This window comes from Xenopus tropicalis, chromosome 4, assembly GCF_000004195.4.
Source record: "Xenopus tropicalis strain Nigerian chromosome 4, UCB_Xtro_10.0, whole genome shotgun sequence".
Taxonomy (NCBI): Eukaryota; Metazoa; Chordata; class Amphibia; order Anura; family Pipidae; genus Xenopus; species Xenopus tropicalis.
This window is the reverse complement of record NC_030680.2, coordinates 57,348,652-57,492,830: the sequence shown is the minus strand read 5'-3', so window position 1 is coordinate 57,492,830 and position 144,179 is coordinate 57,348,652. Positions and strand designations below refer to the sequence as shown.

The 144,179-nt window shown below is 37.8% G+C and overlaps 2 long non-coding RNA genes across 2 annotated transcripts; both read left to right on the top strand.

Moving 5' to 3' along the window:
* The first annotated feature begins 132,793 nt into the window (after positions 1–132,793).
* LOC116410565 lies at positions 132,794–134,438 on the top strand. The gene is made up of 4 exons (XR_004222482.1): positions 132,794–133,164; positions 133,262–133,300; positions 133,700–133,769; positions 134,398–134,438. It is a non-coding gene; the product is annotated as an uncharacterized LOC116410565 (long non-coding RNA).
* A 620-nt stretch (positions 134,439–135,058) lies between these two features.
* On the top strand, positions 135,059–136,207 carry LOC116410306. The gene is made up of 3 exons (XR_004222266.1): positions 135,059–135,369; positions 135,775–135,837; positions 136,061–136,207. It is a non-coding gene; the product is annotated as an uncharacterized LOC116410306 (long non-coding RNA).
* Positions 136,208–144,179: the final 7,972 nt, after the last annotated feature.

Here is a 144,179-nt window from a genome sequence, read left to right as displayed (position 1 = left end):
GGACTCCTGTAGTACCACAAAATGTAGGAAATCAGTTCAGGATTTCCTTTCAGTAGCAGAGTAGAGTTACATATGTATTATTACCAATGTACTGTATGTTACCCAAGGTGATAAACCCATATATGTTAACATTAAATATGATACAGTGTTGTTGACAACAATACTTGACACTGTTAACAAACAGCATATCAGGAATTCCACAGCCATATCTAGATTCCATGTGACCTTTCCTACATACTGTTTAGTAGCTGAGTAGAGATATTGACAGCTGTCACTGGACTGGCCCAAGCTGGCTTTTGTAACAAGTTAAATGAAAGAAGAGAAAAATCAAACCAAACAGACTGCAGTTGCACCTGATTCTGTATGATAGTCTCACAGTATGACATTCACTTTGCTTGTTGAGGTTTGGTTGGTACCAAAACCAAACAACAAGCAATTCAGTAAAATTAAACATTGCTCAGGTCCAGGAGTTCTGGAAGGTAATTATATCAATGCAGGGGGAGGAGAGCTTTGTCATGCTAGGCATATGGGTCAATCAACCCTGGTATAGCTTGGTGTGAGGGTGTGTATGGGCAAGTAACTGCTGACAACACAAAAACAGCTCTGGAGTTCTGTAGCCAGTTACGGTTGCTAGATTACAAGACATTTTACAACTTTAAGCATGGGAGTATAACACTGGCTAGAATCCTGCAACACATGATAGCACTGCATTATGTCTCGAATTTGATAGATTCTCTTTCCTACATCTCCATTTTCTACTATTCACTAGTTAATGACTATGTAAGCTGCCAGCTTTATTACAGAGAAAGAGTGAAGTACAAAGGAAAAAAGATGGTGGATCAAAGGAATGAGGGGAACAGGGAGAAAGAAAACTTTCTCAGAGAATCAGCCCCTTTTCTCCAAACAGCCTTTTCATGTGACTGCCCCTAGAGCACTGGACCGGGTGCAGGCATGTGGATTTCATAACTGAAATGCATAATCAAGCAATTTGGTGCCAAAATCCGCTCTGTGTGCCGCAGTGGCTCTGGGTGCATCCTAAAGCTAATCGGGGGTATGTTCTTCTGCATATATATGGACAACAATATTCTGAATTATTTATGATTTATTTATAACAAGAGAGAGAAGGTATGGAGGGAGCAACACAAAATGCAGTGCTTTAAGTATATACAGGTATTTCTGTTCGAATTGGCCCTTTCTCAGGTGTGCACAAAACAGATGTAGTACATAACATTTAAACACACAGTGCACCTTCTCCCTACTTAAAAATTCAAAGTCCCTCAAGAAATCCAGTTCAGAATCATATATCTTATATACAATAACATGAAAATTATGTTAGGTATAGTACTTCTAGTAGTCAAAGTACCATAATAATTTCTTGTGCCATAACTGCAAAAATAATTGTGTAACTGACTTTATTTGTTATTCCTTATTAACTGACCTTATTGTATATATAAATTATATACAGGGCTTTTATATAGCAATTAAGTACAGTAGATTCTAAAAATGGATGAAAATTTAAAAACTATTAAACTATTCTGTATATAGGGGACACAGATGCACACAAATGTTTTATTTGTTTTAATACCACTGTATAATACATGGACATCAAACCCCTGATAAAATATGATAGGACTTGTTCAGAAATCATGTATTTGAAATGCTCGAATTGTAGGCAACTAAACACAGAACAAAACACCGTAAAGGACATAAACCTTGTGTTTTGATGGTGACTCTTCAAATTCATAGACAGTGTAGAAAGAGCTTTCCTGTACACTTGAGACTTTTCAAGCATTGATTTGTTTTGCTTGGATTGGACCCCTTGTAATTCTGACACAGGCTGACCACTTGCTCACTTCATTTTAAATTATCATCAAAGAAAAGAATAAAAATGCGTGTGATGTGGAGTTGTTAAGTGGAACAAAATGTACTTATGGAACAAACTTTTACCATTCCCATGAGCAGCTAAACCTAGATTTTACATTGCCTGTTAGTTTTCTATTATTTCCATTTCCCATCATGCCCATTACGTAAAATGACAGTGGAACAATAGCAGATAAACTCAGCCTTTTCATTAATGCTCATAGCAAATGTCTGTAATTTGGTGATAATGAAGAAAATGTATTATTAACAGCTCTCCTAATTTTATACTGTGTTTAAAATTTTAAAACTGGCATACAACGTTTGAATTCAAAGAAGAAAGGGGAAAAAACTATTGTTTTTAAAAAAAAAAGGTTAAATGTATATTGTCATTATAATTGATTCCCATTTTAATGTAATTTAATACAGTTACTTAAAAAGTCTAGTGTCCTCAGGCAACTATATGTTCATTTAATACAGATAAGTAGGAGGCCTAGTTAGTCTGACTTAATCTCTCCACACAAATATGAAAAAGGATTATTAAAAATTGATGGAAAGATCCCTTCTTGCAACTGGGAGGACTTATAGAATGTTCAAACCCAGATTGGTAACTGCCTCCTGGCTATCTCCTCCTGGATGAACCGACGCCAGCTCAAACTTAACCTAGCTAAAACAGAGCTCATGGTCTTCCCGCCCAAACCTGGCCCTCCTCCTCCTTTCACCATTACTATTGATGGCATGACCATTAACCCTGTAAATTCTGCACGCTGCCTTGGGGTTATCTTTGACCAGTCCCTCTCCTTCTCCATATTAATAACACTGCCAAAACCTGCACCTTTCTTTCACAAGTGACAGCTAAAACACTAATCCATGCCCTTATCCTTTCCCGCTTAGATTACTGCAATCTCCTGTTAACCAGCCTCCCAGACTCCCACCTCTCTCCCCTGCAATCAATTTTAAACTCTGCTGCCAGGATCCTCCTGCTCTCTCCGAAGAGGGTACCTGCTCAGCCTCAATTAAGCTCTCTTGCATGGCTGCCTGTTAAGCAAAGGATAGCTTACAAAATCCTTCTGCTGACATTCAAAGCCCTTCACTCCTCTGCTCCTCACTACATTTCTTCACTGGTCTCCCTACATGTTCCTGGAAGTCTCCTCCGCTCCTCTCAGAGCCTCCGTCTTCTTACACCATCCACACCCATTGCGCTCTCTCATTTTAAACCTTTCTATCTCGCTGCTCCTTATCTCTGGAACTTTATCCCTGAATCCCTCCGTAGGGAACACTCACTAACTCTCTTTAAGAAAAACTCAGCTGTTACCTTCTGGAGCACTAAAACATTATTTTGCCCAGTCCTGCGCTTAAGGGCAAATGCCCATACCTGGTGCACTCTTACCTTCCAGTTTGTGCCTGTATGTTACCCAACCACTTAGATTGTAAGCTCTACGGGGCAGGGACCTCCTTCCTACTGTGTCTCATACCACATGGCACTTATATATATATACATATATGTATTTATTGTATTTATTTATTATATCACTTGTCCTCCCTGTGTGTAATTTTGTATTCTGTAAACTGTACAGCGCTGCATACCCTTGTGGCGCTTTATAAATAAAGTTATACATACATACATACATACATACAAAGAAGACCTTTCTTCTCGGGGTGGGGGAGTGATTTCTCTTGTACATGAAATCATCAGATCTTGATTGTTGTTTTGAAAATTAAAGAAATTGATGAAAATTAAAGAATATATTTTTTGCAGTTGATTAGTGATGAGCGAATCTGTCCCGTTTCGCTTAGCCATAAAATTTGCGAAATTGCGAAAAATTTGTCATTTGTCACTCGATTTTTTTCGTCCACGTTGTATTTTGTCACCTGCGTAAATTATTTTTGTCGCCTGCACTTTTCGACGAGACCGTGCCCAATTTTTCCGCGACTGCACCCTTTTTTTTTTTACGCAGCCGCACCCGATTTGACGTGACCGCGACCTTTTTGACCGTGCCCAATTTGACGCACAACAAAACAGCTCACATGAAGAACACCAAGCGCTCCGGACTCGAAGGTTATGCTTTAAAAACGTTCCTTGATTCATTAAAACGTTAGATGCCTAACGCGTTTCGTGCGCGTGCGCACTTAATTATAGGCTTAAACAGTCCAACAGACCAAAGGTTTAAATAGCAAGTAGAGGAGGTGGCTACAGCCAAGGGATCCATTAATTGGTTAACTAAAAGGCGAAAAAGACCCACCCGCCATTATTATTAACATAATCCAACCCCAAAGATAAAAAATACATCCCATGAAACAAACGTCAATGAAAACAACAAAGGAACCAAGGCAATAATATAAACAAAACTCTCAAAGAAAATAATAAACCAAAATAATGAGAACAAATAATGAAATTAAATACATCTGTTGTTAAGTAAATAATTAAAGTTGAAAATAAGAATAAGACAAAAGTAAATATTAGTTACTAAAAAGTTTGAAATCCATCTCAAGCAGTAAAGTCATAATTCATAAAGAATGATAATGCAAAAATCTTTACAATGTAAAAATATCTAACAAAGGCTATTGACCATAAATATTGTGATATATACTAAAGAAAATTAGACATAACAGCTGACATCAAAGGCAGAATTCAGACCATTTGGATGCCGCGTGTTGAGGATAAATATCAACAAAACATCTCTGCGCAACAAATTTTTCCGTGGCAAATTTTCACAGAAGTTTACAATGGTGAAATGCGAAAATTCGCTGCGAATCCATGCCTGCCAGAAAATATCGTTCATCACTACAGGTGATTACAAACACAGTTATTCCTTTTAGTGCAATCAAGCTCTAGGAAAAAGTCTTACTTGCATCTTCTTCTTCCCTCAGTATGTTTATGTACTGAAGCCCAATTGTTTCAAACATAAAGTCCTTCCTGTACTTAGTCTAGAAGCTTGGCTTAACGCGTTTGTGGCACATAGCCACTTCCTCAGAAGCTACATGGTTACAATTCAAAAAGGTTTATATAACCGCTCAAGAACCTCCCATTTAACCCCTGTTACCACCTACTATAAACGTCTCACTCCAAGCAAGTTACAATTACACTTGAGCACAAAAAACACAAAAAAGAAGGAAAGTTCCCTGCAGTGCTTCCACTGCAATCACTTTTATTGAGTAACAGGTCACATAAAGTGTTTCAGGGATAGCCTATAATTGTAAAAGAACCAACTTGTACAGTCATTTATATACCTCGTGATAATAATGTAAATTGCAAACATATTAGTTAAACTGACAATTCACATGAAATCTTTCTGCTAATCTTTAAAATCCTTCATTCACCAACACCTCACCACAAGTCTTCACTTTTGACACTCACATCTGTGTAGAAACTCCAGTTCAAGTCCCGTGGCTGTGCATAAATCTCCCAAAATCCAGTCTTTATTGTGAAGGTTGCATCAATTGAGTTGTATTTGTAACAAATAACTACCTCCTTAATTAATGCATCCAACAGGTTTTGACAAGAAAACCTAATCTTTCCACAAGTGCTCAATGTTAATGCTTTATCTGCAGTGATTAGAGATGCTGACCTAATCATGGTCAATGGGGGTGGTAATGTTAACTTATGCCCTAAAACATTTGACAACCATCTTGGTGATGCCATCAGAAAAAAAATTATAGGACATGATGAGGTAGGCTTGTGGAGTTTTAGATTACCATGAAAATAACAAACAAAAAAAAACCCCAAACTACTGGTTCAGTGGTGGCAAAGGGGTCTACAAGTAGGGGAATATCAGTTTCAGGTGGTTACTTTGTCCTTTAGTCTATTATCTTTATCATGTTGTCTCAGATGGAATAACTGCATGGTATTTTCATGTACTTGGCTCTTTCTCTCCTGGTCTCTCAGAGCCAAGCAGAGCCCTGATGTAGTACAGGGTCATACTCCACAAGGATAATATGAAGAGGCTGGGACAAGTAAATGCACCTTTAAGATAAGAAAGGTTGTGTTTCCAGGGAGGCCTGAAGGTTGGGCTGTTGTAAAAACATGCACAAAAGAAAAGATTCTGCTCATTATACTACATTTTGCTCTGCAAACTGGCCAGTGAAATCAAGTTCTATTTTAACCAACTCTCTTTTTTGTTCAAAGCATATTATTTAATTTCACATATACTGTACATTCTTATGCTTATAAAGAAGACAGGTTGAAATGTGGTATCTGTAACTCAATTACAGAATCCCTTGGTCCTCACTGATATCACTGATGTGCCACCCGTGGGACAATTGTATCTTAATTATTATTATATTTTTAACATCAGTTTTGTTGTTTTAAAACCTCCTCAAAACACCGAAATGCTTAGTATTAGTAGTGCATTGATACCTGAAGATGTCAGCTGGTGCTATTATCATACTCTAAACACAAGAAAATACTAATGTTTTGTATCTGACATTTCTAATATTTCACCTCAATGACTGCAATTACATATATTTGTCAGCTTGAATTAAAATCTTTATGTTACTGGATGTTGTGCCCTTTGTTAACCATTGTAACCATTGTTTATGTGTTAAAGAAATTTTCCAGCATCCTAAATCTGTTGATGAGCTACCTCTGGAATTAGCGAATCATCCGTGTAAGAAGGTGCATAGCAATATATAAGGCTCGTCATATTTTCAAACTGAATCTTTAAGGAAAAACTTAAAAGAAGAACTGTCAACATAAATCAACAGTTTGATAGGTTCCATGCTTGCTTTCTTGCTAAACAGAGGGGTGGCAGTCCATCTGGGAATCTAAACACTGCCTGGCTGGTATTTTGTTGATGAATTCCTCTAAGCACATTACCATATATGAAAGTGAACCCACAGTAGTGGTAAAACATTCTTACATTATTGATCTGTGTGTCAGATAGATTTTGCATCCAAAAGGTGAGGAAAGCTCTATAATTCACTTGAGCAACTTCAACTTTCTAAATTTCTGCCAGTTCTACTAGAATGCAAAAGATATTATAACCTGGCAGGTCAATAAAGGATGTAATTGGCAACATTTAGGACAGTAAGAGATCTGTCTAATCTTTTACTGGGGTCAAAGCAACATTAACACATGTACAGCCTGTGTACACACACACACCCTCTGTTCTAATCCCACTGTCAATAATAGAACCAGGTGTAATTTAAGGATCAAGGCACGCAATCCTAATCTGTAGGGAATTGGCTGTATGATATACTGAAAATATTTTAAAATTCTGTTCATTTATTGATATCTGATAAAATAATAACTGGCCCCTGCCTTTTGTAATGTATATAAATACTGCTAAACTATAATATATGGTCAAAAAAATAAACAAAAGAAACAAAAAAGTACAAAAGTTGCTTTTAGGAAAAAAATGTGGTTACACATTGAATGCCTGTATGTTGAATTACAGAGCTCTTCACTGGAGTAGCATTAGGACTATGGCATGTGATAGGCCGTACACTTAACTAATGTATTTTTGAGTCAAATCACTCCTCAATAAACTATGGAGGCAAAGGGCCTGATTCACTAAAGGGCGATAAAACGTGCGCTATTTTTATTGTGCGCTAAAATTTTTACCGCGTCTTAATTTTGGCGATTTTTCGCACGATTCACTATAAGCATACTCGCGCTTTTTTACGCACGATATTGCATGCGTTATTTAACTCGCGAAGACTATTTCAATGCGGTATTTGCTGGTACATGTGCTAAATTACGCCCGCGAATAGTCGCCGCATATGAATGGTAGCTTAGAAATAGTGTATAAAAATTGTCGCCGCATATAAATGGTGTATATAAATATTAGCCACATATAAATGCTAGCATATAAATGGTATCATATAAATAGTAGATGCTTATAAATAGTAGCCACTAGTGATGAGCAAATGTGTTCTGGTTATCTTTAGTGAAAAATTAGCAAATCTTTCGAAAGATCCACGAAACGGCAAAAATGTTGTGCGGGCAAAAAAATTGTTGCTGTGACTATTATTTTTTGACGCTTGTATCAATTTTTGTATGTGCGGTGAATTTTTCCGTGGCAAATTTTTTCATGTGTTTTGCCATTGGCGGCTTGTTTTGCGAAACGCATGAAAAAATCTGCCGCGAAAAAATTCAACGCACGTCCAAAAATTTGCTGCGAATCCATGCCTGGCGAAGCATTTCATCACTTGTAGCCAAATATAAATAGTCGCGCAAATGAACGCACGCCATGTTAGCCATACACGCCAATACTTGCAGAAAATTACTGTATTAAAAATGAACATTTCGCTGCAAACTGGCGGCTGCGTCACTCTAGGGGAAACACATACTTGAATAAATAACACTGTAAGTCCATATTTTATTACAAAAAATCATTTACTGTACTTTTGTATAATTTTTCGCCTGCCTGTAGTAGGTGTTAATTTTCGCATAGCCGAATGCGAAATTTAGCGCGCAAAAGTTATAGTGAATCATACGATCGTATTCTTTTCAGGGCAGAAATTAACGCATGCGGTAAAACTAGTGCGAGAAATAACCCATGCGAAAATGGCGATTTTTCACACGCGATAATACTATGGTGAATCGCGCGCAAATTATTTTGCGTTTTTTAACGCAAAAATGCGTGCGATAATTTTTATCGCCCTTTAGTGAATCAGGCCCAAAGTGTTCGTAATGAGAAAAAAGTACCAAAATGTTTAACAATTAATTTGCTGGAGCAATTCATTACAGTGTGGGAAATAACTGTCTGATTTTTTTTTTATCTTGCATGCATTACACATCAGGGAACTTGGATGGGTGATATATAGTGATGAGCGAATCTGTCCCGGCGAAAATGTTGTGCGGGGAAAAAATTCTTTTGACGCGCGACTATTCTTTTGATGCCTGCGACTATTCTTGCGACAATTTGGACGTGCACTATCCTTTTGATGCCTGCGACTATTCTTGAGACTATTCTTGTGACAATTTGGGCATGTGACTATTCTTTTGACGCCCACGACTATTCTTGCAACAATTTTTGGACGCGCGACTATTCTTGCAACAATTTTTGTCAAAATCGAAATAATTCTGATTTTGTTGGAAAATGAAACATGTTTTTCATGTTATAGAGGATAATATTTTAATACTAATTTATTACTGCTAATTACTATTAGAGGAACTGCTATGAATAGCATTACCATGGAGAGAAATTTATTTTTTCATTCCAAGCTTTCGAGTTACTCTAGAATCTTTGGAAGGTTTTCTTCTATATAAAAAAAATAAAAGCAATTTTCATTGCTGATCTTAAAGCAAATAAAGACAGTTCCTGAACTAAAATGGTAAAAATATATGCTTGGTTCAGGAAATAACCAGAGTTTCTGCCTTCCTACCAGAGCCTTGCTCTCATTGTGGATATAATTAGAGATGTTTTCAATTTTTAACACTTTTCCTCTGGCCACCTGTGGTTAGCTCTATCTGACTTTTATATAGCAAAAATAAGTTAACAATGTGTTTGTGAGTATATTACATTTTAGATATGCTTTGAACAAGAAGAAAAAATTAAAATCTGCATATCACCACTCTTGTTAGAATCAAACCTACAAATAGAAGATAAGCTCAGAAGAGAATTAGAGTAAAAAATGTTGTTCACAAATTACTAATATTCACTTGCTATGATTGTTAGGTACAACTGCATAAATTGTGCCTTCAGAGGGTTAAGTTGGTCAGACATTAAAAAGAGGGACAGAGAGATTAAAAAGGGTGGAGGGGTTTGTCTTTATGTAAAGTCAGATTTAAAGCCATGTAATAAAAACATTACAAATGAAAACGTTGAATCTCTTTGGGTAGAAATTTCAGTAGGGCAGAAGGTCACAAAGAAAATGATCATTGGTGTATGCTATAAACCACCCCATATAGATGAGGGGGATGAGGCCCAGCTATTGTTGCAAATGGAGGAGGCTTCAAAACTGGGTCAAGTTGTTATTATGGGGGACTTTAATTATCCGGACATTGACTAGAGTAATGGGGTGGCAGAAAAGCTAGTAGGTTTGTAAATATGCTAAATGACAACTTTTTATTTCAGGCGGTTCAAGAACCTACTAGGAATGACTCTATTTTGGAACTGGTAATATCTAATAACACTGAACTCATCTCTAACATTTGTGTGGGTGAGCATTAGAGATGTAGCGAACCTCCGTCAAAAAGTGCGAACTTTTGCGAACTTTGCGAACCCCATAGACTTCAATGAGAAGGCGAACTTTAAAAGCTAGAAAAGCCATTTCTGGCCAGAAAACTGATTTTAAAGATTTTTAAAGGGTGCCACGACCTGGACAGTGGCATGCAGGAGGGGGATCAAGGGCAAAAATTTCTCTGAAAAATACATTGTTGACACAGCGTTGCGTTTTGTGCTGTAAAGGGCAGAAATCACACTACATTTCTAAACTTGTGTAATAAACTGCTTCAAAACGTCCTGCGTCTACATGCCAATCAAGTTGTGTAAAGGTTACAGCCGGTTCACACGCAAAGACAAAACGCCGCAGTAGTGGACACGGAATATATTATTGCTGGTGGAAAAACATCGCTCAGGTGATTTTATTGCAATGCAATGTCACTACTATGTGTAACGTGTTTGGTGCACTACTATGAATAACAGCAAACAGCACTGGACACATTAAAGAACAGTAAGTTAAATTAAAAAAGAAATTAATAATAAAAAAAAAGTGATCTCTGGTTGGTGCTGGGGGTGAACTACTAGGAGCAGCACACCGGTCCCCCACAGCTAGACTAATAGCACTCGGCTCTATAAATTACAGTAGCAAAGTAAAAAAACACAAATAAAAAAAAATGATGTGAATGTGTGGTTGGTGCTTAGTGCACTACTATGAGCAGCACATCTGTCTCCAACACACACAGACGGAGCTGCACTACACAATGAAAAGAAGAGTAACAGTAATCAGAAAATAAAAGCAGTCCTTACAAGGACTATTGGGTTACAGCAGATGAGATCAGCAGGACAGCTGTCCCCAGCAGCTACATACAGAGCAGTAGAAAGTAGATTACTAGTCAGCAAAGCTACTTAAACTGTCCCTCTGTCATGAACCGTCGCTCCCTACCTGCTCCTAGTGTGCGGCGGCGTCCTCCTTCCTGGCGCAGCAAATCCAAAATGGCGCGATGACGTCACGCGCTATGGCGCCAAATTCAAACATAAAAAGACGCCGGAGACCCAGGTTCAATGCCCGAGTATAGCTCAATATTCCTATTGTGTTCCTGGGTCTCTAATATTCTGCTCTGCTTTCCTGTTGCCGTACCATTGCCTGTCCCTGACCTTGAACCTTGCTGCCTGCCTCAAGTGACCTTTGCCTGAACCTGACCTCTCTATTGGCCATGGATCCTGAGGAAGCTGTACCGGACGTCGGAAGAGCCCTTCGCGGGCTGGCGTCCCATATGGAGGCGTATGAATCCCAGCAATTCAGAATTGGGCAAGTACTTGATTCCATTTTGTCTCGTTTGCCCTCTACTCCCGCTGTCGCGGAAATTCCTCCTGCAGTGGTGGTTCCTCCGCCAGCGATGTCGCCAGCTCGTGAGCCGCGAATTCCTCCTCCTCCTCACTTCAGTGGCAATTCTCAGGCCTGCAGGGGATTCGTGACTCAATGCCAGATTCAGTTTGAATTCCAACCTTCCCAATTCTCCTGTGAGCAAGCGAAGGTGGGTTACGTTATGTCTCGTCTGGAGGGCAAACCTCTGGAATGGGCAACTTCTCTCTGGGAGAGTCAGTCACCCCTGACATTTGATGTGAAGGAATTTCTACAGATGTTCAGAACCATCTTTGATGCTCCTGGTCGGGTTGCTACTGCCTCTTCACGCCTGCTGCAAATCCGTCAGGGCAATCTTGGCGCCAGTAAGTATGCCATAGACTTTAGAACCCTCATGGCGGAGACATCCTGGAATGAGGAGGCTTATAAGGCAGTCTTCTACCAAGGCCTATCATCCCGTCTGAAGGATGACCTGGTATCCAGAGATCTACCTGACTCCCTTGAAGATTTGATTGCTCTCGCTATTAGGGTGGACACCCGCCTTAAAGAACATCAGGCTGATAAAGAGCGGAATAAAAAGTCTCATCCAGTCCTGGCACCGCGCTTCCAGAACCCTATGATACCCCCATCTTCTCCGCAGTTTACCCCTTCGGAGGAACCCATGCAACTTGGGAAGGCTCGACTGACTGCACAAGAGAAGCTTTGAAGACTCCTTTATGGCCTATGTCTATACTGCGGCGGACAATCCCACTTAGCTGTTTCCTGCCCTGTCAAGCTGGGGAATACTCCTACTTCAAGTAAGACTGTTGTTTCTTTTGCTGGTAGTATTGTTCCTAAGTCTGCGGAACAATCTCACCAATTTCATGTTCCTGTACAGATTCGGTTGTCCTCCCAGGCAATTCCAGTCTCAGCCTTCCTTGATTCCGGAGCTGCAGGAAACTTTATGGACTTGGCATTCGCTAAAAAGGTTGGCATTCCTCTCTTTCCAGTGACTCCTCCTATTCGGGTCTTTGCCATTGATGACAGACCCCTCTCCACGGACACCATCACTTTAACCACCGGTGAACTATCTGTCCAGATTGGAGCACTACATCTGGAAAAGATGTCATTCCTGATCATCCCATGTCCTTCCTCTCCTGTTGTGCTGGGTTTGTCATGGTTACGACTCCATAACCCCTCCATTGACTGGTCATCTGGTCAAATCTCCCATTGGAGGCAGTACTGCCAAAGACATTGTTTAATCCCTCAGCCACTCCAGCGGGTTACAGTCTCTTCTACGAGTCTTTCAGCTTTGCCCTCCGTCTACAGGGACTTCTCTGATGTTTTTTGCAAAAAGTCAGCAGAATTTCTTCCCCCGCATTGGCGGTATGACTGCCCTATTGATCTCCTTCCTGGAACCATGCCACCCCGTGGGCGGACCTATCCCTTATCCCCTACAGAGACGGCCGCCATGAAGGAGTATATCTCCGAGAACCTCCAGCGTGGCTTTATCCATCCTTCTACCTCCCCAGCAGGAGCTGGCTTCTTCTTTGTCGAAAAGAAGGACGGTAGACTCCATCACTGTATTGACTATCGGGGTCTCAATAAAATAACTGTTAAAAACAGATACCCTTTACCCCTTATTTCAGAACTTTTCGACCAACTTAAAGGGGCCAAGATTTTCTCTAAATTGGATCTCTGCGGGGCTTACAATCTCATCAGGATCCGAGAAGGCGAGTGGAAGACGGCTTTCAATACCCGTGATGGGCCTTACGAGTACCTCGTGATGCCCTTCGGCCTCTGCAACGCTCCAGCAGTCTTTCAGGAGTTCGTTAATGATGATTTTCGGGATCTCCTGGGGAAGTCTGTTGTCGTGTATCTGGATGACATCCTTATCTTCTCTCAAGATTTGGAAACCCATCGCTCCCAAGTCAAAGAGGCTCTTTCTCGTCTTAGAGAAAATTCTCTTTTCGCCAAGTTGGAGAAGTGCACCTTCGAAGTACCAAAGATCTCCTTTCTGGGCTACATTATCTCATCTAGGGCTTCGAAATGGATCCTGCCAAGGTATCTGCTATCCAGAAGTGGCCACTTCCCCAGAGTACCAAGGCAATCCAGAGGTTTATAGGATTTGGATTAGGATAAGGGCATCTCTGCAATGTGTCAACTGGGAAAGGCTTTTCATAGGGTTAGACACAGAAGGAAAATGGAACATCTTTAAAACATTGCTTAGCAGGTATACACAACAGTATATTCCCCTTGTAAGCAAGGAGAGGCATCGCAAAGCAAAACCTTTATGGCTGATTAAAAGTGTTAGTGTCGAGGTTGGTAAGAAAAAACGTGCTTTTAAAGCATTCAAGTTAGCTGGGACAGCAGAAACTTTCATCAGGTACAAGGAAGCAAATAAAGCATGCAAAAAAGCTATCAGGCAAGCTAAAATAGAAATGGAAAGGGATATTGCAGCAGGGAGTAAAAAGAATCCAAAATTATTTTTTAATTATGTAAATAGTAAAAAAATTAAGCAAGAAGGGGTGGGAACCATATTATCATGGGGGGGTAAGTTGGTTGATGAGAACGGGGAAAAAGCAGAAATTTTGAACTCTTATTTTTCATCTGTCTATACATCTGAGGAGCCAGATAATGAAGGCTTCCCTTTAAATTGTGCCCAGTTCTAGTAATTTAGCTACTGACACATGGGTCACTCGGGAGGAAATTCAAAAGAGACTTGAACATGTAAAGGTAAACAAAGGTCCAGGACCGGATAGGATTCATCCCAGGGTATTAAATGAGCTGAGCGCTGTGATTGCCAAACCTCTTCACTTATTTTTTCAGGATTCGTTGAGGTCTGGCATGGTGCCGAGAGACTGGCGGATTGCTAATGTGGTGCCGTTATTTAAAAAGGGATCCTGTTCTCAGCCTGAAAACTATAGGCCTGTTAGTCTGACATCAGTAGTAGGAAAACTTTTGGAAGGGGTAATAAGGGATAGGGTACTTTAATACATTGCAGTTCACAATACTATTAGTTTGTGCCAGCATGGTTTTATGCGTAACAGATCTTGCCAGACTAATTTAGTCAGCTTTTATGAGGAGGTGAGCAGGAACCTCAGGAATGGCAGTTGATGTCATCTACTTGGACTTTGCTAAAGCGTTTGATACAGTACCTCACAGAAGGTTAATTATCAAATTAAGGAATATTGGCCTAGAACAGTGCTGTCCAACTGGCGACCCCCCTCTGTGTGGCCCCCCACCTGTCTGGCTGCTTTGATGGCTTACTCTTGTGTAAGCTTTAAATGGTATCAGTACTGTGATTAACTGCCCCCCCTGCATGGTTCTCACCTCAGATTCAGGCTGTAATCAGGCTGTATTGTTTAAATATGTAATCCCCTGTGTTGTTCACACCTTTTCATCTCTATATTGTTCACCCCCTGCAGTGTTCACACCTCAGGCTCAGGCTGTAATCACCCACATTGTTCCCCTGTTCACACCTCAGGAGCAGTAGAAACCCACAAATAATCCCTGCACACTACAAAAAGAACATATACTGAGGTGGTACTTCAATTAAAAAGTTTTTTAATATATAGTTTTTTAATATACAGTGCACACTGCAGGAGCAGTGCCAGCATTGTGTCACTGTAGTCTGCCTGTGTGTGCCATACACACAGGCATCATAGGGCAAGCAGAGTATGGCACACACAGGCAGGGTAGGGAAGGCAGAGTATGGCACACACAGGCCAAGTAAGGCACAAACCAGTCAAGAATGGCAAACACAGTGAAAGTATGGCACACGCAGGCAGGATAGGGAAGGCAGAGTATGGCATACACAGGCAGGGTAGGGCAGGCAGAGTATGGCATACACAGGCCAAGTATGGCACAAACCAGCCAAGAATGGCACACACAGTGAAAGTATGGCACACAGACAGGGTAGGGAAGGCAGAGTATGGCACACACAGGCAGGGTAGGGCAGGCAGAGTATGGCAGGTTTTTGCTGTACTACAACCATTAATATGGGTATGGTCATGTGATAACATAGGTGTGGTTTCAAGTGGGTGCGGTTTCAAAAAGGGGAGTGGTCAAAACTGGCTTCCATTATCGGCCCTCCACCATGTAGGTCGGAAAAATTCCGGCCCTCGGTACAACAGAAGTTGGACAGCACTGGCCTAGAACATAATATTTGTAATTGGATAGAGAACTGGCTGAAGGATAGATTACAAAGAGTGTTGGTAAATGGAACATTTTCTAATTGGACCAGTGTGGTTAGTGGAGTACCGCAGGGGTCAGTCCTTGGTCCTTTGGTTTTTAACTTGTTTATTAATGACCTGGAGGTGGGCATAGACAGTACTGTTTCTATTTTTGCTGATGACACTAAATTGTGCAAAACTATAAGTTCCATGCAGGATGCTGCCGCTTTGCAGAGCGATTTGAAAAAATTGCAAAAACTGGGCAGCAAACTGGAAAATGAGGTTCAGTGTTGATAAGTGCAAAGTTATGCACTTTGGTAGAAATAATATAAACGCAAACTATCTACTGAATGGTAGTTTGTTGGGGGTATCCTTAATGGAGAAGGATCTAGGGGTTTTTGTAGATAACAAGTTGTCTAATTCCAGTCAGTGTCATTCTGTGGCTACTAAAGCAAATAAAGTGCTGTCTTGTATAAAAAAGGGCATTGACTCAAGGGATGAGAACATAATTTTGCCCCTTTATAGGTCCCTGGTAAGGCCTCACCTTGAGTATGCAGTGCAGTTTTGGGCTCCAGTCCTTGAGAAGGATATTAATGAGCTGGAGAGAGTGCAGAGACGTGCAACTAAACTGGTCAAGGGGATGGAAGATTTAAACTATGAGGTTAGACTGTCGAGGTTGGGGTTGTTTTCTCTGGAAAAGAGGCGCTTGCGAGGGGACATGATTACTCTGTACAAGTACATTAGAGGGGATTATAGGCAGATGGGGGATGTTCTTTTTTCCCATAAAAACAATCAACGCACCAGAGGTCACTCCTTTAGATTAGAGGAACAGAGCTTCCATTTGAAGCAGTGCAGGTGGTTTTTTTGCTGAAATTATTTTGCCCATCATCCCTGTTAAATTTATTGTGAAGCACTGCGTAATTTGCTGGCGCTATATAAATAAATGATGATGATGATTATAGCCTTAAATGTAACTAACTGCTTTAACAGTTGTACAAAATCTGTACATTAAAACCCCTATTACATTTGATTTGCTGCTTAGTTCTTATCTTTCTTCACAGGTCAACAATGCAAAGCCTAAAAGGCAGGGTGAAGTCCATAAGAGTCAGAGGTGGGCCAAGTCGACCAGGCGTCCTAGGCAACCCAGTCGGCCACCTCGCCCCTGCACTCCCCCCCCTCGCATATGCGTGCATGTTCAGTTCTGTCAAGTGGGGAGTGGGGTAATGATAACCACTAGGGGGGAAAAGCTAGGGATAGGCAGGAGATGTTCCTACCTGGCGCCCCCCAGGCAGGTGCCTCTTCTGCCTATCCCTAGCTCCGGCCCTGATAACAGTGAAGAATAGAATACCCTTAAATGAAGAAAAGCTTTCATTATTTACATCTTTCCACTCCAGACTTTCTTACCTACTCAATATACAGTAGTGTAGGCCTTTTTCAACAATGATGTTGTTAAGAAGAATTAGAGGAAATAAGGGGTATTAACAAAGTCAATGCAACACTGCTGTGATTAAAAAAATTAATTACACAAAGTAGAAATTGGAACTTTGTAGCAGCCATGGTATTCAATTATCCTGGAAAATAATTTTCAGTGTTAAACTAATGTGTTTTAAAGACGTAACAAAATAAAATTAACTGAATCATCACACTTGTTATATGGTCCTAATTTTCAATTTATTTTAAAATTACAATTACAAGAGATTAATTTGCTAAATGACTTAATTATGATTGACTTTGATTTATCATTTATTGGAGAACTGCAGGGAATGGAATTCCATTTTATTATTTACATTTGTATATTCTTCCATGTTTTTTTTTTTCTTTACAGCTGTCAACAATACCAAACATACTTTTAAAAGGACAATATAGTGAATTTCTAACTAAGGTTTGCATTTATTTTATTACCATCTAAATGTACATTAAGCATATTACTGTAGCTTATCATGCACAGAGGGGGCATTTACATGGAGAGTCTACTATTGCTCCAAATCAGAATTTAATAATCTGCCCTTTAGCATCAGCTTACATGACAATCTTATGTTCTGCTCAGAAAGTAGGTTCAATACATAGAGAGATGTGCATACCTCCCAACATTTGAAAAGTGTAAAGAGGGACAAAAAGAAAGGCCATTCGTAGTGCGGCGATTGTTTGACCACGCCCATTTTGTGACCACGCCCCCTAAATGGCACTCCTATTTTTACCAAATTTGGCAGGTTATTTAAAGTTTGAACACATTTCTGTTATTACAGTTTTGCTGAAAGTAGTTTGCATGTGATGTGCTGTACTAGTATTCTGTGGTTAAAGGGTAGGTTTCCCTCTTTACTTCACTTTACATCACTTGTGCTGAACATGCTTTTTACCTGTTTTAATTAAAAAATCCCTATTGTGCGTAAAAAAAACATTAACTCAAATTCATGAGAAAATAGTGCTTAAAATGTATTTGGCAACATTTTGCCCAAATTTTTTTTATTTCATAAATTTTTACTCATCACTCATTTCCAGCCTACTTAGAAGACCTCTTTATAAGACAAACTATTCACTCCCCTATATACTGTATATATATATATTTTTATTATATATATATATATATATATATATATATATATATATATATATAAATATATATTTAATTGCTTTTTAATAAGGTCACCTGTGTGCAAGGCATCTTTTATAAAGCATTTCAGCTTTCAGACCTCCTTTTCTAAATATATAACAATTTTTATCATTAAGGTTAAAAAGGTCCTTTTTCTAAATATAACAATTTATATGTTTAAGGTTAAAAAAAGGTATAGTGAGGTTTGTTTATCACTACTATATAATGACAAATATTAGAAGTCCATCATTTATCAGAATATGATTTTATATTCTACAGAAATCTAAGATTCCTTATATCCGTTCATTACTTGAAATGAAACTTTCAGCAACCAGGTGCTTTAGAGAACTGAAGACAGTAAGTAGTGATGAGTAAATCTGTTCCATTTTGCGTTGGCGAAAAATTTGCAAAACTTGTAAAAGGTTTGCAAAACGGTAAAAAAAATTGCGAAACATGGAAAATGATGCGCGAAAAAATGGTAAATGTTGCGCACATAATTTTTTGACATGCATAATTTTTTTGATGTGTGTGACAATCTTTCTGGGACGCGAAATGCCCAAATTCGCCGCAAATCCATGCCTGCCGAAAAATTTCACTCATCACTAGTAAAAAAAAAAAAATTGACACACAAGACTCACCCGGTAAGGGCTGTCAGGCACCTCACAATCTTCTTTGCCATAAATTGTCTTTTTTAGAAATGTAGCCGTTAGAAAGTGATGCAGTCATGCAGTACACTATGATGCTGTGGTGCTTTAGTTAATGTTTGATTGTCCTTCTACTTCTTGATACATTCCTTTGCATATTATACATGAAAACCAAAATATTTTTTTTATTAAAACATTCATAGCTGTTATAAATTCTATATTTTAACTTTCATGCTGCATCTGTTGGCAAGTTTAGAACATATTTGACATTTTTAAAGATTTTATTGTAAGTTTGTTTATCCATAAGTGTGTTTTATCATGCATTCATGTACTTTCCTTAAACAGATATTAAAGAATGAGACATATTGTACTGCTGCTGATTTTTACAAAAGACCTCCATTCTTTGCATATTGGTATTTATACATATGTATAGCAGCTGTTATATTATTGCCAGGCTAGATTTACAGATATAGTAAAATAACATTACTGACATCAACTGGTCACTAGCATATGGATTTTTTTTTTAATCTGTGGACCAGGCAAAAAACACTGAAAGTGTAGTTCACATGTACAATTAGAAATATGCAGAGACGTTAAGGCAGCATGCATTGTGACAAAAATGCAAAAAATTGGTACGATTTGCCTTTTTTCTGCATTTTTAAATTGCCTTGTTTGTCAGTGCTGTATTCTTGAGGGTAGAGATATGGGACCTTTCTATGTGCATCCACCCTTCACTCTTGCACCTCTTATTCCAGTTTTTCTTCTTCTACAAATCTTTGTTAGCTAACCCTGCATTTAAAGATGATAACATAAAACACCCTTTAGTTCTAAACTGTGCACATTTCCAATCCATGATAAATTATTGTATGTGTAGAGAGGTTCACTACAAAGATGGAGAGCAAAGGTGCCCATTGAGGTTACTCATCAGCCCTTGACTGACCACATAAATATCCCAAAGCCATGAGATTTGTGATTAAAGTCTATTTAATACCAGGCAGATTCCTCTCATACTATTAAGCTATCTTGGCCTACTGTATGTGTAGACTGATATTGTACCAGTTTGAGAAAAAAATTAAAATAAAATAAAAAAAGCAGCATCAGCATTATCAGCATTATCAACCAGGGCTTGTAAGAAACTTGCCACCCATGAGGTATTCTTTTGAGAGATCAGCCATATACAGGTATGGGATCCCTTATCCGGAAACCCATTATCCAGAAAGCTCCGAATTACGGAAAGGCCGTCTCCCATAGACTCCATTTTAATCAAATAATTCAGAATTTTACAACTGATTTCCTTTTTCTCTGTAGTAATAAAACAGTAGCTTGTACTTGATCCCAACTAAGATATAAAGAATCCTTATTGGGGATAGAACAATCCTATTGGGTTTATTTAATGTTTTATTGATTTTTTAGTAGACTTAAGGTATGGAGATCCAAATTACAGAAAGATCCCTTATCCGGAATACCCTTGGTCCCGAGCATTCTGGATAAAATGAGGTTGGCCTTTAATATAAGCTCACGATACGGGGCTGATTATTACATTCTGATGCTAATAGCACTGGTTTTACAGCTGCTATGCTGTAATAATCTGTGACATATATATTATATATGTTCTGTATATCGTGAATCGCTCTCTAAGCTCAGATAACTGACTGCAGCACAGATCATATGCAATGAATCAGCAGAAAAGAAGATGGGGAGCGTCCTAAAAGGCACAGATCTTTCCTGCTAAAGGGCTGTGGCAGGTACAGAAGCCCAAAACATAATGTTAATAACTACTTCTTTAGTTAGGCATTAGTTCTCCTTTAAGGGTTATGTAAAGCTAGAAATGTAAAAAGTCCCGTTTTCTAACGTTAGTTTTCATTATTGTCTTAGCAAATAAAGAAACCTAATCAATGACGCTACTTTTTTCAGGAGTCAAGATGCCCAGAAAAGCGCAGCACACATCAGCCGCACTGACAAATGGCTGTGTATGTGTATATGCGCCCTTATGTTCTTTCAATTAATTACAAAAAAATCTTTCTACAAATGTTTTAAACTGCAAAATGCTTTGGTAAACAGGAACAGGTTGACATTCATTTGTATTTTCCTTTTTTTGTTCCTGTATTCCTGGAATGATAAGCAGCCTACGTTAAAGAGATGAATGGGGGCAAAAAACAGCAACTTAATGGATTTCAGACCTCAGTCTGCCTCTGCTTAATGAATTTTGCTAACCCTTTCATATAGACAAAAGTAGTACTAAGTCACTAAGGACATTTGCTCAAATGTTTAACACTGAGAAAAAAAAATGTAAGAAAAAAAGATAAAACCGGTCGCACTAAAGCAATTGGATATTCTGTATGCAGCAGGAAGATACAGCTGCAACTGTAATTATAGAAGAGCACTAACTTGTTCTACTTTTCTCATCAAATATCATTTATGTGAGAACAGTGGGGGAACACAAAACCCTTCTGGATTCATGGGGCTTCATACAAATCCATTTTACAGTTACTGCAATGCATTTTTCACCATTTATAGCTATAAAATATGACTAGTTTTTTTGAGACAAGATAACTGTTACATTTAGTTTATAATGAATTTGAATATTATGCACAGAAAAGGTAGAGATAGATAGATAATAGAAAGACATATAAATAGATAGATAGATAGATAATAGAAAGACATATAGATAATAGAAAGATAGATAGATAGTGATGAGCGAATCTGTCCCAATTTGCTTCGCCATAAAATTCGTGAAACGACAAGAAAATTCGCGAAATGGCAAAAAATTCATGAAATGTATTTGCCACGCGATTTTTTGTCGCCTGCAATTTTCTTGTTGCTCGCATCTATTTTATGTCGCTTGCGTGTATTTTTTTGTCGCCCACGCTTTTTGACATGTCCGCGCTTTTTTTGATGCCCAATTTGACGCACAACAAAAAAAATTCCGCACAACAAATTTTTCTGCTGCGAATTTTCACGGAGGTTTCACGAAACAATTCGCCAATAGAAAATGCGCAAATTCACCATGCCTGCTGAAAAAATTTGCTCATCACTATAGATAGATAGATAATAGAAAGACATATATATAGATAAACGATGGGGCAGCCAAACAGCCATTGCAGGGGAGATCAAGTATGCACTTAAAATTAGACATATTGCCAATAATAGGTAAGCTCTTGTTTCCTCATTTCTTATAACCTCTGGTTATACAAGCAGATGCAGTATCGGCTTCCATAAGGTTGCAGGTAATGGTGATGGGCTTAAGGTTATTTTCATTAATATATTTTCTAATGCTTTTTGGGTCTACAAAGGGACCAGGGAAATAGGCGGACCATATGTCATGTATTGTGAACCCACAATGTACCAGAAAACAGCAGCAGAATAGTGAGGCAACTCAAGGTCAGAACCAAGAAGTCACCCAGGGGACAGGAGGAGGGAAGCAGGAATCAGTGCACCAAGCAAGACCTATAATGGGCAGAGACTGGGTGCAGAGCATACAATTGGCAGTGACTGAGTGCAGAGCATATAATAGACAGTGACTGAGTCCAGAGCATATAATGGGCATTGACTGGGTGCAGAGCAAATAATGGGCAGTGACTGAGTACAAAGCATACAATGGGTAGTTACTGAGTGCAGAGCAAAGGGTTATCGAGGCAGGTTGATGGTTAACACTGAGCACCTGTGACCAATTAATAGCAGGTAAAACAAGCCATGCCTACATGAATATGCAAGGATACCATAGCAGGGAACTAGGACCTTAGCTGTTTGCTGATATAGAATGGTGATATAAGAGACTGCATAGCAAACTTAAGATCACTGGTTCAACTCAATAGAGGATGTTACACTATGCAGAAGAGATACCTCAGATAGACAAACAAATGCTTTGCAAATATAGGACCCTGACCAAAGGGGATACAAGTTCATCACTCCTTGGGCAAGCGCATACAAGATGGTTTGATTAACATGGTCCTCTCAGAACTGTGAGCCTAAAGGTTCAGTATCATTATATATAGTAGTAATGATTCTGTCCTTCAAACTTGTCACAGGAGCTCCCCATCTTGGGTTCTATTAGATGTGTCAGTTGGGGGTCATTTATAAACACTTAGCAAATTAACACCTAGGCAGTAACTCATGGCCGCCAGTCAGATGATTGCTTGCAGTATTCAACCTGCATCTGTCTGGCAAAAACTTAATCACTGATTTGTTGATATGGATTACTGTCCAGGTGCAAATTTGCCCAATGTTTATAAATGAGCTCCAGTGACACTAAAGTGCTCAGTGTACTCTGGGCAGCTGTTGCGTTGCTAAGTGTAGGCATCATTGAAAACCATCAAGCAAAAAATGAGGTTTACCTGTCATATAAACTCTGATGCTAACTGTACTGGTTCCAGAGCTGCCATGTACTAATAATATAAATTATTTAGTAATCTGCCTTTTATTGTGAATTGTATATTCTATATACACAGTATATTGTGAGTCGGTCCCTAAGCTCAGTAACTGACAGCAGCACAGAGCATTTGCAGTGAATCAGCAGAAAAGAAGATGGGGATCTACTGGGGATTCTTTGGGGGCACAAGTATTTCCTGATAAAGGGCTGTGGGTTGCCTTGGGCTGGTACAGAAGCTGAAAACATAATGTACAATATTTCTGCCTTAAGTCTTAAGTTAAGCTTTAGTTCTCCTTTAGGGCATTTTGATCACCACATGCATAATGGCATCACAAAGCTTAAAATGGGCATTGTGTGATTACCCTTAAGCACTAATGGAAATGAATTCACATAAAAAAATCTGTACTTGCATTGTTTTAGTCAATATTAAACATTGTTTTTAATCACATAAGCAAACCATTGTTTGTAAGATAGGTCCTGCTCATATCCCTGAGAATTAACAAATTTGTTGTATGGGTTAAACTGATTCAGAATCCCTGGGCCTGTGCCAAACCTACTTGTGCAGTATTTTTGTTCTTCTCTAAAATCCCCGGCGTCACATTAAATAGAGAATTTTGTATAATAAAGCCATCAAATACTTCCAAATGAATATGTGGTATGGAAAATATGCAAAATGAGACAGGAAATGCTAGAGCAGCATAATCAAACAGAGAGATAATAAAACTTATGCTAATAACAGGCTAAGGAAAATGCTAGGAAGAATAGAAAGAAGGGATTGAGAAAATTTAGACGTTTATATATGGCTTTAAACTGTGGGTACTCTAAGCGCCATGAGCAAATTAGAATAACCTTAATTTGTTTGATGATAACGAACATCACATCACAGTGTGCAGGGATGTAGTTATTGCTTTCTGCAACTCTGAATGTGCAAAGTTACTGAGTAATTGTTTTTCTATGATGAGAGACAACATGGCTGCTATGTACAATGCAAAAACTGATCTGGAAAAGCACATCTGGTCATTTGGGAAAGGAGAGCTTGATGTAAACACAGTTGGCTCATTTATCAACACCGCTATGCTCCCCATGGGTTCAGCAGCTGCTCTGAATAACAAAGTATGCCAATGTCAAGTAAATGGGTGTCACAATTGCAATATCAATACACACAAAACTGCCATTGGGTCATTATAAAGCCACTGGGCCGCCCTGCTTTGACCTGCATGCTGTGTTCTCATTGAACGCATATGTGCATAAGCCATTTAAAACTGTATATGTCATGAAGGACTGTGAAAAAAACAACAACAATAAAAACAACAGTATTAGATGGTCAAGTATGCAGTCATTGACAATGACTGAAATGTCTGTGCCTATCATGCTATGTTCTTTTGTGGAATTACAGTTGTGGAAAGACAGTTATTACTCAGTTTGCTATTTACAGGCTGTGTACTTCGCAAATACAATATAGTACTGCTTTAGCCTTATTTGCTCACAGCACCTCATGCGCCGTTTGTAGCATCTGAGTATCAAAAATGTGGTATTTTCTAGGGGATCCACATAACCACACTGAGACTATTGCACAACTTTTTTGATGCAACTGCACATATTTTTCCTCAGTCGACAAACATTTGCCGCTATGAATTTTTGTGGGCTTTTTGCAAAGAAAATTAGCTGTGGAGTTTCACAGTGAATCCATGCCTGGCAAAATTTTGCTCATCTCTACTGAAAAGATTCAGCCATTGCAAGCTTGATGCCAAGTCTATAGGCCTACTAGACACCTTAACATTCTGTGGGATAATTTACCCAGAAAGCAACAAATCCCAGTGTTTGGACACCTAAGAACCTTGCATCCTCTAATTACATTTTTGGGCTCTCACCCCAGTTTTCTAAAATGATTAATTCTGGTGTAACCAAATGCAAATAGCATTTCATCTCACCAGTATCAGCAATTAATCATTTTTTTAACTTGACACTGGGCCAGACGTAGGTGGTTAAGTTCTAAGCACAATCACCCTATTTAATTAATTGCATGCCAATTGATCTTGAAATGAGAATTATTATAGTATTGTTTGGTTACAAAGATTAGAAAAATATATAGCATTTTACTAACACATTAGAGACACCTATAATTGCAATTTGGGAATGACCAGATGGGCGTTTTGTCACTGTAATTTGAACAAACCTTTTTTTGTCAATATTTGGAATTAAAGTTTATAGTTTTGAATTTGGTTGGTGATATAATCTGTCAATTTTAGCACTCAAAGTATGAAAATAAGTTAGTGTATTTAAAGGGGAACTCCATCAAACAAAACTTAAGGTTTTACAATATACATCAGTTAAAAAAAATATGCAAAATTTTCATGACTTGTGTAATAATATGGGTTGGAACAGTTACCTAAGCCTAGCCCCCTGTTCTCCTGTTGATCCAGCCGACTACTTTGAAACTAAAATAAAATGTAGCAGTAGTCGACTGTCCTCAGCCTGCCTTCAACTTGCATCCTCTAAATCCCACAATTCCCTGCACTGTGCAATTCATTGTGAGTTATGTAGTTTGTGCATGCTGTCTGTAAGCTGTGGGGAAATTGTGACAACAGTGTTTTAGTCCCTCCTCCCCTGCCAGGAATTCAATCAGAAAATTTATTTATACTTTTAAAAAAAGACAGATTACAGTGACAGGTATATTACAGATTACAGTGATAGGTATATTAGGGGTTTCTGTGTGGGTTTCTGTGTGGGGCTCTTTAATTACATTTTGGTTCGGAAGCCTGAGTTCCCCTTTAATTATATACTTTGAACTAGTTGTATACATATATATACATTCAATCATATTGCTATCAAATGATCCTTGACTAAGCTCAGTGGGCAAATGTGCCCCAATAGACAAATTCATACTAACAGATCAGAAATACTCTTTTATTTGTCTGCTGCATGTTGAATAATGAAAGCCATTCCCTGATAGGTTACTACTGGTGATTGATGAAATCATTAAACTTACGTTAACAAGTTCTGTAACACTTACCAACCAATAGAATGTTTCATATTACCCTTTATTTAACATTGGCTATGATATAAGAAGACTGCATATCTTCATATTAGTAAATCAAAAGGGTCTAAGGAAAAAAGGCATTAAATTATTCTAATAAGCCATAACCAGAGCGGCAAAACAAAGTTGCTTTTTACCTAGATGGGGTCTAGGTCAGAATTAATGGAGAAAGGATAAGTTTGGTTAAATAAAATAACACAGAGCCATGTAATTGTAGTGTCATTCATAAGAGTTCTCATTAGTGGGCCCCCTCAGGGCACTTCTCAGGGATTTTGTCCTTGTTACCAAAACAAATCTTTGCAAGAAATTAATTTGTTAATGTGTCCAGGTGTCAAAACCCTTTATAAAATGATGTACATGTTTCTCCAAATGTTCAGAAAATATATATCCCTTTTACAGAAACCCATTATCCAAAAAGCTTTGTATTATAGAAAGGCCATCTCCCACAGAGTCAATTATAAGCAGCTTATTCTAATTTTCTAAAATAATATACATTTATGTAATAATAAAACAGTACCATATCAGATTCATGCAGGCATGCCAAGAGGGAAACTAGATGCTAAAAGTCCATGAGTTAAATTGAAAACTTCAATCTTTAATAAAAGAGACACATTTAGTTACATGGAATGTACAAAGTATGCATAAGCTGGCAAACCCATCAAGGCAGTGTCCTTGCATCTGTCCTAACTATGTAAAAGAATGGTATTTTTCCTTTGAAGTGGGTAAGACCATACTCGCTTATCTCTTTGTACAAACCATGCAACTAAATGTGTCTTGTCAACATAAAAGTTTTCTCTCTAACTTGTAGACATTAGCATTTAGCTTTCCTTTTATGTGACATATACTACCTGGGTTAAGGACAGGTCTGTAGTTAAGAAGGTACTTAAAAGCCCTTTGAAGAGGTCATGCCAAATGAAAAGATAAGCAGATATATATATTCTATTTATCAAAGAAAAAAATTAGAGAAAACTCATCAAAAAAAAAACTCTCCAAGTAAAAGCTGGTGAGGTTCAATAGAAATCGATGCAAATTGCCTCGCAACTTTATTTATTTACTTTCCCGGTTTATTAAAACATTCAAGTTTTTAAGCCTGATTGAAAATGAATGGAACAGTGTGAATCTCGCCAGCGAGCAACTCTTTTGGTGGACTTTTTTTTGGTTTGATATATGATATCTCATTTAAGTAGTTAAGTGAGAAACATTCCCATTTTGCTTCACTGATAAATTTGCAAAACCACAAAAAATTTGCAAAATTGTCTTAACAAATGTATTTTAGTCAGTGTGTGTTTTTTCTCCATGTTTTTTCGAGGTTCGCTCCTGCTCTTCTGCACGCCATTTGGACATGGTGTGTGTGAACGCGCACTTTCTCCCTGTCCTGTGCAGCTACAGTTCTTCTCTCTATAATAATACTAATATTATACTATATTGGTTACATTGTATAAGCCACTTGTTTGTTGCTCTACCTGGTGTTAATATGTTTCCACATTTCACTTAATTACCAAGGGAATTCCCTAAACATCACCATTACCTGACAGCTACCAGCATTTGTCAAGTAGACACTTATGGATGTCTTGATAAATAGTTTTAGGCTTCAAATGCTTTTTCAATTGCACTGTGGGTTCAACACAGCTTATAATAATCAGTATTCCCTGTAGTGCCTTGCAATTCAAAAAGAAGAAATGATAACATACAATGCATGCTAAATACAAAGATGACACTGAATTATATAAATGATGGAAGATCAATCCATCATTAAAAATGAAACTGGAAAGTTTTTTTAAATAGGGATTTCCAATTCAAAAAGAAAAATACATTTAAAGAAAAAAAAAAAAAGAATTTATTAGATATGTGTGTGGATATTTCTGTGAAGTAGCCTGCTTCTTAATATAGGAATATGGCTGGTGAAAGCTACATATGGGTAAGCTCAAGTGAGGAGACCTTCAAGAGTGGTCAGATGTTCAAATTCTGACAGATATGAGTAAAGAGTTATATTGAGTTATAATTAAAAGAGGCAGAATGACAATTAACATAAGAAAGCTATAAAAGATTAAATTTGGTCGGATAATATTGTAACATAAAAAGATCTAGATTATCTATCAGTTAGTAAACCCATAATGGCCATTTTCAACCTTCTTCAGAATGTACACAAAAACAAAGGAAACCCCTCTTTTAGACTTTAGCAATGGAATTCTTACAGAATTCTCAATATATTGATCCAGGGCTAACTCAAAAGTGTTGGATGTTCTAAAGAGATTAGACAGATTAACAGTCTCCGCCCTTGTATCTTGGTTTTTTTAAGCACAATATACCACAATTAGACATTAAGATGTTTTGTTAGCAGTCCACTCAAATCTATTGCACAAAAAAGCCTATCTTCTAGTGCCTAAGCAAAGTGATGAACAGGCACACAGCATTAGATTCATATCATTCTATGATTGAATATAGCCAATATAATTAGTTAAATACTGCCTGAATTAGAGAAATGCTGCCTTTTGTTAAAGGAGGATATGCTAATATATAGTCATTTTACATTTTTTAAATAAGCATTTAAACCTCTAGGAGATAAGCCTACAGAAATGAAAGGTCTTGTTTATGTGGGTCATGCTACACTCTTAAATTAATCATACAATATTTTTTTTTTACTATTTTGTACTATTTTTATGGGGAAAAAGAATCATGTCCCCTCACAAGCGCCTTTTTTCCAGAGAAAACAACCCCAGCCTTGACAGTCTAACCTCATATTTTAACTCTTGCATCCCCTTGACCAGTTTAGTTGCACGTCTCTGCACTCTCTCCAGCTCATTAATATCCTTCTTAAGGACTGGAGCCCAAAACTGCACTGCATACTCAAGGTGAGGCCTTACCAGGGTCCTTTAAAGAGGCTAAATTATCCCTTGCGTTAATACTCTTTTTTATACAAGTCAGCACGTCATTTGCTTTAGTAACCACTGAATGACACTGCCTGGAATTAGACAGCTTGTTATCAAAAATCCCCAGATGCTTCTCAATGAAGGATCCCCTCAACACACTACAATTTAGTGTGTAACTCGCATTTAAATAATTTCTACCAAAGTGCATAACTTTTTACTTTCCAACCTCCAGGTCATTAATAAACAAGTTCAAAAGCAAGGGACCAAGGACAGAGCCCTGCGGTACTCCACTAACCACACTTGTCCAGTTAGAAAATGTTCCATTTACCAATACTATGTTTCTGTCCAATATTCCTTAATTTTATCATTAACTTTCTGTGCTGGGCTGTATTAAAAGCTTTAGCAAGTCCAAGTAGGTGACATCCACTGCCGTTCTAGCATCAAGGTTCCTGCTCACCTCCTCATAAAAGGCAATTAAATTAGTCTGGCAAGATCTGTTATGCATAATACCTTTCCTACCACTGATGTCAGACTAACAGGGCTATAGTTTTCAGGCTGAGAACAGAATCCCTTTTTGAAAAATGTAACCACATCCGGTCCTGGACCTTTGTTTTTACCTTTACTAGAGATGTAGCGAACTGTTCGCCGGCGAACTAATTCGCGCGAACATCGGGTGTTTGCGAACGCGGAAATTCGAGAACATTTGGCGATGTTCGCCATTTTGGGTTTGCCGCGTTTTTTTTTTGCGCTGCGTTTTTTCGCCTCAGTTTTTTCCGCCTTTGTTTATACATAGGAATAGCTTGCGTTTTTTTTTTGGCGTTATTTTTTGGCGTTATTTTTTGGCGTTTTTTTTTTTGGCGTTTTTTTTTTGCGTTTTTTTTACAAAGCATTTTTCAGAGAAATTTTTGCTTGATCCCCCTCCTGCATGCCACTGTCCAGGTCGTGGCACCCTTTAAACAACTTTAAAATCAGTTTTCTGGCCAGAAATGGCTTTTCTAGGTTTTAAAGTTCGCCTTCCCATTGAAGTCTATGGGGTTCGCAAAGTTCGCGAATATTCGCGAGTTTTGCCGAAAGTCCGCGAACGGGTCCGCGAACATTTTTGGCGATGTTCGCTACATCCCTAACCTTTACATGTTCAAGTCTCTTTTGAATTTCCTCCTGAGTGACCCATGCACCAGTAGTTATATTACTACAATTGGGTCTATTAAACGGGAAGCCTTCATTAGCTGGCTCCTCAGCTGTGTAGACAGATGAAAAATAAGAGTTCAGAATTTCTACTTTTTCCCTGTTCTCATCAACCAACCCCACCATGATGATAAGGGTTCTACTCCTTCTCGGTTCATTTTTTTTTTACTATTTACATATTGAAAAAATAATTTTGGATTCGTTTTACTCCATTGCTCTATTTTAGCTTGTTTTTTTAATGCTTTATTGGCTTGCTTGTACCTGATGAAAGTTTCAGCTGTCCCAGCTATGATTTGCTTTAAAAGTATGTTTTTCTTACCAACCTCAATACAAACAACTTTACCAAACCACAAAGGTTTTGCCCTGTGATGTCTTCCCTTGCTTACAAGCAATGACAGGGGAGCAGTTACAGAAAACAGTTAACAAAACCAGGGATTAAAGACTTAGAATAAATAAACTGTTTATCTTGTTTTCAACTTTTGTGTTTATAACTCCACTTAGAGAGCACCCACTAACGTCTGTGTTTATAACTCCACTTACAGAGCACCCACTAACGTCTGTGTTTATAACTCCACTTACAGAGCACCCACTAACGTCTGTGTTTATAACTCCACTTACAGAGCACCCACTAATGTCTGTGTTTATAACTCCACTGTCACAGCACCCACTAACGTCTGTGTTTATAACTCCACTTACAGAGCACCCACTAACGTCTGTGTTTATAACTCCACTTACAGAGCACCCACTAACGTCTGTGTTTATAACTCCACTTACAGAGCACCCACTAACTTCTGTGTTTATAACTCCACTTACAGAGCACCCACTAACGTCTGTGTTTATAACTCCACTTACAGAGCACCCACTAACGTCTGTGTTTATAACTCCACTTACAGAGCACCCACTAACGTCTGTGTTTATAACTCCACTTACAGAGCACCCACTAACGTCTGTGTTTATAATTCCACTTACAGAGCACCCACTAACGTCTGTGTTTATAACTCCACTTACAGAGCACCCACTAACGTCTGTGTTTATAACTCCACTTACAGAGCCCCCACTAACATCTGTGTTTATAACTCCACTTACAGAGCACACACTTAAAGAGAAATCACTTATAGCTAACCACTAGAGCAGGCTCCACTGGAGTCCCAGAGCTTCTATGTACAAGTATGTTGTCTGTTCAGGTGCAAACAGAGGAAAATGTGGCACAAAGTAATGCAACTGCTGGCAAACCTGCTGTAAGCTTTATAGTTCACCAAACTTTGTAAGTTAGCACCTAAAACAGCAAAAACTTTGAGAAATTAAACCACAACAGTTAAACAAACACCAGTTACTTTAAATAACAGTTAATTAAAAAACATAGCCGTTTTTGCTGATTTGACACAGAAAAGTTGCTTTTAACCAGCCACAGGCATGTTAGTAATCTTTTTATCTCTAATTTCTCCTTATACTTGTGGTGATTCTGATTGACAGTTAGGTCTAATACATCCTTTGGGGAGGATAGTAAGTTATTTTGCTAGATTTTGTGTGTTCTCGATTTAGTTATTTGAGTTAGCTCTAATACATCTGCTAGGAAAGGGAGCCCCCCCCCAAAAGATTTATTAGACTTACCTGTCTATCAAAATCTGACCCTGACTTCTGCATGAAGAGAGAACCAAGATTGATAAGCTGCTGAGAGGGAGATAGTGAAGAATAACTTGATTTTTTCAGAAACGGGACAGAATTTGTTCAAGGTAAAATCATTTTTATTTGAATAAGTAGACTTATTCGGTCAGTTATATAAGCTTAAAGGAAAACTATACCCCCAGAATAAATACTTAACCAACAGATATATATATATGTCAGTAAATATTGCCCTTTTACATCCTTTCCCTTGAGTCACCATTTTGTGATGCGCTGTGTGCTCCCTCAGAGATCACATAACCAGAAATAATGCAGCTCTCACTGTAACAGGAAGTAGTGTGGAAGAAAAAGACAGAACTCTGTACATTAATTGGCTGATGTGACCTAGCATGTATGTGTGCCTTGGCTTGTTTGTGTGCACTGTGAATCATATGATCCCAGGGGGGTGGCCCTTAATTTTTAAATGCCAATTTTCTATTTAGGAGTACCCAATAGCACATACTACTAAAAAAGTATATTTTTATGAAAATGGTTTATTTAGATGAAGCAGGGTTTTACATATAAGTTTATGTAATATATTTTTATAGAGACCTACACTGTTTGGGGGTATAGTTTACCTTTAATCTATAGAACACTCAAGTAAAGTACTAAGTGATGGAGGCTGAAATAACATGGTTTATAGATAGTGGTTCAGCACAATAACCCTTAATTACAAACTAAAATGACATTTTGGCTATAAAGAGACTGCAATTAATCTAGCACATTTTTACTGATTAAAAGGATCACATAGTCCATAAGTATCTAAGTTAATGGGTTCCCTCTGCAGAAAGAGTATCTGGTAATCTTAGTTTTAATAAATAAAAATCGCAAGAGTGCCCTCTTGCAATGTTGTCTATTCTCAAGTAATGTAATTCAAAAATGTAATACATACCAGATTCACCTTTAGCACCTGGGATTCGAAATTGAAGTGTGAGTAGGCACAAATGCCCGAGCAGTGAGGGGCAGAAAATCATATTTTTTATAGTTCTATATACTAAGCTGTTGCACCTGCCCATAGCTACTTTGAAAAACTAGCACGTGACCACAGCACACAGTGCATGAATGATGCTTAAGTAACGGGCATTCATGTGGAGGCCAGTGAGCCCCTTAAATGCATGCCCTTTACATGAGGTGCAACTCTCTGGGCTTCATATAGAAGGGCATAAAGGATTGCACTTAACAGCAATTGGTGCCTCAAAGGAGAAGCAATGTATATGTTAGGCAAAAAATTGTAAACTATGAGGTTTTCTTTGCACTACCTCATGATAAATCAGTCCTTGTGAGTTTTCAATAATGGTATATTAGGTAATTTATAATCTTAAGGCATCACCTTTATACTACTGCAGCTTTTGTCACAGTATAAATGAAAGAGGGAGATTGAAGCTACTTCATATTTGTCCTCACAAGGTAGATAATTAGGTTACAGTACAACTACCCCCATCATTCACCCTTTGTTGGGACTGTTTTGTTAGAAAGAGTCCATTATGCAGGAGGATTGTCTGTTGACTAGTAATATAATTATCTGCATCCCAAGGACAAATGAGTAGCTTTCATTTCCCTCTTAGACCTGTTTAGCTTAAAAAAATTTGCAAAACATTAAAACAATGGGTAAAAAGTATATTCAGCACAAGCCCTATTCATTAAACTGAAGCAGATATACTGTCCCTTTAATTAAAAAGTCTTAGAAGACATAAAAAAGGCTTAAAAATTATTTGCTGGATCCAGGCAGATTGTGATATTTTTTCCAGTTCTTTGCATTGCAAATTGTTCTTTAAATAAAAGAGCAGACAAGTTCAATACTCATAGAAATGCAACACTTCAGTAAAGGATCTTAATCAGTTATTTCTTGGGCAAATGTTACAGCATCAGATTTATGAATATTGGTAATTGCTTTATGATTTAATGATGTTTCAGATAAAAAAATGCTTTTATCTTCTACAATCCAGAACCAACCAGAACTGTTTGCTTTGTTGTCTGGACTACTGTGTGTAATATATCGCCCCAGAGAAATCCGTTTATTATCCTCATCCTTTTGATCTAGCATCCAGTACACAAAAACAAGAAGAGTTTAATTAAATAACCCAATGATGAATTGTTAAAGTGTCAGTTATCACTAGGACATTTCCACTTACCTCATGATATAGTGAATATTAAAATCTAAGATCCGCACAATACATAAAGATGGCCTTCAGATAGAAATTACAGCTTGACTATGAATGTTAACAGTATGCCCATATTGCATTTAGACTTCATCTCCTTATACTATGTGTGCTGCGGGTAGGAATGGCCAAATTAGCTGCATTTTATTTCAGTAAAACATTTGACCCACATTAAACAAATTTGCCATGCTTTTTAACAAAATGTATCAAAATGTCAGTTTTGTTGCTGCTTTTCATCTGAGTCAGCTATGACTGATGGACATGAAATAGTATAGGTCTTGAACTGCCAAAATCACTGCCAAAGAACAGTGGCAGTAATATAGATTCTGCATTTTCAGATTCCAGTGTTTAGCAAATAAAGGTCAAGTAAACATTCAATCAAATGAACTCTTTGCATTTGATTTGAAAGTTAAATTATAAGGGTATGCTTTTTCAACTCATTTGCATTTGTGAGCTTTTGCCAGTTGAACTTGGGCGTGTAGCTGCCCAGGTCATAGATATCATTTTCTCTGTGTAAAACAAATAAATATATAAAGGGTGCATTGCCTTAAGGCATGCAAGATGTTTAAATATTCTTAAAGATACAATGAATAAAAACTCATTTAATACATATATATATATATATATATATATATATATATACATACATACATACACATGATTTATGGTGCACCTTTTTATTTTTTTTTTCACCTAACACAACATCCAGTTATAGTAAATCAGAGACACATGGGGGGGGGGGGTCATTCTACAAGCAATTATGTCTTGGTGCTGTGGTTTGCACTGGGTGCTGGATGAGAAAATCTTCCAACTCAGCTAGTTGCAGCTAGCCCTGTCCTTACTGCCTGCCTTAAAGCACCTACATTCCTACCCCACCCACACTTTACTAATATAACCTTCACTTCTGTCCCATTTCGTATCGTAAAATTCACAAATCTGTCAAAAGATGCGTGAAACAGCAGAAAACACGGACATTCGCGCAACCATTTTTTTTGCCAGCCCAGAACCTGTTTATTTCAAATTTTATTCATTAAAACTCCAATAATTATGCTTTTTTGGTGCAGGGTGGCTTTTCTCACAGTAATAAGCGGGGTGAAAAGGTTAAAAGAGATATATTTTAATTGGTATGTAATAAGATTCTTTGTTGGTAAGAATTCTATGCGTATATGGTGAGAAACAACAGAGAGGGACACTCTGTGATTTGATATAATCTAACATGACTTGATAAACAGGCAAGCATCAGAAAGGTAATTTCATAGAAATCTAAATTCATTATTTTCTTTGTGCACAAAAACAAATTCTAGCAGTCCAGAGATGTTTCTGAAAGGCTTTAAGGATTTCAGTTAGGAAAATGTATTAAATACGTACAATATCTAATTATGCCAGCCCACACATTTCTTTATTTATCATTAAATGAAAGAACGCAGGTGATGTTCTACTTTTCGTTTAGAGAAAGCAATCAATTTTTCATTACATGTTGTTCTATTTCATAATTACACTAAACTCTATTTTGCTTTTTTGTGCCATTACATGAAATTCATTGTAAAATGATAAGATACTGTACACTGCTTATGCAGAGTAATGAGACCATTAAAAGAAAGAAGAAGTAAAAGTCATTGCAGCCTAAACAGGCCACTTATAACAGTAAAGCAGCAAACCTTGTTCTATTACGGAATAAAATGAAATCCTTCATAGTCAGGGATTCTTTTCTGGTGTAGTTTTTGTTGAACCAAATTACAAATTAATGTAATGTTGATATTAAACAAATATGATGTAGCAATGATGCATTTGGCCAAATAAAAATATATTTTAAACAATATGACCTTAGCTTAGCTTACTTTTAGGGTCTCCTGTACATAGGTTTCACAGCAGAAGAACTGTGAGCTATAAAAATCTGAATGCACTGATAAAATATAGGTTCTCTAAATGCCACATACATTGGCAATCATGCTGTTTATTTTACTCACAACATAGCTGGTTAGTGATGGGCGAAATGTTTCAGCAGGCATGGATTCACGGCAAATTTCCATGTTTCGCCATTGGTGGATTTTTTCACGAAACGGATGAAAACATTTGCTGCAGAATAATTCGCTGCACGTCCTAAAAATTGTCGCCTGCGTCAAAATAATTGTCACGCGTCAAAATAAATAATCATAGGCGTCAAAAGAATAGTCGCACGTCAAAATAAATAGTCGCGCGTCAAAAGAATAATTGCTCATCAAAAGAATAGTTGCATGTCAAAATAAATCATCGCGTGCGTCAAAAGAATAGTCGTACGTCAAAATAAATAGTTGTGCGTCAACAGAATAGTCGTGCGTCAATTTTTTTTTTCCGCGCAACATTTTCGCTGTTTCTTGAATCTTTTGAAAGATTCGAGAATTTTTCGGCGAAGCGAAATGGGCCAGATTCGCTCATCACTATAGCTGGTTTCTGTTCAGACTTTGTGTTACAATTGTATTCATATACCCTTGGTACTTCTAGCTTAAAACACAATAGGATGCATTCACTTACTCAGTGAGCAATGGGCTATTTCGGATGTAATCACCATGTTTTTCCCAGAATTCATGCCTTATTATGTGAGCAATTCCAGCACTGAAATGCAACTTTGCTGCATCTGACTCTTGCGTGCTGCATCCAAAGCAACTTCCAATTTAGCAAAATGGATTCAACTGCACTTATGCTTCACCATAAACTAGATGCAGTTGCACCAAATATTTTTGCAGTCCATCTGGTGTCAGGTCAGGTTTTTCCAGTGTTCAGCATGGGAATGACATTTGCACCCAATTGTTTAGCTACAAGTGTGGGGTGTCTATTGATAAGTTCTATGCAACACTGGAGCTACCTCTTGGTGAATAGATGGCAGTAGTGTTAGGGTTCACACAGCGCCGTGCATCAATAGATTCAGCAGCACTCAATGTAGACGGAAGGCAGGAAGGACTGATGGTCACTGATTACAACCATTAGGAAGTGTGAAGAGGGTATTTTGACACAAACACCTTTAATGAAGGTGGTTTTAGACACAACTTACTGCATGGAAAAGCACAAGTTGCCCACTGCATCTAGAAACCTAAATGAGCCCTAATAGCTTATGGTATGTCTATGTTTAACCATTTATATGCTGAGGTTTATACATTTTGTGGCACTGACAATCTTTCTCTATCTAGTTCATTAATTTTAATGCAGGATTGGAAGTTGATACTGTTTGGCTGAAAATCACCTAGGGCGGAAAAGGTTAAACCCTAACAAATGCAATCAAAATAAGCACGATTTATATTTGAAAAGATGTTCGCTAATTAGTTATCAAGTGCACACTACAATAAATAAAACCAAACAGTGATCTGGTTTGAAATGGGATTTAACAACTTAAAAGTTATATCTAACTTTAATCAGCCTGCAAGTAAACTGCCAAAGATCTTACTTTCCTTATGCACTCTAGAGGAATGTGAATGTCTGAATAATGTGACGAACTAACAGAATGAGAGATTCAGTGCAGAGCCAGAAGGAATAAAATGCCAGCCAGGCAACAATGAAAGGACTTTAAGTAAAGCACTGCAGTTACAGGTTAGCAATAAGATTAATGTTGGTATTAATATTTCCATTGATTTTACAAAGGTCTCAATAGGACTGAGCTGGTGCCAGCTTTGCTTCCATGGCACTGTAGGCTAATATATTCTTCTCTTAATTCAGACATTAATTCTGGCAAATAATTATTGAGACACGGGCCCTGGGAATGCCCCTAGCATCTCATATGCCACTCAGGGCAAAGATATTATTCCACTGTCACTAGAAAACCATGCTTCATCTTTCTGTAAAGCATAAATGTGAACATCTCTTTCACCTCTTCGCATCTTACAGAAACTTTGAACAAAAAGAGGATTGTCAACACTCTTACCCCAATATACAAATATAAAAAAATTACCTTGCCATAAAACACTTAATTACAGACTATGAGCTAAAAAGTGCATAGGATTTGTGTTTCAATAAAGGCTGTTATTTTCCATAAGAGTTTAGAGCCTGTTTGCTGTGTGACCTTCTGTTTGTTTAGGACTGAAGTTGGTTGAGTGACAATGCATAATTATGAGCTTTGTTGACACAAAACAATGCGTGACATGCCATTCTTATGGCTGCACCAGAACTATCATTAGTCTACATGGTGGCTTCAGAAGTGTGAGCTGATAAAGACTTTTATATATTTATGCAAGACAGGAGGCGTGCAGCAATGATCTTTGCTAAGTAGAATTAAGCTCCTTGAACGTTCATAACTGAGCTGTTTTTGTTTTAATGCCAGATCTTAGTATGTTATAGTTAAATACACATAAAAAAGACTAATTCTAGGGGAAAAATTGTTAGACGTGTAGAACATAAAAAGGGGTTTAACAAATATTTGTATGAATATTCAATAAAATATTGGCACAGGTCATTCTGTAGAGGATTCCTTAGTTATCTGCAAAAGTTAAATCCAATGGAATGCAATACTTAAAATATCCACAGAAGCAAGGTAGCACAAATTGATGACCAAGGTCAGTGCAGTGAAGGCAGAATTGACACAGCACGATGTGACACCATGTGGAGGTGGCTTAGGGTAGTTTAAGGTTCATCTCTAAGGTTTCAGTGCCTCATGTGGTCAAAATGTCATAAAGCAGATGTGTATCAGTGAGGTAAGCCTCATTTTCTTGTCAGTACTGCAGTGCCTTCACTTAAACAAGCAGAGTCTAGAGGAGAGCTATTTCCTGCTATTAATCCTGGTTGGAGCTTAGGCTGCTCTTACTAGCTAAATCAATCTGACTCACTTTCTATCCTATCACTGACTATCCTTGTTTGCAGCTTCCCTGCTCCCTGACTTCACTAGAGAGACTGTCCCTTTGGGGCAGAACACTTTCAGGGCCTTGTTGATCCCAGGCTCCCTGGAACATGTTCAGCTGGGTCAGCAACTGAAGACCAAAGAGAAAGGACCAACCCTAACCAAACACTATATTAAAGTTTGGCAGGAAGTGGTCATAAGCCTATGGGCCAATGGCAGGAATATGCTAATAAGCAAAACTAGATTCATAGGAATAAAGAAGTGTAGGAATTTAATGCCATAGGGGCTGTTAACTCTATGGGTATGTACATATTTATGAAAAGTGGTAGAACTCTGTTTCCTGTACATATCTATTTCTGTAAACTGTCATTAAGGTATGGGATTGCCATAGTTTTTATTAGTGCTTAACATGGGGAAGGGGTGTGGATTGCAAGCATACATTGCTCTGTGCACTTTTTTATTCATAAAGTGGTTTTTGTTAGCACTTTACTTTCCTGAATTTGCTGTATATTAAAACCATAAAACCTCCTAAATTTGAAAGGGACACAGTTAACCATCATGTGAAACATTTTGACTACATGTTCTTCTTTCCCAGTGCTCCTCTGCTACTTGTCTTTTATTGCCCGTCATTTTGCCTAGCTTGAACAGGGGGATGCAGAACCACCTTTGATTTTGCCCCTTCATATAAAATTTGGCTGTGTGCAGCTTGTGTCAAGCAGGATATTGAACCTGTGATCCGGGACTGTGGGTTTTTTAATAAAAAGAGGGACTTTGCCACAGAAATCGGGACTGTTGGAAAGTATACAGTTTTGACTTGTTACTCTGGCCAGACTATATTTTGAAATGTATACATTACAGAAAAGTAATAGGAATTGGACGATTGTTTAGCGCAAACAGTATCCTCCACTAGAATTCAATGAGTTAAGTAGGTTTAAGCGCAAAGAGTCAAGAAAAGCACTAAACAACTGGTTAGCCTGTATAAGATTAAGTAAATTGATGGCATGGCGTCAGCCTTTAAGTGCACAGAGCAGATTTTGGTGTGAAAATGCAAAAATATTCATGCTGAAATCCACTGTGTGTGTGTGTGTGTTCAAAAACTGACACCATGACACCAAGAAGGAGTGGTTGGGAGTGCGTGGGTTTTTCTCTGCCTACTTAGAAAACATGGATGGAGAAAAGTGGAGTAACAGCCATGTGCGCCACTAGCCTTAAAGTTGTTTTATTGCATAGTCATGCATGCAATATGTTTCATTTATTTATGGCAAGTTGGAAAATTGTGCCTTATAGATGTATTCCTTTGTGCAACTTAGATACACACAATCACTTTTACCTTACCGTGTTAAGAATATATGTATATGCAAGAGCATAAATCTTTTGTGATGGATTTTATTATAATGTGTTTTTTCCATCTTGCCTTATTACACTACTACACTAAAAGGCTTATATACAATAGGGCAGCAGGCTACAAGGCTCCAACCACATTAAATATATATTTATATTTAATGTGTATGAATGTGATAGGGACCTTGTAAGTTCCACTGGGCCAGGGACTAATATGAATAATATATTAACCCTTTAAGTGCCAAGGGACGTAGATTCTACGTCCCAGGTACCAAGGGACCAAAGTGCCATGGGACGTAGAATCTACGTCCAATGGCACTGTCGGCTTTACAAGCGCTGCGCTCGCTTTTAAAGCAGCGCAGCGCTTGTAAAGCCTGCACAACCCCCTAGGCAACGAGCGAATGAACACATACTCACGGATCCGGTCCCTGAGCCGCACCGATCCGGTCCCTCAGCCAATGACAGCAGTGGACACGCATTGATGACGTGTCCACTGCTGTCCCTTTAAATGTCGCCGCCCCCGCGTCGCCTCTTCACTCCTGCTGAGCACATGTGACTGCTGGAGCCCCCCTGCTGCCTTCCTGCTGCCTTCCTGCTGGATTGGTCGCCCTGATTGCCTGCCTGCATTGTGTGAGCTGAACTACAACTCTCTAACCACTGTTTATTTTGCTTATTTCTATCTCAACTGTCTAAAAATTTTTTTTATTTTTTTTTTTCCATTTCTTCTTCTATCTTTGTCATTATTACACTTTTACACACATACACACTTATTTACAACTTTCCCAAGCACACACAGACACTTACACACACACTTACACTTAGAAAAAAAAAAAAAAAAAAAAAAAAAAAAATCTTTCTTTCTTTTCTTTTCTTTCTTTCTTTGCTTTCTTTGGCAGTCTTTTTTTTTACTAAAACTTTATTTCTGATCTTGCTCTATAATTATCTGATTTATTTGGTTGCATTTTAGTGTTTTTTTGGCATTTTCATAATTGATTTCTGTTTTTGAATTATTCTATTGCACTGTAACTTTTTTATTGCTATTGGGTGCTGAATTTGCAGTGACGTTGGTGGATCCAGGGCTCTGGCCACTGATTTCATTGCAATAATTGTTCTTCTGTTGGTTTGAGTGGTTTTATTTGAATTTACTGATTTTATGGTGTTTTATCTTTGCATTGTTCTTTATTGTGTATTTAGTGCCCCTAAAAGGTTGCTTTTGCAGTGACGTTGGTGGATCCAGGGCTCTGGCCACTGATTTCATTGCAATAATTGTTCTTCTGTTGGTTTGAGTGGTTTTATTTGAATTTACTGATTTTATGGTGTTTTATCTTTGCATTGTTCTTTATTGTGTATTTAGTGCCCCTAAAAGGTTGCTTTTGCAGTGACGTTGGTGGATCCAGGGCTCTGACCACCGATTTCATTGCAATTATTGTTCTTTTGTAGGTTTGGGTGGTTTTATTTGAATTTACTGATTTTATGGTGTTTTATCTTTGCATTGTTCTTTATTGTGTATTTAGTGCCCCTAAAAGGTTGCTTTTGCAGTGACATTGGTGGATCCAGGGCTCTGACCACTGATTTCATTGCAATTATTGTTCTTTTGTAGGTTTGGGTGGTTTTATTTGAATTTACTGATTTTATGGTGTTTTATCTTTGCATTGTTCTTTATTGTGTATTTAGTGCCCCTAAAAGGTTGCTTTTGCAGTGACATTGGTGGATCCAGGGCTCTGACCACCGATTTCATTGCAATTATTGTTCTTTTGTTGGTTTGGGTGGTTTTATTTGAATTTACTGATTTTATGGTGTTTTATCTTTGCATTGTTCTTTATTGTGTATTTAGTGCCCCTAAAAGGTTGCTTTTGCAGTGACATTGGTGGATCCAGGGCTCTGACCACCGATTTCATTGTAATTATTGTTCTTTGATTGCTTTTAGTGGTTTTATTCCATTTGGTTTCAGTTGTTCTAGAAAGATCCAGAGGTGCTAAGTTCAGATTGTTCTAGTAGTTTCTATTGCCAAAGGTTAACTCCTGGTCATCCCTTGCTGGCTTGAGTTTATCAAAAGGTTACAGTGAGGTTTTTTTTTTCTAGCTTCTCCTATTACAAGTGCTGTCTTGCTTGCTGCTTTTTTTTTTTTTTTTTTTTTTTGCTTGCTTGTTTTCACTTTGCCTGCTGATTGCTAGATTTGCAGTTGTCGGTATATTTCTGGCACAATGGCCAAACGGTTTTACAGCACCGAGGAAGCTGCTAGGTATTGCATGGACTCCAGCTCAGAAGAATTTAGCGATTCTGGGTCTGAGTATGTTCCATCTGACCACTCTACTGAGGAATCAGAGATAGACGATAGTGACACGGTTAGCGCAGAGGTTAGTAGTGGTGGCACGCTTACTGCTGAAGAGGCAGAGGCTGGTGGTAGTGCCCAAGATGTACCCATGGAAGTAGAAGAGGGTGAGGGTAGCACTGATGCAGCAGTTGGAGAGCCTGCGTGGGGGCCTCCCTGTAATTATGTCCCTGAAATTCCCCCTTTCACTGCAGTCCCTGGCCTCAGTGTGGACACCACTAATTTTGAAATTATAGATTTTTTTAATCTCTATATTACAGAGGCCATCCTACAGGACATGGTCCGTTACACAAATTTGTATGCTGAGCAGTATCTTGCCAGCAACCCTTTACCGGGTTTTTCAAGAGCCCAGGCATGGTATCCCACAAATATAAACGAAATAAAAAGATTCCTGGCTCTTACATTGGCAATGGGACTCGTAGAACGTAATTCTTTAGCTTCCTACTGGGATACCAATACAGTCCTTTCCATCCCTCTTTTTTCAGCCGTTATGCCAAGAAACCGTTATCAAATTTTATTGCGGTTTCTTCACTTTAACGACAACACAACGGCTGTTGCCCCTAATGAGCCCGGTTATGACAGGCTTTATAAATTGAGGCCCCTTATAGATAGCCTGTCTCAGCGCTTCGCAGAGGTTTACACCCCCTCCCAAAATGTCTGTGTTGATGAGTCCCTTTTGCTCTTCAAAGGGCGCCTAAAATTTCGCCAATATATCCCAAGTAAGCGTTCTCGCTATGGGATGAAATTTTACAAACTCTGTGAAAGCAGCACGGGCTACACTAGTTATTTCATGCTGTATGAGGGAAAGGACACTAATTTGGACCCCCCCGGTTGTCCCACTGACTTGACTACCAGTGGTAAAATTGTTTGGGAGCTCATAACTCCACTGCTGGGCCGAGGTTACCACTTATACGTGGATAACTTTTACACAAGCATCCCTTTATTTAGAGCCCTAAATTCTTTGGACACCCCAGCCTGCGGCACAGTCAACCGTAACCGCAAAGGACTGCCCAGGGAATTGCTGGATAAGAAACTGAAGCGTGGAGAAGTACATGCTCTAAGAAGCAATGAGCTCTTGGCCATAAAATATTCAGACACCAAAGTTGTTTTTATGCTTACTACTATCCACGATGAGACCATGATTGTCCAACACAGAAGTGGCGGTAGGCCCTCAAAAACAAAGCCACTGTGTAGTAAAGAATATAGTAAGCATATGGGTGGTGTTGATAAATCCGACCAAATACAACATTATTATAATGCCACCCGAAAAACCAGGGCCTGGTACAAAAAAGCAGCAATTTATATGATCCAAATGGCCCTTTATAATTCTTATGTCGTTTACAAGGCGGCAGTACCAGGCCCCAGATTGTCTTATTACAATTATTTGCTGCAGTTGCTCCCTTCCTTGTTGTTTGGTGATGTAGAGGAGGTTCCTGACATGCCAGGTAATGACAATGTTGCCCGAATGGTGGGTAAGCATTTTATAGCACAAATTCCACCAACACCTAAAAAAACATATGCCCAGAGAAAATGTAAGGTTTGCCGTTCCAAGGGTGTTAGGCGAGATGTCCGGTATTATTGTCCCAAGTGTCCTAGCAAGCCTGCTTTGTGTTTCCACCCATGTTTTGAAGTGTACCATACTGTGGTACACTATGAGAGGACTTGAATTTTGTGTTTTTATAGGTAGGTTATGGTTCTCTGGGTTTGTTGGTGGAATAAGGATTTAGCATATCAGAATAGTGAACTTGGCATGTTCTAGGTTTTTATGCACAAGGTTTCAGGACTCCAAACTTAGCTGTGCTGGCAAAGTGACGCTGTTTTTTATTTATTGAGTTTATCTATTCTGGCAGGTCCGTACTTTACTTATAACTAGGTTATAGATATATGTGATGAAAAGTTTGGTAAGGTGTGTCATATTGGCAAAAGTGTTGTTTTTTTTTTAGTAAAGTAGGGATTTATGGTGTGTGATTTTGTTTTTTGCACAGGTTGTCAGAAAAACAAAGTGTGCTTGTAGCTTGTGGTTGTTTAGACTTGTTCTTGGGCATTCAGATTTTTGTGTTTGAGCTATGGTTATTCAGGCTAGTTGCAGTGTTTCTTTGGTTATGGGGTAGGACTTATATTGTGCTGTTGGTATAGCGAACTGAGGTGCTGGGTGACTGACAGTGGTGTGTGATGAATCAATGAGATGTTTTTATCTCTAAAGCTGATGCCACAAGTCCTTTTACTGGCACCTCAAAAGCTTGCCTGTCAGCGCAGTTATCTGTGCATAGTTTTGTATATTACTTTGCATTTCTGGGCAGCATTTAACTACTGTAAGTGTAGGCCTTGAGTTTTTTGCAAAGGTTCTTGAGCACAGGATGACAGATACATTATGGTTTTTTGTGCTTGTAGTACAAATTGAATATCTACTGTATGTTCTGGTTAGGTTACACAAGTTGCAGTGGCTCTCTAAATATAAAAACTTTGCGTAATACTGGTGTGCCACTGGTGACTGCTGCACGGCACGTAATGGTGCACATAATTTTATCTCTGATGCTAATGCCCCAAGCTTTATTGTTGGCACCTAAATTCCTAACCTTTAGTGCAACTTCTAAGGACATTTGCATCATTTATGGGCCAAATTACTATGGATTTTTTGGCAAATATCCTTCTAAATGTGGTGCAGATTTTGTCATTTCTAAAGTAGTGTAGGAAGAAGCAAAAAACTGGTATCATAACACCACAGGAAAGATGGAACTCAAATCAAAGATGCTCCACAAAACAGAAATAGGTGAGTAAAGTACAATTTAGGGGTTTATTTGGGGGGGGGGTAAAGTAAAAAACTGCAAGGGGTGCATAGAGTGCATTTTCAGGTTTGGCGGCCATGTACTTATGTGCAACCAGACATATGGGGTGTAATTTTATTCAGGGTAACTTGCTAATTGATACTGAGCAAGTTTTTTGATAGTTGCCGTTGAGATTTTGGGGAGAAATCTAACTTTATATTTTTTTTCAGACCAAGAATGGTGTCTCTAAATAGCTGAAGTTGTCTATTTTTAATCAATGTATAGTTTATATGGGTTTTTTTACAGTTAAGGGGCAATTTTGTCTGAAAAACTTTGAGATGTGCACATAAATTGCAGCCCCATTATTATGCATTGCCCCTGTTTTGGGGCATTTGGTGGCCACGTCTTTATGTGCACCCATACATATGGGGTATCGTTTTATTCAGGGGAACTTGCAGATTGATGTTTAGTAAGTTTTTGGTAGTTGCTATAGAGATTTTGGGGAGAAATCTAGGTTTGTATCTGTTTTTTCCTTGATTTCTGACCAAAGCACCGACTTCTGCAAGGGACTGCGGCCGCAATTTTCCATGTAGAAAGAGGAGAGTGGCGTCTCTGAATAGCTGATGGTGTGCACTTTTCAGAAATATATAGTTTGTGGGGGTTATTTTACAGGTATGGGGGGTTAACACTGAAAAACTGCAGGAAGTGCACATAGAGCTCAGTGAAATTGCCCTTTTGCATTGCCCCTGTTTTGGGGCATTTGGTGGCCACGTCTTTATGTGCACCCATACATATGGGGTATCGTTTTATTCAGGGGAACTTGCAAATTGATATTTAGTAAGTTTTTGGTAGTTGCCATAGAGATTTTGGGGAGAAATCTAGGTTTGTATCTGTTTTTTCCTTGATTTCTGACCAAAGCGCTGACTTCTGCAAGGGACTGCGGCCGCAATTTTCCATGTAGAAAGAGGAGAGTGGCGTCTCTGAATAGCTAATGGTGTGCACTTTTCAGAAATATATAGTTTGTGGGGGTTTTTTTACAGGTATGGGGGGTTAACACTGAAAAACTGCAGGAAGTGCACATAGAGCGCAGCCCCCAAAATTTCAACTGAAATTGCCCTTTTGCATTGCCCCTGTTTTGGGGCATTTGGTGGCCACGTCTTTATGTGCACCCATACATAGGGGGTATCGTTTTATTCAGGGGAACTTGCAGATTGATGTTTAGTAAGTTTTTGGTAGTTGCCATAGAGATTTTGGGGAGAAATCTAGGTTTGTATCTGTTTTTTCCTTGATTTCTGACCAAAGCGCTGACTTCTGCAAGGGACTGCGGCCGCAATTTTCCATGTAGAAAGAGGAGAGTGGCGTCTCTGAATAGCTAATGGTGTGCACTTTTCAGAAATATATAGTTTGTGGGGTTTTTTTTACAGGTATGGGGGGTTAACACTGAAAAACTGCAGGAAGTGCACATAGAGCGCAGCCCCCAAAATTTCAACTGAAATTGCCCTTTTGCATTGCCCCTGTTTTGGGGCATTTGGTGGCCACGTCTTTATGTGCACCCATACATAGGGGGTATCGTTTTATTCAGGGGAACTTGCAGATTGATGTTTAGTAAGTTTTTGGTAGTTGCCATGGAGATTTTGGGGAGAAATCTAGGTTTGTATCTGTTTTTTCCTTGATTTCTGACCAAAGCGCTGACTTCTGCAAGGAACTACGGCCACAATTTTCCATGTAGAAAGAGGAGAGTGGTGTCTCTGAATAGCTGAAGGTGTGCACTTTTCAGAAATATATAGTTTGTGAGGGTTATTTCACAATTAGGGGGGATTAACACTGAAAAACTGCAGGTAGTGCACATAGAGCGCAGCCCCCAAAATTTCTACTGAAATTGCCCTTTTGCATTGCCTCTGTTTTGGGGCATTTGGTGGCCACGTCTTTATGTGCACCCATACATATGGGGTATCGTTTTATTCAGGGGAACTTGCAGATTGATGTTTAGTAAGTTTTTGGTAGTTGCCATAGAGATTTTGGGGAGAAATCTAGGTTTGTATCTGTTTTTTCCTTGATTTCTGACCAAAGCGCTGACTTCTGCAAGGAACTACGGCCACAATTTTCCATGTAGAAAGAGGAGAGTGGCGTCTCTGAATAGCTGAAGGTGTGCACTTTTCAGAAATATATAGTTTGTGAGGGTTATTTCACAATTAGGGGGGGTTAACACTGAAAAACTGCAGGTAGTGCACATAGAGCGCAGCCCCCAAAATTTCAACTGAAATTGCCCTTATGCATTGCCCCTGTTTTGGGGCATTTGGTGGCCACGTCTTTATGTGCACCCATACATATGGGGTATCGTTTTATTCAGGGGAACTTGCAGATTGATGTTTAGTAAGTTTTTGGTAGTTGCCATGGAGATTTTGGGGAGAAATCTAGGTTTTTTATCTGGTTTTTCCTTGATTTCTGACCAAAGCGCTGACTTCTGCAAGGGACTGCGGCCACAATTTTCCATGTAGAAAGAGAAGAGTGGTGTCTCTGAATAGCTGAAGGTGTGCACTTTTCAGAAATATATAGTTTGTGAGGGTTATTTCACAATTAGGGGGGGTTAACACTGAAAAACTGCAGGTAGTGCACATAGAGCGCAGCCCCCAAAATTTCTACTGAAATTGCCCTTTTGCATTGCCTCTGTTTTGGGGCATTTGGTGGCCACGTCTTTATGTGCACCCATACATATGGGGTATCGTTTTATTCAGGGGAACTTGCAGATTGATGTTTAGTAAGTTTTTGGTAGTTGCCATAGAGATTTTGGGGAGAAATCTAGGTTTGTATCTGTTTTTTCCTTGATTTCTGACCAAAGCGCTGACTTCTGCAAGGAACTACGGCCACAATTTTCCATGTAGAAAGAGGAGAGTGGCGTCTCTGAATAGCTGAAGGTGTGCACTTTTCAGAAATATATAGTTTGTGAGGGTTATTTCACAATTAGGGGGGGTTAACACTGAAAAACTGCAGGTAGTGCACATAGAGCGCAGCCCCCAAAATTTCAACTGAAATTGCCCTTATGCATTGCCCCTGTTTTGGGGCATTTGGTGGCCACGTCTTTATGTGCACCCATACATATGGGGTATCGTTTTATTCAGGGGAACTTGCAGATTGATGTTTAGTAAGTTTTTGGTAGTTGCCATGGAGATTTTGGGGAGAAATCTAGGTTTTTTATCTGGTTTTTCCTTGATTTCTGACCAAAGCGCTGACTTCTGCAAGGGACTGCGGCCACAATTTTCCATGTAGAAAGAGAAGAGTGGTGTCTCTGAATAGCTGAAGGTGTGCACTTTTCAGAAATATATAGTTTGTGGGGGTTATTTCACAGGTAGGGGGGTTAACACTGAAAAACTGCAGGAAGTGCATATAGAGCGCAGCCCCCACATTTTTAGCTGTAATTGCCCTTGTGCATTGCCCCTGCTTTGGAGTGTTTGGTGCCCATGTCTTTATGTGCACCCATACATATGGGGCATCATTTTATTCAGGAGAAGTTTGTCTTTCAAATATGCCTTTGTTAGAAAATTTTTATGAGATTTTTTTTTGTCAAATCCACATTTGATCATGCGTCCAAGTTTACGTTTTAGAAAAAAAAAAAAATGTCATAAAAAGTTCCAAATTTCACAATGCACTGACAAAAGGTATTTGGCTTTTGAGTGAAAACTACATTGCACCTAGAAACCTGAAGGTCTGTAGTTTCTAAAGATACCAAACATGAGGGGATATTTTAGATTTACATATAAGTTATGCTGCATTAACTGTTACAAGCGCTTTTCTGCTTTGTTCTGGTGTGATATTGTACAAAGTATTGCTTTAGTTTGGGGGTTACTTCTGGACAGGAACTGTGGGGTACCACCACATATTTGGTATCGTTGGACTTGGGAGTATCAGGGCTTTTACAAACAACAAAAAAAAGTGTGTAAAATTAACTTTTCTATGGAAAAAAAACTCAAAATATACAGAAATTTTTCATAATTTTATTTTTTTTTTACATATTTCACCCAAAATACACATCATATCTCCAGAAAAGTTATAAAATTTGGTATGTATGTCGAAGCCCAATTAGTGACGAAAAAAACGATATATAATTTCCCTAGTTTCATGGAGGTTTTTCTACCAAAAAACATTGTTAAAGTGAATGAGTACAAAATGCTTAAAAAACGTCTGGCACTGGGGGGAACCGAAATGACGAATTCGGCTGGCACTTAAAGGGTTAAATCTATGTAAAGCCCTAAGTAAATTTGTTGGTGCTAAATAAATAGCAGATCATACATAATTTATTGATACACTTTAGCTTGTGTTAGCTGAGTAATTCACTGCAAAAAAAAGGTTGATGTTTGTTCAAGAGAGACACTTGCTCTTTGCCAAGGTGCTGATATCAACTTATTAAAATACTTAACACCAAAACCTATCACTTGAACATTTTTGCAACTTTGGCAAAGATGGTGCAGAGAACCCTCCCCTTTCTATCGTCAACAACTTCATGCATTGCTAGCCATACTGACAACTGGCTCCTAGTTATATCAGATACTGTCATAATAACCTATTCTATATGTAGCATTGACATAACACAGAAGTGGTCATGGCTTTAGTTGCAGCTCAAAAGCTTGGCTTACTACAATTTTCAGACTGAGGTCAAGTAGGTAGTACAGAAGCAGGGGTGTTTTTGATACAGGGAATGTAGCTGTTTGGGGAGCTTCATAAAGCTGCAATAATTATTATGTTTTAGAAAAAAAAGCAAGTTATCAATGTTACTGTCAAAACCTCTATATTATATATATATATATATATATATATATATACTGTATATATATATATATATATATATATATATATATATATATATATATATACTCCCTATTTAAAATATAAGAATATAATACACTAGAGCCTAGAATATCATGTAAATTATCTCCTTATAAATGGAGCATAGTGATGTCAACAGTAATAATTGGTGCTTAGTGATGTCATTTCTGTTACATGACTCACTGAAATTTGAGTATTATTATATTACAACGTGGAGTTTCATGACCTGTATAAAAGCACTTTGCCTTTTTTCTTATGCTTTTATATGGTCATGAAACTCCTTGGTGACTTATGTTGGGTTCTGTACCATGTGGTAGGCTTCCCCCCAAAAAATCCAGCAGAGCCTTGCCAATTATTTCATCAGAGAAGGAAGCTTTTTTTTGGATCAAGCATAGAATACAGAAGCATTTGGTAGCTTGGAAAGATCTCTGCCACCTGACCGTTAAAACGTCTATTTATTATCCATGTACCATTGCAAGCTTATGTGTCTTATTTCTATTGGTTAAAAAGCTCTAAGTCATTGTGATTAAGCTAAAACATATCTTTTATCTAATTATTATACGTATGCCATTATTACTAGTTTCTAGGTAATTTGTATTCCAAAAAGCATCTACTTGTCAACTTTTCCTATTTATTAAAAACTGCTTAATAACCGTTAAGTGCTTATTATATGTTTATTTAGACAGATGATTTTATTGTAATATTATGATTAGCCATGATATGTAATTACTATGTTATTAATGAGCAGTTATCTAAGGAGGGCTTTGAGGCCTAGTCTCTACTAAGCGCTAACACTTATAATATCCCTATATTTTACAACAGGGGGTACATTATTCATTATATTATAAGTCACTGTGAGTTCCATGACCATATACAGCTGAGTGCTTTTATACAGTTCATAAAATTCTGAGTTGACTTTTAATATCCTCATGTTTTACAACATGGGGTAAATTATTTATTATAACACACAAGTTTTAGTGGGTCATGTGACAGAAACTACAAGCACTGAATATAACTGATGACATCATTAGGCACAATTTCTAAGGCTATATTTTACAGGACATTCATGGGTCTTGTGTATTATTATATATTATAATCACCCTCTTTGATTTTAAAATTTCTTCAACTGAAATCATCAACAAGCAAAAAATCTTTCTTAAAGGATAACTATACCCCTGGACAATGTAGGTCTTTATAAAAAATATATTAGGGTTGATTCACTAAAGTGCGTTAATTATTATCGCATGCTTTTTTGCGTTACAATAGACGCGACAATTAGCACGCAATTCACTACAGTATTACCACGTGCGTTAATTTGCACGCCAAAATAACACTAACGCATGATTCACAAACACTTAGATGCACTAAATATCGCATTAGTCTATGCGAAAATTAACACCTACTTGAGGCAGGCAGTAATTATAGAAAAGTTAATGAGCTTTTGGCAACACAATATGGACTTTGCAGTGTGATTTATTCAAGTCTGTGTTGGCCCTAGAGTGATGCAGCCTCCATTTTGCAGGGAAATGGTTATTTTCAGTACAGTAATTTTCCGCAAGTATTGGCATGTATGGCTAACATGGCGTGCGTTTATTCTCACGACTATTTATATGCGGCTACTAGTGATGGGCAAAATGTTTCGCCAGGCATGGATTCACAGCGAATTTCCGTGTTTCGCCATTGGCGGATTGTTTCGCGAAACGAATGAAAAAATTTGCCACAGAAAAATTCGCGCCCACGTCCAAAAATTGACACAGGTGTCAAAAAAGAATAGTCGCGGGCAAAAAATTTTTTGCCGCACAACATTTTCGCCGTTTCGCAGATCTTTTGAAAGATTCGCAAATTTTTCGGCAAAGCAAAACGGAACAGATTCGCTCATCACTAGCGGCTACTATTTATATGCAGCTACTATTTATATGCTACCATTTACAGGTATATGCACTATTTATATGCACTATTTATATGCTACCATTTATATGCGGCGACTATTTATATGCACTATTTATATGCTACCATTTATATGCGGCGACTATTTATACGCGGGCGTTGATTAGCACATGTACCGTCCAATACTGCACGAAAATAACGCATGCAGTATCGCGCGTGAATTAACGCAAGTATGCTCATAGTGAATCGTGCGTTAAGTCGCAAAATTTAGACGCAATAAAATTTTTAACGCACGATATAAATAGCGCACGTTTTAACGCACTTTAGTGAATCAACCCTATTGTATAATACAGGACAATGTAGGTCTTTATAAAAAATATATTGTATAATACAGGCCATATGTAAAACCTTGCTTCATCTCAATAAACCGTTTTCTAAAAAATATACTTTTCTAGCAGTATGTGCCACTGGTTAAAACTAAATGCAAAACTGCCATTTTAAGCACTAAGGGCCACCCCTCTGGCTCTTATGATTCACAGGGCAGGCAGACAATTCAAGGGCACACATACATGTCAGGTTACATTAGCCAATGAATTGGCAGAACTCTGTCTTACTTCCACACTTCTTCCTGGTACATTTGTTATTATTTCCTGTCAGGAAATCTCCAAGGGAGCACACAAGCTATTACAATATGGTTGCTGGAGGTAAACTATGTAAAAGGACAGTATTTACTAATATATATTTCTATTTGATAAGATACTTTAATAGGTTAGAATATAAATGTTCTGTTGGTTAAGTATTTATCATGGGGGTATAGTTTTCCTGTACCCTACTTTTAATCCACATTTTTTTTAATGAGGTCCCTTCTGCAAATTATACATATTCTTGTCATACTACATTGTACTGCCCCTACTATATTGCTCTGATGTTTATCAAAAGATCCAGTTTCAGTCAGGATACGTGAGATGGCATCCCATTTTGTAAAACATGCAGCAGACCTCTGTGTGCAGGCATAAACTTGCTTTCAAAACCAATAAGGCCAGAGGAGAAAATATATTATGTCTACAGCTGAATCCTCATTGAACGTGTTGATCGAAACCCCAGAGCTCTGTAGTGTCCTTTTGGTTACAGCTATCCACTATAAACAAAGACCACCTGTGCCCTGTAGGTTCTATAAATGTGGAAGTGGCAATCAATCTTTTGGAAGCTAAACAAAAGAAAAAGAGCCATACATAACTGTTGATAACACAGCCATTAACCTTTTCATTTGAGATGAGCAGTGAAACATACTGTAAAGGTTAGTCTTTTTAGAGAATACAGGGCACTAAAGCAGTCATAAAAATGAAAGAATAAAGTGCATCACAGATTTTAGGATGTGCACAAAGCAAAATGCATGTAGATAGGTCTATATTGATTGTATTATTACCTCTTGTCTGTGTACAGTGCTGAAATGCAGAAGGATCATTTGAAGAAAAATGACCATCATTTACATTACACAAGTACCATGCGTCATTCAGGACAAAGCCCTACCACACATTTCCCTACAATAAAATAAGAGAGTGACATACGGAAGAACAATGCCACCTCTGCCCGTTTATCTAGCCATCTATCCATTGATCTCTCTTTTACTTTCTATCATTCTTTTCACTGAATGAACAAGATATTTTTACAGGACATTCATAGAGAAACAAATGAATATTTTGCCTTAACATGAGGCTTTTGTCTTCCAGTATGGGCTAATGAAGGACTCACATGCACTACAAAATATTGATCCCTCCACAACATGTTACTTTTCCTTTAGGCAAATCCTTTGAGCCTGTCTGTTTTTCAGAATTTACAGTTATTCCCCAGCTGTACCTAGTCCATCAGCCTCACTTAGGAGCACATTTATTTTATCATCCCAGTTCATTATCTTCATGTGCTTAAATACTGTAACAGCTAACATGGCATTTATCCAGTTAAGTATATTATTTTAAAAATACCGTGACATTGTTGTCTTTTTTTCTACTAATCCTTCTCCTAACCCTAATTTTCTTTAAGTGTGTTAAAATAGGGTTGTGTGGGCTATGGTTTCCTTAAGTTTTATTTGTCAATGGATGTAAGGTGCCCTTGCTTCCCAAAATGACTCCAGCAGACCCATAACTTATGGAGACTCAACTCCAGGCCCTCCCTCACTCATGTTATACTCCCTGCCCAATAACTCATGCCAACGCCAAATATTGATGGTGGAAAGGCTATATTATATTGTAAATATCAATAAAACAAACATATGCTCATTATAAAGCATCTATAATGATACTTTCTGAATTTATAATAAGTCAACTTAACCTGGATTCCCAAGCCTGAGACTAGGCCTTAACCACCTAAAATTCCCAATACATCCTCATGCTGGAGCTTCTAACTCTTGACACTTGACCTATGCTTCCCTCCACTCTTAAACCCTTTTTTACAGCAGTCCCTTCGAGAAGACCAACCGCACCCACGCTAAAACAAGACATCCAACAGCTACAGCTTATCTAACTCCCAAACCTTGGGTGGGATGATAGCTGTCTGCTCCCTCTCCTGTCCAAGTAAAAAGACTGACCTCAATTCTTTTATCTCCTCACTTAATGAACAGTCTTACCCCTGCTAACACTAAAAAGACGTTCTGAACTACACTTTCCATCATCCTGCAACCCAACTATTTTAGGACTCTATTCATCCCCTAGTCCTGTCCCTGTCACTCCCAGAGACCCCTGTACATAAAGGAATGGCATATTGCACCTTAGTCCTCATCAAGATAAAGAGTAATTCATATGTGAAACTATAGGACTGTATGTCTTCAAGCGCAGTGGGCAAACTTTACGTTTCCCCACAGTGAGTTGCATATAAAACCATTAGAGTTACTTGCATCAAAATGCACTCTTCACACCACCCTATAGTTGAGCTTGGAGCCCCTCAGTCTTTCCTGCCTTCTGTTCTGAATTGTGCGCGGCTACACCAATTGACACAGGCTAACACTTGGGCTACCGCCACCTCCTAACCAGGTGGTTGCCTGGGGTCATTCTGGTGTTCAGTATATGAGTGATGTGTGTGCCCTACTCTTTAGGTGCAAGTGTGCTACACCTATTGATGCTGAGAGAACCCCAGGGTCCAAGCTAACTCCAGTGCACATATAGACCAACCTATCTGTACACTCACATAAATAAACAATATATATCAAAATTAACACTAAGGGGGTCATTTACCAATGTTTGGAATTTTTTTTTCATGGTTCAGATTTTTTAGACTTAACACTCAAAAAAGACATCGGGAAAAAAAGACGTTACTTTTCAGAAATGTATTATGAAACAAAACTGGAACAATTTCCCAATCTGAAAATACTCCATGTAAAACCTGTCAAGATCAGGTAGAAGTCATTGGCAGATATCCCTTCCTTTCTCTGGAAGATATTTCTTTGCTTCAAATTCTTAGAGTTTTTCTGACTTTTGATGCTGTCCTTTGTAGTTATTGTGCTACAAGTCGAAAAAGTTGCAGTTTTCAGTGCAGTTTTTCTGGTACAGTTCAGATTTTTTATAAATGTGTGACATTTTTGGATATGAGTTTATCTAAAGTTTAAAAAAAAAAAAAAAAACAAGTTTCAGTAAATCTGCCTCTAATTGTAGTTTAGCATCCCAATAGCCTTGGATAATGTGCTTATTTAAGAACTTCTCCAAGCCACTCTTGCAGGCATTAACAGAATCTGCCATTAGAACATCACTAGGAATTTGCACAACTTCACTGCCCTCACCGTGAAAAACCACCTATACTGCTTCAAATGGAAGCTGCATTCCATTAATCTAAAGCGGTGGCCTATGGTGCACTGATTGTTTTTATGGGGAAAAAAGAACATCCCCTATCTGCCTATAATCCCCTCTAATGTACTTGTACAGAGTAATCATGTCCCCTCACAAGCACCTTTTCTCCAGAGAAAACAACCCCAAAAGTGACAGTCTAACCTCATAATTTAACTCTTATATACCTTTTGCCAGTTTGGAGAGTGTCTTTACACAATCTCTCAGTAAATATGGGCACTTGGCCCCGATTTTATAGTTCAGTCTCTTGTTCGGCTCAACCTTTTTATTTAATGCTGCATTGTATCCTTGTGTTCAAAATATTTCTCTTCTCTGCAAAACCAGACTGTAACTAAACCCATGATTTTTACTGCTTTCCCTTGGCTGGCTGTATTTCAGTAGGTCATTCTGACTGTGATGGAAGTAAATCTATAAGATGGGAGCCAGATGATTACAAGAATAACAAAATAAATAAATAAAAGTGACTGTTCTCCTAAGCAGAACCTACAGCACCGAGGGTTTATTTTGTCAACCCTGAGGCCTTTTGTCCGTGAGATGCTTTGTTGGAATGAACTGAGTTACATATCACAGCAGCAAGTAAACAAATCATAAAATAAACTATAACAGTCACTGAAAAATTAGAACAAATAAATCAATATTTAACTCTCCCAAAGTGAACTCATCAATCTTTTGTTTTTCTCTCAAAACAACATTAAACAAGACAAAAAAATGAGCAAAACAAAATATAATTTGAGACTAGAGTTCAGGACACAGACATGCACCTGTTGGCGGTTGTTTGTGCATAACATTACGCTGCATATACATCTATGTGTGTACAGTAAATAGAAGAAGAGAAAGAAGAGAGAAAATGTAAAAGTAAAAAATATCTTGAGCCCTTTTCTCGTAAGAGTGCTTGCAAACAGGAGAAGAGGCTTTACCCATGAGTATTCTGTCAGTAAGAGCACTGAAGGATAAAGATTAGAGGAGACAACTGAATCAACCAGCACTGGTTAAAAGATGACAAACATCTGTATTGGATTTGCATTTCTTTTGCTCCTCAGTTTTTGCTTTTATCCACCCATGTTTATATATCAATGAAAAGTAAGAGACAGTAAATGGCAAAGGGCCATTAGCTATATATATTTACTTCTTTAAAACTTAGTGGAATTACCATTCATCTGTCACTGTTCCCCAAATACAAGTATGTAACACTTTAAATGATGGACTAAATTAGCCCCCGTTGTGATCTTGGAAGTAGGAAATATGGTGGAAAGTGAGTATAATGGGTGGCACCACTGCCCACAGTCTAAGGCTGACAAGTACTTTTACTCATGTGTGTGTGTTTAATTATTTGCCTTCCTGTTCTTCTTCTAATCTATCCTGAAATTAAAATTGCTACCTGAGTCACAACTCTATACACTTGTAGAATAGTGTAAGAAGAGACAAGTCTCTAGTGGTAGTGGTGTAGGGTTTGTAGATTGTGTGTTGGTTTCTGCTTTGTAAAATGGCCAGCAAAATGGTCAGATATTTAGAAGTAATTGTAAACACATATGCATATTTCTAACTGAGCAATTACCGTAGGAAAACTTGAGGTATGGAGATATACTTGAGTGGGTTTTAACATTAAAGGAGAAGGAAAGGCAAAGTCACTTGGGGGTGCCAAAATGTTAGGCACCACCAAATGACTTTAATCGCCTACCTTTTACCCCGGGCTGGTGCCCCTGTTAGGAGAGAATAACACCAGCCCCGGGGTAGCTGCAGCAATTCCTCCTTCCATCTTCAGTCACGCGCGCATACGCAGTAGAGTGAAAAGCTGAACTTTAACAGAGAAGTTGGCTTTTCACTCTACTGCGCATGCGCCTGTCGTTTTGTCCTTCCAAAACGAAGGTGGAAGGAGGAAGCACTCTGCTACAGGTACCCCGGGTACAAGGTAAGCAATTTAAGTCACTTAGGGGTGCCTAACATTTTGGCACCCCCAAGTGACTTAGCCTTTCCTTGTCCTTTAACATAAAGGGTAAAAAAGTTTTTTTCCAGGACAGTTGACAGGAGTGGGGCAGGGCTCATAGGAACAGTAGTACAGAAGAGCGCTGGCCTTGAATCCCAATTATACTTGATGTGGGCTGCCTAGCAGATTAGCACCCCCAGGGAATTGTACCCCCTGTGTAGTTTTGCATTGTGCTGTTTTGGAAACATTAAATTATTTGATTCATGGTAGGCTACATTTTGGCAGTTTACCTAAATTGTTATTTTTTTATGTTAAGTCAATTGAGTCTATATGAACTGTAAAAAGGTTATTTCAAAAGTTTTACTTACTAAACAGTAGTTAATCAGGAATGGAAAGCTCAAATGAGAAACATTGGTGAACTAAACTGAATGTAACTAATATTTGGGGAATAGCAATCCGGGGGATCCCTGTGGGTTATGGGACCTCCTACATTGCCCAGTGAGTTTTATGTAAGTACGAAGTGACAGCTTGCCTATAGGCAAGACTAATTTCACACTGTCAAAATATAACATTTTTGAGTGGTGCGATGAGGGTCCAAATAAGAAAAAGTAGCTTGTGAACCTATAGACATAAAAAGCCCTGTCAAATACCAAGAAACTAAAGTGGACCATTTGGGAAATTAGATATAAAATCCCAAGACATCACCTGCCACATGGTTCCCATAGTTCCCCCAAGGCGTGCCCTCCAGCATAGATCTTTGCTTGTTAAAGCTGGTGCAAGGTATCCCACTGGGGAAAACAAATTGCATGATTAAGCAAGAGAATAATTTTATGCTGATCAGCGTTTTTGCCTATATGTTGAATTTAAGGTAATATACTGTACTCATGTATGTCAGTGAAATTCAGTATATGTTATTTGTATTTCATGTATACTGTAATAATGTTTTTCCCCATTTTTTTGCTAGGCTAGAAAATCATTTTATAGTTGTTGGTTATGTAGCAAAAAGCTTGGTGTTTTATTATTTGATTCTAATGCTACATAAGAGAACTGTGTGGCTGCTCATAGCTATATTGGATAATCATTGTTCCCTTAAAAAACAGGCCTGGCTATAACAATTCCACAAGATGTTCTACCGGAGTAAAAATCTGTTGGGACAGAAGTAAAATTAGACATGCTCTATATCTGCATTTATCTTGTGATTCAAGCAAACTCCTTTAGAAAGCATAAATTTTGTAAGAGTCAATTTATCAACCTTTTTTTCTTTGTGGCTTCTAGTTATACAGTATCTGACTTTCAGAAATCCCAAGAAGTATATATATTACCGGCAGTATATATTACCAGCATAAGCAGGTGATTTGTTGGAACTTGCCCAAGGTTTTCACGTCTGACTTGGAAGGCAGGGGTCTTTTTTGCATTGTACATCATGGGTGAAGATCTTTGCCAGTGTTGTTTATGATATTTGACTGTAGTAAATGTACAAATGTATATATCTAACTGACAGTAATGATACCCTGCATATTGCAGCATTCCTGCTGAGACTAGAATGAGGGAAAATATACTGTGCGAATCAAATTTCTAAATATATACAGTTGTCTGACAGAGATCAAAGTGCAACTAGAAAAGGTGTGAACTTGAATGGTCACCTTGGACTCCACATTCATGAAATTATGGAGGTAAAAAACATTAAACAAAAAAACATTTGTTGTGTTGTGAGAGATTGAACAGTGCCAGGTAACATGTAACTATTATAATTATGATTCAAACAGATACATGTGAATGAATAAATATATTTAAAAATGTTAATATCTACTGTTCATTTGTTCAAAGTTACAAGGGAAAAAGTACTACCTCCCAATCTGCCTTGACATGGTGCATTAAATATGTTATGAAAGCAGACCAGTGCAGTTAATTTGAAGAGGCACAGCTAGAAATAAAAGTAGATAGCCATTGATTACTGAGCAAACAAGGTCAGAAAACACTGTAATGGAAGATGTTAAGTTATTCTTGCATATTTGCAAACACCATCCATCGCCAATGTAGCAGTTGCCAATATTGCAAACCAACTGGGAATACGCATTCCGTCGGTGAGCATTTCATCAATAGACTGTGGGAGTGGTCCCTTTGGGTCAACATGGAAGCACTTGAAAACACTTTGGTATATTTTGATAATAATGTGAAGTGATGTGGGACATCCTTTTGGAGAGGAAGCCACTTTTGAAATGACATAATATTGGTTTAGACCTTGTTTTTCTTGACCTTAGAAAGAGCACTTAATTTTCCCTTGTGCATTAATCCAGAACTTAGCGATTCACTAAATGTGACCTCTAATTTTCAACCATGTACAGCACATACTGCATCATTAGATTTATATCTCCTGCAAATGCTTATTTGCCAGCTCTCCTATTCTACAGTGAATTGGAATTGTGGAGAATATGAGCGGCAGTACAGGCTTTGAATCTGTCATCTGGATTGCTTGGGATCTAGTTTTTTTTGAATAACAGATCGTTATGTAATTTGGATCACCAGACCTTATGTTTGCTAAAAAAAATCATTTCAACTATTAAATAAGACCAATAGGATTGTTGTGCCACAAATATGGATTCATGCAGCTAAGTTGCCATCAAGTACAATAAACGGCTTTATTATTACAGAACAAAAGGATTTTTTTTTTACAATGGACTCTATGGGAGATTATCTTTTGGTGGAGCTTTCTGAGTTTAGGGGTATCTGGATAACGGATTCCATACTTGTAAAAGTCAGCAAGCAGGGTGGCAAAATACTTTTTAATAGGACAAGCTTTGCTACAGAAGAACAATGCCATTATTCATTTCTGCTGTATTTAATAATGTTGGTTACTAGGTCCTTTAATGTAGCCTTAACTCAAGTATGTGTGTGTGTTTGTTTCCAAGACAAATATTTAAGGCAGTGATACCCAACCAGTGGTTTGTGAGCAACATGTTGCTCCCCAACCCCTTGAATTTTGCTCCCAGGGGCCTCAAAGCAGGTGATTATTTTTGAATTTCTGGCTTGGAAGCAAGTTTTGGTTGCATAAAACCCAGTGTAAAGCCAAACAGAGCCTTCTGTAGGCTGCCAGTCGACATAGGAGGCAACCACATAGTCAATTATAACTTTTTTCATGCTTGTATTGCTCTCCAACACTTTTTCCATTTGAATATGGCTCACGGATATAAAAGGTTGGGGATCCCTACCATCTAAGGTATGCTTCTTTGTATTCAAATTTTTTTAGTTTAATTTTTTCCCTTAAACACAAGAAATTCTGGGAACTAATCCCGAAGAGCTCAATTTTTTACAGAAATCATGTAACATCCAACACAAAGAATGAAACAGGTGCTGTCTTAGATCTGGTGATCTCCATCACTATAAATGATAAAATAATGAATACCTGTTTACTAGTGATCACACATTTACATTTTTTTGCATCATACAAAAATTCAAGAAATAAATATTATAAAAAGTCCACACTCCACTAAAAAATATGTAAAATTATAGAGTAGTAATTTTGTACCACACAGACTAGAACGACATTTTAAAATTTGCAGTAGAAATGCTTGAACTTTTAAAATAAACATTAATCTATTGCAGTTCTGAATCTGTCCCCTAAGGAGAAAAAAATATATAAAGGGAGAAAGTCACAGCCAATCTGTCTTAACACAAACCTAATAAAGGAAATAAGAGAAAGAAAAATTAGTTTAAGGTCTAGAAGTTCATGAAGTCAGAGGGAACAGAAAAGGGAACAGAAATATAAAAAGTCCTAAGTCCAATTTGAAATCCTTTTAAAATCCAAAAGGGCAATAGAATCTGTCCTCAAAATTTGTATTAATTTCAGTGATGTTGTATTTAGGAATGAGTGAATTTTTTCAAAAAAATTCAAAAAAATGCCCATGGATTCTTATGCATTTGAAGTGAGAAAAAAACTCGAGAAAAAACACCCATTGTCTTAAATGCATTTGGAGTTAAAAAAAATGAGAAACAAACTAAAGAAAAACACCTATTGACTCCAATGCATTTAACACAAGAATAAAAAGGCCCATTGACTGCAAATTATTTAGCAAAATTTTACCTTTTTAGTGATCCCAGTGGAGCCAATAAAAGGGCAACAATTTGGGGGGGTTTTAACCTTGAAAGCAAGTAAGTTGCAGGTAAAACTCAGTTCCTTTGTTAAATGTAGAGTGAAGCAGTAGAAATCTTAATTAATTAGATAGACGTGAGTGTAGGACTGGCCAGACCGGAAATGACTTTGACGTAGTTGGCCAGCTTGAAGTATGTTGCAAAATACTAACAAAATCCCTGTTATGCTTAAAAGGGAGGGCATTTATTGGTAGCTTAATGCACAGAATGTCTTAATGTCCTATGTATATTGATAATGGGTGCAGAGAATCTCTTGTTGCTGCCTATATGCACCCCCGCAATTTAAAATTTAGTGGTTGAGCACAACTTTCCCTTTTTTTTTTTTAGAATTTTTTTTTGTCAGTTTCAGGGAAGCAAAACGGCAGTTTCACTCTCCACTACTTTTAATGTCTCGCTTGATAAAAGGGCATACAATTTTTTCTTAAAAATATCTCCCATTACAACTGATTTAGGAAGGCGATCCTATAAACAGTAAAAACATAATGCAGAAAAAATGGTGGCCTTTTTTTTGCACTTTGCACCCTGTGCCTGGGTTTGCAAACGAGCCCTAATATCTTGTGGACCTTGATGGTTCTGCTTTCAACAGCTTGGTTTGCTATTGTTAGTACTCATAGGTCCTTCTTCATTAATGATTTTGGAAGATGCCTTCTTTAGCCTTAGTAACAGTATAAATAGTCTCATTCTTGAGTGTATAGGCTTATATAAGCATTAAGTACATTCTGTACAGAACCCTGCAGTATAGCTCCTTAAAACTTAGTCCAAACAGAAAATGTACTATTGACAATTGCTTTATGTACATGATCCCTGCTCCAGCTTTCCAATCCACCAAGACCAACAGACCTTAGTTTATAAAACAGTGTTTATTTGACACTGCATCAAAAGCCTTTGCAAAATGTAAGTAGACCAAATCTACCACAAACCACTGTCCACTGTTTATTAAATCATAAAAAGTAAATATTGCATGAAGCCATATTGATTACAACTTATAACACCATTATCTAGGGCATAATCTAAATGTGATCGCCTAACAATCCTTCACCCCACTACCTAACAACAGTTGTCAAACTTACAGCCCAATGTTAAAACATATTGGTGCTATTCCACATAAGATGAAGTCTGAGAATATCAGAAATAATGACCTGGCTCAAACTGATGCATGATCTCTTAATACTCATGGTTGTATTCCACAAGGCCTGGAACCTAGTTCACATTAAGTTTCCATTAATGTTTAATAATCATGTCCTGTGTCAGCTGCTAACAATATCACTTTTTGCATCAAATTAATCTATATTCTAGGGATGCACCATATTTGTGCAGGGTTGGACTGTTAAAACAATGTTTGCAATAAAAAGCACCCATTGTTTATATATGCTGAATACAGAATTTTTGTTCTGTGTACATTTTCAGTGACAGTAAAACCATTCTCTGATCAGTAAACACATAATCTCAGGTGCAGAAAGTAATTATACTGAAAAACCTCCATTGTTGGAAGTGGTCTAGCACTGGTGGAACTATTGGTGGGCCATTGATGGAACATGGAACTCTTATTTTCTACTGAGCAATTGCAATATATTGGAGAAGGATTTACACAGCTTCAGTCACACAATAAATGGAAGATAGTGGTTCCTAAGTTGTAAAATGCGATAATATCTTCAAGTATCTTCACTAAAGTAGACTACTAAGGAAATCTCGATTTATCTCCCCGTCAATGTGAATTTATTCCAAGATTCAACTTTTTTTTTTGCAAAAATCCCCAAATTCGAATTATGGTTTCCAAAATGCAAATGTTGGATATTTATTAAGCACAAAAAAAAGTTTAAAAATTTGAATGTAAAATATTGTCATCTGAAAGCTTGCAGGTTCATGTAGAAATCAATGGGAGTTGTTCTAGGCAAAATGTATTCATTTTTTTTCAATTCAAGTGAATTTTTTAAATTGGAAATGAGAAGAATATGAATTAGATTAATTCTACCTTGTTGTGTCACTAAGCACTTGTGTCTTCTTCTGTCTACGCGCTTGTGTCATTAAGTTCCTGAAACACAACATAGGTACTAACTCTTTGCACTCCTTTTGGTACTCTAATATGTAGTCTTTTGCTCTTGCTATTAGAGGGACTACACTTAGGGGCACATTTACTTATCCACGAACGCTCCGAACGTTTGTTCGATAGGTCCAATCGTATTTTCCACTACTTTTTTGTCCCTTGCACGACTTTTTTTGACGCTTTCCATTTGCATAAAGTACTAGGTGGATCTTGAAGGAAGAGGTTGTTAAAAGTTCAGAGGGAGACGGTTTGTGTACCCTGAGAGCCCTGTATCACAAATAATGAGAACCTACCTAGTTCTTCAAGTAAATGTAAACAGTCCCAGCTCAGCTCGAATGCTCACTTATTTACTAATAAGGAAAACTTGTTTGAATAAAAAACTTAAATACCTCAACTTTTTGGAGTTTACAAACTCGAAAAACTAAAAAAAATATGTGTTTGAAAATATGGCTTGACTTTGCCTAGGACAACTCCTGTTTACTTCTATAGAAACTTGCAAGCTTTTAGATTTTTACTTTATTTTTACATAATTCGAATCTGAGTTATTTCATAGTCAAAAAACTCGAATCATGAAAAAAAAAATCAAACTCGAACATTGATAAATCTTCCCCTTAGTGTATTCACATTATGCGACTCACACAATGCTTTTTTATGTACCCTGTGTGGCCAGTATCCTCCAGCACATCTGATGTCAGTAAGATCAAAGGTAAGATCAAAAGCTAATTTTGAATATGAAACAAAAATTAAGGACCACTTGTCCAACTGAGTTATTGCCCTTTTGGGAATCTTGCCAAGTACAATCAACCAAATGAATTTGAACACTGTAAACAATATTTAATTTGCTTATAGGCTGGCATTGGCAAGGCGATGGAAAACCACAGAAATTCATACATTCAACCAGCTGATATGCAAAAACACTCTAAATGCTTATTACTAACTTTAATTATTCAGTATTGTATGACAAATATGTACTATCTCTTTTCTTCCTCTTATCTCTTTTCCTGTGAAGCCTATAATGGGCTCTTATCCTGTTAACTATGCGGTTACATTGTAAAACATAATAAAATGAATACAAAAAATAAAAACTAAGGACCACTTCACTACAGAAAGGAAATTACATTGTCTGCCTTGCCATCAATTTCCAATTTATGTTTTTTGTTTGTGGTTTCTCAGTGACACACCTGTGTTTCAGTGCTTTAGATAGACAGACAGTCTGAATAGGTTTATAAACAGCATAGGAACAGCATGTACTGTTTTTAATAAATGGGGTGCATATTTATGGCTGTAGAATGCCCATAAGCAACATGGACTTTTTTGTATAATGTTATGTGGTACACTTGATACTCTGCAATAGAGTGCAGAGACCTGCTAAATATTTAGAGAATTGTGAATTGTCATCTTTTGCTCTTGCACTTTGCCTTGCATTTAGTAAGTGACCCCCATAATTTTTCTTGGGTGGTATTTTAAAGCAAGGGAATGCAAAAGAAAACCTCTAAAATTCTGAAATAAATACTTTTCCAAGAGGCAGACATAGGTTCCTGCATGTAGTGAGATGCATCTTATCCAGACATTGTTCAGCCTATCAGCAAGCACCCAGTCCTTGGACTCAAAAGGTGAAAACGACCACAGAATTTTTCAGCAGACACTTTACGGAATCCCACTACAGGTGATGTCAAAGAAAAGTAAATCTTTATGTCATAGGCTAAATTACAATGACAAAACACAGAGAATATAAACCCTTATTTCACAAATGGATGAAGCTAGAATGGGTCTTTCTATACCCATAACACATAAATAAAATCAAGATTTCCATCAAATCAAAGTATAAAATGTTAGACGCTTGAGTCTCTTTTCTCCCACGTATAAACAATGTGTTCCCGAATGCATTCTTTAAGCATTCTTGAAGTTTGACCCACATACAGTTTTCCACCTTTAGTACAAGTTATTCAATAAACTACATTTTTTTGCATTACAGTTTATGTGTTGTCTGATGGAACAGATTTCCTTTGTCACAGTAGCTAAAAATATTTTTTTTCTGTTAATAAAAAGGCACATGTTAAACATAGTTAAGAGACACACACATGCATACCACTGTATGCAAGCCAGAAAGAGGTAGTGGGCGTTTTTTCATTGTTGTTATCCAAGCTTTCTTTTCTCCTTTTATTTTTCATTTTTATGAAATGTCAAAAATATGACTCAGAAGAAAAAAGTTATGGAAAAGTCACTGCAAAAAATTATCCATCACTTCTCACTTTAGCATATTTTTGCTGTTTCGTGAATTTTTCAACAAAGTGAAATAAGACAGATTTTCTCATTGCTATCTTAGTTAACCAGAGACCAGGAGGCCTCTCAGTTGCTTCTATTATGGTTTCTTACTAAAAATGTCCCCCCTGGACTAGACAAAACAGTTATTACTAACTTAAAGGGCTAACTTATGGGAAATGGAACACCCTCTTGACCATTACTTTGTAATACTCTTAAAAAGGGACCAAGACCAACACATGCAAAAATGAACAAATCCAAGAACAAATCTTTGCATCACCAACTATTAATTAAAGATTGTAGCCAATTTTTAATTAAATTAATCCAGAATTCCTTATTTTAGCATACCAGTCCATAGATATTCAAAAGACACTAGATACTTTCCCCATTTCTGGACTTTAAATCTCTCTTATCATAATTGCACTCACTGTGCAGTAGAATCCTGACACACAACCCCCACCCAGACCCAACGAGCTGCTATGCTCCTTCCCTTTCCCTGTGCCCAACACTACCTGCAAGGTGCTAACTCGTTACCCTACCTGAGACCCAATAAACCTAAAGTAATGTCCCTGTAGGCCAAAAGTAATGTCACTCCAAATGTGGATCGAATTAAAAATTATATATATTTTTTTGGAAGATAGGGGGTTGAGAACCCGCAATCTACCTGGGTTAGAGAATAGGGTTGCCACTTCTGCCGGCATTCTCAGCCGGGCAGGGGCTAGGGGTGACATCATGGGGGGCGGGGAGGAGGTGGGGCCGCGTGGTCAATGTTACAGAGTCCAGAGTTTTTGACCCTGGCAGACCTTCCGAAAACTGGGCTGCCCGGGTCAAAACCGACAGGTGGCAACCCTATTAGAAAATCAGTGACTTTCTGCCTGAAAACTGACTGATTTGGGTTGGGATATTGTGAGAGTACCCAACCCAATGCAGGACTCTACTGTGTAGTACTGAACAGAAGATAGCAAAGTGCCCACTTGACTTAAAAAAAGAGAATGCTTGCCAGAATTTTAATATCAGTGTTAAGAAAGGCAAAAGGCCTCCGGTTCTCAACGCGTTTCAAGCCCTTACCCTTTGGAAGCAGAATCAATGTAGAGTATCCAATGTGGGGAGAAAAAACGTTCTTTCTCCAAACTCTCGCTGAAAACTTAAATAGGAACAAGTTTACCTTGCAACTCCAGCCATCTCTCACTAAAAATTTGAATAGGAACAAATTTACCTTGCAAAACTCCAGCCATCAAGAAGTTTGCTGTTGCTGCCCCAGCAGTCCATTACTATTCACTATGTGGCACCTAGTAATGCATTGTTGAAAATCCTGGTAACCTCAACTTGGCCCCGGCTTGCTGCCCCATGCTGTTTTATACACATGCTTACAGCCTGCGCATCTCTGATGTCAGGGAGGGGCAGGTCAGGAACAAGTATATAAATAGCAGCAATCCATATACTTTCAAAAGTTGGACTGGGACAGGTTGGGGAGAAGCTGAGCTGTTGTCTAATATGGCCTGCTACCCACTACAGGGGGTAATTGGTCAGGATGGATTTGGCCTGACCCAAATATCTCTAGTAGCCAGCAAAGGTTTGTTGTTCCAACATGGAAAATTTTTCTTGGAACAACTGTATTAAAGGGGAAGTATAAATCTTTTTTTAACATGAGCTCAATGAATACAGCTTGTGCTGAACATGCTGTTTGCCTATTGTTTTCATTAATAAATATTATTATTTTTGTTACTTCTAGCACTAAACAAATTCATGAAACCAGTTTTACTTTAGAACTTTGTGTCCCTTCCTGGTGTCAATGAACTTTAAAAGATCTGATAAAACAAATTACCAGTCCACTGGAAAGCATCTGATAATCTGTATAGGGAACAGGGTTTAAGGGAAGGGTTTATTTGTTCAAAGGTAGAAAGGGAGCTCTGAACAAATTGCCCAGTTTATAAAGAAAGAGGGGGTAAGGTCAGTGAAAATCAGCAACTAGGTGGATGTGAAAGGTGCTGAAATTTATAGTCAAATTAGCATTTGTGTTAGGGACATGAACATGGCAGAGGGAATATTCAGCCTCCTCCATTTTATGACAAGCCCATACACACTACCCCCCAAGAACACACTAACTTAATATATACAGTAATAAAACACCCGTAAAGATGTTTCCAGCAGTTTTTCTAACAAACCACTAACCAGTGAAAACACCCCACACTAACAACCTCCTGACTCCTAAACAGTATTATAACCTATTTCGTCTAGCCTAGTTAGTAGCTTGGTAGTAGTGGGATAAACTTTTAATTAGCTTTGAGTATAGTAATATTCTACAACATTCTGTATCTCTGTAAGTCTTTTATTTTTTTGCTCATGGAATGATTTTGGTTTTTGTTCACTAAGCAGAGTAAGGATCCAGAGTTTGCAGATGGAGGCTGCTGTCATTACAAAATAAAATATTTACTTTATTTGATTGCGAGTACTAAGACTGATATTTCTGTTGTATCATGTAATAGGTAATGGCAACTCATTTTTGGGCACAGAAGGTCTGACTGTGTAGTATAAATTAACCTTTTCACTTCTGGCTGCTTTTTACCCATGACATTGTAACTATAGCCAGCTCCTACTTGATGAAATTCTGCAGTGTCCTCGATGCTTCAGGCCATGTGGTTACAGCCTCCTCCCGCTGCATGCAGGTCTATCAGGGCAAATATACCACCTGCTAGTAAGCAATTGAATTTCAAACCCTTGCTGCAGAGACTGGCTAGAATAATTTGGCCTTGGGGGTGGCATTGTAGCATATCAAATGGAATCAAGTAGCTCATGCATTCAAGTGTAGGGAAACCTGTGTCTAATGCATGTCAAAGGCATGAAATATGTAAGGGCCAAGGGTTTATAGCTGGAGGCTACTGTCATTACAAAAAAAAATTGACAGTGTTTGACTGCTAGGACTACCGCCCTTAAACCATGCAATAGGTAATGGCAACCGATTTTGTTACAGAGTATAATTTAACCTTTTCACTTCTGGCTAATTTTTACCCTTCACACTTTGACTTTTACTTTACATTTACTGTATATGTAGTTAATATAACTGTATATTATTAATATGTATGCTGTACAGCTTTCTAAATCTGCCTGAAAGCCATGGGAAATTCATGGACATTTCTTTTGGCAAACAATGGAAATTTTTGTTTGGTCGTTCTACCAAATTTATCCTTTGTCTCCTCCTGAAGCCAACGCAGAACAACCAGAATAAAATTTGCCATCAAGCTAGCCCTTGAGGAGTAACAACATCTACTGAAAGGGGCATCTCCATTTACGCTAACCATAAAAATCTGGGGTACATTCAATTGTTCAATAGACTGAACCTATGCACATTTAATAATGTACTTCTTTGCTCTTAATTCAGTTTTAATTACATCCAGGCCCCAAAAATAAAAAAAACAGATGTTCTTTTCAGTTGTTTTTCACATGAGAATATTCCAGCTAAAGACTCTTCTGTTCTGCCTGAAAAAACTTTTGGCCTGACTTTTGTACCTTACAACCTGCATCCAGTGATATATAAGACCTTTGAGCTCTTAAACTGTACTGTTTTGGTGTTTGTTTGGTGGACAATTTAGAAACAAATTGTGCTACTGTCAGACTTTGCTGCCTCTTGAAAAATTTGAGCATTTTCAAATGTGCTTCATTCTCCTTTATTGGCTTTTTAGTCGTTGTCTGTCCCCTCCTGTGCTTGGACTCACCTTACCATAGGCTTTTTGTCATCTATTACCTCCTAGAGCAACAGTTATTTAAGTAGTAATTGATCACTGTAGCAAAACGGCATCTTTTGCCCCATTGTTCTTCTTGAATGTGGAACTAACCCCCTAACCAGGGGTGAGGTGGGAAGACCAAGAAGATGCTTAATTATGGTTATATGATAGTACGCGGATCTATACTTGCATTGGGTGGGCAAGTAGATGACAAGGCGACCATACTTTTAGACATTGGGGGGTTTTGTTCTGTAGCTGGGCCAGGTTATATTCAAATTGTTTGGTATTATTGACTTTCTGTTTTACTTCTGAGACAGAGGGAATGGTGGGTGTCTTCCTTCTCATGCCTCCATAGGAAAGTCACAATACCTTTGTATCTATGATCAGCATCCTCTGTCCTTTTCTTGAAAATTTCTCCTTTTATATACCTCTGCGGCCAATGACAGTCTAGCCCACATGTCTATGTTAGAACCTGGGTTTAAAGCCTGAATGTCTTTATTGCAAATTTCCAGGGGTTGTTATGTTTCCTACTTCTGCTTCTGACAGTCTGCTTTATGCTGACTATTCTGATTGCTCTCTGACCTGTGCCTGAATCTTGAATTTGATCTTGTTTATCGCTTTGGATACCTTGCTAATGGACTTTGACCTGTTCTTCCAGCCAAACATTGAGTAAAGATCAGGAGAAATGGTAGTAAAGATGATTCACATGCAAAAGAATGTGTTACTGAGTTTAAAAAGTGAGATAACTATAAATGGTCCCCTTTTATATTTATATAAAATCGCTTTCTCCCGCACTTGGCATGTATGTTGCTGGTAGTTGTTTTGGATGCGTGGGGGGGAGTTTATATATTTTTAATAGTCCAATATTACAAAAGTAATAATATTGTATTAGCCTTGTATTTTAAACCTGGAAGACTGACATATGTATTTGAAAAGATATTTGAAAATATTTTCAGGATAACATTTAGCTTATTGTTTTGGAGAATAATCGAGTTTTTGGCAAATGTACTTGTTTTGATGCTTGCAACTTCCTAGTAAAATGTTACCTATTACATTTTTATAAACTAAAAGCTCTACGATGAGTCCTCAGAGCAAGAATAACTAATATTTTTGTTTTTCTTTACTCTGATTTGTGCCATGAAAGGTTTTCCATGCCTGTTTTCCCTCTAACCTTATTGTGTCTGGTTTAAAACTCAGTGAAATACAAGCAGCTTTTGCAACTGGTGCTTTTCTCAGAGGGAAAATTATGTCTGCTGCTATGCCTTGACAGGTATAACAAAAAAATTACAAATGACTACCCCTGTGGATACAAACATGGCCCAGATACTGTGTATATCACTAATAATTCTTATACATATAGCAACTTGTGCGTCCTACATGCACTCAGTATGACTATTTGTTCAGACACTCCTGTTCTTTAACCAACCGAGTGTCTTTATTTTATAGCGTTCATAGGATGTGTTCATTATTTTACTGTGGATATGAAATGCAGAACTCTGAATGATACATTTCATTACTTCAATTGACAACTTAATAACGGCGATTTTCATTTAAAAATCAATATCAGGCATCACCTTTGACTGACAGGCTATCAGATTAAATTGTAAAGCTATGATTTTAATACATTCATTCCAAACCCCAGCGCAGTTGTTTCAATGTAAATGTAAATCACCACCTATAGCAATGCAGAGACATCTCTATCAGATAATAATATACAGTAGTGAGACTCTGAGGTGAGATTGAGTTTATTTTCAGTTTTACAGTATTAAGATGATTACAGCCCTACTGGTTTTTAGAGATATATGTTTGTTAAGGTGTCTACAAATTACAGAATGTATTTAAAAATGCAGCACAGTATATACATATGTATACATTAATTAGTACTCATTTACAATACACTGAATGGCAGGAGCAAAATAGCTATTCTGAAAAACAATCAAGGCATTGCCACAATGGTGTTTTGTGGTATCCTTGAATCAGTTTGACAGAGTGTCAGTTTAGTAAGCGCAGCCTATAAATGTAAGAAAAAGAACTATTACCTACAGTCACTTACCACAGAGATAGAGAACTCTAAGCATCTATTCAGCTGACTGCTGTAATCTAATATACTATGATAGGAGTCACATTAATTTAGATGCCTTATATAACTCTCAGCCTTCACGTACCCATGATCAAGGACAAACATACATATAATACACTGGAGAGACAAAGATGCTTATTTATTACAGCTAACATGCAGCTCCTTAGGTACAACTGGCCTGACAATGGTGCATGTTATGAAATTTGTCTTAATTAGAGATGTAGCGAACTGTTCGCCGGCTACATCCCTAGTCTTAATGTGGGCCCTGTGCCTTCTCATGTGGATCCTAAATATTAACCCACCTGGGCTGCAGCCTTCCACTATGCATCTTAGTCTTGCAACATTCTAGGTTTAATATGAAGAAACTCTAATTCATAGCTATATATAGGTATATTGTAGAAGATTAGTGCCAAAATGACTTAAATCACTTTATTTTGGCCATTAAATCTTCAGAAATCTTTAATAAAACAATCTATCTATTACCAGGATGTTTTGATTCTACTTTATCCTACAATTTTTTGGTGCTGTGGTAAATATATGCTCTCAAGCATACAAAAGAGAGAGGGGATTGATCAATGCACATTCCCTGTCCCCCTGTTTCCTAAGCAATATAGTATCATTTTTTAAGATAGGCTTTTTTAGTTACAAAGTTATGATCATAAAATTGTCAAGCCACCATACCACATTAAGGTAAACCCCATATGTTTGTCCAAGAGCAACACCCAATTTTAAAGGCATAAATATATGCACTGCTTTATTTTATTTTTGCTTCGGGCATATCTGTGATGTGGAATTGCTTCATATGCCTGCAAGAAGATTTTGTGTGGTGGAAAACTCTCTGCCTTTCCTGCTATTGAATAACATATATAGTATATATATATACTATGGGTCAGATTCGGTTTAATGTTAAAAACATATCTCCTAATTTTATTCCAGATTTTTCTACAGAATTCAATACAGTTTTCATGTGATAAACCATGAGATATATTCTTCTAATGGAATTGAATCTGTCCTTTTTGGGTCCTATATAATACAATTTTGTCATCATTTAATAGTTACCTAAAGGTAGATTTAGAGGTACCATGGAAACATTTGAGCCAAACGATGACGATGACGATTCAATGATTACTTAACAAGTCCAGTTGCTTTAGATTTATTTATACTAGATATACCATGACCTGGATGAATGAAAATCTTCATAGTCATTTGAGCCATCTCTATGGCTATTTGTTATTTTTTGCTTGTGTAATGGTTTGTGTGCCTATGTGTATTTTTTTTTTCATGTGCTTGCATTTGTTTTTGTATCTCTGAATTCTTCTGTTTCTTCTGTCTGCATATATGCATGTTTGCCCTTTTCTCTAGTTTAAATAAAATGGAGTAATACTTATAACAGGAAGTATAAAGGAGGAAAAATTGAAATGAGGAAAGTAGCTGTTGTCGCTTTGAAAGTAGTGGGTGCCTTTGGTCAGCAAACACATAAGAAGAACCCCAACTTATTATTAGTGAGTGAAACCAGAAATATTGAGAGATACGTCCAGATTTCCAGTAAGGGCAATGGACAGTAGATGAAAATAATAGGGAGCAAGCACCAGCAATCAATGGTAACAAGAAGAAAAATATGCAGTATTGTATAACAGGATGGGCAAGAGTCCTGAAAACCATAAAATATATAGTAGATGGGATCAGAAGAGTAGAAATGGGGAATGCACTACACAAATAATGTACTTTTCTTGAAGCAACCTTCAGTGAGTCAGTAATGTATTTTAATAACACAGGAATTGGTGATATTGTACAAAAAATGTAAATCATTCTGAGAGGGATAAGGCGCCTTTTAAGTAAGAATGTTTTTCATACTGTCTAGGGCATATCCCCTAGAGATCTCAACAGCCATCATTTACCCCTAGCAACTAGATGAAATATCTCAGATTTTTCATATATATTATAAATGTTGGCTTGGCATCCCCTTAATTTCTCAAATAGATGTTATGAAACTACTCTGTGACTAACAAGAGCTGTAGGATAACTTTGATGGCTGCAAATTCAAATACTTGACCTATACAAATGAATTGTTTTTGCTAGGATTTGAACTTCATTTGTACAGCTTCATAATTGTCAACATTAATGAGTCCATACCATGTTAATTGATCTCCTACTGCACATTCCCTGTGTTCATCTATACCAAGCAGATTCCAAGTAACTGAAATAATTTGATTTATTACTGTTATTTTTTATACTGCAATTTTCTCCACTAAATGTGATATCTGGAAAATAGTAGAAGAAGAGGAAAAAAAAAACAGTGGGAGTCTGTATTTATTATCTTTTTAATATAAAAGCATCCACGGTAAGAAGCTTCCTGCTGTTTATCCCTAGTGGGTAGCGGCATTGAGACTAAACAATGTAAACATAATACAAAGCTGATCTATTATAATGATCAATAATGGGTAGTCTTGTACAGTTATAAGATAAATGACAGTCTATAAACACATAGCAAGATCTGGGGAAATAAAAGCACATTCTTAAATCAGATAAATAATGATTTTTTTAGCACTAGAAATAAAAATGAGATCTTAGTCTAAAGAAAATGCAATGCAGTTAGACTTCTGACATACAACTCTTTAAACTCATGTTATATTTAAACAAATGCTGTAATTTCTCACTTAAACAGAATCTGCTAGATGAAATCAATGGAAAAATTGACTTTTTTTTCTCCATATAAGATATAGTTTAATTCATGTCTGAATGCTGTTAAACTCTATTGACCCACTTATAAATGTTTAAAATACTAAGCTGGAGGCCTCTCAGCAGTCTATCTATCATTGTGTCTCTTGGACACTCGACACTGCTATGTTTACAGGTTAAGGCTCTTTTGGAAACCATGCTTGTTAATGTGTACTTTCCATTAGAGTATGCTTTGAGCATGGAAAAGTGACTGCTAGCTTGTGTCACCATTATAGTATGCTAACCTTGGACTATCACCAGTGGGAAACTTACCTATTTGCATTTGGAAATCAAATCAGTTGTCACTGAGCATGTAAATGCACATACTGTATGCATATTACAGCCCACTTACAATTCATGTTAATTCTGATGTGGCTTTAATGTCACTTATGGGAGGTTTTGCTATGTCTGTACTGCTGTTTTTGTGCAGATTTCATTAAGAAAAAAGCCCTGCAGTTTTAGGTATCTGATCTTTCATATTTGAAAAGGGCACAATTGCACATGCTTTGTCACTTAATATGAAAGATTAGATTATTGATTGTCTGTACTGTACATTTAAGCATGGCCAGATGTCTAGGGGAAACATACGGGGTTGGAGTTTGACGCATAGGGGCCCATTCAATAAAGCTCGATGACGACGATTGCAAAAAATTCATATTTTTTCTAAAGTTTAGGACTTTTACTAAAAATTTGTGCTTTAATGAATGTGCTCCATATTGTTTGTTTTCACTTTTTACAGTATTTCTGCTATGTTAATAGCGTAATCAATTACTGTCTAATGTGATAATGGACACAGTGTCTTGTTTGATCAATGGCATTTTTATTATTTAGAGAGAATTCCTTTTTGCTTTCCAAGAAGTCTAGCCTGAAGGTTATTTATATTGATATTTAGGGATGAACACTTATTTGCAGTCCTAAACACTTTTATGGTATGGTTGAATGGCTTATGTAGCAATGTTTACATAGAGTGTAACGGTAATCTTGTAATAAGCTAAAGAAGGCCCTTACCAAATGGTTAACCCAAAACAACAATCCAAACGGAAAGATTAAAGTTGATGGTTCTGGGAAAATGGCTGTCAGGTTTGGTGACTGGTGATTGACTGGCAGGTACCCAGGCCCAGAGTGGGCTTCATTTCAAGCACACAGAGACCCCAAAAGCTCCCACCAGCTAGACCAATAATCTTACAGCAGCCCCTCTGGCATGTGCCAGAATTCACAGATTGACAGTCTGAGCCTGGGTAGGAGCCTGTGTGCTGAATAACCCGAGATACAGTTATTAATGGCTAGATTATTACCTTAAGCCATAACATGGAGAAGACAACTATTTAATGAACAAATAGGAAAATAATAAAGTGATATGTAGTGCAAACTGAAAAACAATAGGTCCCAATACAGGCCTGTGGTTAAGGCTAGTGGCAGGCAAAAGCAGAGTCCAATAACCGGCACATGGGTCAGAAGACAGGCAGAGTCCTAAAGACAGGGTGAGGTCTGGTCAGGCAGCAGGCAAGCGGAGTTGAGAAACAGGCTGAGGTCAAAACCATGGAGTCTATAACAAACAGGAATCAGGCCCCGGATGGGGACTGAAGAACAGCAACAAGGAATCAGGCTTATAAAGGCCCTTAATTGCTCAAACGGTGACATGTAGTTAACTATGAAGATGAAAGCAAGAGGCACATCAGGACAGTTGTTCAAAATCATCCAGTGGATCAGTAGTTTAATGCAGGCAAAGACCAGCGTTTGATTCCAAACAGTTTCTGACAATGACGCTTGATCACATCAAAGGATGAGCGCTTCTTCCCTATTTATACGATAAACTCCCAGATTATCAGGCCATACTGTACTTTGCACATAAATGGTATGTTTACAAGAAACTTGGAATTAATGATAAATAACAGTCTAAAACTTTTAGTAAACACTGCCTGAGCAGTGTGCTCTACTGTAGCTGATTTCCCCAGTACTTTAAATCATCTCACATCCAACAAATAGCAAAAAATAAATAAAATAAAACCCCAGAACCCTATCTTATCCCTTTAGTGACATGGATCAGTAATAATTGAAGTCTGCAATTTGCCACTCCTGTCTCAGGTCTTAAAGCTTTTAAACATCATTGATCAACTCATAAATATTTAAATAACTTACTACAGTATCTTTGACAGTGTTGCATGTAGCACTTTGCAGTCATCAGCAAACACAATTATAGAAAAGCACAGCCTTTTTTTGCAAATCACTTATCTAAGAGGATGAGCTACAGTACAAACGTGTTTAATTTAAATCTAATTTCATTCTTCTTCAATGTGTTACTCAACATGTTTTAAAGGAATAGTAGATTTGTAGATTTCAAATAACAATGAATCTTAAACTAGTATTAACTAGTCATTGACAAACCAATGGACAGAAAACTGTTGTGGTTGGAAAGAGACAGGTGTGAAGGTTTCCTTTTGTTATGTCACCTTACCTCTTTAGTAGGTATTCCGCCCTTAAGAATCAACTTTGATTTGAGACTTAAGTATTATTGTTAGGTTTCCTGACTGCTCACTCAAAGGGGCTGATTTACTAACCCACGAATCCGAAATGGAAAAATTCAGATTGGAAAACGAAGATTTTTTCGTCGCCGTTACGACTTTTCGTAAATTGTCGCGACTTTTTTGTAACAATTCCGACTTGTGCGAAAAGTCGCGACTTTTTCGTAGCATTACTATTCGCTCGTATCTTGTCGCAACTTTTTTGTATTGAGCGCTCGTAAGCGGTGGGCGAAACTTTCAGACTAGGCATGATTTTGGAAGCCTCCCATAGGACTCAATGGCACTCTGCAGCTCCAACCTGGCCAAAGGAAAGTCTCCCATAGGGCTCAATGGCACTCTGCAGCTCCAACCTGGCCCAAGGAAAGTCTCCCATAGGGCTCAATGGCACTCTGCAGCTCCAACCTGACCCAAGGAAAGTCTCCCATAGGGCTCAATGGCACTCTGCAGCTCCAACCTGGCCCAAGGAAAGTCTCCCATAGGGCTCAATGGCACTCTGCAGCTCCAACCTGTCCCAAGGAAAGTCTCCCATAGGGCTCAATGGCACTCTGCAGCTCCAACCTGACCCAAGGAAAGTCTCCCATAGGGCTCAATGGCACTCTGCAGCTCCAACCTGGCCCAAGAAAAGTCAAGATACTGAAGCTTGAATGAATCCGAAACTTTCATACTCGGCACGAAGGCTACGAAAAAGTCGCAACATTTCGCGCAAGTCGTAACACTACGAAAATGCGACATTTTGTGAAGCAATCGTAATGGCTACGAAAAAGTCGCAACATTTTGCAAAGCAATCGTAACGGCTACGAAAAAGGCGCGACAATTTACGAAAGTACCGATCATTAAAAAAAAAACGCATTCGGACGCCTTCGGACGGATCGTGGATTAGTAAATGTGCCCCAAAGTGTAGTGACCTGTGGGAGCTCTCCAGCTAGGACAAAGACGTATATACGGGAATAAGGTGGATGCAACCACCAAGGCAATTCAAACTTGGTCAATTTATTTCTGTGTGCTCATAGCTTTTATAACCTTTGTGCACGTGCAAATACAAATGAAATGTATTATAACAAATAGAAAGAGACCACCACTACTTCAAGGATGACAAAAGCATGAGGAGTACGCAGGGAGTTTGGGATGTGTCGGTGAGCAGATAAGAAAAAATTGTTTTTCATAACATGTATTTCATAAGGTATAAGCGTGCTAGGGTACTATTTAGGAAAAACAACTATTATGGCATGTCAAGCCTTGCAGTGAGCAGTTACAAAACGGAGATACGTTGTAAAATAGAGTATAATATGCTGAGCTTCAGAGTATGAATATATGACTTCATGTTAAAACCTCACAATCACCAAAGTTAAGCTTTCCCAGGGGTTGCAGGTAACTTACCAAGCAGAAGAGCAGTCAAACAGAGTAGAATCAGCAGAATCCAAAAAAATAAAATCACGCCAAAATGAGGGCTGAAGGTGTATATTTAAAGAAAAACAAAATAAAACACTCAGCATTGGTCAGAACAAACATATGTGCAGTGAGTGCACATGCAAACCTAGGACCATCTATATTTGTGAAACCATTCCTCTTGATAAAGTAGCCCATAGAGTATGAATTATGAATGTATTGTTAGTATATGTTAGCAGTAGTGATGAGCAAATCTGTCCCATTTCACTGGATAATTTGCAAAACTGCTGAAAAATTTATGAAACAGCAAAAAATTCACAAAATGTATTGAAGTCAACAGCAATATTTTTTACACTAGACAATTTCTTCTTAAGTTCAATGGGCATTTCTTCTTGGCAAAGTTCACCGTGAATGCCTGGTGAAAACAAATTCAAGCAGATGTTATCACAAAAAGTATATTATATATAATATATTTCTGTGAAAGTCTTAGTGACTGTGTAAAACTAAATTCGCCCAAAAAAACAGTGTAAAAAGCTGTGTAAAATAAATATTGAATATATATAATAGAATTGTTCAATTACAAGCTCTGCTGGGACAGGGTTGTGATTGATATAAAATGGTTGTGGAAAATGTCAGCTTTGCATAAAAGATAAAATGAGTATCTTCTGCCTAATTTACAACAGTGTATTATGCCATCTGTAGGACATCTGTGGAAAAATCTCCACCTGTGACAGACGCAGCGTTGAGAATGCACCCCTCTCCCTCCCTAACTGGCCAAACCCCATACCACCTTATCCCCAATAAAACTCCCACACACCTTGGTTAGAAAGACAAGGCTGGAGTTATTTATTTATTTATTAACCATAGCACCTAACAACAATTAACCAAACAACAATTGTTGTGCCCCATAGGAGAAAGGCGAAAAGGCGACAGCAGCTTGAATTCCTCTGTGTGCTGAACCAGAAGTCAGCTTCGCACTGATGACCTAAAGCACCTCAGATTTTTTTCATCATCTGCAGCTTAAATGTATATTTCTATTCCTTTGGACAGCATTGGGGGTAATGATGTGAACATATATTTAAGTTGCAGACGCTAAAAAAAAGTAGGTGCTTAAGGTCATCAGTGAGAAGCTGACGCCTGCACATGGAGGAATTCAAGCTGCTGTCACCTTTTCGCCTTTCTCCTATGGGGCACTTTGCAAGTCTAATTCAAGCTGAAGATTTAAAACAAATCAAGGGGAAGAAAGCCTTACCTATCATAGTTGTTTTGGTGTGAATTAAGTATTGAAAAAAATGTGGTGTTACTGTTCCTTTAACCAACAGTTCTTACTCAACCCCAAAGAGAACCACATGTAAAACCTGCATCCTGCCTTCTTTCTCCCCAGCCTTAAACCAAGGCTGCCTACCTTCCCTTCAGGACCCCAGGACCCCCAAGCTACTCACACTCCTTGTCAAATACCTTAAGTTTAATTCCCCTGGGGCTAAGAGTAAAGGTACCCTCTGCCAACTGTGACAACAAACATCTCCTACCTTATAGGGAGGGAGGGAGGATGGGACGTTACAAGCTGCTGTTCTTCCTGCCATCCAGAAATGCCCAAGCAATTTCAAATGACCAATCACCAAGCCCCTGACAACTGTCAAGTCCTACTTCCCTACACTACACTTCAGTTCACTGGCCCCATTATTGTATGAAGAAATATATATTTTATGCAGACCGGTGTCTTACAAAGGTTGCATACTTCCTGAGCTGTGGGAATTATTGCACACCCCCCTTTAGATTACATCATTTATCAGATATCACCCTCCTCCCCTTGACAAGATGATTTGCATTTATTGATTGTATACTTTATAAAGTTCCCCATGAGGCATTCTTTATTAAATAAATATATTAAGATTTTGGATCCTATGTTTATTATGTATTTGTGCCGTCCAGAGGCGCAGTATAGTAAAAAGGTTGAAAATAATATGCTAGTGATCGGACAAGCCTCTGATGAAGCATGAAAGTGGGTGCCCACAGGGACCAACAAATAAAATAAAAGTCATTTTACTAGCAGAGAATGTGATCAAATAAATGTTTGTTTTCTGTGTTGCTGACTGCTCATATACACATTTATATAAAACATATTCAGTTATTCAGGATGTTACTAGAAAATAGCACTCTGCTATACTGTGAAGCAAATCTCGTAGGGCACATATTATTGAGCTAGATTTTTTTTTATCATCTCTGTGACATCTGATTAATAATGCAGTATAAATTCACCCTTATAAAAGATGCAATGGCTTATGTATAGGTAACTGCTGTGATGCCAATGGGGCCTGCAACAAAGAGCCCTACAAAGTGGTCATAAATGCAGAGATTCAGAAGCATAAAGTGCCAATGCAGGATTTACCCAAACTCATCTCTGGGGGAGAATGATAGTTAACGATGCTTACTACTGTATGTTGTCAGATCAGAATAAGCATTCCTTCTGTTGATTAGATCCCCTGGTAGCGCAGAGCCCGATTTTCAGGTTTTTCAGGCACAAATAAAAGCTAATGATGGTTGGAAAGAAAATGATGAATCCCAGGACCAAGTCCTAACATCAAGAGATTTGGCCTTGTAACCAATCATGATGCAGTACACAGCTCCTAGTCTGAATTCTTGCTTGTTTTTAGAAAATAATATCAAAGACTAATCTATAAAGAGTAGAATTTTGTAGACACCACTGATCTTGGTGTACAAATAAACTGCAGTTATTGGGGTGTGTTAATTCATCTAGTCTGATTGTAGTAACTGCCATATACAGTGGGTTTTCTTCTAAATACATGCATTTATTCTTCATACTGTGACAAATATATAACAAGCTGGACAGATGACCCTTTTTTACTTAGTGTATGTAGCCATAAACACCACGCAATGATCCCAGTTAAGGTGGTCACACACAGGCAGATTTAAGCTAATGTCTTGCCAGAAATGCAAAAATTATATTATAAGAAAGTCTAATATTGGAGGTAATTATTGACTTTTGAACTTTTGCATTCATATAAAACCAGCTACTAAGCTAAAAATGAAATCATACAGTAAGAAACATCAATATATTATGGAATATCTTAACATATTTTCCTCAATTTCAGCCAGGAAAGTTTTGGATGTTTTTGTCTTTATTTGCTAAATTAATCCCATAATGCTCATAGCCAACCTATATTTTAATATTTGCAGCTTATTATTTTTTGCCAGAACTGGGGGTCATTTATAAATACTGGCCAAATTTGGTTTGGGGAGTAACCTATGGCAACCAATCAAATGTTTGCTTCTGAAGCTGGCTCAAAACAAACAACTGATTGGTTGCTATGGGTTACTGCCCATATCCAAATTTTCCCAGTGTTCATAATTGAACCCCACTATAGTCAAGACATATTTATCATGACTTATTTCATAACAGTTTTAACTTGATTACTTTCCCACAGGTCAGTTAACCCGATCATTAGTGATGAGCGAATCTGTCCCGTTTTGTTTCACAAAATTTGTGAAACATCTGAAAAATTCTCAAAATGACAAAAAAAAACCACAAAACACAACCATTTTTGATGCACACAACTTTTTTGACACAACTGCAACTTTTTTTGACAAGACTGCAAATTTTTTGCAGCTAAATTTTGCGGGCATTCCACGAAAAAAACTTGCCAATGGCGAAAAGCAGAATTTCGATGCGAATCCGTGATTCCCGAAAAAATTCGCTCATCACTACTGATCGTATATAGTTCAAAGTATTGTTATTATAATAAATTGTCACACAGAAAAAATATGGTAGATAAGAGCCTAATAATCTGCATTAAATTCAGAAGGAAACATTGTACAAAAGCAGCGCTATTCAAAGAAAAATATTAATACAAATTTACACAGGTGAATACAGTACAATTTAAATAAACTCAACAATCCAACTATATGTAAGAGTAAAATATGTTTTAACGCATATCCCTATTGCACTGTTATTTTATATAGGGCATTTAATTTTTTTCTCCACATCTCTGTTTGTTCCTAATAAAAAAACATGATTTAAGCTTTGGGAAAGAAAAAGTACAGAAGTACTTGGATTATGAAAACAAAACATGCTTATATAAAAAGAAATATTGATTACACAGTGTTCTGTCTGTTCCTCTGGAGGCTGGTCTGGCTGTCAGAAAGTATCTGCACTAGTGTGTATAAGCAGATCCTCTAAATTTAGTGTAATCTCTATGGTGTTATGAAACACACCAGCAAGCATCTCTTTTACAGATCAGCGGATGTGCTTATACAAATCAGCCACTTGTGAGATTCAGATAACTGAATAGGCTTTCTTTTTCTTGAATATATCTATCTGATGGCTTCATATCTTACTGTCCTTTTCTATTTTTCTGTAGTTTTTTGACAAGAGGGAACATATGAAGCAACACAAATGGTTCTTTCAGAGCAATAAAATTGTAGAATTCAATTCCAGGTGGTGTTGCGATGGCAGATTCTATCAATGCCTTTAAGAGTGGCTTGGATGACTCTTGAACAAGCACATTATTCAGGTCCACAGATCATTTTATATAAAGCAAATTCCCTATTTTACATTTTTCTGGGAACCAGAAAAAAATGGAAAGAGAAAGGCTGCACTCACAGGCTGCAAAATCACACCTTGAAAGGGGATGGGGCGACCACATAGGTGCATTACATTCAGACACCGTGGGCGCCTGAGTATATTTTGAGGGAGTCATTATGAGATCTGCCAGAAGGCAGAGTATTAACAGTGTGGGTAAGTGTGCATACGCCATACAAAACACTAAACCCATTGCTATATTCATAGGTGAACCTAAGTGGCACAACAAAGGCTATGTGATTTGTTCCTGCATTAATTGCTCCATTAGACCACAAATATTGAGGCAAAAGGTTGAGACATTCATGTATAAGGGTAAGTATTTTTACCAGGTGGGGTTCACAGATAGACAGCTGCCCAGATTAGACACACAACTAATAATGAATTACTAAGAAACTGGATATAGAGAAAGTATAATGAATAAAGAAACAGCTGGATGAGTATGTGCAATATTCCCCAGTATAATTTTGTATTGTCTAGAGAGTAAACAAGTATATGCATGAGACAAGCATATTGTATCAAAGGTGCATAGGCAGCCATAATAACCACAGAAGAAAAACAGAAAAAATAGCAAAGGAACGCAGGGTCAGATTCAACATCATAGACAGGTAATAAAATCTCTTATTAAAGTCCAGGGTTAGAATTTTTCCACAGAATTCTGGGGTCATTGGGGTCACAAAGTAATGATGCTCTTGATGCAATTGCACAGCACCAACCGCATTTGCATCCAATTTGCCAAAATTACCACAACTGTACGTGCACTTCTTAGAAAATCAGGCGTAGCTGCACTAAATATTTTCAAAGGCTGCCTCTATCATTCCCAGTGGTCGGAGTGCGAGTGACGTGCACAACTGAAATACAGTGACAGTGGCAGAATGGTCTGAGCATATGTTCAACATTGCTGATAGTACTCAAAAATAGGGGCTTATTAGTGATGAGTGAAACTGCTCGGTTTTGTTTCAATTCAATTCAAATACAATTTTTAAAAGGAAAATAGACTGTGTGGCAATATTCTAAGGCAAAAAAAATGCACCACGCTCAAGTTCACTCATCACTTGGGCTGATGTCTAATACCGTGAGCATTAGTTTTATTGTTAATTCCATGCATGCAGGCGTATTTACTCACACTGGCCCAGTATATGTGTGGTCTTATATGTTATATGTATGGGCCAGTTCACCAGCCATTGTGAAAAGCAGCAGTTATTAGTCTCCTATTTTTGCCTATAATTAATCCACCAACTTAGATTGTAAGCTCTATGGGGCAGAGACATGCACTTAAACTCCCACAAAATAATTTAATTAGTGAACAGCCTCTTTGCATTCTCTAAACACCTGCCAGGAGAATGTAGGATTTACATGTCCTTTAATCTTTGTGTTTTTTTTATTGCAATGTTTAGTTCCGCTGGTTTCACTATTGTTGTATTGGAAAAATGTATAGCCATCTTTCAAAAATTAGCAGTTGAACCTGACATTAAAAGGATATCTTTGTACTGAGTCCCATTACATTGTAACATTTTATCTGTTTCATGAATAAATATAAAAATCTGTTGTTAAACTTAAGTGTAAAATGTTTAATATGTAGTTACAGATATACAAATCTTTTAACAGAGCTGGGTATCATTATTTATGTCTCATTGAATTAAAAATTGAAGTTCAATTTTTTTTTTGTTATTTTGGAAGTTTTCCAGCAATCCAGTGGCTCTAAGTTATTTTTACTCTTAAGTCAATATGTTAGCTACAATGAACGACATTGTTAGGAACACAGAGACCTCAGCACCACCAGAAATACAAATGCTGGGTGATTAAACTGCACAAAGACTTGTTAAAATCAAAGGGAAATGTATTTTATTTTAGAATAAGCACAATGAATGAATCTGTAAATAGGAGCTGTTTATTATTAGAATTGCTCTCAATGTGATTTAATAAGCACCGAGGCAGGGTCTGCAGGAAAATGAAACAGTATTCATTAGAAAATTCATATTGATAAATCTGCTTTTATCGATAAAATTGTTGCTTAATCTCAAATCTTTCTAAGATATTCTGTTTTTCTTTTAATTTTATTTTCTTATATTGTAATAGGAAAACAAGAATCAGTAGTTCACACAGTGATTGAGCCGGTGTTGTTGAGTTATTTAGATGCAGCTCTGTATAAAAGTCATTATACTGAATTAAGTAGTAAGGGGCAGATTTATCAAAATGTGAGTTTAGAACTTAATACATAAAAACTAAGCTACATTCTATTCATTCCTATGGCACATTAAGAAGCATGTTTAGCTATTGATGAAGTCTAAGGGGGCCATTTACTAATGCTCTGATTTTTTTTTCCAACTCAGGTTTTTTTAGTGCTAAAAGTTGCAGATAAAAATAGTAATACATAAAAGTAAATCTGCCCCTAACTTTCACTTATTGATAAACACACTTCTAAAAATTCCATAGAAATTAATAGAATGTGGGTAAGTTTTTATGCATTAAGCCGTAACCTCATATTTCCATGGACCTCTGAACATTTACTAAAAAATCTGAACTGAGAATGTACATGAGGAAAAAAGGTGCAGAAAATTAGCGAAACTGACTTTTTCGAATTGTCACACTGAAACATCTACTTTTTTAATTGTCGCACAAAAAAAAAACCAGGGTAAAAAATCCCAAATCTCTACTTTCTAAGCAAAGAAGGATCCTCCAGGGAATGGAAGGGACATCCTGGGACATCATAGCAACCAGATAGCTGCTGAAATACCAAACTGAACAAAAAACCAAGTGATTTAAAAACCGTAAAAAATATAATGTTGCACACAATACAATGCACAATACCAGTTGCAAACTGTTTCACAATATCAATGTCCACATAAAAGTAAAAGTTGATTTAAATGCAAACTAACCCTTTGAAATGTTTCTTTTAAGGTGTCACTGTGGAGGACATTTTTGGATTCAATTTGCTAACTGCGTGTCTCATCTATTTATCTATCTATCTATCTATTTATCAATCATCTATCTATCTATTATCTATCTATCTATCTATCTATCTTTTGATCCGCCTTCTGCCTGCTGGGCAGTCGGAGGTCCAGACAGATATACCTCTCTGCGGTGAGAAACTATTTGCAAAGTTTTTGGTGAAATGGGTTTCCTCCAGGCAAAAGGGGTGGACTCTTGTTCCTTTTTTAATTCTGTGTGTACAAATATTGACACATTTCTTTCTATAATGCGTGCTAACATATACAGTATGTGAAGTTATTATGGCTATCTTGGAATTATTGGAAATATATACCCCCTCTTTACATGGTCTTATATTTCAGTAGTGATTCTGTGCACTCTTTCCCCTATATTTTAGTTAGTGAAAGATACTGAATAGAAGGGAAAAGTTTATAGGAATAAGATGAAACTGAGAGTCAAAGAAAAAGTGGGAACAAGGGAAGGAGACGCTGAAGGCACTTAATTTGTATTTCTGCTCAGCTTTCATTTTATCTTCAGAAATACAGTATGATAGGACTAGTTGATTCCCTTATAATAACACTAAAAAATAATTTATCTTTCCATTTATAGGGGAGACCTAATATGGGATGATAAAACTGTATTCATATTTTCATTTGATGCTAAAAGAATTGTAGAGATTCATCAAGAATCAATTATTTCAAGGGTCTCATGTGTGAAGCAATAGGAAACCAGTGATTTTCAAAGATCCATCAAAGTCAGTGGCTAATTTCACTGAAACTAATAATTCTGTATTCCCTGGAACTATAATAATAAGTTAAAAAGGAATAGTTCTATATATATATTATAATGACATTTCACAACTGGCTTGTGATATAATTAGGGGCCCATTTACTAACGCTCATATTGTTTTCCTTAATTTTCGTTTTTGTGCTAAAAACACTTTTTTGTGTCAAAAAAATATGACATTTTCCCAATTTATTATGAGTCAAAACCATGAAAAACACAAATGAAAAATAAACCATTTAAAGGTTGTCGAGGTCATGTAGAAGTCAATGGGAGCTTTCCCAGGCAAATTGTAACAATTGTATCTTTATTTAATTCATGTTTTATGGGGTTGTTTTGTTTGTAACGGTACGAAAATTCTTACGAAAACAAAAAATTCAAGGTTTTTATGTTCTTTTCGTTTTCATTCTGCATTGTAATTTGTTACATTTTGTTAATGCTTTTTCTATTTTGATAATTTAAGAAATTACTAGACATTTAGGATTGTAGTGGAAATTAGTTAATTTGTGGTTTGAAAAACCCTAAAACCACAAAAATCAGACTACTGATAAATGTGCCTACACGTTTCTTTAGCCTAAAGTTCTTAGTTAAATTGGGTTGGAAAAAAAGACCAAAGTTTATCATGTTTTACCCCTTCCAAAAATACCCTAGTGTACATACACTGCATACAGTTCATACCCATACAGACCTATCTATACACTAACATACAATACATACCAATACCTACACCAACTAACTGTAGATCTTACAATCATACTAGCCTTGGATAGTATGTTTCTTTAAAAAATAATTCAAGCCACTGTTAAAGGCAGTCTACCACATATTTTGAATCCTTCGTCCCTCATTAATAACCTTCTTAAGGACTGGAGCCCAAAACTACACCGCATACTGCAAGGTGAGGCCTTACCAGGGACCTACAGTATAACAGAGGCAAAATTATGTTCTCATCCCTTGAGTCAATGTCCTTTTTTTATGCAAGACAGCACTTTATTTGCTTTAATAGCCACAGAATGACACTGCCTGATCTTAAACCCCTAGATCCTTCTCCATTAAGAATACACTACCATTTAGTGTATAACTCACATTTATATTATTTCTACTAGTGATGGGCAAAATGTTTCGGCAGGCATGGATTTGTGTCGAATTCCCGCGTTTCACCATTGGCGGATTTTTTCGTGAAACGGATGAAAGAATTTGCAGCATGTCCAAGAATTGTCGCCTGTATCAAAAGAATTGTCACCCATAACAAGAATTTTTGCCCGCGTCAAAAGAATTGTCGCACATCACAAGAATTGTCGCCCACGTCAAAACAATTGTTGCACGTCAAAAGAAGTAGCAGCATCCTGCATGGACAATTTAGTATAGTCGCCAAAAATAGAAACAGTACTTTCAATGCCCACCTTCAGGTCATTAATAAGTTAAAAAAAGCAAAGGGCCAAAGACATACACCTGCAGTACTTCAGTTTTACTGGTCCAATAAGAAAATGTTCCATTTACTATCACTCTTTGTTCAGTGTTGAAAAATGGGATTGACACTCTTTCAAGGTGGTATTGACAGCCAGTCAATTCCACCTTGAAGCTGCCTATACTTAAAACATGGATCATCCTTACAATACAATGACAATAAAATAATCATGCTATGTAGGCACTGGGGCTCTTTTCTTTTAACCCTACCAAAATGAAGGGCAATAGGGTAGGACTGGGACTTACAAACTAAAATGAAGTAAAATGTGAATGGGCAGGGTTTATGTCACTCCATCAAAAAGCAAATAAGCCATCATACAGAGAGCCCACAAAATAGCTTAGTTTAACTTTATCTTGAAAAAAGTTAAGATCAATGTCTCATCCTTTGTGAGACATTAATCTGTACCCGTTTTATACCAAACATGAAGAGGTAATTTTCATTAGACCTGCCTATTTGTAAATAAGCTATTTTGCTTTCCGTAAGTGCTAATTCTAAAAAGGAATAGTACAGTTTAATTCACAACGTCAGATGATTTAAATGACTGCAAGTAACATGAAAGGCTGAGTAATGAATATAATAGGCTAGCTAGCTGAATGATATGTCTTCCAAAATACCCTTTTATGTCAAATTAGCATTGATACATAGCATTGACCTTGTGATTTCCTGATAAAAAAAGTGATTTCAATCTGTGCACTGACTGTGAGGCAAGTGTATCCAGAACTATCTTTCAACCATCAGATCTTATCAATAAATTTCAACGTTGTGAAAATGGAATTGTACATGACACAGCTTAATGCTTGTCCCTACACAGTATTGGCCTGTTTAACTCATTTAAACTCCACACTACACTTTACATTTACCAGTCTGCTCCAATCAAAACATATTTTCTTTGGATTTTGATCTATACTTTATTGTGCTGGCTTTTCAGTGCAAATCAAACATGAACGGGGTTTGTATAATATATCCTGCAGTGCCTACGCAGGTAATAGAACATTTACAGTATACATATTAATTTTATTTCCCACATCGCATTTCACCTTTCCCGGTCAATCAACAATGCTCCCTTCCTCCAAAGCTTCATCAATATGCCCGAGCCATCCACGAACAACTGAAAAATGTAACTTACATGTCTGTGCTAGTTAATTCAAGAGAAAGACAGGCTGACAGAGACTGTTGTGTGTTGAGGGAAAAGTAGAATGTGAAATTAAAATGTAAATTAAAATGTAATTGGTTTTGTGTGCATAGTTTAGATAAGATTTACTTTTGAAGAATGACTTTGTGTTTTAACACAGCAGGTCCAGACACCGAGCGACACACTTGCACTTAATAATGGCAAACAATATAGACCATAAATATTGCAAACGATGCAATTTGAATGAGGGAGCCCTATGAACCATAATAAAAACCCCTGTGACTAATTCTAAAACCGTTCTGTTCATATCAGACCTGCAGTGGCCTCCCTGATGAGATCAATACAGCATAGCGTAGAGATTCTAATAGAAGTGCTATTATCTTTTAATCTCTAGCTGAATGCCATTTTTTTACATTTTTCTCAAGAATCAGACAGTCTGTGTTTTATGGCAACCTTGAAGGTTCTTTTTTTAAATAAATGAAGATACATTAGAGTCTTTTCAAGGATTTACCAATAATAGGACACGGTCAGTGTTTGTGAAGCCAACAGTTAAAAGGCACATTTGTATTCTGAGACTTACAATTGGTTACAATGACCTTTCCTGTCAGACTCTATTTTCTCAGTAGACAAATGTCTTCAGTGGATGAGTGGTAAAGGACAGATTTTCTGGGGGAAAAGGAAAAAAAACTGCATTGAGTTTAGACAGCCAACAGAACCATTTAGTTAGTGTTCAGATTTCATAAATCACCTTTAGAATAGTCATTTCTGCAAACTGCTGTAGAAGTGCCTTGTGTATCTCTGTACACACATCAAACAAACAGATCAATGGGCCATATGAACATGCATTGTTAGACTTCCATAGCATAAACTGTAATAAGATTCTCAGTGCCGCAATCTTAATTCAAAGTTTCTCTGTTAAAATAAATTAATATAGCCATAGCGGTTCTGTTTTTTAACTTGTAGGTGACCATTCAAATCTAATTGTTAATAAATATGCCCCTATATGAACTAATTTATGGCTACCTTTTAGAAAGTTCTACCAAAGTGTTAGGACTTTGGTAGGATTTTTTTTCTAATTACAACAATATAACAGAAATTACTCCATTTTCTGATATTGTAATTCAAAGTATACACTTACCCCATATGTGCAGAAGCAGAGAAGGCACAGATCAGCAGTGAGTAGAAATCTTCAGCTAGGACAGCACGTTTTTAGACCCTACTGCGCATGTGCTGGCTGTCCACATTCACTATATAGCATTAATCCAACTGGTGACAAAAGAATTAATGGTATGAAAATGAGTGACATAGGGACCGACCATGCAGAGTGCCACACTGTTCTACAGATAATTTATATCTGGTGGTGATCTCTGAGTTTAAAGTAGTCCAGGAAGGGTCAGTGATCTCCTGCTCAAACATGAAAAGCCTTTGGGCTAAGCAAATGACTTTTGTCAAAGTGGTTGCTCATTTGTAAATTAACTTTTAGTATGACGTACAAAATGCTATTGCAATTTGTCTTTTCTTTATATGATTTGCAGTTTTTAAATTATTTAGCTTTTTGTCTCCAGCTCTCCAGCAGCTATGTGGCTGTCTGGTTACTAGGGTCTAATTTAAACTAGCAACCAGGCAGTGGTTTAGAAGAGAGGCAGGAGTGCAGTATGAATAACAGAAGGCCTAAATAGAAATATGCAGTACAAAACAAAAATAACAATACAATTGTAGCCTCACAGAGCAATAGGTTTTGGCTGCTGGTGCCAGGGATCCCCATTTTAAAAGTGGAAAGAGTCAGAAAAAGAAGGCAAATAATTTAAAGACTTTAGAAAATAAAAAAAAGTTGAAAAGTTGCTAAGAGTAGGTCAACATATTACAAGTTTACCTGATGGTGAACCATCCCTTTACAGTATTGTAATTGGAAAAGGATTGTTGTACCATGTTAGCATGACTTTGCAAAAGATTGACATAAAACCAAAGCTTCAGTATTTGGTAATTTCATTATCATACATCATTAGTATTCATACATGCAACAGGACTATGTATTTTTTAAATGCTTAATTTGGGACCTGATCAAATATCTGATCAATTAATAGCTGATCAAATGCATAAAACCTCATTTTGAGAAATTAATCTTAACTCTTACATGGAAGAGTGAAATAGAATGTTCATAAGTCTTCTGATCTGATTAGTTAGTTGAATCAATAACAGAGTAGGTGCATCAGCCAAACATAAATACTTAAGGCAACTGTATATTGTTAGAAGGGAGTCTGTAGATGAAGGTTGCAAATTGGGTGCTCTCAAATTTATTGAATGTGCAAGAAGACATAAGTCATCCCTTCTTCATCACTTGAAGAATCATCAATGAGATTAAACTAATATTAACATTTAGTTCTCACAATAGTTCCCCTTTCCTCTTTAAGTCAATAGTCAGAAAAGTGGTTTAAATATTAACTGTTCACCCTGTGCCCTCTTAAATTAAATGAACTTTCATTGGTAGTATGATGACTATTCTCTCCAAGGTGTCTGCAGCTCATTTGCAAAGGAATGTCACTGCCAAAACCTGCCGCTTTTTCCTCCGCAATATTGCCAAGATACGCCCCTTTCTTTCACAAGCAACAGCTAAAACACTAATCCATGCCCTTATCCTTTCCCGCTTAGATTACTGCAATCTCCTACTAACCGGCCTCCCAGACTCCTACCTCTCTCCCCTGCAATCAATCTTAAACTCTGCTGCCAGGATCCTCTTGCTCTCTCCTAAGAGGGATCCTGCTCAGCCTCAATTAAGCTCACTAGCATGGCTGCCTGTCAAGCAAAGGATAGCTTACAAAATCCTTCTGCTGACATTCAAAACCCTTCACTCCTCTGCTCCTCACTACATTTCTTCACTGGTCTCCCTACATGTTCCTGGTCGTCTCCTCCGCTCCTCTCAGAGCCTCCGTCTCTTTACACCATCCACACCCACTGCGCTCTCTCGTCTTAAACCTTTCTATCTCGCTGCTCCTTACCTCTGGAACTCTATCCCTGAATCCCTCCGTAGGGAAGACTCACCCACTCTCTTTAAGAAAAAACTCAGCTGTTAGCTGTGACTACTGTAACTCCCTATTAATTGGCCTTCCCCTCCAAAGACTGTCCCCTCTCCAGTCCATAATGAATACTGCTGCCAGGCTCATACACCTCTCCAACCGCTCCTCCTCTGCCATGCCGCTCTGCCAATCCCTGCACTGGCTTCCCCTACCATCCAGGATAAAATTCAAGCTATTGACCCTCACATTTAAAGCAGTCCATAACTCTGCCCCACCCTACATATCTGAACTCATCTCTAGGTACCATCCAACCCGCTTGTTACGCTCCTCTACTGACCTGCTCCTCAACTCCTCTCTCATTCCCTCCTCACATGCTCGCATTCAAGACTTTGCAAGGGCTGCCCCCCTTCTCTGGAATTCGCTCCCACAAACTGTCAGACTTTCTCCCAATCTCTCTGCCTTCAAGAAATCTCTAAAAACACATTTATTTAGAGAGGCTTACCATAATCTAGTTTAGCAATACCCTGTGCCCCACCTCTCACAACTCTGGTCATGCCCATTCCCACACCTTGTGTCTCAACCTTTTCTCCTTGTAGTTTGTAAGCTCTTTTGGGCAGGGCCCTCTTCACCTCTTGTATCGGTTATTGATTGCTTTATATGTTACTCTGTATGTCCAATGTATGTAACCCACTTATTGTACAGCGCTGTGGAATATGTTGGCGCTTTATAAATAAATGTTAATGTAATGTACCTTCTGGAGCACTAAGACATTATTTTGCCCAGTCCTGCGCTTAAGGGCAAATGCCCATACCTGATGCACTCTTACCTTCCAGTTTGTGCCTGTATGTTACCCAACCACTCAGATTGTAAGCTCTACGGGGCAGGGACCTCCTTCCTACTGTGTCTCATACCACATGGCGCTTTTATATATATATATATATATATATATATATATATATATATATATACATATATGTATTTATTGTATTTTTTTATTATATCACTTGTCCTCCCTGTGTGTAATTTTGTATTCTGTAAGACTGTACAGCGATGCGTACCCTTGTGGCACTTTATAAATAAAGTTATACATACATACATACATACATGTCATACTGGACAATGGGCAGTTGGGCAGGGAACTGCCAGGAGCATGTCACGTAGTGATGGCAAGTATTTAGCCCTACCTAATGAATTCCTTTTGTTAATGCTTTTTCATCAAGTCAAGCTCTTAAATGGGACATGTTACACAGACATAAAAAGTTGTATAATAAAATCCTTTTCAAATTAAACATGAAATCCAAATTCTTTTCTTTTTATTAACACACCCATAACCAATCATATATTGCCTGACACGGTTCTATGCCTTAGACATAGAGGAAGGGAAAACAATTGGTTTCACTTTCCACTCAGCACTACCTAGATGTCACTGTCCTTCTTTCATTTCCCCTCCCTCCTCATGGTCTATAATTGTGTAGTCTGTGTATGGGCATCAGGTCCCCCATTCTGGCACATAAACAAAATTTGGGGGTGATTCAAAGCTTGCCTTTATAACAGTGTCCACAAAATGGTACCTTCCCGCTTGCCGTGACTGTGCAATTCCAAGACTGAAGGAAAAAAGATTCATTTTATTTATATAGTGCAAGTGACGTTTATTTTGCTTGACAAACACAATAGAAAAAAATGTGGAATTATTTCTTAGGGTGACAGGTCCCAGCACTTCAAGAACAGGATTTTGAAAACACAGTTAAAGAGACTAGCTAAAATCGAGATGTTTCATTAAGTCTCAAGTTTGACTATCCCAAAGAAAAATAATAAATAATAAAAAGTGGAAATAAACTTATTTCTCATGTTTATGCTCTCTTTTATGGTAATTGCTATGTATTACATATATTATAAACTCATGAGTGGGGACCTCAGGCTATCTCTATTGAATTACTTCTTTTTATTGATTTGCCCTTTTTTGTTCAATACTGCAGAATCATTTTAGAAGTATATTAAAAATCATTTCAAAGATAAAACTTTGAGAAATCATCTTTTTGTATAAAGGCAGTTGTATTTAGTAGGCACAAAAAAAGGAACTGTTCTAAAAGGAAAAGTAACTATTTCTTTTTTTGTTTTTAGAAATGTATTTGGTTCTATTTATTGTTGACATAGCTGATTATCCAGGTTGATTTATGTGCACTGGTGATTATTACACTTTGTAGCTATACAGAGATGCCATAGCGCTTCCCAAGAACTTCTAGGAGGCAGTTTCAATAGAATCCTATCTATTTGGTCTGGAGGGTAGATCAGTATGTATGGTCAGCTGGCTAGGAAGTCATAGGGGTCTCCTCAAGCTAATATAATTCTGCTCAGATTGTCTCATTCAGCTAATGCTATTTGTCCATGCATGTGTATGGGTGAGTTGGACAAATATGATAGGCTGATTGGTTGGGTAATAAAAGGTGCCCTTGTCGCTTGACGAGGTCGCCAAGCAAGCGGATCTTCACCCGATATCCTCACCTACGGGTGGGCGATATCAGGGAACATGTAGGTTAATTCGATTGTTTGGCCCTGGGGCCAAACAATCGAATTATAATGGCGGCAATGGGGCAGTCGGTTCGGGGGCCGCATCAATGAGCCGATGCGGTCCCCGATCTGACTAAATGTTTTAACCTGCCCGATAGATATCTGGCCAATTTAAAGCCAGATATTGGTTGGGCATGCCCCTTGTTCCTGCCCCTACACAGGCCGATAAGCTTCCGAATCGGCCCGTGTATAGCCACCTTTAAGCAAGGCAGGTGTCTATCTTAAACAAAGGTAACATAAACCATACTAAATAAATATACGTAACATAAAAACTTTATAGTATTGTAAACTAATAACAGTTCAGCTGGAATTTTCAGCAGAAATTAAATATTTTACAGAGCAATATAACCGTTTGTACAGTATAAAGTATTTGTATCACCTTACATCTGTCAGTTTTCACAGTTTAGAAAGGCCTAACTCACACAGCCTCACCTAAATGATATCTCCTCTTGTAGTAAAAGCATAATTACATTTTTATTCCTAAAATGGGTCAGGTTAGTTTCTAGGTAAAAAATATCCTTAACTATACACCAACTATTTTGATGGAACTGATTTAATTCCTATTTGTTTATACCATCATGTATTTTTCTCTCTTTACCCTATTTATTATAAATGTCACTTTTGGAAAAATGTTTATAAAAATTGTTCCCTAGTCCCCATTTGAAATTTATTTCTGGAATTTTTGCTACCAGTTGATATAGCTATTGAAGTTGTCAGTATGCTTTTAAAATATTAGGATTTAAAAACAATTTTACTACTTTAACCAGGGCCGGAACTAGGGCCTAGGGTGCAGTGTTAGTGGGATGCTGGGTACTTGCGTCTTCTGCTAGATTTGGGCCCTTTCTAAATCAGTTCCCTACAGCTCCCTACAGTACTTGGCAATTCAGCAGCGAGGGATTTGGTGTGCAAGTTGGGGGTTGAGTGCAAGCAGGGCCGTGTACACCTGGGGGTGGGGAGGTATCAGGCTAGGTTTGGGTGCCCTCCCCTGTAGACCCAGCATTGAATAACAAAGTTTCCATTACTACCTTGCCAACGATATCGCTTTCACAACTATTTGTAATGCTTTATAAAAAGTAATCAATGGAAACCACTAGTGATGGGCGAAATGTTTCGCCAGGCATGGATTTGCAGTGAATTTCCGCATTTCGCCATTGGAGGATTGTTTTTTTGCAAAATGGATGAAAAAATTCTCTGCGGAAAAATTTGCCGCTCGTCCAAAAATAGTTGCAAGTATAGTCGTGCCTCAAAACAATAGTTACGTGTCCAAAAATTGTTGTAAGAATAGTCGCAGGCGTCAAAAGAATAGTCACGCATCAAAAGAATTGTGGGCGACAATTTTTTTTGCCTTGCAACATTTTCGCCGTTTTGCAAATCTTTTGAAAGATTCAGGAATTTTACGGCAAAGCGAAACGGGACAGATTTGCTCATCACTAGAGACCACAAAAGTGCCCTGAAATATTACTATCCAGTGCTGTATATAGGTCTAGTTCAGCCCTAAGCACCATACCTTAGCCTTCAATTGGTGCATGCCGAGACTGTCATGCTGTACAGCACAGGCACTGATCACAGAGGTGATAGGTTCTACGAAGTAAATAATGGTGGGCTGGGGATTTTTTACTCCCATGTGATTTTATTTATCATATAGGCATGCAAAGGCTGCCACCTTAAAGCTTCCAACCTAGGCCTTGAGTGTCTCTATGGTAAATACTGACCTTTTACTAATATGACACTTTGCAGTGATGGCCCCTAGTCTCTAACATTTGACACCCTCCCAGAGATTTTAACCTTTCCTTTTACTTTAATCATGTTGGGACATATAGTAAAGATATCATTGTTGTATTCCTAAAACTATTTTAACTGATTAATTGAAATCTTGCTTCATGTTGCTGCAACTAGACATAGACACTTGTATAGTATTTCCATCACAGAAAAATGAAAAAGCTGTTGTCCTCCTCTGATGTTAATAGCCAGTGTATCATAGTGGAGCCAAAAAACGGCATAACAGTTTCTATATGTAAGATAACAGCAAAAAGTCTGACAAAGAACTGGTAAACAGAACAGTTTTATGGAGGATATAGATTACCTTAAAAAACTGTGGATTTGTCACTGGAATGTAAAGCAAATTAAGTAAAGTAATAACACTTATGCTTTTGTATGTTATTTTCTTAAAATTTTTCTTTGCATTTTGTGAAGAAAAATTGGCTGTGGTTTACAAAACCAGATGCTATTAAGTGTACTCCTACAAAATTCCAGCCATGTCTTTAGAATTTTTATGATTCTGACAATTTCCGACGACACTGAAAATAAATAGTGAAAAGATTCAAAGCATCCAACTCAAAAGGGATATGATAAGAAGCAGAACACACAAAAGTATTTCAAAGTATTTTCCAGGGGACATTTTTTCTCACTGGACCTTTGTTCATTGTGGCTATTGAAAACAACCCATGAAAAGAAATGTGAATGAATTTACAACATATCTTCCATGTTATTCAAGCTGAGTTCTGGCAGGGGGTATACTGATCACACATAAGCATTCTAAAAGATATTGATATATGGGTTGTGTTATTGGTTTAAGCATGGGCCCATGCAATGAAAACTTGGGCCTAAGGCAACAGTCTGTACAATACAAACTTTGCACTTTTCTGTTATAAATAACTACTTGTTAAATATAGGTGTCACTATAGTAATGGGCGAAATAATTCTGCAGGCATAGATTCTAGGCGACTTTCTGTGTTTCGCCATTGGCTGAATATTTCGCAAAACGAGCAACAAAATTTGCCCATTTTGCCATGCGTCAATTTTTTTTCTGTGCAACATTTTTACTGCTTCGCCAATCTTTTCAAAGATTAACACATTTTTCGGAGAAACAGGTCATTTTCGCTCATCACTAGTCACCTAATTTTGTAACCCTGGTGTTCCCTAGCCTGTATGTACATTTTTTGCGCTTTAGCACTAACAATGAGCAAATTTTTTTGCCAGTCATAGATTCTCAGTAAATTTCTGCATTTTGACATTTGTGAATTTTTTTGTGAAACTTCTGTGAAAATTTGCCGCGCATCAAAAAATGTTGCGGTTGCGTCAAAATGGACGCCATCATGTAAATAAAAGGTGTGCAACACCTGCGTTTCGCAAATTTTTCTGTCATTTTGCTAATTTTTTTGCCAAAGCAAATCACTAGTAGATTGAGCCCTCATCACCATCCAGAATTACCAGCTGGTTTTTAGTACTGCAACATTCAACAGGGGATTGGCACATTGGTACCTTACTAAGGTAATTTTCATTTTGCATATGAAATGAATGCAAAATATGATGTGTAAGGGAACTGGCAAAAATGAACAGACATTTTTGGAATATAATTGGTTACATTTTCTTAGACATAAACAGAAGGCTTAATCTACCCACAGGTATGTTTAACATGTATTCAGCAGGAGAACAAAAAGAATATATCTATGGCCTTTCAATATCAGACTAATAGTACAATATGAAAAATTTACAGTGGAGGCTATATATTTTCATCCACTTGAAAAGCAGCTTTATGACTTGGATTTTGACTATTTTTATGATAGAACATGAATCAACAATGAATCATGGATCTTCAATCCATAAGAATCTTTACATCTTTGCACCAGGGGAGAAGTATGGCAGATGAACACAGCCGGAGCTAGCAAAACCACATTTATTTTAATATGTGATATTAATGAAAAATTGAAACTGCACAAGGACGTTCTCCAAATAATTATCATTAAATGGTACATGTATATTGAAATTAAATGGTTTTCTATCACCTTTTTGGTGTTTTCCAATATTAAAGTGGATATTTTATCCAAAAGGCCTGATTTTACTCTGTATTTAATTTTTATCAAGCATAGTTATAAAGTTCCTATGAAAACGATCAATTGGCTAGCATTTATATTTTAAGCTTATTTCCCTAAAAACTACTTTGAATTAGTTTGTAAACTGAAGGGTCTGATATCCTTGATGCCATTGCTTTGATGTCTTTTGTGTTGAAGACATTAAATCAGAGGGGTCTCTGGAGCTCTTAAATCCCATTTCCCAGTGCTACATGAGGTATATAAATGGACTAATATTTAGAATGTACCAGGCTCTATAAAGGGTTTCTTCCCCACCTTGTACACTTGGTGAAGGGCATTGAACTGAAAGGGTCCATAAAATCTCCCTTTACCCAGTTCCTTGAGCAGCAGAGTAGAGGAAACATGTAAGGATACAGAGGCAAATAGTAGCCCAATGCATAAGGCCTATCCAGGAAAAGACAGTCATAAATGGTGGTTAATGTGTAGGGTTTCAGTCACAGCAGACTTTGCTAATGCCAATGAGATCAGTCATATTCCCACTTTTCTGGTGTGCTTTATCTGTCATGCTTGTTTCTGTCTAAAGGAAAATTAGTTCTGTTAATTCCATGCCATCAGCCTTATTTGCAGATCATCTCTTTTTTACTGACCACTTGTCATCTCACGTGCTGGAGCAAGCCACTTTCTGATTTAATAGAAAAAATAAAACTAATAGAAAGGGAAATGGGTGAGAAAATGTAAATGCAGAAGAAAAAAAGGTAAAGGAAAACAGAGGCAAAGGGACATAGAATGAAAGGGGTGTTACGATGAAAAATAAAAAGAAGAGAAAGGGGTAGATAAAAGGGGGCAGCAAAAGAATGAAAAGGGAAATGTGGGACAAAAAAGCAGAAGATAGAGGAGGGAGAAAAATAAAAAAGGAGAAGGAGCAAAGAATTTGAAAAAAGCTAATGGCAGGAAATATAAAAGAAAAAGAACATAGAAGTAGAAAAAGAATGTAGAAAAGAAAAGGTACTCCATTCACATTCAAAACCAAAACAATCTTTATTAAATTATGGGTAAACACAATGAATTCTTGATAAAAAAAAATCCCAGCCAATCTGCTGATGCACTGCTGACTACTAGTGCCCAGTCAAAGATCTGTGGGATGAGATGAAATAAAGTAGATATTCACCACGAGCCAGTTACAACATCGAAGATTTTAAATTCATATTCATTATTATTTTTAATGTAATTTTATATAGTTACTTCTACCATTCCTTACATTTCAGCATAAAAAAACAATAAAAAAGTTAAATTTACAAATACGTTATAAAAATGGGAGCACAGGTATCGGACCACTAACCCTAATTTTTTTAGTAGACTTAAGGTAGGAGATACAGAGAAACCCCTTATCCAGAAAACCCCAGGTCCCAAGCATTCTGGATAACGGGTCCCATACCTGTATGATCAAAACCCTGACTTTGTTAAAATCTAAAATGAGACAGTACAATACAGTAATGTTATATGAAATGCAAATCTAGTGAAAGCCTCATCAACAAAATGTAGTCATATGCTCTCCAACACATTTAGTTAAAACCCATAGGCCAGCATCTTTTGTTCAGTATTTAACTTGTTTACAACAACCTGTCTGTATACTGGGTATATGACGTATTATGATATATGGGTCTTTAACTTTTGTCTTTTTTGTGGCACACAGACATGTTAATAACATTCATGGTTTCAAATACAACTTGTACAAAAACTTTCTTAGCATCAGACCATGGTACAGGTATAGGACCCATTATCCAGAATGCTGGGGACCTGAGGTTTTCTGCATAAGGGATCTTTCCATAATTTGGATCTCCATACCTAAAGTCCACTAAAAGATTATTTAACCATTAAATAAATCCAATAGGAGTGTTTTGCTTCGAATAACAATTAGTTGGGATCTAGTACAAGGTACTGTTTTATTATTACAGAGTAAAAGAAATTTTAAAAAAAATTAGAATTATTTGCTTATAATGTAGTTTATGGGAGACTGCCTTTCCGTAATTCGGAACTTTCTGGATAACGGGTTTCTGGATAACGGATGCTTTTAAAACATAACAGTTTAAGTCATGTTGTAGCACTGAATGAAGTATGTTGTTGTTGTCAGAATTATGTCCCAGCTCCAGGTCTCCTCAATATATTCATCCATTAGACTGTGGTAAGGGCAGGGTGCCCTCATTACTTTTATATTGTATTTTTGCAAAGCTTCCTGCAGTAGGCACCTGGAGTGAATTCCGGTATGGTACGCAAGCAATTATACTGCTTGAATCTATTTGTTGTTATTTAGATTCATTATTATTTAAATAGATTTTTCTTTCTTTGGGAAGCTGTAAACAAGACGGTTAAGTATAATATCTATTTAATCACTCTCTAAAGATATGTTTCAATGTCAAGCTAAATACATTTATTTAACCATTAATTACATGTCATTTTGCAGCTGCATATTTTATTTCAGTGCAGCCTTCAGCATAATGGACTCATGACTAAGTCTATTGAGGTTTATGTATCAGCAATATATGTTACAATTTCAACTTGCAGCCGGTCAGGTTTAGAAAATTTGTACCTGATTTGCTCACACATGCAGCTGATTTTTCACACAATTTCCATCTGTACAATTATCTGGGTATGTGTTGTCACATTTGATTTAGCCAATCAAAAAAAATGTAAAAACCAGAAATGGTGATGGCTTAGTGTTTCTGGGGTCATCATTTGGTGTGAAATTGCACAAGATTACTTTTCCATGTTAAAATATATAGTAAAATGTGCAACTGATACCAACTGCATTAATTTACAGCTGTCATAATGGAGTGTAGAAACAGAGTACAAAATAATGATGGGGCCTCTTCTAACTTCGTACAGTAATTTCATTAAATTAAACTTGCAACTAAAATGGTAAAAGGAATTGAACAATTCCAACCAGGAAAGGAAGCTCAAAAGTTGTCATTGCTTAAGCTTGCCTGTGAGGGCACATAATAACAAGATAAATAGATAGATCCTACTTTATACAGAAATGAATATGGGGCAAGAGGCAAACCCTATAGACTGAAGAAATTGGTTTTTCACCTAAAATAATGCAAATGGCACTTCACTTTGAGGGCTGCGAGCTGTAGGGTCAGTAGCATAGCTATTAATTACGCACACAATGAGTTGCCCCAAGACCAAACTAAGAGAGACTGTCTTTTTATTTTTTCTTCTTAATTGTCCTGTCACTTAAAATAAACAAATAAATACAAATTTTAAAAAAGAAATATAGGTAGGAAGGAAATAGATTTTAAAGGCAGAGAAATGAGATGTTGGGGTTAGGGGATAGGGGTTGGGGCTTTGCCTGCCTTGATGCTTAGCAGTACTTGACACAGTATATTCCAGTATTAAGTTGTTCTTTAGATAATCACTATATTATATTCATCTATCTTGCTTTAAAGTAAACTAATTTGATACAAATGAATCAAGCAGCGTGTTTTATTAGCGCTATAAGCACATTGATACAAATTAATCAAACAGCTCCAAGCTGTATTAAAAAATTGGTTATACTTTGGGTGGCACACAGACACCTGGAATCTACAGCCATATACACCTTGAATACATTGGAACTAGTACTAGCGATGCAGTACAAAATCTGCTTTGCTAAATCTGTAGAATCCCTCTTGTCCCTCTCTTTAGCTCAAAGAACAAAGGGGGCACAAATATAATAATAAATTGTAAATAAAATTTCCCTCACCTATAAGTAAATAATACAAAAAACCTGGTGTCACATAACCTACGGGGAGTCCCAAAGTTATAATTGGTAATGGGCAAAATAATATGCCAGACATGGATTCGCAGCAAATTTACACATTTCGGCATTGGCGGATTATTTTGTGAAACGGGCAAAATTTACAGTGTGACAAAAAATTGGTGCCCGTGTAAAAAAAAAGCATATCGCCCATGTCCAAAAAATGACGTGTGTCCAAAAAATGTTTTGCCGTTTCACACGCGGATTGGGAAGGTAAGAGAAAGGCTGATCTATCCCAGTATAACTCTGAATATCTACACTCTGACAATCACAGCTCAGCTATAAAATTGTGCTACAATACAGTGGCTTGCAAAAGTATTTGGCCCCCTTGAACTTTTCCACATTTTGTCACATTACAGCCACAAACATGAATCAATTTTATTGGAATTCCACATGAAAGACCAATACAAAGTGGTGTACATGTGAGAAGTGGAACAGCCCACTTTGCAGTTATTTATTTGTAAAAAATGTTTGGAATCATGTATGATTTTCGTTCCACTTCTCACATGTACACCACTTTGTATTGGTCTTTCACATGGAATTCCAATAAAATTGATTCATGTTTGTGGCTGTAATGTGACAAAATGTGGAAAAGTTCAAGGGGGCCGAATACTTTTGCAAGCCACTGTATGTGCCTGATTCATGAAAGAGACTCTAATCTGTGCCCATATCTGCAAGCGCAACCAAGATAATTGTCGTTTAAAAAATCAAATAGTAACTGGTTTCATTCTTATTGAAATTTAACATTAAAAAAAGCATGGATTTCTGGTCACCGTGAACATGAGCAGCATTTCTGTGAATGAGAGGACCCTTTTCTCATTTGTATGCAAAGAAAAAGAGTTTTGCTTATAGTCTCTTTTAGCTCATAGGAATTTGATTTCTTTTTTTATCTATGATCTCTGATTCATAGTTCATATTTCACTTTAACACAAATTATCGTTACAATTTACATACTTCACTGATCCTCTAATTCTCCAGCTGATGACCTCAAAGTAGAAATATTAGTAAGAATAGTTTTGTGGAGATTATTTTTTATGTTCAGTCATCAATTTTTCAATTTAATCCACTCAGAAAATACATTATTTTCAGCTCCTGTTCTGCCATTTTTCCACCTATGCTGAACGGTTTTGTGAAAAGATCTTTCAGTTAAAGGGATTCTATCATGATTTTTATGGTGTACTTTATTCTTGAACCAACAAATGTATTTTTTATTTGTAATATTAGTGTGTAGGCAGCCATCTCAGTGCATTGTGTCCGAGTCCAAACATTTCAGAAAGAATCACCATCACACATTAGAACTGCTTACAGGTAACCTATTGTTTCTCCTATTCCCATGTAACTGGAGGAGTCCCAAGCCAGACTTGAATTTCTTACTATTGAGTGCTATTCTGATACCTACTGGGAGCAGCTATCTTGCTCCCTTCCCATTGTTCTGCTGATCGGCTGCTGGGAGGGGGGTGATATCACTTTAACTTGCAGTCCAGCAGTAAACTGTGACTGAAGTTTATCAGAGCACAACTCACATGGCTGTGGCACCCTGGGAAATGAAGAATATGGCTAGCCCCATGTGAAATTTCAAATATAAATATAAAAAATCTGTTTGTGTTTTTTGTTTCAGTGCTGGATTCTGCTGGAGAAGCTCTATTAACTGATGCTTTTTAAAGTATACCTTTAAGCTCCCATTGTACTGTTTATACGTATTTCTTTCTCTAGATATTTCTGCAGTTAGAACAGCATTATTATTACAACAATGTTTTATACTTGTTAGAAGGAGAAGAAGGCATAAGCAAAACATGGACCACAGAGGGGACTTGAAATCCATACCTGGAAGTCGAGTAAATTGTTGCCATTTGCAACTACAGAAATATCTTTGTCTTTTAAAAAGACTTTTGTGAATTTGTCTTTTAAATACACTTTAAGCAGCATTTTATAAATATTTTTTGTAAATTTCCCTTTATCTCTGCCTAAGCCTTATCAGTCTGAATCTAAACTGTACCTGTGCCTTGTACTAGTGATTCTGCCTTACATAGAAGAGATTCTCGGCTCCTTTTAAAGACCAAAATAGGAGAACTGAAGCTAAAAGTTTAGTTAATTTCTCATTTCTCTGTTGACGAATGCAGTGCCACATGGCTTATATCCATTTGGTGCTATATCTTGTTAAAGGGGAAGTAACACCTCTTAGAATTTATTTTAGTTTTAGTACCAGTGCACAAATCCCTCATTCCCACTCCCCAACCACATCAGCTACACTTGCACTAACTTAACTGTGGCCTTAACTTCCAGAACAGGCACAGCCACCATCTCTAGCCATGTCACATCCCATCATGGATCGCAGCTAGAAACATTTACAGTAGCCCATTTTTAAACGGTGGCTTTGTCTATGCAGTGTGCATGCACTGCTTGCTTAACAACAATATAGTAATACAAGTAGTAGGCAGTCTCACAAATGAAAATTCATTTGGCGCCCAAAATGCCTTATCCAAAGTTTAAAAAAACAAAATAAACCTTACCAAGGGACAATGGTTCCTTATTGCGCCATGGTCCCTGAGCTCCTCACTTCTAACATGTTTGAAGTCAAACAAAAAAAAATAATAAAATAAACCTGTGAAAAAATGGCCATTGACTTCAATGTTTTTTTTTTTTAAATGTTGCAATCCCCCCACCGATTATGTTCTAAATGTTATGTTTTCACACTGGGATACACAGTTTTGGCAACAACTGACAGTACAAAACATGACATGTTGACACAAAGACAGTGCTTAATAGCAAATCACAGCCATAGTCGATGGATCATTGCTGTTTATTGATGAGCGAATCTGTTCCGTTTCTCTTTGCCGAGAAATTTGCGAATCTTTCAAAAGATCCGCGAAACAGCGAAAATGTCATGCGGCAAAAAAAATTGTCGCCCGCAGCTATTATTTTGTCACGTGGCTATTATTTTGTCACCCGCGGCTATTATTTTGTCGCACGGCTATTCTTTTGTCGTCCATGGCTATTATTTCGTCGCGCGGCTATTCTTTTGACGCCCGCAACTATTCTTTTTTGACGCCTCTGACAATTTTTGGACGTGCGGCGAATTTTTCCGCGGCAAATTTTTTCATCTGTTTTGCGAAACAATCCGCCAATGGCGAAACGCGGAAAATTGCCGCGAATCCATGCCTGCCGAAACATTTCGCCCATCACTATTGCTGTTTTCTAAATTATGCATTGAGTAAAGGCCTAAAATGTAAAATCCTAACCCAGAGACCTTACTTATTAGGGTAAGAAACAGAAGTCTTACTATACAAAATGTTTTGCTACTGGAATACATGAAAGTAATGCATACCTTTCACCCCAACTGGTATGTTCTAAATAGCTTCCCTTGTATGCATAGTAACTGTAACAGAATGGGCCCCAAAGACCCATAACACAGAGTAGGGAATCAGGGCTTGACTGGGCTAGGAGGGGCACCCTTCCTCCTACACGTTACAGAGGGCTGTGATTGGCTGGCTTGAATTTCCCAGGCTTTGGCTTGGAGCGGCAGAGCTAAACAGGGTAATGTGAGGCTTATCTTCCAGTCAGGGCAGGACATCGAGAAGATCAGCAGCTTGCAGCATCCCACTCCCAGCCTTCCTCCCTAGGAGATGTAGTGTGTTTGTTATCACTGTTGGCTGAAGGTACCTTTACAGGGAACCCATGGGGAAGTTAAAATGGGGTATTTGACAAGAAATGGAAGTAGCTTAGAAGGCCTGGGGTCCTGACGGGAAGGTAAGCAGGAACCAGGCTTAACAGTTGGGAGCAGGGTCAGCCCTTGGGGTGAGTAAGGCAAGATTGCTGGTTTAAAGGAGAACTATACCCCCCGGCTATAAAAGCCCCATTAACTGGCCTGCCTTGGCCCCCCTCACCTCTCCCTTATTACATACTCTCTAACTTAAAAAACTGTCCCTATCACAAACCCCAACCTAAAAGAGCAGAGCAGCCCAGCAGCTTATCTGGGCGCCATCTTCCCTGCAAGCAAACATTCTTTGGGTCAACACAGATGCTGGGTACATGCCAGACTTCTAAATGGAGAAGCTTTCTTCCTATTGAATTTACCCATGAGCTGATAGCATTATAGAGCTTTGCTAAGGCAGTTCTGCCATGCAAGGCAGAAAAAGTAACTTTCACTTTTTGAAAACCTTCTGTTGATGTTGAAAAATAGCTGTAAAAAGAAATTTGCAAAATAAATAAATAAATAAAAATATATAAAATTAAGAAATGAAAAAAAAAAGTTGCCATAAAAATAAAATGGCAAATGTACAGATCTCCTTTCTGGCCATGGATTTTATCACTATAACACATACTCTCTCATACTCGTGTGTGTAACACAATGTTTAAACACAACATGAACAGAAGGTTATGGAAAAGTAAAAGGCATCATTTCTATAGACATAATTGTTGTTTATCTCAAAATTATTGGGAAAACTAGCCTAGCACTTCCCTTCCTACATTCAGTACTCACTATTACAGTGACATATCTGACTATGCAAAATATATTTCTTTGTATTATTTTTGGTATCACTATCTTGGGTGCAAGATAATTAAAAAGCTACCTTTATAAAATTCTTGGCAATTTCCCAGCCACCAAATCAATGCTATAGTGTCATCATTTGTAGATTTTCTTTAAAAAGTAATCAAAAATGTCTCTAGAGTATAATATATTGGATTTTTATATAATATGGCTTATTTGTGCTGCTTCCTTTTTCTTACTGTGTAAAAAGGGCTGGTAGAAAATAGATTGGTTGGAAATTTTAAGTATAGTTAGAGAAATTGGCTGTAAATTACATATTTCACACTATACCTGCTGTTATCTTAAACATCAAGCTCATAGTCTGTGATATAACAATTCCTTTCCTTTTGCAACAGTTGTCCAAATGTCTTACATCGGCTAAATAGTATGAAGGTTCCATATGCAGAAAACTTTCGAATCTACAATTAGATATGAACAAATGCCACATAAAAAGGCACCCTATTATTTTTGCTTATTAACTATGACTGTGACATAGAGTTAAAATGTAAGAATAAGTGGCTTGGTTAAAAAACGTATAGTTCATTCTAACATCCATTTCTGATCACTGTAATGGATGGGCTCTTTAGGATTTTGAAGCAAGGGAGAATAAGATTCATTTACTTCTTAGGGATCCTTAGTTCTAGATGATCTAATTGGAAATGATAAATGTCAAAATCCATATTATTAAGTTGATTTGATACATTAGACATTAGATTTATTTCAAGGTCCTGTAGGAATTCATATGATCCTGTGCTAAACCTATTATATTTTACCTTTAGATAATGCCAGACAGGATTGTGATGAAATGGGTATGATTTATATACTCATGGTCCAGTACAGTTTTGCAGATATTGTATGTATAGCCAAATTGTTATGGACTTTATATATAGGAGTCCGAAACTGCCAGGGAATACCCCGGTGTTGACCGATGCCCTTTTTGGGCCCTGGGCTTTCTGCAACGTTATAGACAGGGATCCTACTCACGGCCAAGGCTATTTTCCGCTGACGTCATGACGTGGTGGGAACGTTACTGCGCCAATGGACCAGATGTGGCTGCGAGGACTGCGTGCAGGAGCGCGCCTTACTGCAAGAGCCCGGGGACCGCTGCATACCCAGGTAGGAACTTGCGCCAGTTGCCCGGGCCTCCTTGAAATGCAATAATATGTAAAGAAAAGTATTATATTAAATTTTTTTATCTTTTATTTTCAAAAACGTTTTCTCATGGCTTTTATTAGATTTTCTACTATGGGGCCTACTTTTAATTTGCATGTAAATACAGGTATGGGATCCATTATCCAGAAACCTGTGATCCAGAAAGCTCAGAATTACGGAAAGCCCATCTCCCTTAGATCCATTTTAATCAAATGATTCAGAATTTTAAACCCGATTTCCTTTTTCACTGTAATAATAAAACAGTACCTTGTAATTGATCCCAACTAAGATATCATTAATCCTTATTGGATGCAAAACAATCGTATTGGATTTGATTAATATTTTAGACTTAAGGCATGGAGATCCAAATTACTGAAAGACCTCTAATCTGGAATTCCCTTGGTCCTGAACATTCTGGATAATGGGTCCTATACCTGTACTATGAAGCATTAAACCTAAAGCTTACACTAATTTTCTATCTTGAATGATTCCGTTTCCCTACATGCAAGATGCATTAGCAAGCATTGAAATTACCAACCTTAATAATCATCAACATTTTTTTTTGGATAGGGTTCAAGGCACAACCCCCAATCAGGTCTATACAAGCGCAAGGGTTACAAGTCCATAAGAGGCTTACCCTTAAGATATGGTTAGGGGTAGGGATGTAGCGAACATCGCCAAAAATGTTCGCGAACCTGTTCGCGGACTTTCGGCAAAACTCGCGAATATTCGCGAACTTTGCGAACCCCATAGACTTCAATGGGAAGGCAAACTTTAAAACCTAGAAAAGCCATTTCTGGCCAGAAAACTGATTTTAAAGTTGTTTAAAGGGTGCCACGACCTGGACAGTGGCATGCAGGAGGGGGATCAAGGGCAAAAATTTATCTGAAAAATACTTTGTAAAAAAAACGCCAAAATAAAAACCGTAAAAAAAACGCCAAAAAAAACCGCAAGCTATTCCTATGTATACGCAAAGGCAAAAAACCAAAGCGAAAAAATGCGGCGGAAAAAAACGAGACTGGTTAGGGGCTCCTAGTAGTGATAAGCCGATCTGTTCAGTGAAAGCTGGTGAAAAATGTTGCTTATCACTAGCTCCTGTCAGGGTCACATTAATATGTGTATGCCCTTCCTATGCCCTAAATGTAGGGGAGATATTAGGGTAAAGATTTTATACAGTATTTGCAAATCTGCTTGCATTATATTGTTTGCAAACAATGTGCATCAAATAACTAAATTAAAGAAAAGAGCCTATATAGTAAAATAAAATTTGCAAACATTATAACTTAAAAAAGAACATATTCAAATTCACTGAATTCATTTTATCTTATTGCAAAATGCTACGGTTCTGCAAACATTTCATCTTGAAATAGCAAACTGGGATTCATATCTGAGTTTTCATTATCAAAATTTACTTTATTCTGGCACCCTACAGGTAGCGATACTTTAAAGTCTATGGATTTCAAAAGACTGTTTTTATGGGAGTGCAAACATGTCACTTGTAAAAAATGACACTAAGAAAAGTAATGCAGATGGGAGACAACATATATTCACTTGGAATTTGCTCATTCTTTAGCTCACATGAAACCTTGAGAGAAACAATGGGTGTAGCATCACATTCAATTAAAACAAGAACACTGTATTAAAGGCAAGAGAGCTTGGCATGTTATCACTGTTTCTGGGAGGCTTATTCCCAAATCTAATTTGGAAGCTACAGTCTTCTATTGTAAATATTACTTTTTTAAGCAGGTTTTATATTTTAATCTGCATTTGACTGCTTGAAGTATCTGCACCACAGACCAACAACATATCAGAGTTATACCTTAACAGGAACAGAAAAAATACACATATATGGGAAAATAATAATAATTATTATATATACACCATATATTTTTTTTTAAACTAAAACAGTAAGAATTTGTTGTGTTTTCTAAGAGAGAGTATTGCTTGCAAGTAAATATGATAATGCTTTCTAAAGCAATATACAGAGAGCACAGAAACAATCTATTTGGCATTTGTCAGGGAGAAATGATTCTATCCCCCCTAAGGCAAGAGGCAAATCATTTCTGTGTGGCATTGCTATGACACACACCAAACATGCATGCACCATGGAAGCAAGGAAGACAGCATACTTACAACAATTTTTGTTTACAAAGTATGCCTTATTTCAGATATTTTTTTTTTTTTTTTAAAGTACACCTTCCTAGTGATAAGTGAATCTGTCCCATTTCCATTTGCCAAAAAATTAGCGCAAAAAAAAAAAACCATGAAACACCTGCTACCGCATTACTTTTTTGACATGTGCAACTTTTTTGATGCAACCACAATTTTTTAAAATTTTCATGCAAATATCTGTGGCAGTTTTGCGGAAAAAAAAAATCTGCCACTGGCAAAATGTGGAATCTCACTGCGAATCCATGCCTGGCGAAAAAAATTTGCTCACTATTACAACATGTTTAATAATAAATGTATAGCAGGGTCAGACTCGGCCACTGAGACACCCCTGGCCGAAGGTTCCTCCCCGGATGCATTAAACTTATGTGCACTCAGGGCAGGATGTCGGATTGGGAGACCCTGTGGTGGGGTTAGGGAGGTTCAGCAGGGGGAGTTGGGGGATCAGGGGCCCTGCACCTCTCCAGTCCGACCCTGATGTGTAGTATATAGATAGTAAAGTAATACAATGAAGTGTATAAATGCAAAACCTGTAGTTAAGCCTATGCGAAACCCTCTTTTGGCCTCCATGTCTATTTCCATGAATAAAAAAAATGATTGTAAATAAAATATATGTTTAACTACATGGCTGGAGAAGATTTCTCCTCTGTGAAATAACATATATGTTGCTACATTTAGCCTTTGCATTATTAGCAATTAGCTAAACAATTAAAAAGAACATTCTTTACTTAAAGGAGAAGAAAAGCCTAAGTCACTTGGGTAGGGGTGCCAAAATGTTAGGCATTCCCAAGTGACTTTAATCGCTTACCTTGTACCTCAGGCTGGTGCCCCTGTTAGGAGAAAACTGCACCAGCCCGGGGTAGCAGCGAGCGCTTCCTTCTTCCACATTGGCTAAAATTTGGATAACATTTGCTGCGGAAAAATTCGATGAACGTCAAAAAATTGTTGGCCACATCGGAAAATTGTCACCCATGTAAAAAAAATTGTTGTGCGAGTCAACAAAAATGACTATCAAATAAATTGTCGTTCGCATAGTTTTCCTGACGCGTGGGACAATTTGCCAATTTGTTCTGCCAAGACCACTGGGAAGGAACTGCCCCTTCTGACGGCAGAATAGGTATGATGCAATAAACATGACAATTTGAAGTTTAAAAGCTTTACGCTGTAATTTAGCATGAATAACTCTTTTGTTTAATTTCAAGCCTACATAAAAAACAGACATCATAAATTATTCAGAAAGAATAATCTGTGTATCCATTTTAATAAATGATTCTTAGAAAAGAGCTCCGTGTAATTAAAATATACTTGCGGTCTGGATAGTAAGATATATTCATTTGAACTGCATATTTGACAATGTGCTTACAAGTCTTCCTATCATATTCCCCAGCACTACATTATTAAATCTTTTGTTTAGTCAAGTGCCCCTCATGTTTTTGATGTCAGTGCAGAGAATGCAAGGGGCCATATTAATGCAGATTGAGGGCATTCAGGGGGATTTACAAGTAAAAATAAAACTGTACATATAAATGTGTTGTATATATTTAGCAATTTTTGTGTGTGCGTGTGGGGTTCGGTGTTGGGAGGCCTGGCTCACATTACAGTTCTATCCCATAGGAGATTCATTAAACTGAGATTCTGCGCAGGCCATTGTAGGTCTTTCACTCCCATCTTAGCAAGACTGACCCAGTGGCATAGTCCCCCCACTGCCTGCTGCTGTCTACCCCCTGCCATTCATTTGCAGTGGGTGGCAAGAGAACTGAGAACTGCAGCAGACCCCGTGGACACCCTCCCCTTCCAGTTGCCATCCATCAGAATGCCAGAGCATGAAGTACAATTTGTCTCTTCAGAGGACATTTCATATACTGTATATATAAATGTCACACTATAAGGCTGACTAGTAGTAAATACAGATAATTACCACATGGCAGCTCAGTAACCAGTGCAATTAGCATCATAATTTAATAATCAGCCCAGAAGCATCAGCTTATATGACAGGCCAACCTCATTTTCTGCTTGATAATATGCAACGACCCCTAAGCTCAGCTTCTCTACAGCTGCCCAGAGCATACTGAGCAGACACTTTCCAAGGTGGGGAGCTCCTGTGACAAGTTTGAAAACCTGGATTATTGCTGCTATTGAGATGTTAGGCTAGTGCAATACGTACAGTATACAGTATAAAATATGGCATTTTTAACCATTTTTAGTAATTTTTAGGGTTTAGTTTTCCTTTAAATCTTGCTTTCAGTCTTGAAATTTACTGTCCTAGCAAGCAGGCAGGTGTCATTTTGTGAACACTGTTATTTAGACAAGCTTTGTATCATCCCAAAATCTTGTATATACAACAGAATAGGGCACCTGATACCCATGCACATGCACTGGCTACTCAGTTATGATCTGTGAGGGGAGAGGGGGAATCTAGAGTGCAGTGACATCTAGGAAGTGCAGAATGGAAACTGAAAGTAGTTGCCTGCCCCAAATAAACTCCTAGAGGCGGTAATATATGATTGACAAAAAGGCTTTTTATTATACAGTCTTTTTATGTCTTGTTGACAGGTCCCCTTTAATGCCAAAATGTAATCTGGATCAAAAAAGTCCACAGTCAATTTTCATGTGGTGTGGATCATAAAGGAGAAAAATTGTATTTAGTGTATTAAAATGTATTTAAAACATATCTCTCCTGGTAAATGCACGCAACGTACCAGCATCCAGTAAAAATCTATAATATGTAATTACATATATGTAATATGTAATTAATATGTAATAGTTAAGTCCACAGCTCTGAGTGTTTCACATGAAAATCGTCTGCTTTGAAAATGAAATTGCTTATTATCAGGGTACTTTCCTATAAACCCCCAAACTGTGCTGCTATTAGAAGGGCAAATGATTTACTTTATTGGGTGTTAAGGAACACATTTATGGATTTTACCAGTCCAGTAAATCACTAGGACGCACGGGTGGAACTTCTTGGTTATAAACATACTATTCTATGTCATTTTATTTTTATGCACTTCATTTTAGTTGCTCTATTTCCACCCCAATCTGAGGGGAGAAGGGGAAGGAAGCTGCAGGCAATTATTAACACAAAAGCAAGAAGTCATTGAATAGACCCTGTCTTCTCTAAAATCTTATTTCAAAATCTTTTTATTGTCTTATCTTAATCATTTATGTAAATGCTTTATGTAACTTCTAACCATTCTGCTCTTTTTCCATCCGCATTCCAGAGATTTACTGTACCATAGCAAACAGTCCTGTAGCATTAGATAATGCTTGATTTACCCAGAAATTGCTAACCTCCAGCCGTGTGTATATTTGATGAACGTTTATCTGATCTTCCCAGTGGTAGGCTCTTAATACCATATTAATGATGCACGATCATGCATTTCATGGCCACTTTTAACAAAATTTCATTAAGCGGAGATATAGTTGTCATTAAAAATGTTTACACATCTATAAATTATTACTTAGCACAAAGTAGAAGGTCACCTATAATCTCATAAGGCCTAAGAGCATGCTCTAGAGATTTTTAACTAGATCAGAAAACCAGAAAACCATTCCCTGGTTAATTAGATACCATGTTTGTGTAATTTTGGCAGACACAGAATAAAGGGGTCAGACATTTAGACCACAGGCAATTACTTACTGCTAATGATTGTCCTTGAGGTACAATACAACATGGAATGTAGATATGAGCATTGTTCTCGGCTGCGAGGGCATCAACAGACATTTGTAGAATTACGGAAAATGTTAAACTGTATTCTTAATGAAATCACTTTCAGACAATTTATATTCCAGTACTGATTCTATGTGTCGGTATAAGCTATATAGTTCAACCAATATTATGCATGGATTGGACTACAATGTAGGAACTGTTTGTAAGATCCTTTGCTAAAACATTGTAGGTTAAAGCTTTAATACAAAAGTTAACCCTTTTAAAAATTATACAAAAGACTTATATAATGTACTAGTGCAGCAGCAGTACTATGTACAATGTATTATATCAGTACGTATACAAAACTTAAAGGCAAAGGTAATCCTAGAATTACATTTGTAGACATTGAAATTCTATGTCTTCCAACACCCAAAAAACTTGCCAGCAAGAGCAGAGAATTATGTGAATGATCTATGTGCAAAGCAATTTAGAATCTGTCAGCGTCATATAAATAAAGCATAATAATGTGTGTATTTTAATTATGCCTGTGTATTCTACCTCTCTTTAACATAAAAATTGAAGATTTTAACTATTTCATCCAGAGATGCAGATGAACCATGGGGCTAGATTTTTTAGTCTTACTATTATTTTTATATCGTTTTCTTCAGATCCTCTTCAGAATACATATATTGTGAGACAAAGTTATATTATTGGTGGGGAACAGGCCTGCTAAAAGTGGACCAATAGGCACTTGGTATAGTAGTGATCAGTGTGTATTTTTATTGCACGCCTGTATAACCTGCTGTTTTATTCTAGTTATTTCATTACTCCAAGCAAATTCTGCACATGCAGAACCTGTTGATGTTATATAAAAAGATAATAATAATCACATTCATACCAGAGGGAGTTTTTTCTGAATATGCATGAGTGATTCTAACATAGCAAGCTGCAAATTTAGGGCATGAACTGTGAAACATAGGGAAGAAATATCAGTTCTACATTCACTACTTCACAAATGATTAAGCCCCACTACAAAAAATGAAGTTTATTTACATAAAATCAAAACAGTGGAGAACCGGAAGGATGTAATAATCAACTCTGTCCTAGGTCCTCCACTGATACAAAAAATATTCTTCTTGTCATCTGTAACTTCTTAATGAAAAGGAAATGAGGGCTCATTTACTAAAATAGGCACAAGTATTGAAGCCATTCATTAAATGTTGCACTCAGCACCAGTGTGTCTATCCCACTCTGTTGAATTGAGGGAAGCATGGAGCTACCAATACCTTGATAAAAGTAATTCCAGGGTTCCGTCAGCTTGTTCCATCAATAGGCAGAGCAGATTTGCACCTAAAGAATCACAGACTAAGAATTAGTGTCAACATCAGTGCAACCAGTGCAATTGTGTCTGACTAATGTCAAAATTATTTGACATTAATTATTATTATTATGGGCAAAACACTGCATTGTGAGTCTTAAAACCACTGTAATCCTACGTTACTCTAATTATACCTTAGTATAAACCTTTAAGAAATAGGCGTATTATTTAGTATGGCCTGGGATATTGTGTTATCACTGCCTTATCTGGATTAATAAATGATTTATACATATGCAGGGGTTCAGGGGCTTTAACAACCAGCACTGTGTTTTTCGTAATGATCGATATTTTGCGATTTTTTCGGAAATTATCGCGACTTTTTCGTTACCAATACGATTTGCGCGAAAAAAACGCGAGTTTTTCGTAGCCATTCCGAAAGTTGTGCAAAATCTGGCGATTTTTTCGTAGCGTTAAAACTTGCGCGAAAAGTCGCGATTTTTTTGTAGAGTTAAAACTTGCGCAAAACATTGCGCCTTTTAAGTTTTAACGCTACGAAAAAGGCGCAACTTTTCGCGCAAGTTTTAACGCTACAAAAAAATCGCCAGATTTTGCGCAACTTTCGGAATGGCTACGAAAAACTTGCATTTTTTCGCGCAAGTCGTTATGGCTATGAAAAACTGGCGTTTTTTCGCGCAAATTGTATTGATAACGAAAAAGTCGCAATAATTTCCGAAGTCGTAAAGGCGCCGAAAAAATCGCAAAAAATACGAAAAAGTCGCATAATGTTCGTTTTCCAATCGGAATTTTTCAAATTCGGATTCGAATTTGTGTCTTAGTAAATCAGCCCCTAGGTGTTATTAATTTAGGATTTATTATTTAGAGTCCCAGTGGCTGGAAAGTTAGGGTATAGTATATAGAATTACTATGGCTGGAAAGTTAGTGTATAGTACAGTATATAGAATTACTGCAGCTGGATGGCAATGAGAAACTATAGACAGAACTTTCTGAAAGCTAATTATTGAACTAAGCAGAGAGCAGGACAGTAACTGATAGCAAGGTAGATTCCAGGCACAATGCCCAGACTTACACAATGTGGCAAACTTAGCAGTTAAAGGCAGTTAGCAAGATAATTATATTGGAGTAAGCTGCCCAAACTAGAATGCTATGTATCGAGTGGCTGTGTGCAAACTGCAGAGAGGGGAAACACACAGTCACTACAAAACTGAAAGCTCCTTGTTAGAGTGTTAGTCATGGGCCGGGTAATGCACTGGACATACAAGCACAGTACCACAGTAAAGACAGAGCAGAGACTGGGTGCAGGCTGGGTCATACACAGGACAGCAAGACGATTAACCAAAGAATTTGGCAGGAATAGAGTCAGAACACAGGAGATCACTAATGCGGTACCAAGGATTTAACAAAAAACAAAATCAGACAGGCCAAGATTCTGAAACAAACTGGATCTCAGGAACACTCTTTCTACCTCACTCTAAATTGCAGAAACACCCTAGCACTACAATTAAACTTTATTGCTCAGGCAATGAGCTGCCAGGGGAAAAAACTTTAAATAGCCTCCTGTTGCAGCTGATTGGATGAGGCAAAAATATCTTTAACCCCTATTCTGGCTGGACAAATTACCTAACAGCATATTCATTGATGTTCATATTTTAATTTTTTTCAGTGATTAGAATTTTTTACAAATTGTGATATTATTTAAGCAAAAAAACTATTAATTCAAAAATGACACAAATATGAATATTAATAAATAAATATATTGTTATATTTACTGTATTAGAGAGTTACAATGCGCATCCTTCCACTTACAGGGGTTTTTGAGGGATCTCTGTTTTTTTTTTTTTTTGTCCTGTTGTCTCTATGCCAAAAAAGACCTTCTAGTCCATCAAGTATCCCCCCCCCAACACACACAAACCTATACTGACCTATCTATACACTCACATACATAAACCATATATATCAGCATCAATACTAAGGGGACGATTTACTAATCCACGAACGGATCGAAAGCGTTTTTTTCGTAATGATCGGTATTTTGCGATTTTTTCCGTTGGCGTCGTGACTTTTTCGTAAATTGTCGCGACTTTTTCGTAGCAGTTACGACTTGCGCGAATTGTCTCGACTTTTTCGTAGTCGTCGTGAAAAAATCGGAAAGGTTTGCCCGCCATTTACTAGCGCTCAATACGAAAAAGTCGCAACAATTCACGCTAGTCGTAACGGCTACGAAAAAGTCGCGACTATTTGCGCAAGTTGTAACTGTCTTGAAAAAGTCACGACAATTTACGAAAAAGTCACATGGCGACGGAAAAAATCGCAAAAAATACAAAAAAGGCGCAAAATGGATTTGTGGATTAGTAAATCAGCCCCTAAGTGTAGATTTTAGTATGACAAGAGCCTTGGATACTTTGCTTGTTCAAAAACTCATCCAATCCCCTCTTAAAGGCATTACCATAATCTGCCATCACAACATCACTAGGAAGGGCATTCCACATCCAGAAAGAGTAGAATAAGAACTTCAAAATGGTTAATTTAAGAGAATTAAACCCTTTTCCCACCTCCACCCCCTCCACTGCCCTCCCTCCAAGCACTCCCCACAGCATCTATTCTTTTCAGAAGTCTTCCTGTTGGCTGACCTTCCATACATTTGCAGAAGTGCGCAGTGGAGTTCAAAGAGGCCCTGTTCCCCTGTGTTCTGATCCCCTTCTGTTAGAATGCCGACACAGATCTTACAGGAGCATGGACAGTTGTCCGCATCCTGAATCAGCTTCAACTTTGCATTCTCCTGCATTCTAAGCTTCTGAAACGCGTTAAGCGTAAGTCCTGATGCTGTACATGTGCCGTTTTAATGTGACTAAATAAAGACTGATTTTATTTTTTTACCACGTGGTGCTCCGCTTTTTCTGGATGTTTCTACTCCTGCATGAAGAGGAGCAGAAGACAGACAGAAGATGGCACTTTTAAACTCAGCAGCATGCAGCTCTAAAGATCTTATAGCGGGTTATCACACAAGGAGACTTCTGAACAGAATAGCTTTTTTGGGGAGGGAGCTTGAAAGGGGACAGTAAAGAGGGATGGAGGGAAGGCTGGGAACAGGAAAGGGTATTTCACCATACCTCCCAACACATATGGTTGGGTAACCAGAGTTCAAAGCATGACACCCTCCTTATTTAAACTTCTATAAATATCCAGTCCAAAGCATTTTATTAGTCCAAACAAAATTAAATCAGACAGTTGCTTATCTCACAGCTTTATAAATTGTTCCATGATGGTTCAAAATTACCAAAGTTAGTTACATAGGTGAAAAAAGGCCAAAGTCTACCAAGTACAACCTTTCACTGCTGTGCCTAATTGTTCCCCACATAAAAGTTGGAATACCTCAAGTCCCAAGCTGAATAAACAGATAAGAAATGGCAGTGTCTACACATAGCCCTTTTTACTTACAAATGAGGCATTTGCGAGGCAAGGATTGACTCAGTAGAAGTAATTTATTGTTGAAGACTATGAAAACTAAGCTTGGAGCAACAACAACTTGAGATGTGAATGTTTTAATCCTGCGTAAAACATGCTTTAGAATCTGAATGAAAATGTATTTTAGCCCTGAAATCCAGCCACGCATAACAAATGATGCTGTGTGAAGCATTAAATGGAGCTTCTAAATGTTTCTGTACATATTTGGTGTATCAAAAGCCTTTCTTGCGGATAATGACAGTTTAACTTTGTAATCTTGAATGCTTTCTACTACTTAAGGTGAGTCAAAAAAAATAAATAAATAATGAAATATTGAACTACATACTTTCAAACTGCTAATTTACAGTACTTCAATTTCCTGTGCTGTCTAGACATTACAATTCAACGGCTGAATGTTTATTTCCTGGCAAAGTCCACAAAAGAAATGTTAAAGTTTCACAGGCATAGCAAAGGGTCTTGCTAGACCTAAAATAGCTTAAACCTCTATGACACAGATTAGAAATTCTATCTGTTTCCCTATTCCTGGATTTATACTAAGTATGTTCTCATCACTAAATCTCAAATGTATTTAAAAATGGAAAATCTAAGACCTGGCAATCAACATGAATTCTGGTTTCAATAGAAAAGTGTTTTTTTCTGTTTAAGCATGATTTTTTTATTACGAGCCTTGGAAGAAAAAGAGAACTTTCAGTATGTCTTATAGGGGAGGTGGAGGGAAATGATTATTGATGATAAAGACTTGATATCACTATAAAAACTAAGGAAAGCAAACCAAGCGGCTTTGTTATTAGGCTATGACTATGTGATCACTTATATGACCTTCGTAAATGTCACAAGGAAACTCAAGGAGACATTTGCAAATCTACAACCTGATCCCCCACAGAGCAGTTCCCTAAAGTAGAGTGATGGTGTTATCAGAAGGGGAACAGCTGTAGTCATCTAACCCCTGAAATCTCCCAACTGTGCTGAACTTTGACGTGCATTATCACTGCGTTTTTAATTTTGATCAGCTTAGCTAACATCAAACAATCAATATATATAGATATATTTTTTTTCTTTTTTATTTGTGTACACTTGTATGGATTTCATTTTTTTAAAGTAGAGATTCTAGCTGTTTAATGTCAGAAATGCATCTGTTGCATCTGCAATGACTTGGGAATTCTAGGAAAATGTGCATTGTGGGAAAAAAAACATGGCGATTGCACTCACAACTGCACTTTGCTTACTGCACTTGTGGTCATAAATGAGCCCTTATGTGTCAGTTGAACATAGTGGTAATGCAAAAATATTACATTATATGCAGCAGATTATTAAAAAAATATGAGAAATCAAGAGACATTATAACAGGGAAAATGTCAATTATTTTTCAACTTGAATCACTCAAATGAATTTTACACAAGTATAATTGAATTATCCGCTGTGTGGGGGTTAATAAGGATACGCAAAGTTCTTGGTTTTCCTGTTTCAAATTTCAGCTCTTGAAAAAGAGGCTTTTTGAAACTGGTCAGGAGGTTGGGGGCTGAGAAGGGCAGTATGACATTTACTGCTTTGATACACATTAAGGGATATTTAAAGAAGTTAAATGGGATTAAATAACATTCTTTGGTTATTTTTCTGTGCAATGGAAAGGTATTTTATGGTTGGGAAAGAATGCTCTGAGGTTTTGTTTTATGTGATTTTGTTTTTCATTGTTTCCCATCAGATCACTTTCACAAATACTCAGTAGGACTGAAGTGAATTCGAATTTGGTAACATACACATATACATATTAATGCTTCTAACAACATGAAGATCAATAAAATTATTTTCGAAGAATATTTTTTTTTTCGTTTGAAGAATGCCGTACCGTCATTTATAGTATTTTTACTTTTTACAGTTTTTTCTAGATATCTTTTTGTTTAAAGAGTCCTTATATATGTAGCTAGACAGAAAGAGAGAACATTTGCTATTACCTATATACACTGTGTCCCAGGCTATAAACAATTGTAAGAACTTGTTTGTACTGCAGCAATGTCTTCTGAAAATTAGAATATCAGAAGCCGGTGTTTTTGACCTGTAATGCACCCCTGCTGCCTTTTAGTGATATAACTATGACAATCCAGGGGGAATATGACAGGTGATAAAGAACAAAATGGCCAAAAAAGCTGTCTGCTTTCCAGCTCTAAAAAAATGCTGGTCAACTTTCATGTAAGAGAAAAAAGGAAAATAATGATACAATCATACCACTATATACATATGTGTCAATTACAAATGTTGTGATTGGATCACCCATATAATGGAATGAAAAACAAAACAAAACAATAGAACTGTAAGGAGCGCTGGGCAACTGGCGGATGCGCTTACATCACTTTTGCCGCCAAATTTGAATTTAAAACTGGTTCTCTGTTTGGTTTGAATTGCCCAAGCTGGTTCTGTGTACCTGGTTCCTAGCCTAGCTAAGCTCTTTTGTGTTTGAACTACTGGTTTTTGACTCCTTGCCTGACTTTTTATCTGACTTCGACTTTGATTCCATCTGATCCCTTCTGTACCACGTTACTAGAAATAGCCTCAGCCGTGAGTAGGATCCCTGTCAATTCTGCCGCAGAAAGCCCAGGGCCCCAAAAGGGTGTTGGTGAACACCGGGGTCAGCAGGGCTCTTCTGTCTCACCTAAGAGATTATTCCTGCAGTTTTGGGCTCCTATATGTACATACAGTCAGTAACAAGAACAAAAGAACATGTAGCATCCTCTTGTTTATTTTCATGCATCCATTCTTAAACGTATAATTCCATTCATAATAAGCAAACGTATTTCCTAGTAATCTCCAAACCATATTCAAAGATAAAACATAATATGCCTAAAAGGTTAACATCTTTCATGTACTGCAAATTTGGGATTGGGAAATAGGTAAAAATGTGTAGAAAAATGATCCATTAACCAGATTGAACAGTATTTGCCAAATATACTTTATGTTGATTTGTGGGTGGAAAGTATTTAAACTGGTTCTCTGCCAAACATGTATGTGCTTTCTACCAGGAAATATCCACAGCTGATCTGCATTAAAAAAAAATTTTGAGAGCAGAGAAAACAATAATTTATTGTTAGATACACCTTGGTAATAAATGTAGTTATTGCTAAGAAGAAACTAGATAATGAAACTGAAAAGCTATCTCACTGAAAAAGTAGAAGGTTATGAGCGAATTTTTTGGCCAGGCATGGATTCGCAGTAGTGATGAGCAAATTTTTTCACCAGGCATAGATTTGCAGTGAAATTCCACATTTCGCAATTGGCGAATTGTTTTGTGAATCTTCCAAGAAAATTTGCCACTGAAAAATTTGTCGCACGTCAAAATGCAGGCCACAAAAAAAATTGTGCCGTTACCCGAATCTTGCTGTAGTTTCGCGAAGCAAAGCTAAACAGGACAGATTGGCTCATCACTAATTTGTAGTGAATTTCCGCATTTTGCCATTGGCGAATTGTTTTGTGAAACTTGCTGCGGAAAAATTTGTTGAGTGTCAAAAAAGTTGCGGTATATTGGGTGAGATTGCTTTTGGCACCAGCAAAACCCTTATAAGCCACATCAGTGGCTGATACATTAGGTCTTCTGGCCTCCATAGAGGCAGTGCCATATGCAAGATTCCAAATATATTCAGAACCATTTCCTCAGATTTTGGAACAAAGATCATCAGGAATTTCAGCATATCCACCAGCAGAAACAAAGTTACACATTGATGGGTTGGAAATAAAAAAGGTTTTCAGAGCCCTACAATTCTGGCAGCAATACCTAAAAATTCTCCACGTCTACATTCAAGCAGACAGTGAAACAGCAGTAGCCTACCTCAACAGACAGGGCAGCACAAAATGTCAGTAAGCTATGTTGGAGGTAGAGAAAATCACTCAGTGGGTGGAACACAATCAATTCCACCTCATGGCAGTATACTGTATATACTGGGAATACAAAATTGGAAAGCTGACTTTCTAAGTTGAAACTCAATGGCCCCATGGGAGTGGATGCTCAACAAGACAGTGTTACAGTTACTGGTCAACAAGTGGGACCTCCAGTGTGTGGACATTATGCATCCAAGATCAATGCACCCAAGATTTTTCTCCAGGGTCCAGGATCCCCTAGCGGAGCCTTGGTTGTACCCTTGTCATTCTACTCCAAGGCCAGGATAAACCTACATAATTATCTTAAGGCTCACTCCACTAGAAAAAATGTCTTGGGCCTTTAGCAGCTACGTGGTTGTCCTTGCATACCTTTTCAAGGTTTTACAGACTCAATTTGCTGTATGCAAAGAACTCAGCCTTTGTCAGAATAGTACTGCAAGCAGCTGCAGTGCCTTAGGTAGTTTCCTGCCAAACATTTGTTCAGATCCACTCAGCACTTGTCATTTTCTCCCTCCCTAGTTTTGGACAGCTTTGGGACTTCCCTAGTCATTCCTGCACTGACAGGTAGAGCTGCATAAAGGAGATTTTATTACCAGTACATCCCTTTTGCATAGGCCCGTACTGTCAGTGCAGCATTCCACCTTTTTTGGGTTGCTGCGTGCTGTAATGCCCTTAGAGGGTAGTGAGGTCTCCACGAGTAGGCTTTTAAAACTAAGGAGAATAGGTGGAGAATAGAAAGAGGAGGAGTGTCAGTTCAGGGGAAAGTTTGTCCTCCAGATGGAAGAACATTTACCCCAGTCGTTCCTGCAGTAAGGGCCTATGCAAAAGGGATTTATTGGTCCAAATGAGTGGTAGGGAATTCCCTGGCATTTAAATCCTTGAGGCTAGTACAGTCACAGACATCCAATCACAATGGTTCCATTGAACTTAGGTGTTGGCTGAAACTCACAGGTGTGAGAAAGTATAATCCAGTCACAATGGTACCATGATTCTCATGACTGGAAGTGTGAATTAACTGCTGGTGTAAGGACGTGAGACTTGTAAGTTGTTGACAAGGGGTGTTGCAGGCCCTCTCCTCTGCTTAGGGATGGTTGAACAGTAAGTGAAGAGAGCCTCCTATATTTCCATGGAAACTACAACTCCTTCTACCCCACCCTTAAATTACAACTGAACTACTCCTAAACAGAAATCAATTTCCTATACACTACAATTCATATAAGAAACAATACCCTTTTAACATCCATTTTCTGAAAACCCACAGACAGAGGCACATTTCTCAGAAATTACAGGTTCCACCCCAAACATATAAGGAAATCCATCATTTATAGTCAAGCAATAAGATATAATCATATTTGCTCAGAACCCATTGATTTGGATACATAACTGTCTGAACTCAAGGCTATAGCCCCAGCATGATAGACAGGCACAACAAGATAGTAGTTGCATTACCCAAGGGAAACCTTCTTAAATACAACAGACAGAAAACAATGATAGTACCCCTCTTATTGTTACTTACAACCCCCCTCTGGAGTCCCTACACAAAACCATAAAAGAACTGCAGCCAATGTTCCTTAATGACAAAGGGCTGCAGAATATATACCCAGAACCTTCATTGCTAGCATACAGGCAGCCCCTCAATTTAAAAGAAATCATTTTGCATAGCTCTCTACAAGGCCTGGGTACCAATATCACTGACATCAAGAATACCATATAAAAGTTTCATTTGGACAATGGGATGCACTACAAGACACTATGTGGGTGAAACAGGAAAAACACTGCACCAACAAATTAACTCTCACAGGTTCAACATCATGCATGGCAACACAGATGTGGGGCAGCACACTTCTGCAGCAATAACCACAGCATCAAAGATCTTCAGGTCACAATATTAATGGGTAGCTTTAAGACACAACAAGATCATAAGGAATGGGAATTTAAACTCAGTAATTTCAACACCCTAGAATGTGGCCTAAACAGAGACTGAACTTTTATGCCCAGATATGACTTTAACTAACAGATCTGCCACCTAGAAAAACACAACTCGGTTCAATTGACATCTCAAAGGACACTTTCCTTAGGCTGACTTTACCTCACAACAAGGTGCTAATTGTACTAGTATTTGTATCCTTGGCAGAGTGAAACTAATCTGTTTATTCTGGGAGGCTTATCAATATTTGGGCCTACATATTATTTTGTCTTTACATGTCACATTTCCCAGTTGTATTTTATTTATTACAGTCTGATATGAGCTTGTGAAGTGGATAGGATCTAGATCCATTCCTTATCCCACCCAATGAACCCTTATCTTAGCTTTTTTACCCCACTCTAATCTATAATGCATCAAAATACGCTTTCACATTCCTTTGCTTAATAAATATAGAAAATTTGTGTTTTAACCATTATTCAAATTCATGATTTTTAAACATTGAATCATGAAAAAATACAGACGCTGAAAAATCTGCACCTTGCCATATAACCTATAATGAAAGTAAGGGCAATGCTTGTAATTAAAAAGGGCATATAACGTTGAGCCGTTTTATGAGTTTATAGTGTATATGGGAGTGGCAAGACTTTCCAGGCATCCACAGTTGTACGTTAATGCTGAATGTTACCCATTTGCTGAGATATTTTCAGCACAAGAGAAATAGAATCACCTTCCATCAAACAGGAAGCAAAAGTGACAGAGCAAGGATTTCTTTGTTCTGGATGAGCAGATATCAATCTATACATCAATGAATGTGTGAGACTAACATGTCTGGGTTATTTTCATCAAACCACCCATCTGAACTGCTAACTGCTGACTGCCGCATTTTCCAATGGTTCAAACGCTTTGATGTAGGATGAAAAATTTACAGTGTGCCATTTTTAAATGAAAGTGACATTCGGACACATTCAGATGAAATCAAAGCAATCTTTGCTGGGATTAGAACTATACCCTTGTGCTCTCATTTTTGTAATCATTATGCATATTCCAGCTCGAAAGGCAGAAAATGAATATCAATGTGAATATATGAGGGAATGTAATACACCTTATTAATAAAAAAATATGCACAATGCAAACAATTTTTTCATTGTGCTCACAGAGTTTCCCTATCACGTATCAGCATTTAATAACCCACAGAAGTATTTAGTGACTAATCCACCTGTGTGTCTTATCATTAATGCCAGAGAAAGAGTATATACCACCTATTATAGGAAATGTTTGCATATTGCAATAAAATAGATTGGGGGTCCCCAACCTCTTTTACTGGTGAGCCACATTGAAATATAAAGAAAGCATGAGTATAAAGAAATGCATTAAAGCATGAAAAAAGTTATTGGGGGTTGGGAGCAACATGTTCCTCCTGAGTCACTGGTTGGGGATCACTGCCCATAGAATCTATGGCAAAGACACTCAAACAAAGGAGTGCCAGAGCTGTAGATGCATTGCCTTTTATCATGTGGTCCTCCTAGTAACTGCTCAAGGTGACACTTGAAGTGTTTTATCTATATAAATATATGATCTATATAAATATCTGCTCTAATGTGACAGAAAATAAATGGCATAACTATATGCAGCTGCCCCACCCCTCACAAAAAATCTTCACAGGCGTGCACCCCAACCTGGTCCCACCCCCACCTGCTTACGAGTCTGCCCTTCACTCCTGTACCCCATTCCCTCACTCCCTGCCAGTTCTTAGGAAGAAGAGCAGCTGGGGATTGGGGATTTCTATAGAAATATAATATAGGGGAAGCAGACCCCGGTGTCCCGGCCCCACCATGACCATGAGGTCTCCTTCACAGCACTATTAAAGCTTACGTGCAACATTAAATGATATAAAAATACAAGTTGATAACAATACCAGAGTGTGCTATGTGGAGATAATTGTATGAGCCAATTACTCTCAGAATTCATTTTCCTCAGTAATTTCTCTAATTAAAATGATGGGGTATATGTATCCTTAGCAGGTACAGCTCATAGGGGAATGTTTCTGCTAGGGAACTGTAGGGACCCATAGGGGTTAGCTCCCTAATGACTTACCCTACCTCTTTACTACTATTGGGCAAAGCCTTTGTACTCAGGTTTCAGTTATGTACTGATATAGTGTCTAGCAAGGAGGTGTGGCCCCTCTTTGGCTGCAGTCTGTCTGGGGCAGAACATAGGCCCCAGAAGCCATTTTACCACAGAGGACACCATCCCTCTGGAGAAGTTGGGGACAGGGCCCCGTGAGGTCTGTTATAGCACTTTCTAGGAAAGTGACATAGTTAGCACCTAGTAAGAAAGAGCAGTTAAATAGCCCCATCAAAAGAGAGTTAGTTCTGGGAGTATTTCTCCTATCTGGCCATGTTGCCTCAGGCCAGAATAAACCCTGATCCCTACTCACCCGGAGGACTCATATACTAGAGGTTATCAACCTGAAGGATCAGATATCTACCCAGAATACCTCCACAGGGGGCATTGATCTGAAAGGTGTATTTACCCTGCCCAGACTCTACCAAGAGGTGGGCTAAAACAGTGTACACTCTCTCTTCTTCCTCAGAGTGCACTATCAATTAACATCAACCTCTGCCTGTCAGTGAGTATTTGATAACCCTGCTTGCAACTGTGACTTGGACAATAAACTTGCATTATAGTTAAACAGCAAGAACCTTTCTGGTGTCAATATTTACTACACTGACACTGCACAGCTAAAGTGAGTTGTAGTTCTACTACACTCTCAGCTCCGTTCAGGTCTCTTCCACCTAAGCGAAGGCCTATCCTAAGAAAGGGAGTCGCATGTAACCCATGCTCTCATATAACTACTAGCCTGGTTTTAACTATTTCATAGCCAAACAAGTGTTACAGAACATTCAGATGTCTTAATGGTATTTGTGTGGTGTAGTTTAATTAGTCAAGATAATGTATGGGGCAGTACCCATTAGCCTTTGAGTAAGTGCCCTGGGCACCAAAGGTGTTAGGTTTATGTCCTAATAAAAAAAAGTGTACTTACTTGATTACTGCCTTGCTGTATATTGTTTGAGGCTCAACTAAATTAAATGAAGTTTGGGTTTATATTAGGAAACCCCACATGAGTTTGCTAATGTATGGTGAATTTCAGGCCTGAATACTGTGGCAGCAGTCATTATTTTTCCGAATGGGCTTTTGTACAAAAAGCTGTCAAACTTGTTTTTAACAAAACAAGGATCAGGGAAAAATAATGAACGTTTTGGGGGGCGGCTTAAGCATCTTAAGTATATTTTTGACAGCTCAAGCCTCAGGGTGCAGTGCAAAGGGCCCCCGATTAACAGCCCCCGTTGTAGAGGCTTGAATAACTTAAGAGTGCTCAGTATTCTGACAGAAGTAAGTCAAGATAGTTATCAACATTAAGCAGAATGCAAATGGAGGGCAGCTAATGGTGGCTGAGGTAGGAATTAACATAATAGGGCTGATTCACTAAGGTGCGTTAAAACTAGCGCTATTTATAGCATGCGGTAAAAATTTTATTGCGTCTTATTTTTCGCGTCTTAACGCACGATTCACTAAAAGGATATTTGCGTTAATTTAGACGTGATGCTGTTTGCGTTATACTGGAGGATGCATCACTCTAGGGCCAACACATACTTGCATAAAGCACACTGCAAAGTCCATATCGTTTTTCCAAAAGCTCATGAACTGTACTTTTCTATAATTACCGCCTGCCCCAAGTAGGTGTTAATTTTCGCATAGACCGTCTAAGTGTTTGTGAATCATGCGTTAGTATTATTTTGGCGCTAGAATTAACGCAATGCTGTAAAATTAACGCATTTGGATGCTCGCTATTTAACGCACTCGATATGCGACGTAACACATGTGAATACATGTGAATCGTATGTGCTGGGGACAGCTGTCCTGCTGATCTCATCTGCTGTAACCCAATAGTCCTTGTAAGGACTGCTTTTATTTTCTGATTACTGTTACTCTAGTCTTCTTTTCATTGTGTACTGCAGCTCCGTCTGTGTGTGTTGGAGACATGAGTGCTGGTCATAGTAGTGCACCAGCACCGACCACACCACACATTCACATAATTTTTTTTTACTTTGCTACTGTAATTTATAGAGCCCAGTGCTATTAGTCTAGCTGTGTTGGGGACTGGTGTGCTGCTCCTAGTAGTTCACCCCAGCACCAACCAGAGATCACTTTTTTTTATTATTATTTTTTTTTATATTTATCTAACTGTTCTTTAACGTGTCCAGTTTACTGTTATTCATAGTAGTGCACTAAACACGTTACACATAGGTGATTTTATTGCAATGCAATGTCACTACTGAGTGACGTTTTTCCACCAGCAATAATATATTCCGTATCCACTACTGCGGTGTTTTGTCTTTTCGTGTGAACCGGCTATAACCTTTACACGACTTGATTGGCATGTAGACGCCGGACATTTTAAAGCAGTTTATTACACAAGTTTAGAAATGTAGTGGGATTTCTGCCCTTTACAGCACAAAAGGCAACGCTGTGTCAACAACGTATTTTTCAGAGAAATTTTTGCCCTTGATCCCCCTCCGGCATGCCACTGTCCAGGTCGTGACACCCTTTAAACAACTTTAAAATCAGTTTTCTGGCCAGAAATGGCTTTTCTAGGTTTTAAAGTTCGCCTTCTCATTGAAGTCTATGGGGTTCGCAAAGTTCACAAAAGTTCCCACTTTTTGGCGGAAGTTCGCAAACGGGTTCGCAAACTTTTTTTGTTAGGTTCGCTACATCTCTAATAGCAGTATTGTTCTGAGGTGGAAGGGTTAACAGAATATATGTTCTGTCTATGTAGGGGCTGTGCAACTGGAGGCCAACGGGTCAGATGTGACCAAATGATTCTTATTGCCCCCAGTATGCTCAGGGGCTTCATAGACTTCACTATATGAAATGATAATTTTAACTGAATACGGCCCACCAACATGCTGTGTGACATATTATATATATATATATATTAGCCCACTACATTTAATAAGTTGGACAGCACTGGGCTACAATATGGCAATATACAGTAATACAGCTAACAAAGGTAGTGCCCCTTTGGCAATCATAGATCCACATGGGGAATTTGTTTTTATTCATATAGCAAAACTGACAAACAGCCACAAATGTATACTGTATATATATACAGTATAATATAGTCAATATAATTAGTGGGTAAAGATTTGTGGCAGTGTGTATAGGAGGTTCCCTGACATAAGTGTTATGGGAGTTCTATAAAATAAGTGACATATTATGTTACTGACACATCTCTCTGGATGCAGAAACACTTCCTGTTTCCCAAGATGCAATAGTTTATATTTACTGAGTAGTTAAATGACCAACAATGAAGTAGCCTGGCCATTGCCAGAATAATGAATGAGCTGCGCTGTTCCTACACCCACCAGCACCCTTACTAGTAGGAAACTGCCCCCCCATACATAACTTGTGTATAACATTTCACCAGCTGAGGCCAAACCCCTTCCTACCCCTGAGGGTGGGTATAACCCCCATCTCTGCCCACTATTCAGGCTAAGGAAGGGACACCCTACCTGCTAAGGAGCCCCGGTTACATCTGATTTAGCAGCATCAGGTAGATACCCCATGTTAGATGAATTAATGGATCATTCCAATAGAACAGTAAAGCAATGTTCTGTGTACACAATGATCTGTGTAGGTACTGCACATATAAGGGCAAACTAATGGCATATAAACCTCACTCATTAACAGGGTACATTTCCCCTTTAAGAGTGGCTCCTGCCTTACAATCTGTGACATCAGCGCTGTGACAGTTATTCAGTTGGTTGGCATTGTAGTGAGAGGTAAGTGATCTTCCCTTATGAGAGATTATTTGCCAAAAAAACTTTATTTTATTCCAAAAAGAGTGGAAATTTTGATAGTGCTGTGCCCCTGAGACTAGTGGGGGTTGGATTTTAGTTCATTTGGACAGAATTTGTCTAAAATGGGCTTTGGAGATGACCTTAATGCTGGCTCTGGCTGAAGGACACAACCAATATTGACAGTTGGGGGGGATAGCAGCAAAACACACTCCCCCATAAAGTATTATTATTAATATAATCATTTGGGTTGCCATGTGCTGTACTGGGCAGTATTTATTTTTTCTGTAAATGATGATTTTAGCACCTTGTACCCGCAAAAGACTGCCCTGCTTTGATGTATTAAGTGGTACTAAGGCAAAGCAATGGCAGTAGTCTAAAGGCTATTATATCCAGCAGAGTTGCACTATTTAGCCTTGGTAAATACACAGTGTTAGAATTTTCAATTATTATTCCATGAATATCCAATTTAGCACCTATGTTCATAAATCCAGGAGCAGAAATGATTTCCCCTTTATGCCTCTCTCCAACTGTCACTGTCACATTGATTACTATAGAAACACTGCGTGCTTTACTACTTCTATGTTTTGGAGTTGGGGTTAAATCCAAAGCTGTGGTTTGTAAACTGGGGGGGTAGTTTCCTTAGGGAACCCAAAGTGGTTGGCTGGGGGGCAGGGCAACCCTGAAGGCAGGGCATCAGTAATGATGGGGCCCCATAATACTAATTTAGCAGATTCCTTCCCCCAAACTGCTGCCACTCTTACAGCTTTGAAGCTACACCCCCCAAACTAGTATAACATAATTATGAGTTCACCCCCAATGAAACAGCAACATTTGTTGGATGACCCCAAAGTGGGAGGGGCCCACAACTGCCAATCAAATTTTACCCACTGACTTTTATGGGGAAATTGAAACTGCTAACAAAAACCTTTGTACGGAGCAAACCACCACTGTTATTAAAAAATCATTATTTATTTATTTATTTATTTATTCATTCAGTCTCTTTAAAAGCATGTTGTGCTCATAAAGAAAAAAAGACCATACGCTTGACGCGTTTCGTGGTATCACCCCACTTTTTCATAGCTGCTTTTGAGAAATCACTGGGTGATTATGTATTCAAGTTTAATGTGTTTTTTAAGTGGGCGGAGCCACCAACAGCCAATCAGATTTTACCTGTTGACTTTTAATGGGGAAATTCAAACTGCTGCCATTCTCACAGTATTAACCCCAGGGTCCCCAAACTTTTCACAGTTGGTGACTAGGAGACTGCTGTTTTAGTTTTTAAAAAGTGGGCGGAGCCACCAACAGTCAATCAGATTTCACCTATTGAATTTTATTGGTTTGATGCCAGGGTTCCCAAACTTGTACTCAAGTTTACTCATACTCAAGGTTAGAAAAAGTGGGCGGGCCACCAAAAGCCAATCACACTTCTTTCATTGTTTTCAGTGGGGAAATTTTAACTGCTGCCATTCTTTACATATTAATACTAAGGTCCCCAAACTTTGCAGTTCAAAAATAGGAAAAGTGGGTTGGGCCACTAACAGCCAATCAGATTTCATCCAATGAATTTTATTGGTTTAAATTTAAAATGCTGTCATTCTCACACTATTTATGCCAGGGTGCCCACTGTTTGTCACTGGGTGACTTTGACTCAAGGTTAGAAAAAGTGGGGCGGGGCCACCAACCACCAATCACAATTTACCTATTGACTTTTATTGGTTTAAATTTAAACTGCTGCCGATCTTTAACTATTAATCCTAGGGTCCCTAAACTTTGCAGAGTGTGTAACAGGGTAACTGCAGTTCCAGGTTAGAAAAAGGGGGTGCAGCCACCAACCTCCAATCAGATGTCACTAGTTGACTTTCAGTGGGGAAATTTAAATTGCTGCCATTCTTTAACTATTAATCCTAGGGTCCCTAAACTTTGCAGAGTTAGTCACTGAGTAACTGCAGTTCCAGGTTAGAAAAAGGGGATGGAGCCACTAACCTCCAATCAGATGTCACTCGTTGACTTTCAGTGGGGAAATTTAAATTGCTGCCATTCAGACACTAATAAAACCAGGGTCTCCAAACTTTGCACAGTGGTTTTTACTATATAACTGTCCAAGGTTAGAAAAAGTGGGTGGAGCCAACAACAGACATGACGTTTTTCAACCCAACATGAAGTTTGTTCTCAAACTTCCCTTTCTAGTTTACTAAATGCATTCTGTCTGAAGTTTATTTGCTCTTATATTATATTCTATGGTCTCTCTATCCAGATTGCTATACTGCTGAGCTACTGTACCTGCGGTTTGTGCGACCTGCGACTTTAATTGCTATTCCTGAGCGATTTTTTGGCTTCCCCTTTAGTTCGATCAATTCTATTCTGGTCTGAGCTTGGGGAAAGCCACTTTCTACTGAGGGTCTCCCTTGGGTGCCCCGGCCTTGTGCCGGTCCTCAAGTGTGAGGAACCCCTCACTATACGAACCAGAAGAGTTTAACATCTGGCACTTCTGGTTCCAACGGCACCTTCTGGCACACCTTTTTTAGAGGTAATGTTACTGATCTTTAACCATTTGTTATGTAGCAAGTCTGCCCAGAATACTATTTAATACTGATATAATGCCCCTTTGTATCACTTGCCTTTAGGTGGCTGTACTTTGAGGCAGCAGAATGCCAGAGGTAAAGGTAAGGGATCACTTTATTCTCTCATTTTAAGTAAAGGGAAAATGGAACTCTGCACTCATCTAAAGTGCTCTTTCTCTCTCATTCATTCTCCTTGAGTGCTTGGTCTCATTATACACGATTTGACACCTTGCATTTTTGGTGTATCCTAATACTGAATACAAATGGTAATTGGGCCCAAAAAAACTTACAACTTTTAAGTGCCACAGAAAAACCTTTTCTATGAGACTATTTTGTATTACTTCTTACTATATACCCTGTCCTCTTCCCTGGCAGCATATACTTAGCCTCTTCCCTGGCAGCATATACTTAGCCTCTTCCCTGGCAGCATATACTTAGCCTCTTCCCTAGCAGCATATAGATCCATTGAGAATTGAGTGCTTAACGTTCTTTTACCTACAGGTGCTTTTCGCAGTCCTGGAGGACTATATTCATCAACAGAGCTTCGATGAGGCCATTTTTGGCTACTATGGTAAGTATTGTGCTTAACATCAGTAACTTTACGTTTTGACCCCAGAAATATAAAGGTGTCATGCCCAAAATTCCCTTATAAACATTCAGAACTTTTCTTCTGCTAAACTTGAAGCCACATTTCATTATGCTTTCCTTTATCTGTGTAGAGCCAACCCACTTTTTAGTAAGCCCTGTCCAGTTTCAGGGCTGCTAATTCTCTGGCAAACAGTGAGATGACTTGGTGTATACAATAAGGGTCACGGTAGTGTAATTACCAAGGGACCATGGGATGGGGGTGAAGTCTTTTACTTTGGGGAGGGGGACCAGAACAATGCTATTACCGCTGATGGGACAGCTATATTAAAGGAGAGGGTATACACTATTTATCGATTACAGTCACTGGTAGTATCTAGCAAATCAAACCCCTCCAATAATATGGCGATTAATTCTCCTTTAACTGAATAGTACTCTGCAGTACATGACACCAGTATATGATAGAGCAGCCTATGGTTTCATTTAACCCAAAATTTATTGGGAAAAGTGGAAACATGGCCACTGTCCTTGGGAAAGGCCTCTGCGCTGGTTTCTTATATGTGACTGGTTCCCTCTGTTAGCTCAGTGTTTAATGGCAACGTGTTTCCCTGCAGAACATCAATACATTCAAAGATTTCCGGACATCGACGACTGGTAAGTAACATGAAAATGATCTTATCAATTATCTTTCCCAGATTAGATTGTAATCATTTAACCATTGAATAAACCCAATAGGGCTGTTCTGCCCCCAGTAAGGATTAATTATATCCTAGTTGGGATCAAGTACAGGTACTGTTTTATTATTACAGAGAAAAGCGAATCATTTAAACATGAAATAAACCCAATAGGTCTGTTCTGCCCCCAATAAGGGGTAATTATATCTTAGTTGGGATCAAGTACAGGTACTGTTTATTATTACAGAGAAAAGGGAATCATTTAACCATTAAATAAACCCAATAGGGCTGTTATGCCCCCAATAAGGGGCAATTATATCTTAGTTGGGAACAAGTACAAGGTACTGTTTTATTATTCCAGAGAAAAGGGAATCATTTAACCATTAAATAAACCCAATAGGGCTGTTCTGCCCCCAATAAGGGGTAATTATATCTTAGTTGGGATCAAGTACAAGGTACTGTTTTATTACTACAGAGAAAAAGGAAATCAGCTTAAAAATTCTGAATTATTTGATTAAAATGGAGTCTATGGGAGACGGGAATTCCGTATATCAGACCTTTCTGGATAACGGGTTGATAAGGGATCCCATACCTGTACTAATTTTTAAACTGTCTTGGATCATTCCAACCTGGTTACAAAGAATAGGCAGCACCTAAACAGACACAAATGACATTTCACTCTGCACCCTACAATGCATTGTGGCACATTTTGTCTTTGCCCCATATTGTATCTGTTAAAATGAATAAGTGCACGTACAGTATAAATACAGTGAAATAGTAGGTAGGAAGTGTCACTAATGATCTCTTGGGATTTTGCTTTTTAGGGATCATTTCATCAATCAATATTATGTTGATTATGATATTGGACATCTGAGGGACATGGCCCACTTCATTGTAATGGATGCCTATAGGGTAAGGAATCCAAAGTTTAGATAAACAGAGAAGGAAATTCAATTGCAAATATTTTGTGTGACTCTAAATGATGAAATGGGGAAAATGACATTAAAAACAGGGAATAACATGAGCAGATCCAGACCCTCACTGTACACAACTAAAGCTATTCCCATTATGCAGTTTAAAGGATAATGGGTTTCAATATACCCCTGTGCCAGTGTGTACAAAGTTAATATGTGTGAGCAGAAATTAATAATAAAGGAGAATGTGTGAGTTTTGGTTACTGTGTCCTGTAAACCAGGAGTAGCTGAAAAATGCAGAAGGCCAAGCCACCCACAAATTGCTTTATAGGTCTGATTTCAAGGGGAACAGCTATGGTATATAGATCCCTTTCTCAAATTGGTACCTTCCTTTATGTTACAGAAACAACTTGAGGAGCTGGAGATCACGCTTTATGGCATCCATAAAGTCCTGGCTTTATCGGAAGTAAGTATCATTAATATTATATTCGTTATTATTATTACTGAGGTTATTTATTGTATCAACTGTAACCCTATTATTATAATTTGTGAGTTTATTACTCACCATATCCCCAGCAACAGCCCTTTATAATATTATCAATGCTATTTCTTTTATGCCCTATAAGTACCAATACTGTGCCGCTGTTACAAATCAGCAGTAGTTTAATGCAGAGTCTTGTCTCTTACAGCAGGAGCATGACGTGGAGCATATTTTGGACCAATATGAAGAGACGCAGCAAGCCCGGCGAGTAAGTTTCCTGCCCACTTTTACTATTTCAGGAGATTTTTATGGGTGTTTTGTTGCTGAATTCTGAAGGACACAGTTAATGCTAGTCAGGCTATAGGGAATACTGGGCAATTTTGTGTGTGTTTTAAAAGAAACATAGTGTAGATTTGTGCAGGTAACAGAAACATTGTAGATACAAATAGTGCTGTAAACAATAGCAACCAACTGCTAATTCCAAATTTTGGATGAATATTAAATCCTATGTTGTGCTGCTATGGGTTCTGTTATCTGGATACCAAAAGCTCATAAATAATGAAATATTAAGATAGTACCTTTATATTATCAAGAACTGTCTTCTATCTCTCTCTCCTATTCTTTAATTTGCAATGTAATGCAGTAACTACTAACACCATTGTTAAATGCATATATAAAAGTATCTTCTTTCTCACCCCCTTGCTCACAGGTTGTGGGATCTAGACTTGAAGGCTTGCATAATAAGATCGTGGCCAGGCAGAAAGAGATGGAGGAAGCTGCTAAGTAAGTATTATACATGTGATACATTTCCTATTCAATTTCTGACACATAGGAATACAATGAAAAGAGTGTCAGTTGTCACTTCAGCATTTTGCTAAACACCTACATTGCAATAAATTTGTGGCCCATAGCCTTGTAACCATAGTCTTTCAGATTCATTAGAGATGGAGCAAGTAGCCAAAGAAGCACAACTTGTGTTTGTACCTTGCCCATACTAGATTCAACTGCAGTTAGCAATCCCTAGTATCAGCCCCTGTGGTCTCTGACTCTCAGAAGACCAGTCCCTAGCCATACAGGTACAATGAGCTTTCCTCTTTTTAAAGTGATCCAAGAGAGTCCCTGCATGTTCTGAGCATTAGACAGTTCCAGAGCCACTGGCTCAATCACAAGGTTCCAGTGTTTCTAGGCCACAGCCAGGGTTGCCCATCCCTACAGCAGAACTTGTAACCTACAGCAAACTAAGCTCTGTTACCCACATTTGGCACAGGGCACAGTATTGTTGCAGGTATACTAGTAATGTTATAGTAAATGGCTAATGTTATATTATGCTGTCTGTATTAGTGTTTCTGGTCTAAAAACTTTTGAAACAGAATACAACATTGGCTCATATTTTAATTTATTTTTGCTCAGGATCAACTCGGAAGAACAACGAGAGGAACCCCCTGTGGTGGTGGTGGTGCCCAGGCTGAGCACCAGGAGGAGGCTTACAAAAGCCATAAAGAAGAAATTTCAGAGGATTCGGGTAATCTATTTAATGTCATTTTCTTATGTCATTTTCTTTATCATACCACATAAGCCACTTAGGATTTCATAGTTATAACTAAAGATTAAATGACAAATGTGCAGCCACAACCCCTTATACAGTACCTTGCCATTGGCCATATAATGTCATATTCCCATAAACCATCTTTTTTTTTTTTTTGTAACATATTTTTATTTTTTCAATAACAAAAGCAAGGACAGAGAAATACAAAGTTATATGATACGAAGGCACATTAGTTATCATGAGACAATGAACTAATAGAGCTATTGTTCCAGTTATAAGTCTTAATTGTTTTGTCTGCTTTTTCTGTAAAAGGATAACCAACAATAAGGTAGATTCAAAGGAAAGGGTAGAAAAGAAAAAATTTATAGCTAAGGGTACAGATAACTGATGGATGCATGGTATAAGCCTGGATTGGCTGTTAGGTTGTTGGTTGTTGCCCATAATCCATCTTTCATATCTCAGTCATATCATATTACGTTTTCAGCCATAATAATTAACAAAATCATACAGAGGGGTAAGTTTTATTGTCATTATCCCTTCTAATACAAACTAGGCTGGGCATTTTCACAGTGACATTCCAGATGGCTGATATTCTGTAGGCCCAGAATAAGTCTTTGATATCTAAAACAACAAATTACATATCTGTCATTTATTCTCTTTTTAAACATTTACCAGTTTCTTCTTTTATTTTCAGCGTTCCACCAGACGAGTCCTTCTGGATTTTATCTCCCTTTTCCGAGACCCTCCACCTCCCTGACCCTCCTGTTTTTTTTATCTCTTCTGTGTCTGTGTGCATTTGTGTGTATGTATGTATGTGTGTGTGTGTGTATGTATATGTGTGTGTGTATGTATGTGTGTGTGTGTGTATGTGTGTGTGTGTATGTGTGTGTGTGTATGTATATGTGTGTGTGTATGTGTGTGTGTTTTTGTATGTATGTGTGTGGGTGCATTTGTGTGCCTGGTGTGTGCATGATGTGTAGGTCTGAGTGTATTGGTGCATTTGTGTGCCTGGTGTGTGCATGATGTGTAGGTCTGAGTGTATGGGTGCATTTGTGTGCCTGGTGTGTGCATGATGTGTAGGTCTGAGTGTATGGGTGCATTTGTGTGCCTGGTGTGTGCATGATGTGTAGGTCTGAGTGTATGGGTGCATTTGTGTGCCTGGTGTGTGCATGATGTGTAGGTCTGAGTGTATGGGTGCATTTGTGTGCCTGGTGTGTGCATGATGTGTGCATAGCCATGATCCAGGGTATAATACCGATTGCTATTTGGAGTCAGAAAGGAATTTTTCCCTTCAGTGCAGATTGGCCGAGCGCTAAGGGTTTTTGCCTTTCTCTGGATCATCGCCTGTTTAGGTCTCTGTGCATCCCATGAACCCAGCTGCTGGTCCCAGCATCATTTTGGCTCCTCCCATCGTGCAGGCCTAGCCAGAAGGTATCGGTTCACCCCTAGGGTGGGGCTAGAGCCATTTTTGCACACTAAAGGGCAGGGAGAGGGATAAGGTAGGTTTCTCATGGGCACAATACCCAATCCCTGACCTTTAGCTGAGCCATGTTTGGGAGCCACAGCTGGCATTAGGTAATGCCCAATATTTTATTATTTATGGCTATGATATTAATAAATCCTGTGATTCTAGCAGATTTAGCCATAACCATGTCTCTGTGTTGTTATTGAATACATATGGTGCTGGTACATATTGAGGGGATAAGGGGGGGTTCTAGAGCAACAGTTGTTTTGGCCGCCGGGGTCAGTGACCTCCATTTAAAAGCTGGAAAGAAGCAGGCAAATAATTCAAATACGGGTATGTGATCCCTTATCCAGAAACCCATTATCCAGAAAGCTCCGAATTACGGAAAGTCTGTCTCCCATAGACGCCATATTAATCAAATAATTCAGAATTTTAAAACTGATTTTCCTTTTCTCTGTAGAAATAATACAGTACCTAGTAATTGATCCCAACTAAGATATAAATAATCCTTATTGGATGCAAAACAAGCCTACTGGGTTTAATTAATGTTTTGTTGATTTTTTAGCCTTTAGGTATAGAGATCCAAATTACGGAAAGACCCCTTATCCAGAATACCCTTGGTCCCGAGCATTCTGGATAACGGGTCCAATACCTGTGCTGTCAAAAAAGAAATAATGAAAACCAATAGCACAGTTTCAAGGAATGGGGAATTCTGTAACATACAAAAAGTTATTTTATTAATGTACTGTAGTGAGAAGTATTCCCCCATTGTAAAATATAGGGATATTTTAAGTCACAGAGGAGTTCTATGACCAAAAGCACAAGGGCAAATTCCTTTTAAATAGGTCATGGAGCTCTGAGGGGGTACATTATTTATCACATGACTCACTGAAACACAAGTTTCAGTAAGTCATGTGACAGAAATGACATCACCAAGCACTGAATATAACCAATCGCATCACTAATCTCCATTTCTAAGGATATCATTTACAAGATATTCATGGCTCTTATGTAGTACAGGTATAGGATCCCTTATCTGGAAACCCGTTATCCAGAAAGCTCCAAATTACGGAAAGCCTGTCTCCCGTAGACTCCATTTTAATCAAATAATTCAGAATTTTAAAACTGATTTCCTTTTTCTCTGTAGAAATAAAGCAGTACCTTGTGATTAATCCCAACTAAGATATCATTACCCCTTATTGGGGGCAGAACAATCCTATTGGGTTTATTTAAGGTTTTATTGATTTTTTAGTAGACTTAAAGGACATGTCAACCCCTCAGATGAAAATTTAATATAGTAAAGGGCAGAACAGTACCTTCATATAGCTGTATCCCTAAGTGCTGAATTATTAAGCAGTCTTCTGTTTCATTGCTCTCACTCCCAGGATACCTGCTGCCTACAGACAGTCCCCCAGTCCCCCTCCCCTTGGAAAGCTCTGGCATTCTGGCGTATGCGCAAGCGCTGTTTCATTTTTTGTTATTACACGCATGCGCAGTGACTACTGCCCCTTCCCTGACGCGGGTCGAACACACAATGTCGGGCGCATCATCCCTGACCCTGGAAGCCGTGCCCACTCCCCCCTTGCAGCCAATCCGAAACGCGTGAAATTTGAAATGAATGTCTCTTCATTTGAAGAACCAGCATTTGAACCAGCGCATATTGTACTTTGAAAAAGCAGATGTAAGTAGTATTGTTATAGGATGGTTGTGATTTGATAAGCTGTGTCTGATCTGTGTCAGATTTTTTTCCTTATTATTGTTTAATTCATATTTGAATCAGTACCGTAGATAACATCTTTTAGAGAAGTTTTTCGGGGCTTAACAGATCCATGCATGCACCCTAGGGTGCAGTGTGTTTATTAAAAGTTTACCACTTATTGAAAAATCCAGACTATTGAAAAATAACTGAAAGAATAGGTGGATGCAGGCTACACCAAAGGGAAGGTTTTGAAAAGGGCTATGGCAGTAAGCGCCTGGGAATGAGAATCAACCTTATACCACAATTCTTACAAATCTAGGATGTTTTGGGGGGAATCATTTTGTCTTAAAAAAGTGAATGCAATGAGCATCAAATCAGAGCCATTTATTTTTTGTTTGTTTGTTTTGTTTACTTTACTAAAAAAAACTTTTGTTGGCAGTAAAAATAAAAAATTTACGAACAGCATAAAACTATATTTTTGTTTGCTGTTAGATATATGAATTTGATTAGTATGTACTGTATATACTCTTTTGAGGTCTGGATCCACAAAAAAGTATCTCAGTAATCAAAACCTACAACATGAAAGCATAACAATGCAATTTCATGTTTGATTAACAGTTTTAATTTTAACAGTGTGTTAACCTGGTTCCTTAAACCAATTACCTTTGGATTTAATTTAAGTAATAACAAAAAAAACAGAAATATATTTATGGCAAAAAATGCTATATATATATATATATATATATATATATATATATATATATATATATATATATATATATAATGTATATATATATATATATGGTTATTCTCTCTCTCTCTAAATATATATATGCCGTCTTACTGTATTTTTTATTAGCCTATTAGCCTGTTTCAGTGATACAGCTGTGATTATTGCTCTGATTATGTAGAGTACTCTTCTCTAGATGCATACTAGCAGCAGTATTGCCAATGTACATGCCCGTCTGACCCTATTGTTATACTAGCCCACTGTATTTGCCTGCTTTAGTGATACAGCTGTGAGTATTGCTCTGATTATGTAGAACACTCTTCTCTAGATGCATACTAGCTGCAGTACTGTCAATGTACATGCCCGTCTGATGCTATTGTTTTACTAGCCTACTGTATTAGCTGGTTTTAGTGATACAGCTGAGATTATTGCTCTGATTATGTAGAATATTCTTCTCTAGATGCATATTAGCAGCAATATTGCCAATGTGTATGCTGTCTGACCGTATAATTTTACTAGCCCACTGTATTTGCCTGTTTTAGTGATACAGCTGTTAGTATTACCCTGATTATGTAGAATACTTTTCTCTAGATGCATACTAGCAGCAGTACTGCCAATGTACATGCCCGTCTGACCTTATTGGTTTACTAGCCCACTGTATTTGCCTGTTTTAGTGATACAGCTGTGAGTATTACTCTGATTATGTAGAACACCCTTCTATTGATGCATACTAGCAGCAGTACTGCCAATGTACATGCCCGTCTGACCCTATTGTTTTACTAGCCCACTGTATTTGCCTGTTTTAGTGATACAGCTGTGATTATTGCTCTGATTTTGTAGAATACTCTTCTCTAGATGCATACTAGCAGCAGTACTGCCAATGTATATGCTGTCTGACCATATTATTTTAATAGCCCACTGTATTAGCTGGTTTTAGTGATACAGCTGTGGGTATTGCTCTGATTATGTAGAATACTCTTTTCTAGATGCATGCTAGCTGCAGTACTGCCAATGTACATGCCCGTCTGACCCTATTGTTTTACTAGCCCACTGTATTTGCCTGTTTTAGTGATACAGCTGTGATTATTGCTCTGATTATGTAGAATACTCTTCTCTAGATGCATACTAGCTGTAGTACTGCCAATGTACATGCCCGTCTGACCGTATTGTTTTACTAGCCCACTCTATTAGCTTGTTTCACTGATACAGCTGTGATTATTGCTCTGATTGTGCTCATTGTTTAAATATAAAATACTCTTAATTAAAACTAAATATTTTCCCTATGTCCTTTTTACAGCATGCCAAATTGGCTGTCCACATAAGACAGGACAAAAAAAAGGCACATCCAACAATATAAACCTAATAAAAAACTGGCTTAGTCAGACTGGCCAATATGGACAACAAGTTGACTCATTTGCAGAAACAATTTTTAACGGACTTAAACTGCAAGTTACAGAATGGGTTCACAGCATTTCTGTCAAGACTGCTTTACTATGAAAGGAGATAGACGAATCCTTAGACCAAACGCTATCCCCACATTGTTTATAAGTCGTCAAGTGACTGCTCTGCTTTTTTGCCCTATCCATCCTACTCCCCCCGTCACTCTCTCTATGTAGCTCCTGCCTGTCTCTGGTTCTCACTCATCCATGTCACTGGTCCTTCTCTCTCTTCGTCCTGCTCCTGCATGTCTCTGGTTCTTCACATTCTCCATGCTGATCCTTCCTGTCTCTGGTTTTTTGCCCTCTCCGTCCCACTCATTTATGTTTCTGGTTCTTTGTCCTCTCTGTCATACTTTTTCCTGTCTCTAGTTCTTTGCCCTCTCCATCCCTCTCTTGACTGTCCCAGACTCTTTGCTCTCTATGTCCCAATTCTGTCTATTCTGTTCCTGAACTTTAATCCCCCTTTTTCTGTACCTGTCAGCACAATAACCACAATAACATTGAATTCCCTTACAACTATAGATGCTAGATGGGAAGGGGCGCATACTATAATGTCTTGCTTTTATGGGTTAGGGATATTTTTATCCTAAATGGGAGCCTACAATAAATGTTTTTGTTTTTACATGAATAGTAGTATTTCTGTCTGCAATAGTAGAGTATGATTCAACTGGAAAGACCTTTCCTTATCTACAGGTGTGTTTGGTTTAGTGATAGATTTTGGAAACACCCTACCTGGCCTATCCAATACAAATTATGCATTATGAGCACTTTTGTTCACACTTGATACATTTGAAGCACTTGGTTGATGTTTGACAGTCTTGGTGATTATGATACAGTATCATAATCACTGTAAATTATAAAACTTATTTTTCTCTTTATGTTACTCACCCACTTGGAGCAGGAACATCTTCCTCTTGCATTTTTAACACAGAACTTATATATGGGCTATATATGTATAACTGTATTGGCCTCTGCTCAATCTGTAAATGTGTTGTTTAAAGCGCTATATAAATATGCATACATATATTTATTTTCAAAGGTAGATATACAAATAAATACCAAATCTGTTTTGTTATTGGTATAGCTGTTTTACATTTTACAGCAATCCCCACTAACTCACAATGCTGAAAACCTTTAAAATGCTAAATAAGAATAATAATTGCTTCACTTTGAATCTCCATATATCCACTCATCTGTAAGTTGGTATTTGTGTATATTCTACACAGATGGACTGAGCGTCACCGAGTAAAACTATATGGAAGAGCAAAAAGTACATTTTCATGCAAGTTTAATGAAAGTGGTTTTAGCTGCAAGTAACTGTGGGGAAAAGCACCAGTTTTCCATTGTGCTCGCAGTTGTAAATGAGTCCTTATTTGTGACAAATTATGGGAAAATTAATATCATGTTACATGGCTGTTAATTGAAGATTTATGATTGCAAGGTGCAGC